The sequence below is a fragment of the Ziziphus jujuba genome, chromosome 1, assembly GCF_031755915.1.
Source record: "Ziziphus jujuba cultivar Dongzao chromosome 1, ASM3175591v1".
Taxonomy (NCBI): Eukaryota; Viridiplantae; Streptophyta; class Magnoliopsida; order Rosales; family Rhamnaceae; genus Ziziphus; species Ziziphus jujuba.
In genome coordinates this window covers 14,515,913-14,633,842 of record NC_083379.1, presented here as the reverse complement: position 1 = coordinate 14,633,842, position 117,930 = coordinate 14,515,913, and the positions used below count along the sequence as shown (strand labels likewise).

Sequence of the window (117,930 nt, the reverse complement as noted above, 5' to 3'; positions counted from 1 at the left end):
TGATCTTGCTAAATTTTATTTATTTATCTTACTAAAATTACAACTTGGTTCAACTTTTCAAACGGGCCTTAATAATTTATGGCCCATTTGTGTATAATTCCTTAAGAATATTGTATAAGAAGTTATTCCCCAAGGCATGTTTGCCACATAAAATAATTTTTTTAATAAAAGAAAAACAACTATTTATATGAATGAAAAATGAAAAAAGGAATAACTATTCCTACTTATATGTTTTATAATAATATTGAATTAGATTTCCAAAAAAAATTTAAATTTGGTTAAAATTAATTAAAAGTTTAATTTTATATTATTTACGTATTTTTACCGTAAGATCCATTTAAATTTATTAAAATATGATAGACCTTTTTTTTTTTTTTTTTGGAAGTTTATTTAGATTAGAATAAAGCAATGCAAGTCTAATATTTTTAAAAGAAATAGTTTTTTTTTTTTTTTCAAATTGAAGCTAATCTATGGAATAGTTGTTGCTAAATTAAAAAAATATTGGATATAGAAAAAAACTAAATCTATGAAAAAGCAATGTTATTCTTGCATCTATTCCATAAGAAAAATGCTATTTATCTATGAAATAGCTATCTTATTCTTACATCTATTCCATAAAAAAAAAAAATATTTGTCACAATTTGTAAATTATCATTAATGAAATCTATATATCAAATAACAATTTAAATAGTTATCATTAATAAATTTATTTTTAAAATTTTAATATAAAAAGTAATAAAATTAAATACTTCAACTAAAATTTATTATATTAGTTGATAATTATATACTATAGGTTAAAGATCTAGTTGCACATGCTGCTACATTGTATGTAAGCTTTGAAGCCAGCTTCGAAAACCGGTTCCAAACCTTCGTACAATATAAATAAGGTAAGCTTGTTGACTCAAAAGTGCATTCTTCTTCAACCTTCGAAAACTAAGAGTTTGGTTGGGTTGATGCTGCATATCGTATGATTGTTATATTTCTTTATTAAGTATAACTAACCAAAAATGCCTATGAATTACTTTCAAGAAAGCAGCTGTTCATGTCAGGCGAGATTTTTCTTTAATGATGATAAATAACAAAATTCATTCCACAAATCAAAAATGCCCTTAAGAATCACCTAAATCGTTGTGTTTTTACCGGATCACCACATTGGTGACTTTTCTAAAACACAAAATCATTGAAATCACTTTTAATATATTTTTCTCCAAACATTATAAGAAGTGCTTTGAATACCTTGGAAACGTTTTTTTTGAGCTTTAGGAATTACTCCCAAACGCACCGTTTGATTTGATTCATGGTGGAGGAGGAATTGAAGATGATAGATACATAGACAGGGGAATAGAGTAAAATGTTGTATGAAAATAAACAGAAGGATACGGTATGCAAATTAAGAAAGCTGACACTGAGTTCGTCAATGAGTCCCTGCTTGGTTACTTGCTTGACTTAACCATTGCAGAAGGACGTAATAAGAACATTCCCCAAACCCTCCCCCACAAAACAAACAAACACAAAAGGAAAACAGAAACAAGGAGAAACAGAAAACAAAATATATACTACCATGCATTGCTTGCATTGTCATTTTGCAGCAGCAACAAAAACTTTTTCTTTTTGCTCTTGAAGCAGCAACATTAGTATTTGTGGTACCTAGTTAATAAAAATCAATTACATAAAGCTTGGCACAAAGGAAAAGTTACAGTCACCAAAGAGTCATACAGTAGTTCCTAAAACAAGAAACAGGGATTCCGAGTCCCAAGAGCAAGTTGGATAAATCAATGTGTTTTTTTAAGTAGTGACCAGAATCATCTAACAAACACCCACCAGAATGCCAGATGAATCATGAAATTACTTTTCCTGTGCAAGGCGACGATACTTAAGCACAAAATTTTACATATATGCTCATAGAGCAGGGACTACAGAAATGATCAGAATGATTTGACATGTATGTTTCCTTTGATAGATGAACTAAACTGCCATCTGTTACATTCATTTTGTGACAAAATTTAAATGTGATAAGATGGTATCAATTTGGTACATGGTTATGATGTTCGGTCTGTAAAGTCTTTAAGAATATGTCGTGCAAGATAAATCTACATATTTGTGACTGTGCATAAGAGAATTCTAATTGGCTCTCACATGTGAGTATTATATTCATTACAGATATGTTTTTGTTTGATAAGATAACTTCACTTGACTCCCCACAGAAAATATGTTGCAATATATGGAGGTCGATTGCCAGGGGTCCAGGTCCTGTCCAAAGAGCCTCACCTGGTCAATTGACTTTTGATGTGAAAAGAGCAATTGAGGATTACCTAGGGACCAAAGTCATCAGAGGGAGCTATTAAAGCTTGCTCTTAGAAATTCCGATCAATTCAACTCTAGATCTCCGCTCCACTACTCGTGATAATTCTTTCACTGCCTCCTTAGGAGTATGGCGGGGCTTTCCCAGCCAATCTCCCCCATCAATTACTAATGTTGCTCCGTTGATGTATTTTCCTAAATGCATCAAAAAAATAATAATAATAAAAAAGGCACAAGTTAATGTCATCATACAAACATAGAAATGAAAGGAAATCATAACGTAATTGATAACAATCTTGAGTAGCAAGTGTAGAACTTTATCTAATAGAAGTTAAGGAATTGCTTTAATATTTTAACAAGTAATTTCGTGAAGTTTAAAATAGAATACAAACCAGCATCAGATGCAAGATATAATGCAGCCATAGCAATATCCCATTTCTTTCCCATTTTATTATCAGCAAGAACATGCTCTTTGGCACTGCCCAATATCTCTTCAGGTGCAAGTTTACTAAACCCAGCAGTATCTTCAATAGGCCCCGGTGCAATTCCATTTACTCTGATATCATAATCTGTGCCCCATTCCAACGCCAAGCTTCTTGTAATGCTATCAACAGCTGCCTGGTAAATAGGAAACGATGTCAAGAACTGGATAGAATTTAAACATACCAATGTGACCCACCTAGCAAAAGAAAATTATTCTCTTTAAGAGTGTTAGGACCTTTGTTCGACCTATGACATGGAAAGCGCCAATTTCTAGCCACATTGCAGAGCCGGCCATCACATGTAATATACATATATACATATATATATATATATATATATATATATAAAGAGATGAAATATAAAGAAGAAAAAAGTAAACACAGGCAACTGTACTATCTTCTTCTTCTTCTTCTTCTTCTTCTTTTTTTTTTTTTTTTTTTTTTCTCTTTCCTTTTTTTTTTTTTTGGTCCTCAAACGAACCAAGTGATGCATGTATGTACCATAACACAACTCAGCCACTTTTTGGTTAATGGTAAAGTTTTGAGAGAATCTGTTTTTTCCAGAAGTAGTTTTATGGGAATCAATTATCTTTTCTACTCCTTGGTTAGTAACAGGAAAGTGCAAAATTTGAATGTAATTGAAAAATTATGTGTATTAGAGATAAGAGTAAGATTGTAACTAAAAAAAACCTGTAATCCTCAATAAGCTGTAATTTTCTGATAATTAGCCGTTAAGAATCAATTTTTACTTCAGATTTTTTAATTAAGTCAATTATTAAGATGCATAGTCTTTTATGGCTATGAAAAGCCCTAATTTACTTTTTCCATTCAGTGAAGACTATCTTGTGCAATGGAGTATAGCAATCATGAAAAAATGAGGGATCAATACTCTATAGACTTCCTAGTGAGATAAGATGAATTTCTTCTGCCATGTCCATCTCAATACTTTTGACCAAAAAAAACAAAATGTCCGTCTAAATCGTTAGTTTCACCTCCTAGCCCCTTTTTGTTGTTGAATCATGAGCTAGGCTTGGCTTCATTAAGTAGACACAAACCCAATTCCACCAGCAACCGATTTTTCATGAAGTTTGTAAGAACTTTTTTCATTTTTTTCTCAACTTGGGAAGTCCAAAAGTATGATAGAAAGCTATTTCAAGAGTGCCAAAATTTCAATTTTGCAAAGTGGCAGGCTTTCATTCTCCCTTCTATTGTTAAGTTCTACAAGTTTGCCAAAAGAATAGGGCTTTTAACAAGATAAATGTTAATAACTGATTTAATTAAAAGCTCTGAATTAAAAATTGATCATTAACAATCTCAAAGTTCAAGATCACAACTATCTACATAAATTACTTTGAATTTTTAGCGTCACTATAGGCATCATTAGCAAAGAAGTTATGTTATTTACCATACCATTCGTTAAACTTCTATCGGGATAATGTTTTTTAGTTATAGAACAGGGTTCTATGTGTCTATTTTATTTTTGAGATCTGCCCTCCCCTTGAACATATCGAAAATATGTTTCAATAGATATACCATTTCTTGACAAGGAAAATGCAAAATAAAAAATGCATACAAAACAAACCTTGGCAGCAGATACATGAATTTGATACCAGGTTGCTGTATAATGCAAAGTTGCACTTATGTTGATAATCGTTCCACCACATGATGGGTCCTTCCCTATTCCTCCTTTCTTTAGATATTTGAGTGCTTCATGACACATCGTAAAAGTGCCAACAGAATCTATATCTATAACTGTAGAAACCAATTTAAAGGGTTTAAAATCAAGTACAAGCATAATAAGATCTCTTAAGATAGACCATACAGAAAACAAAATAAATACACAAACAATAAATAAATTCACAGAAGGCATGCCGGGTACCGTACTTACTATAATAGTATGATATATTGCACAGTCTGCAAACAAAGCAACGTAAGAGTTTTTATTCAAGGCATGCTCTGCGCATCTTATTCACAAAATGAGTACAATAAATGGGAAACACATGTCATATAAGCAGCTTTCATCAAGTAAGCAACTACTCCATACAATTCATTTAAATTTCTCTGAATATCAATTGCTTTCAATCAAAATACTTAAACCTCAGATGAATTTTGACTGTTAACTAACTAAAAACCACATAGCTAAAGGGGAGACAGAGAGATCAAAACATGAAGTTCAGAAAAATTAAGATCGATTTTGACATTTGTCAACATAGAGTACATGGAGCCACTAAATCATAATCAATTTTTTTAAAGTACAAAAAGTACAAGACATAGAATATATATAGTCATTGTAGTCAGATCCAAAATTGTAATGATAAAACCTGTTCGAAATCCATTAAGGGATAAATCCTCTGCTGGCACAAGGAAATTGCCAGCTGCAGCATTTACAAGGATGTCAAGCCTGCCATAATGCTTGACAGTTGAATCTAGAACTCTAATTGCATCCTCTCTTTTGCGAACATCTCCCTCCAGCCCAATAGCCTGTTGTACAAATAATAAACTTGTTTCCATTATCTTTCTTTATTTTCTCTTTTCTAGATAATAAAGCTATACCATTTTCTACATCATGATGACTGACACTGATTTAGCAACCTAAATGAGTGGAAAAATAGTAAATTTGTAATTATACTTTTAAGCATGAAGTGAAAACTCAAAGAACATTAACGGCTACAAAAGAAAGTAAACACAAAAATATATTATGATTGGGCACAATTTAAAAGCTACCACAGGGAAGCAATGCAAAATCAATATAATTTGTATGTGCATATTAGGGTTTGCCAAATCACAATATTTTTTTAACTTTAAAATAGTGGTATTCACTACAGTACCTATTGCTACCTAATACATTTCAGAAATTGCTTTCCCATATAAGGAGTAATGAGTGTACAGTATAGGCTGTAGTAGTGGTGGTAATAAATTTTATTCACATAAAACTTTACATCATTGGCTTGCTCTCTGATATCTCACCAGATATTTTTATTCTGCACAACTTAAGGGTTGTGTAATTTATTGATTTTAGAACATTCAAACCTTTTCAAGGAATTCAAATGCTCATTTCAATAAGTAATTGACAAGCTTTTTGCTAGTCTGCAGGGTCATTAATAAAAAACTAAATATATCACCAAAACTTGATGCTAGATTTTCATTAATTGTATCAATATCATATTAATTTTTCTATTTTATGATTGGAAGAAGGGTATTAAACGAATGTGCTAGAAAAGATTATGGTTGCGGGGTAGTCTATTTCCAATTTTGATACGCACGGTAATTTTCCAATCCTATCTAATGGGTTAGACCGAAACTGCTCTACAAAGTATATTATTAGAATTACATGCGTATAAAAAACCCATCTAAAATTAGTGTGTAGGGGAGTGAATAATCATGTGTTAAACTCAATAATTAAAAAATAAAAATAAAAATCAAGAATCTTGAAATTCAATTCGAAATTAAATTATTAAAGGCTATGAAATAAAGAATAATTGGAAGCTAAAACTGATTGTTATTAAAATTAATCAAATTTAGCACATGGTTTCTTCTTGTTTGATCATACTCCAAGTTTGTTGTTGTTAAATTTCACATAACAGGTAGAACACTTTGTCTAGACCGACTAAAAGTTCCGAAATAAATAAATAAAGAGAGTGGGGGAGTTACAGAAATGCCATGGGATAGAAGGGTAGCAACAGCAGAATCAAGGACGTGTTTTCGACGACCCATGATGGCAATGGAGGCTCCATGGAGGCCCATTTGGTACGAAATCTCATATCCAATACCTGAAGCTCCTCCGGTCAACAGGGCCACCTTCCCCTTTACTATCTCTGCCTTGAATGGTGACTCATCCTCCATTGCCTTCTCTCTCTCTCTCTCTCTCCCTTCTTTCTCTCTCTAACCATGCAAAATAAAATAAAATGAAGTAGACATTGGTTCCACCGAGACCCTGATGAGTGTCGTACGTGTGGTTGCAAATATGAAATATCTGTCTGTTTCTGCGCCAGTTTGATTAAATTTACATAAATATCCCTACAATTTTTATCATTTTGCACATATATGCCATCCGTTTATCAAAAACCAAAACAGTCCCTACAACTTGTATTTTTCACCAAACAGTCCCTTCAACTTTTAATATTACGATTCCTATCCTTTTTCCATGAGAGAGAGAGAGGGAGTGAGTCAGCTAAAATTTTTGGTAAAATTACAAACATCTCCTTTGAATCTTCAAATGTGTCCGATTGAACGTGAAATGTCCAATTGCACCTTTATCATGTGACGCACATACGGGCATGAACACGTGCAAAGCGTTTCTTGTTTCTTGGTAAACATTGGAGGCTAAAGTCCGTGAATGAGAAAATATATATATATATATATTATAAATGTGGCCAATTCACGCAAGTCTCTATTGATGTGGAATGATATCACTTTTATTTATTTATTTATTTTTTTATTTTTTTTTTTGGTGAATGATGTAGGATGATATCACTGTTTATATAAGATAAAATCCACTTTACAAAGACAATTACAAATTAAGTTCAACGGACAATTTATAATAAAGCCGCTATCCTTTTCAAATATAAAATTATTGTAAGCGGATCAAAAATAATTTATTCAGGTTCAAAATATATTCGTGATCAGGTTCTATTCTAAAATTCACAGGTTTACTTTATAATTTTTTTTTTTTTTTTGGAAATCTCTTGTTTGAAAAAACAAAATCTTCTCGATCCCGTTTTGAAGCTTTATTGGAAACAATTAAAACACCTAAACAATGATTAAAAATGTAATTAGCAAAGAAATCAACTAAACCCTATTACATTCGAATAACTCCTATACAATGGATGATCCAATCCACCACAATTTTCAAATCCAATTCCACATTGATTTTCCTCATTCCAAGCTTCTAAATCAACTTCAATCCAAGAAATAATCCCCACCACTCAACCAAAACACAATTAAATTTGCCCCGGAGAATAGTATAACCAATGAACCATCAAAGAAAGATATTATTTTTTCTACACCCCTTTTAAACTTAAAGTATATTTAACTCCACAAATTTTAATTTCCTTTAATTCACAATAATATGTAAAAATAAATAAATCATACCGGTGGTATATTAACTTTTGGGAAACATTTGAATGGCCACAGAATACGGTCTTTACTCTATACTATGAACAAATAATAAAAAGAAATTAATTAGAATTTCTTTCGGGATGTGTGCACATAAAATTGCTCCCAAAAAAAAAAATTTTGACATTTAAAAAACACATGAACCTGAATGATTGTAAAAACGAAACCTGCATCAAATTAAAATTGATATAATAGGTTGGCTATTGCGCACGTACGGTGAAATAGAGGGAAAAGTTATTGATTTTTATTATTAGTCAATGCCCATCTAAATCTAAATCTAAATCTATAAGAAAAAAGATGTCTCCTAATAATTTAGGTAAGATCTAAGATCCAGTTATGGAGAAGATCCATTTATAATTGTTTTCTTTAAATATTGGTTTCATTGAACATAGAGAGTAGTAATTAATTTGCTTTTTTTAATGATTCTAAATTAATTATTTAAGTCAAAGAACAAAATATTGATTTTATATGAAAAATAATCGTGCCATTCCACCTTTGATCAACATGTGTGCGCTTAGGTTGAAAATCTGATATGCTTATGGCATATTCGAATATATTTATATGTCAACCTCAAAATTCACCAAAATATATAAATATATATCTATCTATATATATATATATACATGTCAACCTCAGAACATGTAGAAAAAATGTGTCAGTTCATGCACCACAAAAAATAAATTAACAAAGCAGGTGAGGCCGTGGTAGTATTATTTTATTTTTAGAATTGTTTAAATAAATCAATTATTTACATCATTTGGCAACTATATATTAAGTGCATAATAACGTATGATTCATCAAAAAAAGTAAATAATAACATATGATATTTAGTTAAAAAAATTACATTTTCATCTAATTTAGGATACTTGCACTTTTAATCATTTAAGTAAAAATTGTAATTTAGATTTTTGAATTTTAATTTGTTACATTTTTATCCATTTAAATTTTTTATATTGTTGATGTTGTTCTATTTTATCTATATTAAAATCCAATTTGTTGTGATTTATATGCTTTGATTTCAAATATTTGCTAATTATATTTTGGTGTCTTCTAGTTTAAAAAAGTTGCAATTTCAATCTCTAAATTTAAAATGTCTCAATTTTAATCTTTAAATTTTAATTTATTATATTTTGATCTAATTAAATTTTTTTAACAAATAATGATTAACAATATTGAACCAAGATTTTTTTTTTTTTTTTTTTTTTTTGGAAAGAAAGAAACATACTGTTAAATTAAATTAGAAGAACAACAATCATTATGGACAAGACAAAAAAGCTCATTCCAAGTCTCAAAACAGGAAAGAGAAACCACATACTTAGCTAACCATGGAGGTATGATTCATCATATCCAATGAGTCCATACTTCGAGACATAGTTGTGCCTTGGAAAGGTGGCTAACATTATGAACATGGAAAAATTGAGTCTTGGCCATTTCTGATTTTTTGTATAACATACAGTTTCCTATTTTAGTAGTTAAGGTATTGCTCACCCATTTGATGTAAAGGTCGGAATGGCTAAGATATATTTTTGAGGCATGAAGACAGATTTTTTCTCAAGTGGACTCTTGCATATAAGCCAAGTACGACATCGTTTGACTAAATTCATTAGGAAAACCTTATTTTTCTACCATATAGCTTTGTGGTCCAATCCATTAAGATTTAGTGAGCTAGTTTCTTTGTTTCACATGAAAATTTTATATCAAATTATATAAAAGCTTCATTATGTTCATTGTATACGCTATTTACATTAATCCTAACAACTTTTTGGCATCTAAAATATTCTTGAATGTCGGAGTGTTTTTGGTCAACACCACACACACCTGTACCTCATGGATTTTTTATATTTTTTTTTATTATTTGTCTACGGTGATACAAAAAAGTGCTTCTATACTAACCTATGAGCAATATTATTTGCGTCTCTACCAGCTTAAGAAACCAGCGAAATTACTATGACTAGGAAGTAAATGTTTAAGGTCACCGACATGAAGCAATTGACGTCCAGATTAGTTCTAGAATTTGCAAGCAAACAAGCTACCATTTGAGAGTTGGTAACAATCTCACCACATGCAAACAAATTACACTGTCCAACAAATAACTATCAGGTCTAAATCACTTGTCATACCAAGATTAACATACCACTTGTTGCAATTTATGCCCTATTGTTTTAATTTGTTGCAGTTTAGTCATTTTGTTTTTTTAAATTGCATTTTAATAACCCTAACCAGTAATTGTTGTTTCTTAAAAATCCAATTGAATTAAAAATGTAATAAATTAAAATTTAAGAGCCTAAGCTAGAAAGTTTAAATTTGAAAGTAAAAATGCAACTTTACAAAAATTAACTCTTACTATTTTAAGATTGCGACAGATTGTAGTTGAAGAGTAAATTTTTATGTTTTAAACTTAATGATCTAAAATACACTTGTTCCAAAATCCAAACTAAAAGATATTAAATTGCAAATAAATTTCCTCTGTTTATTCCCTTCTTTTTCAATAAGGCCAAGGATTGACAAAATTTGATACCTATTGCATCGTGTTTTGCAATTTATTCCTCAAAGAATAGCCATGCCATCATGTGGAAGGAAAAAATAATAATAATAAAAGGAAGGTAGAATGAAGCTTTCTTTTTGCAGTTTTTAATTATAATTACATTATCGGAATAAATTAAAGAGAGCGGAAAACTCAAAATAATTTCATTGGACGAAGACATTTTAATAATTCTGAATTAATCTTATGAGAGGAGCATGACGCCATTTTGATTTGAAATAAAAAATAAAAAATTGCATGAACGATAAAGCATGACGCCATTTTGATTTGAAATAAAAAATAAAAAATTGCATGAACGAGAAAGCATGACGCCATTTTGATTTGAAAAAATAAAAATAAAAAATTGCTACTTCACATGAGCTAGACTTTAAAATTTACTAGTTTTTTTCATGGAATTTAATGTCTACGATTAAAAAAATGATGATGAATTCACTTAAATAAACTGATGGAGTGTTCCAGAAAAAATGATTAACATTTTATATATTAAATAACAAAAAAGATCTTATTAGCAAAGTATATTTAATATGTATATTTATTTATTTATTAAACAACTTCACAATTGTATAAATTTTGGGAAAAAAAAAGGATATAATATATATATATATATATATTAAAAAGGATATAATATATACATATATATATATATATATATATATATTCATTTATTGTTTAAAAATATAAAAATCAGTGTATGTTTTGTTTTTTCTCATTTAAAAATGCAATTATTGATATTAAAAATGATGAGGTTCAAATTGTATCTTTATCCAAAATAAAAAAAATATACATATGTAGTAATTTTACCATTAGATTATTAGGGAAGCGATGAGTTAGGTTTTTTGAAAAACCATAAAACTTTATTTATATGGATTGTTTGAAAAGCTAGCATATATTTAAAACATACTCAACCTTTTGGCATAAATAACAAAATCGTTTTTCAAAATTGTTGTTTTCAAATGCAATCTTTCCCTTCAATGTATGTGTATTTTCAGTTGACCTTGAAAAAGAACCCTCGAGAATGAAGATCCTCGTAAATAATTTGGATTGTATTGATAAATGATTGATTCTACTGACAGAAAAAGCAACATCATAATCTATAAGCTACATATGGTAGTTTTTTTGATAAAGCAAACAATCTTTTGGTGCCGCTTTGAAAAAGCACTCAATTGGCAACAAAAAAGGGTATTAAATTAAGCAACTAACCACAACTTAAACTAAGGAGCTTCAAACACATAAACGAACCAAAAAGTGCTTCTTTTTGCTACTTGCTAGGAATCAAGATTTAGAAAAGTACTGCTATATAAAATTAATTCTTCATGTATCACAATCAACCATAACTCAATTTGATGTTTACTATATTGCAGTCTCACTACTTTTTTATTTATTTATTTGCATTTTTATATTAGAATGGAGGGATAAGGAACTAATTCTTTATGTTAAGAGCAAACAAATTTCTTTTTTCCTTCCTATTTGGTCAAGGATCAATATGTTCTCCATTAAAGTATCAATATATAAAGTACATTTTCTATTTATTTATTTTATGTGAAATGATAGGCCTAAGCAAAAATTAATAGAGATCAAATGGATCTAAGAAAGTTACAAAACCAAGAGCATCAAGAAAGAGAATATGACCAATAGATTGAGGGAATGAATCTAGATAGCGGCTTTCCTAAATATATTATAAGATCCATATTGGCAAGTCTATTGAAGGGAAAACAATTTTAAACATGTGAATGTGACTAATTCTTTATGTTAAAGAGCAAAGAAATTTCTTTTTCCCTTCCTATTTGGTCAAGAAGCAATATATTCTCCAATTAAACTGTCTAATACATAAAATATATTCTCTATTTATTTATTTATTTATTTATTTTGTGGTAAATGATAGGCCTAAGTAAAAATTAACGGAGACCAAATGAGATCCAACAAAATTACAAAACCAAGAGTATCATGTAAGAGAATATGACCAATAGACCGAGGGAATGAATCTAGATAGTAGCATTCCTAAATTTATTATGAGACCCATATTGGCAAGTCCATCAAAGGGAAAACACTTTTAAACATGTGAATGATATGATTTTTTTATTTTTTTATTTTTTTTTTTACCTCTTCTTCTTCTTCTTCTTCTTTTGAGTGGAAAATAAAGAGTAGGTTGAAATATACTTTAACAAGATGCTCTGAAATAGTATTATATTCCATAGTAAAAGTAAATTTTTTTCCTTTTTTAATTGTTGTATAAAATTTTCCTTCTTTTTTTTTTTTTTTTCCCCCTATGTGCTTATATAGTCGCAAAAATTTAATTTCTTAGTTCAAGTATGAAATCTGTAAGACCATTTTACCACTCAGGCTATTAGATGAAAATGAAAGAATATTAGGAACAAAGTTCAGGTGAAAAATGATTATTTTATTTATTTATTGAAGCTTTAACTTTATAGAGTTTGGGAGTTACATATTTATTAACAAAATAATATTTTATATTAACATTAATACGATATTACTCAACCCAAAAAGTTGCCAATAAAATAACATATTCCATAACCTCATTATTTTTTATCTTGGGTGAATTTCAACAGCCTCATTATACAACAGTTGTAAATTATAGTCAGTGGGAATCCGATAGAATTCACTGGAATTCCAACTTGAAGCAAAAGTCAAAATGGATAATTTTTTTTTCTTAAAAAATAAGCACCGGCCAATTATGATTTAAAAATATCTAGAAATTATCTAAAAAACAAACAATCACGAAATGCCAAACATATAAAACAAAATGTTCTTTTATTAAAAAATAGAAGAGTTGGCGCACAATGAATGGTTGTGGGGTGATGTTACATCAGATTAGACACACTCAATCAGTTTGATGGGTCCTATTCTCATCAATTATTAAAACGCAACCTAAAATAAAAATAAAAATATTCAAAATATGCCCACAATGCCATAACCACCATCCTCAGATATTAAAAAACCATCATAATTCCATTAGACTTTTATTTCTACTTCAATTATTTTACTTTCCAATTTAAATTATATAAAAAAATTACCCACAATTAAATAAATAAAGTCCCAGTTTTTCAAGATTTTTTTTTTTTTTTTTTTTTTAACTCTCTAGAGATCCAGTCCAGATTTTCCAATCTAAGAAACGTGTTTCACAGAAATAACATAAAAGAACAAAAACAAAGAGGGAATTTTTTTTATTTTTTATTTTGGCTGCTTTCAGCTTCCACAATTATCATTATTTATTCTTTATCAAAAAAAAAAAAAAAACTATCATTATTTATTTAATGTTTTTTTTTTCTCTATTATGACGTTTCTCTTCGTCCTCTACAGAAATAAAAACCCATAATTTCAAAAAAAGATTCTAACTTTCTGTCTCTGCTTTCTCTGTTGTTCTGCAAAAAAATTCAATTTTTTCAAAGTGTTAAACTGTTCCGTCTCTGTTTTGTTCGATTGGGTATGTGTGTGAGAGATTTTTAATGGGTTTGTTGGTCCCGTAGCTGATACTGAAACCTCTTTTCACCAGCTGACCCCACCTGAGAATTTTAGTGAGAGATGGTAATAAATACGACTTGTTTGTCTTTTTTCCCATAATTTTCTATCTGAGGTGTGATTGAGCTGTTCCGTCCTTAATTTGGTCTTCTGGGTTTTTGTTTTTATGAATTTTTTTCTTTTTTTTGCTTGATTCTGGTACATGGGTTTGTTGGAACTTAGCAGTGGTAGTTTCAAGCTTTGCTTTTTTCTCATCCTTTTTCAGCTGATATTGGTCGTTTCACGTTTTTCGGAGCTTGTTTGGTTGTGTTCTCTGAGCTTCTGTGGTTGTCAATAGCTCAGCATAATTTTTTGGGTATAGTACTGTTGTCGTCAATTTACTTGCTGTGACTTTTGAATTATCATTTTGTTTTTGAAACCAATAAAGGTTTTAGACTGTTCGTATAGGTGTAGTGTTTTTTTTTTTTTTTCCGCTCCAGATTTTATGGGTGGGTTCGATACTTAGGCAAAATGGTAATGGACTTCAAGTGAAGATCTAATTTGACGATCGGGGTTTTGGTTGTGATTGGATGTTGGTTTCGTTTTGAGGATTTCTTGAATTTAAAATATTTGAGAAGAGAGGGAAAGAGGATAATAGTGGGAAGAAAGCTAAGGAATCATTTTTCAATTGAGTTTCCATGGAAGGACGAGTGGAGCTTGATGAAGACAATGATAACAAAGGCAGTATGTGGGTTTTGGATCAGAAGCTTGATCAACCCATGGATGAGGAGGCTGGGAGGCTTAGAAATATGTACAGGGAAAAGGTACTATGCAACAACTTTTCTCTCTGTCCTTCTGTGTTCTAATAAAGACTACCCAAATGGAACTAATTGAATTTCAAACAATATTTTTGTTTGCCAATTGCATGAAGTCTTAAGGGGATGAGCTGTTGTGAAGGGCAATATCTAGACTTAAATTATATTTGGAATTATAAGGCTTGGCACTTTTAAATATTCCTGAATATGGTTTTTTTCATTTATATATTTAGGAAGTTAAAATGAATCTGTATATTTAATTGTAGTTGACTTTATGCTGGAATTGTTGATTATTGTAATTATGGACACTATATTGGCAAAGTAATTGTAAGATGTTAGAGTTAGGATATTTCTATTGTTTGTATTCTGGGATTGTTCTTTTACTGATATTAGCTTTGATTCATCCAGAAGTTCTCAGCGATATTGCTTCTGCGGCTTGCATTCCAAAGTCTTGGAGTGGTTTTTGGAGATTTAGGAACTTCTCCCTTGTATGTTTTTTACAATACATTTCCGCATCAGATAAAAGATCCAGAGGATGTGATTGGTGCTCTATCACTGATTATATACTCTCTTACACTTATTCCACTTCTCAAGTATGTCTTTGTTGTCTGCAAGGCGAATGACAATGGTCAAGGTAAGTTGAAGCTTGTATATAAATTTGATTCATTGAATGCCTCTTTTTTTTTTTTTTTTTTTTAATTTGGAGTTTGATAAAGTAGGTTCTATCTGTTGACCGTTATCTATATGCTGAGATATTTTTTTATATTTTTGTTACGTGTGCACTTTTCTCTTTTTTCAGTGCAATGCCCAGTAATAAAAAAAAAAAGTTAGTTACAAGATTATAACCTTTGTTATTTTCCTTTATTTTGATCCTTTTTCTGCATTTGGAGAATAGATTTCTATCAGGTATTGCTACTTGACAACATTGAGAAAATTGGTTCCATTGTTATTTAATAATTAAATGCTTCATGTGATTCCACGGTGTATCTCTGGGAGCTACATGCTATTGAAGATCTTAACAATTTGGAATTGAAATGTGCAAGAACGGGGGCTCTCTTCTCATTAATGTTATATTGAAATCTTTTGTCCCATGCCATTGTTGCCCCAAACTGATGCAATCTGTAATGAAATTAATCATATTTGTCACTTTGTATAAACATACAATATTTTGGGGGACAAATCTCTACGTATATGGTTTAACTTGGAATGGAATGTCATAGATGTTTAACATTTTTGACTGGATGAATGTTTTTTGTGGAAAATTAATTTTGCATGATATAGTGTATCCTTTGTGTTCAGTACCAGTGATTACATGCTTCAAAGTGTTGTATGCTTTTTTTCTGTTTATGTTGAGGCACTGTAGAGTTTTACAATACCTATATTGTCCAGGTGGAACATTTGCTCTTTATTCTTTGCTATGTCGACATGCAAACGTGAAAATTATTCCTAACCAACACCGAACTGATGAAGAGTTGACAACGTATAGCCGAACTACTTTTCGTGAACAGTCATATGCTGCAAAAACAAAGAGATGGCTAGAGAAGCATGTAGCTAGGAAGAATGCATTGCTTCTTCTTGTCCTTGTTGGCACTTGTATGGTTATTGGAGATGGGATTCTCACTCCAGCTATATCAGGTAAATGTTTCTTCATCTTGAAGTCATAGATCCTAAACTATCTTTATCATCTATCTTGCCCATTTATCCTTTTATGTCTTCCACTATTTAACTATAAGCTGTTCATGTGCATATTCTTTTACATGTATATTTAACTTTTTAATAAGATCATGGAAGCAGTGTAAGTATAACTGGAAATAGATCATGGATTAGAGTCTTGCTAAAGTAAGTTTGAGTTTCTGTTTATATTAGCTTGCTAAGATTGAATTAACTTCCTAATTGTTTAAGATTTTAAGATTGCTGGTACCTTAAGGGGGTATAAAAGGGGAGGTTGTATGTTTGGTATTTGCGTTCAAATCTTGGTCCCTGTTTTATTCTTTGACATGAGCAAGATCTGCTTTGTTCTGATTTTTTAATGTATATGTACACAATAGTAATGCCAGTGTGTGCTTGTTTTAACTTGCATACATAATTGGACCCATTTTGTTATAGCTTAAATATTTTTTTGATTGATGTAACTTACCATTCACGTTAATATATTTTTGTATCAATTAATATGAAGACACCAATAAAATCTTCATATACAAATATGCATATAATATCATATCGTAGCTTGACATCTTACTAATTTACTTTCTTTATTGTTTATAATCTGAATTCTATTGCTTAAGAAATATGACTTGTTGTGAATAGCATTACCGTGAGGTTGTTTCTCTTTCTCTCTTTGAAGTCTCAATATATCGTATTTTTTTCTAAATAATTCTAAATCTATTTTCTTTTAAATAGGTAGCAAGTAAATAATTTTTTTGTATTTTTTGCAAGATGTAAGTGGTAAAACTGTTATTATTCTATTTCTAATCATGTTATTGTATTTCTAATCTTAAGGGATAGCTTGTAAGAATCCCATTTGAGCTAGAAAATATTACTTTTTAGATTAAGATAAAATTTCTTTTATGAAATTTTAATGGTATTTTTTTTGGTCAACTGTTAATTGTTGAGTTTGAAAAAAAGATGCAAAACATTTTATAGCTTACAACAAAATTTGTTAAGACTCTTGATATTTTTAATTTTTATTCTTTTATTTTCTTCTCAAAGCTACACAGCCTCAAAATGAATGTGAAAGTAACTAATAGAAACTATTGAAATATATCATGAGGCATGTCAAAATTTCCTTTTAGGGTCATTACGAAATGAAACCATTCATTTCATTCATCTGTTATGATGGATTAATAGTCAAGTTGGGCGGCTCTTATACTATCATATACATCTGAAGCACAGCCTTAATGAGTTTCTTTGATTAGTTTATGTTAATCTTTAACTGGGTTTTATGTGTTTTTTAATGCCTTTTCCATATGTTTCACTTGTGTGCTTGTTTATATTCTAAGAGCATACATTTTAAAATATGGTATTTATAATTGTAAATACCGCTCAACTCAATTGTTATCCCTAAAATATAGGGTAAATGTCTTCTATGTTCCAACCTACTTGAGATTCAAATATGATTTCTTTCTGCCACTCAGCCTCATTAAAAGCATATTGATTAGGATTCTTGCTTTAGTATTGCCCTGATATTCTTAATTCTGGTAACATATAGTTAACAATTGTTTTTCCTGATCAGTTTTATCAGCTGTTGGTGGGATCAAGGTAAACAGCCCCAATATGAACAATGGTAATTCTTACTTCTGAACAAAGTATATATTTATTTACCTACCTGCTTCTGCTCTCTCTCTTATATTCTGTATTAAGATTTTTATTTGACAGTTGCTTTTTTTTTTTTTTTTTTTTTTTTTTCCTTCCCCCCCTCCTCGTCTCTCTCTGTGGCTGTGGGACAGATGTTGTCATACTTGTTGCAGTTGTGGTATTAGTAGGTTTGTTTAGCATGCAACACTATGGCACAGATAGAGTTGGTTGGCTTTTTGCTCCAATTGTGCTATTGTGGTTTCTCTTGATTGGAGGTATTGGCATATTCAACATCTGGAAATACAACAGCGGCGTTCTGAGAGCTTTCTCACCTGTGTATATATTTCGTTATTTTAGAAGGAATGGAAAAAATGGATGGACGTCACTTGGAGGCATAATGCTTAGTATAACAGGTAAAGTTTCTATTTTTGATTTCATATTTTCAATTTGCTTTCTGATTTTGGATTCTGATGACATATGAATTATTACAGGAACTGAGGCACTCTTTGCCGACCTATCCCATTTTCCAGTTTCAGCTGTTCAGATTGCTTTTACTCTAGTCGTGTTTCCTTGCCTTCTTTTAGCTTATTCTGGACAAGCTGCCTACCTTATGCATAACACAGGTCATGCGTCTGATGCATTCTATCGTTCTATTCCAGGTTGGTTTTCATAACCATTTAGCAATAAGAGCATGCCTATGTTGTAAATAATATTAGTTGTTTATGTGAATTTTCTATTATATATATGTATATTATATATAAGTCGGTCTTTGTCCTATGATGACTAACTTATCTGCTTAAACTATATAATTTGGTAGCTTGATGTACATAATTGAACCGACTTTGTTGTAGTCTTCAACAATAGTAGCATGGTATTAAGTGCTTTGTCTTCTGTTCGAATCTTACTAATCCCTGGTTCTATTTATTATGTTGCTGCATGTGTAATGTTCAATATCTGTCCCATTAACAATTGAGGACAGTGTTAAAACTATTTAATGTGTTAGTTTGATAATTTAGTTGGTCGATATAGTTGGTCTCCTTCCTAATACTAGTATACACTAAGTTTTTGGGATCAATAGTAACTTAATTCTATGGCAGTTGGGCTTCTGGTGAAACTAACATGGTACAACATTATACAATATTTCATTAGCATTCAATATGATAGGCATTGATTTCAAGGGTACTAGATTAACAGAGACATGTTTTTATATATTATTGATAATTTCTTTTCATATCTTATTTTAAAATTTTATTATTATTATTATTATTATTTTATTATTTTTGTATAATTGGGGGCAAGAACCTAAAACCAAAATTTATTCCATTTCAGTTGAAGATGTGTTATGAAATTTATTGCCAACTCTTTAATGGTTGGGTTCGTAATGGTAAATTCCAAAACAAACTCATATATGTTTTCTTGACTCAGTTTGGGTGTCAGGTGCGGTTGCATATCTTGAGGTTTGATTTTTCCATCATTACAGTTTTAGGATAGCATAGTTAGGGTTAGTTTGCATGGCTCATATAGAGAATTATTGGAAGTAGAAGCTGCAGTAACCTTTTTAATTTTCTAGAGAGTAGATAAACATATGTAGACACACAAACAAGAAAAATAAAAGGAAGCTACAAAGCAAATATACAATTAATGAATAGTAACTAGAACAAATCCTACAGAAATATTTAAATAGGATCTGTTAATTACAAGAAATATGCTTTCCTAAACAAACCCATTTAGTTTCTCATTCTAAACACAGAAACAAAGAGATTTATATTCTTGAGCAATGAAGGAAACAAGTCTTTTTAAGTAGGGGAAACCAGGATGGCCTAATCTATGGTGCATTGAATTGTTTCATCACCAGGAAAAGCAATTGCTCTTTTGTCTGCTTGAGGTTGTTTTCCTATGCTGCTTGCTCCTCCAAGTTGTATACTCCAACCACCCCTCTATTATTGCTAATCCTCCTACCCAAACGCAAGTTATGAAATTCATAGTAAGAAGGAAAAGGAATAGCAATGCAATTGAGATCCTTAGTAAGATTGCTAATGAACAGAAGATTGCAGAATTGTTAAAGGACATAAAGAATGAAATGCTACCTTCATGTTCTTTGAGATAGGAGTAGAACCCTTTTTGCTACAGAAGATAGATAGTCGTCAACAACTTTAATATTTTGGTTACCAAACAAAGAATATATGAAGAAATTAGATTTGAGAGGCGGGTCATGTGGGGTCAGCAGAGTACCAATGAGTAAAGGGGCTTTTTTAATTTTTTTTATTTTTCTGATGAGACATTCAAGGCATCGGTAATTTTACCTTTTTGGGCTTGGGAAATAATGGAAGGTGATCGAGAAGGATTCAGAAACTTCTGCATTTGATCTAACTCTACCTTAGTAAAGATTTGAGATTTCTGTCCACCAGAGTATTAGGTATTATTATTTCTAGTTTCTTGTAATTCAGAAGTGGTGACATGATATTGTGTTCTCAGCATCCCAGTTGCAAATAGGATGTTCTTTATTTGGTACCTTTATTGAACAATTTAGGCAGACAAATCTTCCTTTTCCCTGGAATTTTAATAAGCTTCACTGATCCATACTATTAAAAGAAAATTTGGCCATTAAGTTTGTAGGTTGTAATATGAAAGAGTGGGACTATCATGGGGGCCATGAATGGCTACATTTGATGTGATAATTTTTCCATTGCTGACCATGTGGTTCCTTCCTCACTCAACCCTTACATAGTTGACACAGCGACTTGGGAAAGACCTTTCTTAATATAAAGAAAATTGCTTAAGTAGCCGCCAGGAACCATGAACTGTAAAGGCTCCGGTAGACAGTCAGACACAATTAAAATAGTAGATCACTACTGCTGGAAGAAGCTGTAGATGCAGGACAAAGGTCCTCTTCCTGAGAAATACAGCCACGAGAAAGGCTATATGAGTCTCTTGGGAAAGGTGCAACAAACAAAGCTGCTGATTCCTATTACAATAAATTAGCAGTACAGAGAACAACTCCAATCACCCATTTGGGGGGCAGCCAACCAGAACTATGGTTGTAATGCAGCTAGGAAACAGCACAAGGTCATGAAAGACGGGCCAAAACAGGCAAGTAGGACTGCAGAAAAGCATTATACAGCAAGAGAAGAGCTGCAACCAGCTGCAGCCTGCAAGAGAAGAGCTGCAAGTAGCTCTGATATCTTGTAGAGAATAGTTGGAAGAAGCAATTGAAAAGAGTAGCTCTGATATCTTGGTAGAGAATCGTTGGAAGAAGCAACTGAAATTGTGTTCTTTTTTTTTTTTTTTTTTTTTTTTTTTTTTTTTTTTTTTTTCTCTAGACAGTATATAAATATTTATCTATACGCATGCAAGAGACACAAAAGGAAGCTATGCAACAAATATACAACTAAGGAATAGGAACTAATTAGGAAACAAATCCTAGCCAACCTAAGAAATATTTTTGCAGTATCTGTGAACCACTAGAAATATGTTTTATAGAACAACCCTGTAAAACCTACTTCCATTATTACCTTTTAGCTTGACATACATGGTTAATTTCTAAGAGCTTAAGCTTTTGGGATTACTGATAACTTAACATGGCATCAGAGATCTCTTTTCTGTCTGGTTGTCTTGTGTTTGAATCTTGCTACCAAAATTTGCTATTAATTGTTTTGTGTAAGACCCAAATTTGTATTCTTTGTTAATGGGCAAACGGCAAGCCTATGCATGAGAGGAGACAATACTACTATTACTGTTTTGAAGCTTGATATATATTGTTTGACTTGCTTGTTAACAGCTTAAACTTTTGGGATTAGTGGTAAATTAACAAACCCTTATTAGTTCTAAATTCTTCTACAGCAGTGATACCTTGTTAAAGCAAAGAAGAGAGAGAAACAGTAGAACCAACATAAAAAAAATATGCATTGATATATTTCATATCGCATACACAGACATACATAAAGACTTAAGGTTAAATTAACTAAACACTAAATATCTAACCTTCAAATTCAACACAGAAACAGTGTGTACTTGCTGAAAGCTTATTGTTCTTTGACTATTGCATATTTTTCCTTGTTGAGTTACCATTTATTCCAATCCAGAGTTTAATTGTTAGAAGTATATTCATATATATCAAGCCAACAAAAACATATATTATATTTATCGTTCCCCTCCATGTAAGCCCATCTAATAACAGGACAAAAATTGAGAGTTGCATGTGTAATATAATAAATTGGGGTTAGTAAGTATTTTTTATTGATTTATCATTACTTCCGAAAGTTCAAGTTATTAGGAGGTGGACCTAATTATGAAGATCAAGCCAACACAGCACATAACATATTAAATATTTCTTAAACTGCAAGTTGCAGAAATATATTTGTTGAGTTACCATTTATTCCAATCAAGAGTTTAATTGTTAGAAGTATATTTATATATATCAAGCCAACAAAAACATATATTATATTTAACGTTCCCCTCCATGTAGGCCAATCTAATAACAGGACAAAAATTGAGAGTTGCATGTGTAATATAATAAATTGGGGTTGGCAAGTATTTTTTGTTGACTTATCATTACTTCCGAAAGTTTAAGTTATTAGGAGGTGGACCTAACTATGAAGATCAAGCCAACACAGCACTTAACATATTAAATATTTCTTAAACTGCAAGTTGCAGAAATATATTTGTCTAACAGTTGCCTATTTAATATATTTGTTTCTTATGTTGCAGAAGGCATATACTGGCCAATGTTCATTGTTGCCACTGCAGCCGCTGTAGTTGCAAGTCAGGCTACTATATCCGCAACATTTTCAGTAATCAAGCAGGCTCTTGCACATGGCTGCTTTCCTAGAGTCAAAGTTGTACATACATCAAAGAAGTTTCTCGGCCAAATATATATTCCAGATATCAACTGGATCCTTATGATCCTTTGCATTGCTGTGACAGCTGGATTCAGAAAGCAAAGCCAAATTGGAAATGCTTATGGTAAGTATGTCCTATACTATATGTTATAAGATTTATGAAATTCATGTTCACGAATGGGTTTTATCTTGCACCTTGTGCACAGACAATGGATTTATGAAATTTGTCTTATTATGCAACTACCGTTGAGCACCAATAGATAAAAGCATGGAATATTAGTAAGAAAATTTGAGCTGTAAAAGTAACAAGGGCTCTTAGATGTATAGTCATGCCTGCTGAGCACTTTTATCCTTTTCTGTGAATGCTATTGGTAAATTCAATTTGAAGGCAATGGAGGATGAAGAGATATAAATAAGGTCATAGAGGGGAAGATTTTAATGTATCACGATATGATTGAATCTATGGGTTTTTAAAGGTTTTACTATATTTGAGATTTTGGATGACTGTTCTAAATTATTTATTGATATTTTATACAAGACGTCTCAGTTTTGGCTTTTGTACCTAAATGAATTTCCCCCCAAAACAAGCTTACACTCATACCCTTATTATTTTGTGTTACAACAGGGACAGCAGTTGTGATAGTCATGTTGGTAACCACACTACTTATGACTCTAATCATGATATTAGTGTGGCGCTGCCATTGGATTCTTGTCTTACTCTTCACTGGTTTATCTCTGGTCGTGGAGTGCACTTACTTCTCTGCTGTACTTTTCAAGGTTGATCAAGGTGGTTGGGTACCACTTGTGATTGCTGCAGCCTTTCTTCTCATCATGTATGTTTGGCATTATGGTACAGTGAAACGTTACGAGTTTGAGATGCACAGTAAAGTTTCAATGGCATGGATTCTTGGGCTTGGTCCTAGTTTAGGGCTGGTCCGGGTCCCTGGCATAGGACTTGTGTACACTGAGCTCGCAAGGGGGGTGCCCCACATCTTTTCCCACTTCATCACTAACCTGCCAGCCATCCATTCTGTTGTTGTCTTTGTCTGTGTGAAGTATCTTCCGGTGTACACAGTCCCAGAAGAGGAGAGATTTCTTGTAAAGCGGATTGGACCGAAGAATTTCCACATGTTCCGCTGCGTTGCAAGATATGGCTATAGAGACCTCCACAAGAAAGATGATGATTTTGAGAAAAAGCTTTTCGATAACCTTTTTACATTTGTCCGGCTTGAGGCTATGATGGAGGGTTGTTCCGACTCTGACGAGTATAGTCTATACGGCCAGCAAACGGAGCAGTCAAGAGATTGCCTCATGAATAATAACAATGGCAATACAACTTCCTCCAACATGGACCTTACTATTTCGTCGGTGGATTCGATTGTGCCTGTAAGATCTCCAGTACATGTAAACAATACTGTTGGGTCATCTAGTCAGCTGAGTACCCAGACTGAGACAGATGAGCTAGAGTTTTTGAAAAATTGTAGAGATGCAGGAGTGGTGCACATACTGGGAAATACAGTAATAAGAGCAAGTAGGGATTCAAGGATCTATAAGAAGATAGCTGTTGATTATGTATATGCATTTCTTAGGAAGATATGCAGGGAGCATAGTGTGATATTCAATATTCCTCATGAGAGTTTATTGAACGTTGGGCAGATTTTCTATGTGTAATTCTTTGTGGTTATGACCAATAAAGCTTAAATTCTGCTCATCTTAAATCAAATTGTAAATTTTAATTTCTTTTGCATGTACTAGCTTAGGAAATAATATTTTATTAGGTTTACTTCATGCAAATTACATTAAAAGAGACCTAATAGCAAATGGCTTGAAAAACGATTAAATTAAAAGAGACCTAAGAGCAAATGGCTTGAAAAACGATTAAATTAAAAGAGACTTAATATGTTATTTATTAGCATACTTTGGTCGAGAGACATTTATTTATTTATTATTATTATTTTTTTTTGTAAATATTAAGATACCAACTTTCCTTTGTTTTTACTACTTGTTTACAGATATATTTTTGTATTTTCAGAAATTCTAATATGTTCTAAATTAAAATGGACGGGGGATTTTAAATTAGAGCTGATCAAATCCGGAGCATAGAACCTGGAGATATATTGTCAATAGTTTTACCATTTAGCTAAAAGCTTACCAATACACATGTTCAATGCAAACGTGTATATATCAATTATAGACTAATTAATTATATTTAAATAAGATATGAAAATTTACAAATAAAATATAAATATATATATTTACAAAATTGTATGAAAAGGAAATATTGCAGCAAAAGTAAAACGTAGGATGATGTTGATGTATATTTGAAAATACAAATTTCTTCCTTTTATTTATTTATTTAAAAAAAAAAAACACTTTTCTTTAAAATTGGTATAATTCAAGATGGATGCTAAGTGTTTTAGCTTTTTAAAAGAACCGTCAAATTGACAACCAAATAGAGTTTGAAGATGAGTTGAATTAAGGTGGTTAAAATTAGAGTTCTACTTAGCTTAAGTTTCTGAATGCTTAACTTTTAAAGTTATAGCCTGTAAATACAAGCTTCAACAAACACATAACTATTTACATCTATATACTACACAACAACTTTTCTCATGGGGCGTTTTTATCCAACCAAAAAAAAAAAAAAAAAAAAAAAGAACCTTTTCTCATGGGGTGTGATTATACCAGTATTAATGCATTAGATCCTATCAAAATTCTAAAGTTAAGCGTGAACTTATAAGAAGTCCTCATATTGCATTCTTTAAAAATTTCACCCACCAAAAAAAAAAAAAAAAAACAAACTTTCTCATGGAAACTCTTTAGATTTTACAATTTCATTGTTCTTAATTCTTCAATTATTATTCAGTTTTATAGTTCTCTTTCATTTAGTTTCTTAACTGTTACTATTTATTTTTGGTTATTAAAGTCATTTCTTCTGGACATTGAAAAGAACCTTTTAGTATTATTATTATTTTCTATTCTTAAATAGTTGGTACAAAGTTAAATCATTGCATATTATTGTTTTATTGATGCTATTCTTCATCAAATTTTAAAGGTGTTACTCTCCTATTACCAAAAAAAAAAAAATTACTTATATTTAGATTAAAGGGAGAAAAGGATAAAAAATGAAATATTTATTAAGGAAAAGAAAGAAAAAGAAAGAAAAGAAAAATATTTTATAAAGAAGAATATTTACTAATAATTATTGTTATTTGGACGATTAATGAATGGAAAGAAAAGGATATGATATGAAAAACAATAAACCTTTTAGAAATACTAAGGATAATGTTGGGATATTAACAAAATTCATTAAAATCTTTTTTTTTTTCCACCCAATTCTGTCAATTTTGAAAAGAAAATAAAGCTGATCAAAATAAAAGAATCATTTCCTTCCCATTCCTTCCATTTTGACCTCATTTTAACCATATAAATGAAGGATTTAAATCTTTATTTTCTCTTTCCTTTTATTCCATAAATTCAGATATAGTGTTAAGAGCATTTTGAATGACTCCATTTATTACTAAATTTTTTTTGTCACATTGGAAAAAATGACAGCCATTAAAATTTTTTTACAATGAGTCTGTATAAACACCCCGACAAGTTGATATGATAAAGAAAAAAAAAAAAGATACAATTAAGGTAATCCTTTAATTTTAGAGATTCTATTGGACATTGTAAAGTTTTTTTTAAAGTAAAATTTTTTTTAAAAGTCAATTTTATTAAAAATAATATATATATATATATATATATATAATTAATTAATAATTATAAATAGTTTTTAACACATTACCATTGAAGAAGAACTTTAAAATGAAGTGTACATTTATGATACATAAATTTAAATGATGTCACTTCTTATATTACATAAGCAGCAGTTTATATTCACCATTGAAAATGTGTTAGTCAATAGAAAATGAAAAGTGAAATATGCACAAGTTATGAAAACTTTGGTGCTAGGACTCCTTTACATTTTTCTTCCAACTGTGCCTCCTCCAGTGATGAAAATATTGGTATCGATCGAAATATCGAGAATACGATTTTATGGAAATATTGATGGAAATGTCGATATCGATGGAAATATCAATAAAATTACAGAATTTAAATTATTTAATTTATAATATAGAATTTTACATATGAGATAAGTAATATAGTAAAATAATATAAAAATATAATAATTAATCCATAAATATTAAAAATTATTATAAATAACAAAAAGTATGATGTTTGTTAGCACCAAACTATAGAAAATTATTTCATAAATTCAAATACAGACAATAAATGTCAACTATACAAATATTTTATCTTAATTATGCTAATTGAATTATCCAACAAATGTATCTTTTTTCATTAAAACAAAACGTGTATTTCTTTCAATTATATTAGAGAAATATTTGTTAGCAAAAAAAAATATATATATTAGAGAAATATTCCTGCTATCCTGCATCGATTGACACCTTCTATCTCTTATGGGGAAACAAAATGACATAGTGTTTGGATAAGACATTCTTATATAATATTTTATTGAGAAAAACAAATTAACATAATTTTAAAATAATTAAGGTGATTTAATATTTTACTTTTTTTATTATAATTCTATCACATGCAAGAATATTTGTGAAAAAAATATTCAACAAAATAAAAAAATAAAAAGAACGATGAAGACAAGACGACGTGGTAAAGGATAATTCATAAAAGAGTTTATCGTGAAGCAAACACTTTTGGCTGGGCTTGGAGTTGATTGAGATTGAGACATAGGTATTGGGCCAACAAAACAAACGGGAACTTTTCAATCTTCGATGGAACATGCATATTCACTATTGACCTCTACACATAAACAGCTGCACCCATAAGCAATAAGACATGAACCCTTAAACTAATTCCCATTTCTCTGTTTTTATAATTAGCCATTTTCCGATCCAAAGATTGTAACAATTTCCCATCAACTTCCCCCGTAATCTTTCTTCGCTCACGATTTTCTCTCCCACTCAAAAGTTTTCACTATTGGTGTCGATATTAGGCGTCATAAACAGTTTTCACTCTTGAAATTTCTTCCCCCCTCTATTGGTATTGCGGCTCGTCGATATCCGATATTATCGACGACATTTCCCTTAAGTCGTCGACTTTTTCTTCACTAGTCTCCATTTATAAGTCTCAATGAGGCTTGATTCGTGCTCTCTAAGCTGCCTTAAAAATATCTTAAACCCTATTTTACTTTCCATCATTGATTCTACTTGCAAATAAAGTAACTTATTTCTTTGTATATTTTTAATACCTAATAAAATATTTTCTACCATTGTAAACTTTTAAGCTATGTTTGGTAGTGCTTTTTTATGGGCATTTATTTTTTATAGTACTTGTTTTTCATAACATTTTTGTTAAGAAGTGCTTTATAAATTAAACGGTGAATGTTTGATTACATATAATAAAAAAACATTTTAACTTTATTTATGGTACTTTTATATTTTAATTGATATATTTTGTATTAATTTTTATTTTAAAACATTTATTTACAAAAACATCAACTTTCTTATTCCTCTGGAAAGCATCTAGAGTCCTTATATATATATATATATATATATATATATATATATATATATAATATTAAAAATACACTTTCTATTTTTTTGCTAAATATAAGGACAGATGTTTTGTTTTCACTTTTAAAAACACTTGTTGAAGCTCTAAAAGTATTACTAAATATGCTTCAAAATTAAAGAAAATTCATAACTACTTAACTCAAACAGTAAGGGAAGTTACTAACAACTCTCAAACTATCATAATTAATTTATCCTTGGATTTTTTTTCCCTCTTTTTTAACTCTGACTAAAAGTCTACAAGCACCTTATTTTAAGGCTTTGTTCAGAATTGTTTTTAGTGTTTTGAAATTGATTATGAAACGATCAAAAACTAGCTTAGGTGTTTAGTAAAATTAAGAAAAAAAGAAGAAGAAATTTAATTCTTCAAAAATATAGATACTCTAGAAGTTAGCTTTTAAAAAACTAGGTACCTTCTTAGATTTTGAATTAAGCTTCTTTTATTGTCTACTACTAATTTTGAGTTTTGATATATTAAATAGGGAGGGGCTATAATGCGGATGTTCGGATGGGTTAAAAATGGACAAAAAACATGCTTTTTTTTCTGACTGTTGGATTGTAATAGATACCTCTAAATAATCAGATCTCTCTCTCTCTCTCCCGCCCCAATTTTCTCAATTCCCATCTTACACACCAAAGGCAAACCACAATATAGACTTTCTATCTCAATTCCCTCATTGTCAGTGGTTTTCTAGGGTTTGTAAATTCAAACACCCCAGAGCCAGAGCAAAGGCAAAGACGAAGAAGAAGAAGCAAATGTCAGCTTCGACCGTATCTATCATGGCTAACCCAATGACTTAACAATGGCCTCCAAGAAGAAATCAAACATTGAGTTGCTGGCCAAGACCTTCAATTCATCTCAAACTTGTGGGCCATAACTGCTAGAAATCTCAGCAGTTATGCTAACTTGCAATCTACATATCTTGGGCTTTTCAAAACCTTTTTGAGTCTTTTTTTTCTTCTTTTATATGTCTATTACAACATATCAAAAAATCATAACCTTATTCTAAAAGCTCAGAAAACGCCAGATCGCCAAACTACCCCAACCTAAGTCCACCGATGATAAAACTGCCATCGCTAATGGCAAAGATTTGAGCAATCTCTCCATAAGAGGCGAAGCATTCCTTGAATGCTCTTCTAGAGAAGTAGTACAACTCAAGAAATCTGCACCCAATTCAGCCGTCCATGGTCCATAAACCATCCCTACCCAGCCTCGTTGGCTCACCGTCCTCAGCATCTTTACCAAAAATTTTGTTCTTCTCCATGTGCTTGTGGGAGGGAATTTTTTTTTTTTAATTTGGACTGTGTATTACAATCCAACGGTTGAAAAAAAAAGCATGTTTTTGGTCCGTTTTTAATCCAATTCGCATTATAGCCCCTCCCATATTGAATATTGACGGTTCTTAATAAAGTCAATACTTTATTTTAATTTCTAATTTTATAATAGATGAGTTTTGATACATTATGTATTTTTTACTTTTAATATAATTGTGGTGAATAGAAAAAATATTGTTACATAAACTGATAAACATTTGATAATGTTACATATACTAAAAACTATAAAAAAAATATCATAATAATAAATTAAGAAGACAATCATAATTAATATTCTTTCTAGTCATTGCATAATATTATAACAGCTAAATACTATTATTTACCAAATATTTAAATGTTAATTTCAAAACTTATAGCAATTTTGAAATATCTATCTATTAAACACATAACTAAATTTTTTTAGAGCTAATTATTTCTTCATTATAACTAAAATTGATTGTTTTAAAGTTACAACAATACCAAATTAGGCTTAATTTTAATATGCATCCATATTGGATCCTAATGAAGACTTAATTAATGTATAAAAATAGGACTCTAAGCTTAATTGATTCGTCAACCATGAAAAATCAATGTTTTCTAATTTAGCACCTAAACGGTGAAATCGTAAGAATTGTTTCCTATGGTAACCTAACATGCTGCTTCATGTGGTTGCTGTCACAACTTCATTCAATGCATGCTTTGCACGGATGGTGTTTAACTTTCCAAAAATATAAAATTTCTTAAACAGATACTTTTTTTTTTTTTTTCTATAGTAGAAACTTTTTCAATCTGGACCTAAATAATTTTGAAGTAGTGTTACATGCGTTGAGTTGTTTAACAAATGATATGATAAAGATAATGTGTTATTAATTTATTAATTAAATATTAAATATAAACTTTACAAGCTAAAAAAATATTAATAAAAAATACTAAAAATTCCAAAAAATTTATTAACATGTATATCAAGTGATGAGATGTCGTCATTTGATTGATCTATATTTAGCTATTTTTTTTATATTTATAATTAAATGATATTAATTTGAATAAAAAAATAGTAATACGTTATTTTGCCATATTTTCTCGGTAAACATATTAATCGATTTTTTAGTACCCTGACATTACCCAAAATAAAAAATAATGATAAATCATTTTTCTACATCGCTTAGCAAACAAGTTGGTATCCATTGAAATATATGTCTGGGTTAATTTGGACATTCAAGAGACAATAAAAATGACCAAAATTAGGATTGGCTTATGTTCAGGGGTATAAAAATTAAAAAAATACAACATTATTTAATGGCGCAAAGTATAATTAACTATATTTTATAATATGAATTAAAATGTTGTTGTTAGTATTATTATTATCATTTTATATTTTTCTATTTAATTTTTCAAAATTTACCCTTTCTCTTATACAATCAATATTTTAAGTTTTATGAATAGGATATGAAATTACTTTAAAATACTTGAAGTAGTTCAAATATATAATTTTTATCTCATTATATCTTCTAACTTTTCTTATATGTGGTGGTGAAAGATTGATATAAATACTTTTTTCAAAAGAAATAATGATTTTGACCACTGTACTTATAAAATATCATTATATATCTTTTATTTTTTATTTTTTATTTTTTTTAAGATATATAGGAGTTAGTTTCTACTTTCATGTTAGTCATGCAAAATGTGAGAATTACCATTAAAGAGTGAGAACTCATTTCCAAGCAACTACTCATACAATCACAACAAAAATTGTCTAATATGAGGGTTAATCTTTTGGATTATATGACAAACACCTATAAGTCCATCGTTTATATAAAAAGATACAACAAATTAGATGGATTTTAAATGCTAATTATATTTATTATCAACAAATACGACGAGCATTTACCAGTGCCCCATCTTGTATAGTAGATAGCATCTAGGATGAGGTTGTATTTGTTAAAAAAATGCCCCACGATCACAAATCTGGTCATTTCCTAATGTAAGTATCTTTTTTTTTTTTTTTCCTTAAAAATTTTGCATCTTTATGCTATATTTTTGATATATGTAAATGTCATTAATTGTAGTTTCAAATCTGATTTGGTAGAAATCATATGCTAATATGAAATATTAAATACAAACAATTATCTATGTAATTATTCTCTCTTTTCTAACCATGTTTTGGGTTGTTATAAGAGGGAAAAATGTGTAATATTTCATTATTCTTTATTTTTTTTTCAAAAAGCTACAAATAAATACTTCTTTATTGAGAAATAAATTTTATCCAAAATTTTCTTGTTACTCTATTTTTTCAATCCATCAACATCAGAAAATGTGGGAAAGGTGAAAATTGGCAATTGCATGTGGACACGGTGCAACATGAAAGACATGATAGAGCTGTCCTTGTAAATTTGAGAGAGAGAGAGAGAGAGAGAGAGAGAGAGAGAGGGAATTAGCTGGAATTAGTAAATTATAAAATAAGAAAGTGCTACCTATGATAAGTATGTTTGGTACAGTGCAACTTTCACTACTTATTTACAAATTTGATACAAATAATTGATTAATTTGTCAGGGGTCATGCCATATGAATTACAGTAAATACAGTTTCAAATTTGGCCACCTATACAAAGGTTTTAATACATGTTCCTTAGTGACTTCGAATCCTTATACATAATTAAAAAAAAAAAAAACAAATTCTAGTATTTATTAGCATTACTCTTCTTCATATGTGAAAGAATTATTAGATCTGATTGTGAATTTAATTTGTATGAAAAATGTTTTGGTGAAACTATTGACTTGCCCAGGATGTGAAATCTTCTAAATATAGACACATACATATATTTAAAAGTATGCCAATTACAATGGGATGCATTCTAATTTTGTGGTAAAAGGATAAAAACCAGATTGCTGACCAATTTATTTAACAAAACTTTTTTATCCTATTTCTATTTCTGTTCCCGCTTTGGAAGCCTATTGGGCTTAAAGTGAAAAAAAAAAAAAAAAAACACAAAATACAAAATTTTACAAATTTTTAAAATAGTTTTACACAAATACCCTTTGGATTGCTAAAAACAAATTAACATTCTACTATCCACCTTCTCAAAATAAATTGAACCGCATGTTTTTACATTTGCTTGGTGGGTTTTTTTATAAGCTTATTAATTGTATTAGTTTTGCACAACCACTGCCAGTTTTATTAGTAGTTATTGGAGATGAAAATTGGGGGAAAAAAAAAAAAATGAAGAAAAAAAATGAAAAGCTCAACAAGAGCAAAAGATAAAGAAGGCTGCAAATGCGAGACCAAAAAAAAAAAAAAAAAAGAAAAAAAAAGAAAAACAAAAAGAGCACTCCATAAAGGACCAAAAGGAGCAATTGATAACCAGAGATTATGAGAACGAAACCCACTCTAAATCTCTCTCTCTCTCTTCCTCATAAGAGGATTTGAGGGAAAAGCAAAGAGAGAATGAGAAGGAAAAAGAAAAGGGTAAAATTTTTGGGCACAGAGAGAGAGAGTCCTTGGAGATGCCACGTGTCGGAATATGAGTGGTTGGGTGCTTTTGGGCTTCAACAACAACGACACCAACAACACGAACACCACCCCACTCCTCTCCTTCTCTCCTGCCATGTCAGAGTGTTAACCCCGTCCTATGACCCCGGCGAATCCGTATTTGTATGTTTCTCTCTCTACAAAAGTCTCTCTTTCTCTATCTAAATGAGAGAGAGAAAAAAAAACTATCTCTTTCTCTCTCTATTTATTTCATTCGTCTCCCTTTCTCTCTCTTTCTCGTATCTCTAATATCTTCCTCTCTCTCTCTCTTTCCCCAAGCTTCCATGCCCTAAAGCCCCCTCTTTGTCCATAGCGAGCTCTCCTCCCCAATCCGTCAATCTCTTACTTTTGCTTTATCTGTTTGGTTTTTGATCCACTGCTAAGATTGGTAAGCTCCTTAATTTATCTGGGTATTTCTGTTTTTTCCATTTTGTTGGCTGTTGTTTGTGTGGGTATCTGAATTTCTGCAATTTCCAACTTACCCATGTGTGCTTTCATGTTTCATTTTGTTGTGGTTGTTTTTTGATTGTCTAAAAATTGTGTCTTTTTAGCTTTGATTGATGTGGGGAAGGTTATTTTTCTTTTGACAGTTTAGTATTTGGGTTTTAAAGTAGTTTAGGTGGTAAATGGGTTTTGGATATTGTTTCAGCCGGAATGTGTAAGCATGCTTAAATCCTTGTGGATTCATCGTTAAATTTTTCTTTTGTTTCTTTGTCAAAAGTGCATTTTGATATTGATTGCATTGAGATGGCGTAGATGGTTTAACTAGCTTCAAGTTTGAGTTTTTATAATATGCAGTGTGTGCCAATAATGTCAATATTGAAATTTTTTCGTTGAGCATATTGGATAATGTAGCTTCAAATGGGAATTTCAGGTGCATTCCATGGTAAATATTAGTCGCCTACTGTGTTGAGTAAATTGCATCAGTGTGTTTATCAATTAGATTGTTTATATACATGTTGGATAATGTAGCTTCAAAAGGGATTTTCAGGTGCATTCCATAGTAAATATTAGTCGCCCACTGTGTTGAGTGAATTGCATCAGTGTGTGTATCAATTAGATTGTTTATATACATGTTGGATAATGTAGCTTCAAATGGGATGTTCATGTAAATTCTATAGTAAATAATAGTCGCCTTCTGTATTGAGTGAATTACATCAGTGTGTGTATCAATTAGATTGTTTATTATATACAGTGATCCCTTACATTTACCTGAACTGGAGTAGAACAATTGACCCTAACAAGAGGAAGGGTCTTTTGGTTTGGTTTATTATGCTGGTAACTGGGAATCAATTGCCTGGTGTCAAAGTCTGAAGTGCTCATGCTGTAATGTTTATACTTTTATAGGGAGTCTATTGTATGCTTTCAGTCCTAGTGCTTTTCCCTAGCATCTTGATATCTATTACTTGGGTTTTGTTTATAATTATCAAATTAACTGGATGGTGCTTCTGGCGTAGCGAAGAAATGTTAGAGCATGGTAACATTTATACTTATCTCGAAGTGAATTACTTGTATTCTAATGTTATCGTTATATCATGATCAAATTTAAATGGAAATTTATCTTTTTTAGTTTATTTTATTTTTTCCTTTAAATATTTGTATAATCTGCCTTGCTATATCCGAAAGAAGGGTGACTATCTGGAGGTGTTAACTTCCATACATCAAGTAGAGAGTTTTGAAGTAAACATATGACATGAACTACAAAAGTTGTTGCATATAGATTATTCTTAATTGAAATTTGTGGAAGTATGAAACTTAAGCTGAGTTAAGGTGTCTAGTTTCTAGTGCTTATCTGATGCATCTGATGCGCATATTGCAAATATGTAGTTCACACCTATAAGTATTTAGTAATATGATGTTGCAACAGTGTGCAACATACAGTTGGCCTCATTTAATGAATCTTTGGACGGATATAGTCTTATTATCATAAACATTGATTGTTAAGTGGTGAGAGACATTGATTAAGTGGTGAGAGACAGCTTAAATCTTTACAAATATGTACCGAAGCGAAATAAGAAGTTTAGAACCTTGTTGGAGGTTTTTAATTTAAACGTGTATTTTAGTGAGTTTTTTGTTATGTTTTGGAGGACTTCTTGTTCCTCTTCACTCCATTGTACTGAGATTTTGTTGTGATAAAAGTTCTATTTAAAATGATGGAGAAAATATTGAAACCTTTTTAGGAAATGTATATCACTGAAGGATCTGCTTGTTTATAGGTTATGAACTCTTGTTGGTCTCTTACGGTGATGGCTTTGGCTTTGCTTCCCACTACATATATATATATATATATTTTTTTTTTTTAACACCTGTGGGCATCTTCATTATATTCATAGTACATCTTAGTTGTTCTGTTGTTCATTGAGTTTGATTGTGGCAGTTAATTGAAATTCTAGTTTTATGATTTCTGGTCCATATTCATTTCTTTTGGAACTTTTCGGAAGTTATAGCTTTGGATAAACATCCACATTTCTTTTTACTTGTTTGAGATTTCCCTAAAATTTCTGGAGGTTAATAAGTGCTTTTTACAACTAAGGACTAGCTCCAAATTTTTTAATTCTTGATGGGTCTTGTTTTGATTTCTATGTAAAAAAGAATATATTCATGAATTTGTTTGTGAATTTGTTTTGTTGGGTTTCTCCAATTCTTTCTGTTGTTTGCTTCTAATATCCTGCTTGACATTTATATTCAGGATCAAGTTAGTGTTAAAGTGGCTGAAAATGCTTCACTCAGATGCATTGGCTTATTCAATAACCAGTGACATGTTCACTGTCACTGTTGTTCATGCATATAAGACCCAGGACTAAGAGATGAGGGAAAACAGTTCGTCAACTAGTAAAATGATAAACCGAAACTGGGTTTTGAAACGCAAACGTAGAAAGCTTCCTTATGGACCTGATCTGTCTAATGGTAAAGAACACAATGCAGCAGCCTCAGAATCTCCTAGGAATACTTCTTCAACCAAACGCAAATTGAAGAGTGAAATAATTAATGATCGATTTTCATCTAAGAAGAAAGGAAACGATGGGGTGAGTTATCTTTTGTTTTTTCTTCCTTTCTTGAGAGTTACATCTGTTCCTGTCATGATAAAGTTCATTGTATTACTGTTTGTTTTACTGTTCTGTAACTTGCAGTTGTGTTAACGTATCCTTCATCTATGTTGATGCACTCATAAAACCATGTTGTGTATTTTGGGAATTTTGTATTTTTTCTTTTCCATTTTTTCGGTTGACTTAGTTGCTGGTTGCAGTTTCTTATCCTCTTTAGAGCTTCCGTTTCCTTTCGTATTGTAACTTCTTGTTCTAGCTACATATATATGATCCACTGGTAATATAATGGAGCCTTTTATTTTAGCAATTTGTTTTCTTATCCTGTTTTCACTCCTGAATTGATTGAAGAAGATGTGAAAAGTTGGCTTGAACTTCTTTACAAATATACAATCCAATTTTTGAAATCCACTGTTGCATAATGTTCATAGTTGTTTACCAAAGCCATACATAATTGTTTGACCATATCACTATCACTTTAAAACTTTTATTGGAAGTCTTGTTTTAATTATTAAGGAACAACTGTGTTTGTTTTCATTCTATATTTCTGTTAGTTTTTTTGTTGTTTGCTGTTTGCATGGGCTTCAGTGCTGTCGTTGTTGGTGTCTCGACTCCAGAATCTTCAATATTTTTTTTGTCAGTTCTATCTGCCTAAGAATCGGCAATTTTGCTAAGATCTCCTCTGCATGCATGTTGCATGGTAATAGGCTTTGGTTGGGTTCATGCATTTTTCTTGCACAGAATTCTTAAAAGGAATGAAGCAGAAATGAATTATGTAAACTTGAATGAATAATCGAAATAATTTAGCCTGTTCAGCCGTGATAAGTTCCTGGTCTTTCAAGTCCTCAGATGATTACCATGGGGGGTTTGATCAATCAAAAGAGTCAAACTTAGTTTATTGCAAGGGTTTTAACATTTACTTTATATTTCAGATTGGGGCAATTTTGTCAAGCTTGGCTAACTTTTTGTTAAATGTTCGCAAACATTGGTCATATGATGTGGTAGTGGAGTACCATGTACTACTTTATGATAACTGTTTCTGGACTTTATATCGTGGTTATGCATCCTTGTGCATGTGGGTGTTTGTGGAGTTGTTATGGAAAGTAAAATTATGTGTATGTGCGCACTTACAGCTTACTTTATAATTATCTCTTTTTATTTTTGTTGATTTTGTTTTACCTCACGGTGTCCCTTTTTTGGTCTTAAATTCTAGCATCCTCAAGTTTGAAAAGTTCTGTTTTTTTAGAACTTAACTGGAAATTTTCCACGTTGTTAAATTTGACAATGTTTTCATCACTACATTGGGTCTTACCCATGTTATCTGAGTCAGCAAGTTGTAATTATTATCTTAGAGCGAGTGCACTCTTATCGTCCCCTTTTATATTTACATTAGTGGTAATGTTTAGAGCAGTTTGTCAAATAGGGATAAGTAATATTCTATGTTAGAGATTTTGTACTAGGAAAGGACAATTAGAGGTGTCTTATTTACATTTTGCTGATGGTATCTTGTTTCTATTATCAGGAGAGGAAGGTATCTCTGCAAACTTGGTTAAAATAATGAACCATATTTTTGGTTCTGGATTAAAGATCAACATATCAAAAGTATAATTTTGAGGATAATTAATATGGTAGTAATTTACAAAAATTGGCTTCAAGAGTGGGTTGTATGGTAGTATGGCACATGCAATTCTTAGGCTTTCCATTAGAAGGAAACCCCCTTAGCTATGATTTTCTTGATCTGGTGGTAACAAAGGTCCGTAAAATGTCTTGATATGTGGAGAGCATTCCTTTCTAGATGGGGCCTTGTGCTTTAGATTATTCAGTGCTGTCATGTACTTTTACCTACCAGCTTTCATTATTGTGTCCCTATGAGGATTTTGAGAAAACTATTGACGGATTTCTTGTGGGAGGGACGTAGAGGTTTCAAAGATCATGTGGTTTTGTGATCACTGGTATCGAGACTCTAAGCGAAAGGGGGTCTTGGAGTGGGAAATATTAAGAAGAGTAATCTTGCTTTGTTGTGCAATGGTTATGGAATTTCCCTATAGAAAAATTTCTCATAATGCATAGTGATTCAAATTATTTATGGGCTTCAACAAAATGGTTTGGTTTATATGACGTTGACAAGAAAACTTTTTAGAAGTCTGTGGAAGCTTAATTTCTAGGGTTCATTAGGGTCATTAATTTTTGCAAATTTGTAAGAATGGAGTAGGGAAAGGAGATTCTATTTGGATAAGGTATGGATAGGGGAGTCCAGTTGAACCCAAAGACTGACTGACAGAAAACCAAGAAAACTGACCATGACCAGCTGGTCAACTGAACCAAAAAAAGTGAAGGTGGTTGGTATCGTGTTAGTTTTGGAAAACTGACAGCTAACAGAAACACCAAATAATTTTATTAATAATTATATATCTATGTTTAATAAATCTTTATATATTTAGTATTATTTTATAAATAATATTGGGAAAACCGACGAAGAAAACAACCAGAAATTGGATAAACCAACCAAAAATCGAAAAAACTAAAGAAACCAACCCAAACAAAAAAAAAAAAAAAAAAAAAAAAAGGTTCCAAATAAATTGATCTGTTTTTTGTTGGCTTTGTTGGTCCAAAACCAAGACCAATTGACCAAAACTCAGTCGGTTTCAGTTGGCTTCAAAATCCCAAAAATACTTTTGGTCATGTTGTTGACCAGCGACCAGTTTTGCTCACCAACCCAAACTGACTGATGAACACTCTAGGAATAGATCTTGAGCAAACTTAGGCTTTATTGTTTCCTAAACCTTACAGTTTATCACTTGCAAAGCATTCTTTTATCAGTTGTGTTGCCTTCTATTGTAGCAGATTTGTCACCTTCTTGGAATTTCAATTTTTATTTTATTTTTTGCATAATTTTAAAAGAAGCTGTGGAATTGGTTTTTTGTTACAATTTAATGGATCTTGAGCAAACTTTAGCTTTATCATTTCCTGAACCTTACAGTTTATCAGTTGCAAAGCATTCTTTTTATCAGATGTGTTGCCTTTTCTATTATAACAGATTTGTCAACCTCTTGGAATATCAATGTTTTATTTTGTTTTATTTTTTGAGTGATTTTAATGGCAGAGAAGCAGTGGAATTGGTTTTTTGTTACAATTTCTTGACGAAATACTCTTAATCCAAATTTGTTAGATATATTTGAGCCCTAGATTGTATTCCAATCTCATGATAGATCTCTTGGTATTTTAAGTGTAAGATGGAAAACATTTTTACCAATTAAGATTTAACAGGGTGTTTGGATAGTAGCAAAGTTAGTAGGAATCTGAAATTCTTTGGGAAAGTAAAATTTTCTCTTGTTTGGATAATTTGTAAAGGGAGGAATTTGTGGGTTCAGCAGAAAATAAATCTTACAATGTGGGAAACTAACATGGAAAGTTGATTCTCTCAAATAGGTGTCATTCTGAAATTCTCTAGGGAAATTAGTTTTACTTATTTTTTAAAATACAATTTTACCATTAATTTTAATGCACAAACTTATTTAATTACTTGTAAATCCTATATTATTCTATTATTAACCAAACATTATAAAAAGGATCCCAAGAAATCTTATTCCTGGGAAACTAAATCCTAGAAAACTGATTCTCGGGAATTAGTTTCCTCCAATACTTTCTCTTCTACCAAACAGGGCGTAAGTGTTGCTTTGCTTCTAGTGCATTGAAAGCTAAGTATTATATTCTGCTTGTCTCGAAGTTGACATGTGATGTGTAGACAAAATGGGGAACCCATTCTCTTTCTATATTGTAAGGGTTTTGGGGATAGTAAAAGAGAATCGACGTTGGAATTTGCAATTATGGCTTTTTAACCATATGCATGGAATCAAAATAGGAGGCTTTTTGAAGCTAAGATTCAGGATGTGTGGTATCTATGGAATAGAAAAGTTTCTGCCTGCTTTGTGGATGTCTGCTTCTAATAAGGAGTTCAAGGATTGTTTCATATGAGTTGGAAGGGTGTGAGTAGTACCATTTTAATTTTTCTCAACTGTATGAGAGAGTTTGTCATACGCTTATATGTAGCATTTTTACATTAATTAAGCTCTTTCTCTCTCTCTCTCTCTCTCTCTCTCTCTCTCTCTCTCTATGCATATATATATATATATATGTATATGTACGTGTCGTTTGTGTGCGTGTAAATATACAAGTAAAAGATAGCAGGCCATAAGCATCCCTTTTTTATGCATGTTCTGTTTTATGCATCTGCTTCTATATTGAATGGTGTCAAATTCACTAATTTTTATTTTTTGATCTTCATAAATGTTCTTTGTTCCAGTACTTCTATGAATGTGTAGTCTGTGACCTTGGTGGTAACCTATTATGTTGTGATAGCTGCCCTCGAACTTATCATCTCCAGTGCCTGAATCCACCTCTTAAGGTATGTCCTGTTGTTCTATATTATACTTGCTGTGTATCTGCTGTCCCTTTATTGTTTCATTAGACATGCTGATGCTCAGACTTGCTTGCCTCTTGTTATAAACTTCTTGTTTTGAAAATTCATCACCTGAAGCGTATTCCAATGGGAAAGTGGCAATGTCCAAATTGCTGTCAGAAAGGTGATCTTCTAGAGCCTGCAAGTCATCTGGATAGCATCTCAAAACGAGCAAGAACAAAGATTGTTAATACAAAATCAAAATCCGGAATTAAGTTAACCGAAAGAGAGAAAATGTCTTCAATATTTGGAAATTCTATTATTGGGAAGAAAAGGTCCTCCAGCAAAGGAAAATCTGTTTTAACTCAGGGAATGAAATCCTTTGAAAATAAACTGGTCTCCTCCCCAACAGATGTATCTTGCAGCGCCAAGTCAAGTCCTTCACCTGTTGGTTGTTCTATTGAGGATGCCAATGTTGAGGATGAAAAGGAGTCTGAGAAGTCCCCAACGCAAAGCACAGACAAGAAGTCACAATCTCTTGCCAATGAAGTTTCATCTCCTTCAAATGTTGCAGCAGTAGAGGCAAAAGAGGAGGCTACTGGGGCATGTGCTTCTCCTGAGGTGAAACCTCTCTTGTCTTCTAACAATGCTTCTAAAGGAAATACTATTGTTCTTGCAATCAGTGCTACCACTGAGGAGGCTAGGAAAAGAAAAAACAAAGTGAGTAATAAAGTTCAAAAGAAGCGTAGGACTGACAAGGGAAAAGGTGCTGTTAGTGTTTCTAAACAACGTGGAACAAAAACAAATACTGAAAGCCCTGGAAGTAGTAAATCACAACGAAAGCATAAATCTATAAATTGTGGGGTCTCTACATCTTTGTCAAAGGAAGATAGTGGAACCAAGAATTTTGATGTACAAAGCAAAGATGAGGTATTTATTTGTTACATTATTGTTGTGTGTTTTTGTCTAAAATGATATGTTTATTGATAAATTAAACAGTCGAAGATAGTTGATGTTTTAACGTATACATAACTGCAAGGAAGTTTGAGCATACCTCACCCTAACATATCTTTATCATGGAAATGGATAACCATGTTCTTTGTTATTATTTGTCTTTTTGTTACCTCCTTATTCTCAGTAGAGAATGATTAAATTGTTCCATCAATTAGTCCCTTGTCTGAGATTAGCTTGTTATCATCTGGGGGCTTTATTGCATTGTTTGCTTGCCTTGTAATTACACTTGCATGACTGACAATATTTTGTTGGGGAAACCCCCTTCTGTGTCTATGTTTCTGTGTATGCTTGAGTGTGAAATTTTTATTTTCATTTCTTTAAGTTAAGGTCTATGATGCCTTGGTGATAGTTTTGCTTCATTGTCATTATTGGCATCATCTTTATGGTGCTGTTGTCATTTTCACTATCGGATATGATACAATATGCTGCAATGTTAATATTAAGTAATGTTTTTTTTTCCCATTAAATAATATTTAGTGAGTATAATTATTTTGTTGCAGAAGCATCCTGAAAAAGCAAAAAACCCGTCATGTTATACAGATAAAGCAGGAAATCATGTGGTTGAAACACTAGTTTGTGAATATAGTGTTACTGATGAATCTTTGCAGGTAAAAGAATCAATTGTAAAATTGATCAGATTGCTTTTATCAATGTGTTATGTGATATTTTCTCTGCTTCTTAAATTGTTGTCCCTGTGAGAGATTACTATCTTACCTACATGCTTGCATCACAGGTTGATCGGATTCTGGGATGCCGAGTTCAAGGTGATAACATCTACTCTTCACGTGCCTTGTCTGTGGCAGTTGCTGAAGATCCTTCTGATGATATATTAATTTCTGAAAATCAAAATAGACTAACAGAGGATAATTTTGCTTGTGATCATGACTTGGATGTAGGAGCTGAAACTCTTACTGAGTGTTCTCAAAATGGTGTGAAGAGTGTAGATGGAGAGGAAAGCATGAAGAATGATACTAGAGTTGATAAAATGCATGTTTATAGAAGATCTGTGAGCAAAGAAGGTAAAAAAGGGAATGGCATGGATTTACTGAAGAAAGGTCTCAAGGATTTGGGATCTACTACCATAACTGGTAAAGATCAAGATGAATCTGCTGTAACTACAGAGGACTTGGGCAAAACAGATGACGATTTGGTTAAAGAGGAGAATGTTGATGCAAGTCTAAAAGTTCAGGACATCGATATGAGTCTAAAAGATCAGGACATTGATGTGAGTCTAAAAGATCAAGACAATGATAACAAACCAAAAATTTCTCAAACAAATGTCTCTCCTGGGGAAAAAAAAGTTGTGGATATAGAAATTGGATCTAATAGTGCTGCTGAGAACAAGATACAGGAGCCCACCTTGGCTGAACCTTCAAATGCTGATGGAGAGATGGTTTTGTATGAATTTCTAGTTAAGTGGGTAGGGAAGTCCCATATCCATAATAGTTGGGTCTCTGAATCCCAGCTGAAAGTTCTTGCTAAGAGAAAACTGGAAAATTACAAAGCCAAATATGGTACATCTGTTATAAATATCTGTGAGGAAAGGTGGAAGCAACCTCAGCGGATAATTGCTCTCCGTTCATCCAAAGAAGGTAGTGATGAAGCTTTTGTAAAATGGAGTGGTCTCCCTTATGATGACTGCACATGGGAACGACTGGATGAACCCGTCCTAATGAAATTTCCTTATTTGGTTGATCTTTTTAATCAATTTGAAAAGCAAACCTTAGAAAAAGATGCTTCTAAGGATGAGTTACGAAGGGCAAAGGTTGACTGTCAGCAAAATGAGATTGTTACTCTGACAGAGCAGCCAAAGGAACTTAAAGGCGGTTCATTGTTTCCCCATCAGCTTGAAGCGCTCAATTGGTTGCGTAAATGCTGGTATAAATCCAAAAATGTGATTCTAGCTGATGAGATGGGGCTTGGAAAAACAGTATCTGCTTGTGCTTTCCTTTCATCATTATATTTTGAGTTCAAAGTCGCTCTACCTTGCTTAGTCTTGGTTCCGCTATCTACAATGCCTAACTGGCTTGCTGAATTTGCGTCATGGGCTCCCAATTTGAATGTTGTAGAATATCATGGGTGTGCTAAGGCAAGAGCCATAATTCGCCAATACGAATGGCATGCTGGTGATCCAAATGAATTGAATAAAAAAACTGCTGCTTATAAATTTAATGTTCTTTTAACTACATATGAAATGGTTCTTGCTGATTCCTCGCATCTTCGTGGAGTTCCTTGGGAAGTTCTTATAGTTGATGAGGGACATCGTCTGAAAAATTCTGGAAGTAAGCTCTTCAGCTTGCTAAACACATTCTCTTTCCAACACCGTGTCCTTTTGACTGGTACTCCTCTTCAGAATAACATTGGTGAGATGTATAACTTGCTTAACTTCTTGCAGCCGGCTTCATTCCCTTCCCTGTCGTCATTTGAGGAGAAGTTCAATGATCTTACAACTGCAGAAAAAGTGGAGGAGTTGAAAAAACTTGTTTCTCCACATATGCTTCGAAGACTTAAAAAGGATGCCATGCAGAATATCCCCCCCAAGACTGAGCGAATGGTTCCTGTTGAGCTGTCATCCATCCAAGCTGAATATTATCGTGCAATGCTAACCAAAAATTATCAGATATTACGGAACATTGGGAAAGGAGTTGCTCAGCAGTCAATGCTAAACATTGTGATGCAGTTAAGAAAAGTTTGCAATCATCCATATCTGATACCAGGCACTGAGCCTGATTCTGGAACAGCAGAGTTCCTTCATGAAATGCGAATAAAAGCTTCAGCCAAGTTGACTCTGTTGCATGCTATGCTTAAGATTTTGCATAAAGAAGGTCACAGAGTTCTTCTATTTTCACAGATGACCAAGCTTCTTGATATCCTTGAGGATTATTTGACTATCGAATTTGGACCTAAAACATTTGAGAGAGTAGATGGTTCTGTTTCAGTGGCTGATCGTCAAGCAGCAATCACTCGATTCAATCAAGATAAAAGTCGATTTGTCTTTTTGTTATCAACACGCTCATGCGGCCTTGGTATCAATTTAGCAACTGCTGACACTGTCATTATATATGATTCTGATTTCAACCCTCATGCTGATATCCAAGCTATGAATCGGGCACATCGAATTGGACAATCAAATAGACTTTTGGTCTATCGGCTTGTTGTCCGTGCCAGTGTTGAAGAGCGAATCTTGCAGCTTGCAAGGAAGAAACTTATGCTTGATCAGCTTTTTGTGAACAAGTCTGGATCTCAAAAGGAAGTGGAAGATATTTTAAAATGGGGAACAGAAGAGCTGTTCAATGATTCTCCTGGCTCTGATGGAAAGGATGCTGGTGAAAACAATAGTAATAAAGAGGAGACAGTGGTAGATACAGAACATAAGCATAGGAAGAGGACTGGTGGCCTGGGAGATGTCTACAAGGATAAATGTACTGATAGTAGCAACAGGATCATGTGGGATGAAAATGCTATATTAAAATTGCTTGATCGTTCAAATTTGCAGTCTGGATCAACTGATATTGCTGAAGGAGATTTGGAGAATGATATGCTTGGCTCAGTAAAGGTAAATTGTCAAACCTATGTATTAAAGATGCTGTGAAATCGGCTTGCAATTATTTTTATTGTGCAGTTGAATATGGTAATGATAGCTTTGCAACTAATAATATTTACAGTACATGAAAGGGGATAAAATGTAGGATCCATGTACATGGACTATAAAATAGCATTCTTGAAAATCAAGGAGGAAAATCATTGCATAGAGATGAAGAATTAAATTTTAAAATGATCTATAAATTATAGAGTTTGAGAGGGAAAATTAGGGTTCTATGGAAAGGACATGCCTTTGTCTGGTATAAATTCTGGAACAACTTGAACTTCAGTTGTCCTCTTAAGTCCTTTTTTTAATACCTTTGAGACCTCTATGATTCCTTTTCCAACCAAATGTTCTGTAGAAGTGGGAGGATAAGATCTGAAACCTGCTAAACTCTTTCAACCACCACAAACCCTTTTCACTATTGCATTTCATGGACCCACAAGCTAATGGTTTGATTACCTGTTAACTCAGTGAGGGTGACATCCCGCATGCATTAAGTGTGGCTCTCATTGATAGAAATTAGTAAGAACATTAATGATTTTCATTACCTCAGCCTTTTTGCACATAGCATGGATTGTGTTATGGTCTTTTCCCTGGATTAAGAAATTATACTCGATTAGAGCATTTGTTATTGTACTTTGTGTTTCACACTGCATCCTCCCTTGACTGCTTTACTTCTATAATATCTTTATGCACAGCTCATCTATGGTAGGCGAACCCAATGAGTATCTTGTTAAGGATACGCGGGTATTATCATTTATCTGCGTATCCTTTGCTTTGAGCACCCACTGAGTGGTGGGTGCCTTCCCCCACCATAGCAAAATTGTCTTTATGCATGTTCACAATATATGATTTCCCAACGTAAAATTAGTTTCTGTTGATCATGATCTTTTCTCCATTTGTGTTTTCGTTTGCTCGTTCGTGAGAGTTTATGTGTCATTGGTTGCTAAAGGCTACTTATCCTGAAAATGGAAAAGGTAGCTAAAGATTTAACTGGTATTTATATAAGCTTTGAACTGTTATTTGGCTAATTTCAGTCTCCTCTTTATTTATTTATTTATTTATTTTTTTGATTTTGTGCTTTCTCTGTTTTCATAATCTTCTACTTGTCAATAAACTCATGATGCTGAACATATTAGAAGCCTCCCTAAATATCCTTATACCATTGTGGTTCTCAGGTTTGCAAGAGCATATGGTAAGGATTGGGGTTCTAAAAGTTTTAAGCTTGTACGTTAATTATGGAATAAAGATATTAGAATTTGAGAAGTAATAAAAATCCAATAGTATGCTTTAATGGGGCTATTTGAGGGTTAAATACTTAGGTTTTAGGATTTTAACTGGTTAAGAAGAGGCTTTGCAAAGAAATGTAAATAGAAGGTAGACTTTGGGGACAGTTCTATGGTGTCAACCTGAGTTACCTATGAATAGACTGATAAGAAGGGGTGGGGATTCAAGCGGATAATGCTCTAGGCTACTCGCTGAGCTAAAATCTTGCTGATATTCCGCAATGAGACATGTAGAATTCTCAATATAGGAAATTCTGAGTTACATAATGAAAATATTTCCTTATGCTTGTTTATCGCTTTGGGCATGGTAATCTAAATAATTGTGATATTTTACAGAAAAAAGATTACTTTATATGTTGGCGAGCATTTATTTCTAAATTGTGAGGTGGCTGTTAAATTATGGTATTGGTTGGTCAAGGAGGCTGGGTTTCTATGGGTAGTTCCTCAATCTTGTTCAGCATTAATGATAAGTAAATTTGAAGGTTTCTGGGGTGGCAAAAGAGGGAGAGGATTGTGGGTTTAAGCTATGTTGGCTTTGTTTTGAGCATTGTGGTTGGAAAGAAATGGTAGGATTTTTGAAGTGAGGAGTGGAGATTTGAGAATCTTATATGCGATCATTTCAAGTTTTGGGCTTCTTTGTAGGCATCCAATTGAAAAGCGTTTTAAGAATGTGCAAAATTCTTTGTTGTTGAATTGGTGGGATATGGTGTAGAATGTTAGTTTAGTTTCTTACCATATTTGAGGATTTCTTATCCTCGTAAATGGTTGTAAACTTTTTTTTTCTTGTCTATCAATAATGTTTCCTATCAACAACGATGATGATGACTATCATGTTAATATTTAAGTAACCATTCATAGGGCATTTTGAATTCTTAAAAACATATACTATTTCCGTAATAAATTATAAAACTTGTGTGCATGAATTTATGCAATTCAATATTTTCCCTTACAAATCGTGCTACTGATATATAACGTGAAATAAGACTTTATCTTCAGTCAATGTCACATGCAGATATACATGTATAGAACCTGTGAAATGTGAAAATCGAAGAGAAGGTAGGAGTTAGGCTACCTTAAATAGGGCATTTTGAATTCTTAAAAACATATACTATTTCCGTAATAAATTATAAAACTTGTGTGCATGAATTTATGCAATTCAATATTTTCCCTTACAAATCGTGCTACTGATATATAACTTGAAATAAGACTTCAGTCAATGTCACATGCAGATATACATGTATAGAAGCTGTGAAATGTGAAAATCGAATAGAAGGTAGGAGCTAGGCTACTTCTTTTCTTCAATGTATTATCAACACAAACGTTACACACTGCAGTTTATTGGAAAAGAGGACTTTTTTTAAGTGGTCGCAGTATGTTGTTCTGTTATCTTTTCAGTTTCACGCAAATTGACCTTGTTATTTTACTTCATATTACTTCTACGTTCTGTAGATGAATGATATTCATGGTTGTCTGTCTCCTGCTTTAATCTTCTCGAAATTTACTTAATTTTTCGTTTTGTTTTACATTTTATTTAATTAGGTGAATTATGTTCCCCCAAACACTCTCACATGTTTTTCACTTTCCCTCAAACTACAAAAAACCTTCACATTGCTGCTAATCTATGTTCGTTCAGCTTATTCTAATTTTACACTTTTGTTAGATGAATTAGATGAAATTACCCTTATAGGACTTTTCTATTCTTCATTTATTTATTTATTTTTCCTATTATGCGACCTGCATGGCTTATTTCATCAGATTTATGTAAAGAAATTGCATGATTCAACTACTTGCATCAGGGCCTTTTTTGTTTAGGGTAGAAAGTGTAGAACAATAATAGTTTGGTAGGTGAAGCGTATTTATCTGATTATGTTTTATTTGCCTTTTACTTATGGGACACTGATTCTTTTGTATATTTTCACTTTTATTCTTAAGTATTGATTATTCTGGTTATTTTACTTTGTATTTGGTTATGTTTCCTGGAAATTAATTGAATGTATGTTGTTGATAAAATAAGTTCTAATTATCTTTGAATCAGTCCCTCGAGTGGAATGATGAACCAACTGAAGAACAAGGAGGAGCTGAAGCATCTCCAGGTGTGAATGATGATATCTGCACACAAAGTTCTGAAAGGAAAGATGATAACATAGTGACAGTCACTGAAGAAAATGAGTGGGACAGGCTGTTGCGTGTGAGGTAAGTACTTCACTACTTCTGGTCCTCTATTACTAGAGTAAGGGATGAGAAAAACGATAGATATGCACTGGTACATCATTAGCTTGGATTATGGTAACATACTGAGTGAAATATCAAATGTTAATATATTGATTTAAATATGTGTTGATTAAAATTGATTATAAGTGGTGAATACTTGTGAAAAAGTTGGTGGAATTTTGAGGGATATTAATTTAGAAAAGCTGGTCATTGTAGTTTCATATGAGGTTTCCAAAACATTATTCCAATATTTATATCAGTATAGATATATTCATCACTTATTCCTTAAATGCAAACTAATATATCTTGTTATTGATTAATAATTCGAAGGTGTGGACATCCACAAGTTATTAAATGTGGATTTGAGCCCACCACATGTGGATACTTAGGAAAATAAATAACTTGCAGATATCTGCATCATCTAAGAACTGTGTTACTGATATTATCGTCCTTTATTTATTTATTTTCCTAAGCATGTTGTCAAACTTAAAATTGTAAAGTAACATGTTAAAGTTAAATTGTAGGCGTATCCATATTTGAGCTTTTATGTTTTTCCACAATAGACATAGCAATAGCCCACTCGATACGAACCAAAATCTGGGGAAAAATACATATTTCATAGCAAATTTAATGTATTGTAGAATGAAACAAGTAAAAGGAGCTAGAAGGTTACAGTTAACATTAAAATTTTTAAAGTTACCACTTTTCCCAAAACTTTAAGCTTACAGGAAGTTTGTTAAACCAAGTATATCAAATTAGCAGTAGTACTGTAGTGGTAGATAGAAGATTTAACACTCCTCAGATAATGGGCTATCTATTAACAGAGGCAAAAAAACAAAAAATGGGCCTTATACAAGCAGAATAATTAATTAACAAAAAGAGGAGTTAGCAGGATATGAACAGAAGTGTTAGAGATAAATAAACTATGATATATGTTAATGTTACCACTGTTCTTAAAAACTTGATCTAAGGAAATTGCCCAAATATGCACTTCAAGATAGTGGTAATAGATCATACTTCTAATAAAAATAATGAAACAAACAGAAATCAATTCAGTGACTGGAGTTATGATGGGCATATGGCATGTTAGTAGTGTTTATATGGATTTATCTTGGAGAATATTTAGTTGGGATTAGGTATTCTCAGGAAGGGGGAAATGACAATAGGTCAGTAATGGTATACAATTATCAGGGGTATTACTTTATATTTATTAGTAAATTAGATTGAAAATTAACTTTCTTGTACTTTAAATCTAATAGGGTCATTGTAATACATGCTGACTTTTAGTTATCTTAAACTATTCAATCCCTGGCTTTAATTTGATTTGTGAAATCAAAATTTGCTTAATTATGTGTTTGCAACTATTGGTGAATCCGATTTGTTTTTCTTTGTATATTCTTTTGTGGATGAAATTTTCTACTTTACCCATCAAAACAAAATTTGCTTAATTAGTTTTTGGAGGGAGGCTTTTTCTTTGTTTCCATCTAGCAAATCTGAGACATGTGCTTTGTGGATGCTTAAAGTTGTGCTTTTGTATTGCTATCCAACAACTTTATACTTTCTTCCTCATTGAAGAGATTTGAGGTTTCTGAGCTAATATGTCATGATGACTAAACCCAAAAAATAATTGCAGTGGTAAAGTAGATACTGATATTACTCAAGTAAAAAATAATAAAAACTTTATCATTTTAGGGGGGGGGGGGGGGGGGGGGGAATTTAGAAGAATAAATTAGAAGTATCGCAGAGCAGAGGGAAGTTTCTGAGGCTTACTGTTGTCTGAGACTGCCAAAATAGCATCCTGAATGAGCCCAAAAATTTCTATAATTCACTGTAATCTTTATGTATGGACATTATGCTAGCAAATAATGACCTGATTTTTCATATACATATTTATTGGGCTTTTAGATGGGAGAAGTACCAAAGTGAGGAGGAGGCAGCTCTTGGTCGTGGGAAGCGTCTTCGGAAAGCTGTTTCCTACAGGGAAGCATATGCACCACACCCAAGTGAGACGTTGAGTGAGGTACTTATATATATTTGAATTCTGCTTGGCAGCTGTGGTTAGTTTAACTATGAAACATTGACATATATATATTTGACTTTATCTTGGCATCATATGGTTTTTTTAGCTCTATATTTGTGTAGGATCCTTTATGAAGAAGTGACTTGTAAGGTTGATTTTATATTACTTAAGTCGTATCAGTCTTATCTATATTTTTTGTCTAAATGCTGTATTCATGCTATACTTGGAATTTAAAATGTTGTTGATTGAATTGAACGATTCTGTTAATAGACAAGAAAAAAATACAAATACGTCATAATTGGATTAGTGACTGGTAGTTTCTTAGTTTTGACTATTTTAATCATCCAACCGATATGGGGCTAGTTTGTTGGATTTTCACCTACTTAATTTATGACAATCTTTTGTCTCTGATTCCTGACCTTTTGCCTGTGTTTCCATGTATTGTTTTAGTTCGTTAGGTATAAACTCTTTGTTTCCATTTTTGTTTTTGTCTATCCATTAATATTGTGATGTTACATTTTCTAGTATTTGGTGGATTTGTTCCTTCTGTGTTCTTCCTTTCCCTATTTGCTTATGTCCCTTCAGAGGAGCAGAGGAAAATAGTTGGGGGAAAAATGATGAAGAAGAAAAGATGTTAACAAGATAGGAGAGAAATTGATAAGTGATAAAATAGGTGGTTGACTATTTGTTAGGGCTTGGTCGTTGTGCAAAATGGTAAAGACATAGAAAACAAAACTTGTCTGTTCAGAACTAACATTAAGGAAAGAGAGAAGAGAGAAGGGAGAGCTAATAGAGTGGAGAGAGAGAGAGAGAGAGAGAGAGAGGAGGAGGAGAGGGATTGAGTAAAAGGATAACAGAAGCGACTAGGGTTCGATTATTTGTAATATTCATAATCAGGTCTACTCTATTAAAGTCACAGTTGGACATATTTGTATAATAGGCAGTTCAAACCCATTCAGGAATAAAACCTACAAAAAAGGATCAAAGCTAAATGATTAAAATTATAATTAAAATAATATGAAATTTCAAGTGAATAATAGAATGTATTTCTGTTACTTTGTTGTCCCCATCTTGTTTACTCTACTGCACCCACTAACTGGACTCTCATTGTTAAAAAGGAGCCCTTGGTTGCTTACACAGAAGCAGAAGCTAAATGGAACAGTCAAACTCCCCTCCTCCGTAATGTCTAAATCTGGTTTACACTTGTGTGGTCGCAAATAAGATTGAATATGGCACAGACATGTATTGGTTATTTTGTAGTCACTTGCAAAGCAACTATATACGGTACTTGAGGAATTTATATATATATATATATATATATAAGTAGCCTAACTGTTTCCAGCTGGATAAGTCTGCATTTGGTTTTGGTGAAGTCTGCAGACTTATCAAGCTGACTAAATAAACTCAAATAAGTAGGCAAAAGAATAGTACCTCAAACACCTAAGCCATCTGAAGAAGAGTTCAATGTTCTGTTAGTGAAGCATATCTTCTCATGTTTTTATTTATTTATTTTTATTAATTTCTCTACCTGCTTATTGGCAGTTGTTATAGTTTTTTGATTTCCATGACAGAGTGGTGGTGAGGAGGAGCGTCAGCCAGAACCTGAGCCAGAGCGAGAATACACACCTGCAGGACGAGCTCTAAAAGCCAAATTGTATGTTCACAGTCATTGAATATTTATTGAGTTTTACTCAAAAAATATTATTTTTCACCACCTGTGACCCATCACTAGTGGGCCTGACAGCTGATGTGATGATTTAGATGCTACGGCCTATGGGTTCTCTTTGCCATATAGGTTTTTAGTTTCAAAGCCAATTAATTATCACCGCTTCAGCTGCAGCCCCATTGGTGATGATCACCTGTGGTTACAAATAGCAAAACTTTTTAGAAAGGATCATACCCTCTTTGATAATTAGATTTGAGCTTGTATGAGCTCTTAAAACTTGTTTTGCATGAGGTGACATATTCACTTTCATTTTTCCCCTGAACAGTGCTAAGCTTCGTGCTAGACAAAAAGAGCGGCTTGCTCAGAGGAATGCAATTGAAGAATCACGTCCTAGTGACAGAATGCATGGACTTGAATCGTTCCCCCAGTGTCCACCCACCAATGCAAGAGATGGTGAACAAGCAACTGGATTAGTTCAATCTGTAAAAGAGAAGTCTCTGATAATTGACTTGGAGGATAACAATCCTAAGAGTGACTCCCCCTTAGGGCAGGGGAGGCTGTCAAAGAATAAAAGCAGCCATCTTGAACTTTCTGTTTATCCTCCTGAGCACCCCTCTCCTGACATTTTCCTTTCAAGTCACCAACTTCATGGAAAAAGCTATACTAACTCATCACTCACCAATCATTTAGTACCAGTTCTGGGACTATGTGCTCCCCATGCTAACCAAATGGAGTCATCACATCGGAAATTTTCTAGATCAAATGGGAGAAACAGTCGCACAGGGGCTGGACCAGAGTTTCCATTTAGCTTAGCCCCTCAATCTGCCTCCTTGTCTGAGACAGAGGTAAAAGATCTGGAGATGATGCAAAACAGGGTGAAATTGTCAGATGTTTCAACAGACATTTCACAACAGCAACTTAAGAATAGCATCCCAGATGGTTGTCTCCCATTTAACCCGGTAGTTCTTCAGATCTCTGTCTCTCTCTGTCTCTCTCTAACTATTTTATATACAATTTACTTAGTGTTTATGCAAGGACATGATTCTGAAGGGCTTATATTTTATGCAGTATCCTTCTGCTGTCCAAGGAAAGGGCTTTGATCATTTTGAAAGTTCTGGGGCTACTTCATCTGATTTTCAGGAAAAAATGGCATTGCCAAACTTGCCGTTTGACGATAAATTGCTTCCAAGATTCCCACTTACAGCTAAGAGCATGCCAACTTCTCATCTTGACTTCTTACCAAGCTTGTCTTTGGGTAGCAGATTCGAACCTGCAAATGGCTCCTTGCAAGAACTCTCCACAATGCCATTGCTGCCCAATTTAAGATTGCCCCCAGATGCATCAAGATACAACCAGAAAGACAGAGAGGTGGCCCCCACCCTCGGTTTGGGACATATGCCAGCTATGTTTTCTTCATTCCCTGAAAACCATAGGAAGGTTCTTGAAAACATAATGATGAGGACTGGTTCTGGATCAAGCAATCTGCATAAGAAGAAATCAAAAGCAGACAGTTGGTCAGAAGATGAACTTGATTTCCTTTGGATTGGTGTTCGTAGGCATGGGAGGGGTAATTGGGATGCGATGCTTAGAGACCCCAGGTTAAAGTTTTCAAAGTACAAAACTCCAGAAGATTTGTCTGCCAGGTGGGAGGAAGAGCAACTCAAGATCATAGAGGGAACAGCTTTTTCTGTACCAAAACCAAGCAGGTCGTCAAGGTCTACCAAATCCTCCTTGTTTCCAGGCATATCTGATGGAATGATGGCCAGGGCTCTCCATGGAAGTAGACTTGTTACTCCGCCTAAGTTTCAAAGTCACATGACCGACATGAAATTGGGTTTTGGTGATCTTTCATCCTCACTGTCACCTTTTGAAACATCAGATAAATTGGGTTTACAAAATGAGCAATTTACTCCTGTTCCAACTTGGTTTCATGAAAAATATCGGGCAAATATTTCTGGAGATTCTGGTGCAGGACCTTCTGATAGACCAGGTAGTTCTTTGAATGTACCTATCGAAAAGCCATTTTTGCTCAATTCTTTTGGAACCAGTTGCCTTGGTCCGTTAGGTCCAAGTTGCTCAAGCAGCCATGATATACAGCAAAAAGAAGATGACCAGGGTGCCAGTAAGTATGGGAAGTTGCCTAGTCTTCTGGATAGATCATTGAATGTTTTGCGTGATTCCAGCAATAATTTGGGTAGTGGTGAATCCAGCAGTTCAGCACTGCTACCAGAACCCAAGCGAGGGCTATTACATACAAAGGGGGAAGCTGTACCTGGAAGTAGTTGTCCGAAGGACAAACTACCTCATTGGCTACGGGAAGCTGTTAATGCTCCATCAAAACCCCCAGAAGCCGACTTGCCGCCCACTGTATCAGCAATTGCGCAATCAGTTAGGTTGTTATATGGAGATGAGAAACCAACCATTCCTCCATTTGTGATCCCTGGTCCCCCCCCTCCTGCACCGAAGGATCCAAGACGAAGTTTAAAGAAGAAAAGGAAACGGAAGTCACATTTGTTCACACGGGTGCCACCAGATATTGCTGGAAGCAGCCAGGACATTCAAAGCCCTTTCATGGGTGATGATGCTTCAAGTTCAATTCCATTGGCCCCACCACTCCCTCTGCTTCCTCAAGTAACTTCAAGGGTTGACACTGAGCTCAACTTACCTTCCCTGCATTTAAATATGGACCCATCATGTTCGTCAACACATCTGAACCAGCAGAAGAAAACAAGTATGGGACTGTCCCCCTCTCCTGAAGTGCTTCAGTTGGTAGCATCCTGTGTTGGCCCACATCTGCCAGCAGTTTCTGGCATGACAAGCTCAAGCTTGCTTGACAAGAAGCTATCCTTGCCAAAATCTGTTGACCGAGTAGGACTTTCAGACTCAAAAATTGTTTTCGGTAAAAAGGAAGATAAGCAGGGTGCATCTCAAAAGGCATGGGATTCACTTAAGGAAGAAAAAACAGATGATCCTGAAAGTGGGGATTCAAGCAAAACTCAATCAGACCCCTCCAGGCATGAACGGCCTGATGTAGAGGAAATTTCTTCTGAGGGCACCGTCTCAGATCATCCTTTGAGTGATCAGGAATCATAGCTGTAATTTGTGAGTGAAATTCAAACATAGATATTCTTTAGTGGTACTGAAAAGATCTTCACCAATGTGCTCGAATTTTTGTAGGTGTTATTGCAGCGAGTGATTAGTTAACTAGTCAATATAGGATTGTTTAGAACAACTCGTGTAAAGTTTCTGTAAGAGAATGAAAAATATAGTGTTGCCTTTCTTGTTACACTGGCCCCGTCCTTTAAGTCATTCCGCCCCAAGTATCACAATCACTGATATGACTACTGTATGTTGATATCCATGCGTTCAACCATATGCTTATCAAAAGAATTTCTGGTACGGGACGACGGATAAAGTATGTCGGTAGACTGTTGTGAGCCGCAACTTTCCAAGCGTTTGAAAGAGAACTCCTTAAGAGGTAAGTTGCTTGTTTCAGAATGAAGAGTTTGAAATGGTCTCCGTTTAGTACCTGATAGTAAGAATGAAAGAACTTTGAGGTTGAAACAAACTGCTATAAGTTGCTACAAGGAGCAACTGTGTAGGTTTTTATCCTAGTACTCTCTTCCCTCTGTTGATGTGGGTGTGTTGAAGATATTTGGGCTACAGGTTTCCCTTTTGTATATGAATAAAGCTCTTCTTGTCTTAGTTTTTTTCAAAACTGGTTGCTAGGATAATTACAGCTGCAGCAGTGCCATTGGCAAAGAAGCAAGAACTCGCCAGAAATGGTTGAGGTCCTTCTTGCCTTTTGGTGAGTAACTAAAATCAGGTTACAGATTGCAGAAGATTTAATCATTGACAAATAAATGGTCATCCATGGAGGTTGGAGGTTGCAGGGTTGAGCAACCTCCTTGATTTTTTGGTTACAAACTTACCATGGTATTAGAGGTCAAATAGGAGAAGTTGGTAGAGATGGACAGTGGATAGAACATTCTTCATGGAAAAATTAGTTTCCAGTTTTTTAGGTACCATAACAAGGCAGGGTCAAGGTCAGGGTCGCCTGGTAAATATATACCAAAAATGTTTTTTTTTTTTTTTCTCTAATAATTAATTTGATATGCCATCTGAAATCAGTTTTCCATATGATTTATAGATTTTAGGGAGCAGTTTTACTATAAGAAACTAAATTGCTGCTTTAGCTGTTGTTCTTGTCATGAAATTAAATGATCCCTTTTGAGAATAGATGAGAGACTGGAATTTTGGGAACTATTTTATATCTATGTCCTGTATATATGTAATCATATATGTTGTTTGTCAAGATTGAAGGGACAAATTTATTAATGAAAAGCTATAAAACTAGAGAGTGGAAAAGCTGTCTGAAGTATAAAATGATTTTTTGTTTTTCCAGCATTATTCACGGAGTTGTCTCCCAAAACAATAATTCAAGTTTCAAAATTCAGCCTTCTCAGCAAACTGCTTTGAGATTGTACCTGCCGCTGAGAGCTCTGCACATGGATGACCACAGAACCTCTCTCTCTCTCTCTCTCTCTCTCTCTCTCTCATGCCATTCTTTTTTTAAAGTTTATTTAATGCTCTCTTTCACAGCACACAGATTCAGCTTATAAAGAGGAAGAACCTGACCATGAAACCCGGAACAGCTTAATTTATTTTTGGGTCAAACCAGAAAGTGTTTTTTCTGGTTTTACAATTTTTTGCCAAATACAATTATATACTTGCAAAAATAGCCTATTTTTGGTTCTTAGATAAAATTGATTCTCCATCTTGGTTTCCTCCAATTTACTGGTTGCGTTTCATTTGGTAACTGAAATTGACATTAGAAACCAAACAAAATAAAAATAAATAATTAAATTTAAAAAATAATAAATCAGAAAAAATAAGATAAAAAGGTTAAACAGTTTGGATAGCAAAGCAATATACTAGTCAAAATATGGAAAATATATTTATATCCATACGATGGAGTTCAGTAAACATGACGGAGGATATATAATATAATATATAAAACCATCTCTAGATCTTTCTCTCTTAAAGTAGAAGTATGTTAGTAATAGTAAACAAAACTAAGAAGAAAAGCTACAATAATGATGATGGATCACCAGCTGATTAATTAAACATTAAACTATTTTATAGATATAAATGGTAGATATTTGATATATTTTGTAGCTAGTGAGTAGTATTAGTAGCGGTTGTGGGAATGGTGGTGGTGGGGAGTAGTAGTCTGGGGCATGATGTTGGGTTGGCAACAAACCTTGAAGAGAAAGCATAGAAGTGATAGTAATCTTCATCTAAATTACCACATCCACTTCCACTGCTGTCGAAGTTTAGAGAATAGCTTAACGGATCGTACCGGCACTGCAAGTATTTTGAACCTGCTTGGTGTGGAGTAGTACTAGTGATTGTCAATCCAGAACCCAATGTTCGGAAATTCCTTTTCAACTTCCTCACCAGCTTTGACACACAGCTGCAATGTGATGATGATGATGATGAAGCAGAAGCAGAAGCAAAAGTAGAAGCTCTAGTAGTGGTGGTGGCGTTGCCGTAGGCAATAATATTATTGCCTGCGACTTCTTGAACATCATCACCACCATGAATTTTGATGGTGGTGGTGGTTGGATTCTTTGGCCACCAGAGAAGCCATATCTGCGTCATGTTAAGATGTTTGCACTGCTAAACACCACACTGACACTCTCTGCGGTTTCTCTTTTTCTCTTTGGAAATGTGGATTTCAGCGTTTTGAGACGTGTATATATATATATATATATATATATCTCCCTCTCGGAGAGAGCCGAGGGCAGTTCTATTGGTGGGGTCCATTTTCTTTTATTTTTTTGTTTCTAATTATTTTATATGAAGGCTAATATTTTCACGTTAATTTTCATGCATATCTAAGTGGGGTTTGATTGCACTTTAATTGCAAAGCCAAAGACAATAATGCAGGGTGGGTTTTCTTGCTCTACTTAAGTACTTTTAACCTTTTCAGCCAAAAAAAAAAATAATAATAATAATAAAAATAAATAAATAAAAATAAAAAAAGGTACTTTCAACCGAAAATAAAATAAGTACTTGTACTAACATGAATTCACCTGGAATAATCAAAATTACAAAAGAAAACAAAAAAAGTACTTGTACATCAATCTTTAGTTCGGATTGGACTGGATCTTTTCTGTATATAATGGAAATATCCGAGGATTATTCTAGATATTGATTGGGAAATGTCAATTTTTTTTTAAAAAAATTGATGAAATTCATCTTATTGCGAACTATTTTTTTGAGAATAAGTTTTTTCTCTTATATAATATTTGATTAGCTATAAGAATTCTAAAACTTGAACGTAATTAAGTTTAATTTGTGTTGTAAAAGACAAATTTGTTTTTCTTAATAAAATTTAAATAACTACTTTCCCTAGATATTTTTACAATGATAATTGTAAAAGTGGGAGTAACTTTTCCATCCATTTCTCCAAATTTCATTAAGCCCATTTTTTTTCATTTCCTAAAATTTATACAAAGATAAAAAAAAAAAAAAAAGTTTTTCTAATGTCACAGATTACCAAACAGACCTTACAGTTTTTATCTTACTCGCCGAAGGGATTTCCATTTTTTTTTTTTAATAGCTGTTTATCAATGGAAACAATCATTATTATTGGACCAAACAAAAAATTCATAATTTATGCCATAATATATATTCCAAACTTTCACATCGAAGGGATTTGAAGTCCCTACATGTTATTAACTCTCACTTAGTCCTAATTTTTTAAAAAAAATTATCAAACAATTATATATATATATATTTATATATAGAATAAAATTATGATATGAATCAGTATTAAAATTGAAATTTATTTTAAAAATAAATATTAATTTTTTTATTATGTATATATAATAAAATTGATATATTTTTTTTAAACATTGATTTTAATATGGATCTCTATTCTGACAAACAACATATAAATATTAATGAAATGAATAAATATTACAAAAATAATACCTATTTATACATATAATATTTTCTAAAGAAAATAAAAATGAAAACATATTCATTAGATTACGAATTAGTTTTTTTTTCTGGATAAAAATAACACGAATTATAATTATTAAATGACAAACGAGCCCAGGTTGATTTCAATAGTTATACTTTCACCATGCCATTGCTATGTACAAATCACATTCCTGAATTACACCCAAATAAATAAATAAATAAATAAATAAATCACATTCCTGAAGGAAAAATAGATTTCATCATTGTGAAATAGTTGAAGAAGGAAGGGTATAATGGTCATAGTGATTAAAGGCGGTGACAATGGCATAGTAGTAAGAGTTTGATCCCAGCACTTACTTTTCTGAGTGTCATGTCAGAGCAAACAGAAAAATAATTTGACTGAGATGACCCCCCAAGTGGACCCCCTCGATTCGTTCAATCTCATTCACATGCTCCCTTACCCCTTTTTTATTATTTATTATTTTTTAATTATTGTTATTTTTTTAATGAAACATGCATATATCAATACTTTTTATCACTAATTTTGATAATTAAATTATTTCAACTATTAAAATAATTTAACCACTCTTGTGTTGGGGAAAAAACAAAAGTTTAATCTAATAGTATATGGAAGATTAAAATTTTTAATTCATTAGTAATAATAAGTTAAAAACACATATTGTTAGATTAGATCATTTTCCATATCCGAAATAATTGACCGCAAATATGCTCAGCATCAAAACACAAATATTTATGTAATACTTTATTTTTTTAATAGATAATTATATTTTATGTTTTGATCTTTCACACTTTTTCTTCCATTTTATTTATTTATTATTATTTTTTTTGAAACTTTTTTTTCATGTTACCCTCTATATTATTATATAATTTTAAAATTTGCAGATTGTTTTAGTATTTTTCTTTTTTTTTTTTTTACTAATCTTAAAATTGCTATACTTAATTGAGTGTTTTGTCAGTATAATTCAGAGCAATCATGGTGAATATCAAATGGGTCTGTAATCAAAAGATTTTTTTAGAGAAAAAAAAAAAAAAAAGATAGAAAGAAGTTGAAAGCAGCGACCGTAACACCTGTTTTTTTAAAATTCTTTTTTTTTTTGGTTGGTAAATAGGGACCATGACGCCTCGTTTGTTTAAGTTTTCTATCCTCCACATGTCACGTGGTTACTTAATTTCTTTATGAAAGTTTTTTTAATTGAAAGAATAATTAATGTATATAATATAACATGCTCTTCGTTTGCATAGAAAGGTCACATGCGCTCTTATCTTAAAATTTTTTTCTATTGCATTTTTCTAATGTGAACTACTGTGCTTACTTAATAATAATAACAATAATAATGATGATGATGAGGAAGATAATATTAAATCACATATTTTTGTTAGGAAAAATAAAAAACAAAAACTACTGTTCTAATTTTTGTATACTCTTTAAAAGGTTATGTTAGGAAACAATTGGTATGACTGAAAGAGTAAAATGTACAACTAAATTACCCTTCCTTTTTTTTTTTTTAATTATTAATATAATATGTAATTTAAAGAGGCGTAGGAAGGTGTTTCAAACCTACAATTTCATTCATGTGAATGTGAAGGGTATGTTAATTGAATTAATCACACTTAATAAATTGCCATTTTTTTAATTTGATATATAATTTAATATTATTTATATCCATTTCTCAAGTCTATTTTTCTTACCTATATATATATATATGTATATATAAAGTAGTACTAGATGATTGGTTTGTAATTGCTTTAATTATATATAATGAAATAAAAATCAATAAGTGAATCATTACAACTAGTTGATTTATTAACTTAATAAATTTATAAACGAGAATATTGTCATTAATTCATTTTTTAATAAAAAAAATGAAAATAAAGAAAAATGATTGATTTTTCAGATATAAATAATAAGTTATTAAAAGACCATAAAAGTAATTATCCTTTCAAATATACAAGTAATTTTTTTTTTGTTTTTCTCTTTTGGTGAATATAAAAGTTAGAAAGAAATGTAATAAACTTTTTTTGGTAGCATGGATGCGGTTTCTCTATATAAAGAAAGATAGATAAATGCAATGTTTTTAAAATTCTTTCAACAAAAAGTAATTATCACAAGTAGAAGGTAAGGTAGATGTGCAGGAAAAGAATAAAGTGGCTTTATCTTGACATGGTATTTTTGATATGGTAATGATTGATGATTTTAAATTTGATTTTGGTTCACTTTTGATATAAAATTCATCATTGCGTGAACAACTACATTTGTAATTCCTTTCAAAAAAAAAAAGAAAAAAAAAAAAGAAGAAGCTACATTTATAATTTATCACTCTTAATTATAAATTATTATGAGTTACAAAAAATATACTATACTAATAGCAACCAGCAATTTTAAAGTAAAATATTAGAGGAACTCACACAATGCAATTTGAGTTCTTAAGGAATCTAGATATACCACATTTGCATATTGCTCAAGTTAATTATTCTTTTTTCAAAGTAAGCAATTTGATAAAATAAATTTCCTTTTTTGATAAATAAGAAAAGAAATTACTCCTTTGACAGGTAGATACATACTATGAATCGCAACTAATTATTGTTGAACATACAAATTCTTTGACCAAAATTTTCTAGATCCACTCAAATTATGAGACTTTAAAATGCCTCACATTACCACAATCAAGTGGCGGATCCAAAATATATTTAAATAATTATTTTTAAAAATTTCCCCCCCCAAAAAAAAAGAAAAAAAGCTCAAGGCTCGATTTAACAATTCTTCTATTAAATTAGTATAAGATAAAAAAAAAAAAATTGTATTTTCTAACTCTAAAAGAAGTTGATTGCTGTTTGCAGAACTAATTTAAAAACTGAATAATATAAAAAGTTGAAAGTTGAGATTATTGGAGGAGGATCCCATATGCCTGAAAACACAGACCCTTGCAGTGTCTGATCACCTTGAAGGCAATGTATTATTTATATAACTTTATAATTCTATGTAGGTCAATGGGGTGTGTGTGGGAAAATAGTTTTAAAAGGTTGGTCTATTACTATTATTCTTTACTGGGCGATCACGTGGTAGGCAGAAACTAGCTACTGAAAAAAGAAGCACATGGTTTGGAATTTGGATGTGTTTGGGCATATATATGTGTTTGGGTCTGTTTAATTCATATTCATTCACTATCATTCATATGCTAATAGATGAGTTGATAAGATAGTTGAATTCTAATTAAACGTGTATAAGTTTAAGTACCACATTATCGTCCGGGTTGGAGATTCAACTATATTTGTAAAATTAGCTGATTCACTTCTTTAACTCTCTCTACTATAGTGCTATTAGACATAATAAATATGAGTTTCGTCTTTAAATCCTAGCAATTACAGTAAAAAATTGTTTGCTGAAAATGCTATGTATATAATACATATTTATTATATAGAATAAGTTTTATATAAGTTTTTTGTTAGGGAATTCCTGATTCAGTTAAATCATAATTAGAAATACATGTTTTTGTGGGAATGTTATCATAGTTAAGATAATAATTGATATTAGAATTTAAATTTTAAAATTTTAAATAGGATATCACAATTTGTTGCACTTGGCATATAATCCTTTAATATTTATGAAAGTTAGGAAAGACAGAATTAGAAAATTTTTGTATATATAATGCATGCAACTCTCTCTCTCTCTTTTTTTTTTTTTTGGCTTAAACAACTCTACAACTCTCATTTGTTATGTAAACATACTATGGGCTGAATCTAGTCATCTCACGTGAAGTGTAAAGTTTTACGTTTTGTCACATGAAATCATTTTCTTCAAACGCCGATATATATATGTATGATCACCTTTCATTTTTAATTTATTTGTCTTATTATTTGATTAATTTATTTATACGCTCTACTAATCCAGTACTAATTAATTAATATTATATAATTGTAAAAATTAAAATTTTGTATGTTAGGTTGGCTTAAGTAAGGTGAATATCCTTTAAATTTTGGACTTAAATAATTTTGAATAGTTGAATTTTAAAATTACATGTAATCTAATATATAATTTAATAATATTTCACATTATATATATAATTCAACAATTTTAAATAGTCAATTTTTTTTTAATTCAACAATTCTAAATAATCAAGTTTTTTTTATCCTCCACATAAATTAAGTTTATCAGAACAAAGACATGAAAAATATTGTGGTTTTTCCACATGATTGAGAAGAAAAACAGCAACAGAACAAAAGATTTGAGGGGAATTATAATGATATTAAAAGAAAGAAGGGGACAAAGTGTAGAGGACAAAAATGTTTATGTATATAAAAATAATATATAGTCTGAAGAGACTGATAAGGGCAGTAAAATAACAACTTTATTCTTTTCACTTATTTAACAAAAGCACATGTACCAAGGGAGCATAAAAGTGGTTTTCATATCCTCCTTAAAGCTGAAAAAGAGGACGTTGCTTTGCTTACATATATGGCAGATTCCTGCGCTACTTTAGGTGGTCAAATTGACAGTGAAATGAAATGACGGTTTTCAAAGGAAAAATGGGAAAATGGAAAAATTAAATATTAATAATAATCATAATTAATAAAAGGGCATCCTCTTCACAGCAGACCTACTCAAGATTCGTTGAATAGCTGAGGTTTCACAGCTGCTATCCAAATTGGTTTCTGGGAACCTTTTTTTTTATCATCAAAACAACTCTCTCCCAACTTTCTAATGTCAAATAAATTATAGTTTTCGTATAATTAACATAGTTTTCGCTGTTCTTACCGTTCTGTTGTCTTCTTCTTTTATTTTATTTTATGAATGCATAAACTTCACTACATTATAACAAGTAATTATGCAATGTATTAAAGATATATGATGCTTATATATATATTTTTACCCATATTGAAATAAAAATTAAAATTGAGGTTCTCCATTGATAAAATTAGCATTGATATTGTAAGGTATAAATTGAAACCATAATAAAATTTGAAGCACTCGATTAAAAAACAAATATAAGATGAAATGTTTAGATTGAATTTCAAAATGTCAAATAAGGTTAATTCTGTTGATATACCTTTGACATTTATATCCATGAGGTTGTGTATTTAACATACTGTCCCCCTCCCCATTTTAGATAAAGAATTGTAGTAGTGATTAAAAAAAAAATAATAATAATAATAATAATTGAATTTGGAGACAAACTTTTGATGAGGTTACAAGAATTTTTACTCTAAAAAGAGAATGAGAAGTGTCTCAAATCACCTCACTATGTGGATATGAGGATTTCACCAAACTTTAACTTACATATGATTAGTTGTATTACATATGCTTATTCATATGAATACTCAAACATTTTAACGGTGTATGAAATATATAAATCGCCACATTCTCTGCAAAAGAAAAAAAAAAAAAAAAAAAAAACGAAAAGGGAACCAAAAAAAAAAAAAAAAAACCAAAAAAGGAGCTTGTTTTGCATTGTAGATCCAGCTACCAGTATTTAATTAATCTCTTCTGCTGGTCAATATATCCTGAAACTAGGATTTAATTAAAAAGTTGGAATGGAAAATAATATTTCTTTGAGCCTTTGAATATTCTGTCACGCACGAGAATTCATATACTTTATTAACTTGTATATATAATATTTTTTTTCTGTATCTATGTAAATTTTACATTGTTTTTTCAGGCATAATTAAATTAATCTTTGTTATTCGTTATAAGTCTCTCTCTAACATGTGCAAAGAAATTGTTGAACTTGGGAAAACAAAGACCACAGTTTACGGTAATAGGTTTATTTGTACATTTGGACTTGGGAGTCGGATAGTCCACACGTTTTTCACGGTCCATGGGCTACGTACATATGCCCAGATCTTTTAATTACTTTTTAAACACAAGTTTTGTACCTAAACAAAGATGTGTTCATAAAACGAGATTAACTTTTTGATGTTCGTATCCCAAGCCGACCGACCCCTACCATATTCATAAAAGTATAGACCCTAAAAGCTTAACCAAGCCGATTCAAAGTTTTGCTTAGTTGCATGTTACTGGTACCCACATCTAAGAAGCATGTCATTCACACTCATACATAAAATAGATAAAAGGTTGGGTTTAAAATATTGAAAAAAAATAAAAAATTATTGTAAATGACAAAAAAATAAAAAAAAAATATATGTGTATACATATATATATATATTTATAGAAATGGATTGTGAAAGATAATATTTACATTATGATTTTTATAATTTGATAACTATAAATAAATATTGTTTTGTAGTTTCTTTTTACAAATCTATTACCATATTATATTGAAATCGTAATGTGTCATATTATTTGTCATTGACCGTAAACCAACTAATACGGAGTTTCACAATTTTCTTATCTTTTGTCTTTTTTTTTTTCTTTCTATTTTTTCCTTAAATTTTATTTCATTAGATCAAGTAAGAAGCTTACAATTAATCAAAATTTGAAGTATGTCATTCCTCACTGTCTAATACCTAACTTTAGTTTTAGCAAAAAAAAAAAAAAAAAAAAAAAAAAAAAAAAAAAAAAAAAACCTATCCTTGATTATTCTAGTTTACTAGAGTCGATGTGTAGAATATTGCTCTACACATGACCTCATGGATCTTTGGTCTAACCAAATCGAATTAGAACTCCTTCTAAAAGCTCAAACTATTACAAAATCAATCATTCATTGTATTTATATATTTTTTCATTTTTAACATATAACAAAAATAAAAAAGTTGTAATAAACATTAAGCCTAGGTAGTATACACTATCTTCTCGTTACCCCAATCCTCATAGTGCAACATAAGCAATCAACCAGTAACCGACAAGCATCAAGGCCCATAGCCATGGCTTGTCCATCTAGCCCAGTACCCTTAATGCCATCATATCAGTTACCAAGCGAATTTTATCAACACCATTGGATTCATCAGAACATGGATATGTATCGTATGTATCATGAGGATGTTAGAAATTTTATGGATCTAAATATACATAATAAATTCTATTAATCATGAATTACTAACCTCCAAATGCAGCCATTGATAAATTAAATCTTTAATCCTGCTAAATAGAAAACAATATAAAGTAGTTACTATGGACACACTACTCTCAAACCACTCTCAGATCTCTGAAAATCCTAATATCAAAATACGGTATGACATATGTTTATTTGCTTGTCCTAGACCTTTTATAGTCTCTGCAAGTCACACTTACCCATTAATTTTAACACACACAAAATACTAATAATTTAATAATATAATAATACTAGGAAAAATATGGGTAAGTCATTGGGCTTTTAAAGAGAGTTGGTCCTCCAGTCTAATGGGCCAACTAGAGTCTTATAGAGAGTGTGTGACCAAGGGCCCTACTACAAAATAATAAAATAAGCCAGTCCCATTAATTACATAAATAGGTCCTGTAAGTGAATAATTGATCTATTGTTAGAAATTTTATGGATCTAAATATACATAATAAATTCTATTAATCATGAATTACTAGCCATTGATAAATTAAATCTTTAATCCTACAAAATAGAAAACAATATAAAGTAATGCCTATGGACACACTACTCTCAAACCACTCTCAGATCTCTGAAAATCCTAATATCAAAATACCGTATGACATTGTTTATTTGCTTGCCCTAGACCTTTTATAGTCTCTGCAAGTCACACTTACCCATTAATTTTAACACACACAAAATACTAATAATTTAATAATATAATAATACTAGGAAAAATATGGGTAAGTCATTAGGCTTTTAAAAAGAGTTGGTCCTTCAGTCTAATGAACCAACTGGAGTCTTATAGAGAGTGTATGACCAAGGGCCCTACTACAAAATAATAAAGTAAGCCAGTTCCATTAATGGCATAAATAGGTCCTGTAAGTGAGTAATTGATTATGATAAGTCCAGAAATATTAATTTATTCAACAGAGGATAGACGAGAGGGTTGACACTAATCTTTCATCCATTACCAAAGTACCAATAGCAAGTCCAAAGCCTTGAGAAGCTTTAAAATAGAAAGCAGCAGAACAAACAAGGACATGAAAATATATCCAGCTGTGGGTTTAAGTCCTGCCTGTTGTAAAATATGTATGAATATATATGTATATACATGTGGATAAAATAAATATAACCAAAATACAAAAAAATAATAATATTAAAATTAGAACTTGTATGTCCTTCTGTTAATGGTGATCTGCTCCTTAACAACTTTATTGAAGCCTGTATGGTACTACACTCTCTTTAAGATGTTTTTCGTCTATTGGTGCTGAAGTTTTGTGATGAATATCTCCTAAGATACAACGGCTGCAAAGATCTTGGATACGGTACCTCTAAAACCTTTTTTTCAAAATTTTTGTATACCTTCACTTTACCATAGTCAATGTTTTCTCTTTGGTTTTTCACGTTCTTTCTTAAAACAATTTTTATTTGTAAAACCCTTTTTCAATTGACCAAAACGTTGAAAGAAAATGTGAAGGCAAAAAACACTCAACCCCCACGTTTCAAATTTTTTTATTTTTATTTTAAAAATTGATCAAAACCCATTATTTTCTCAATCATCAACCATAAGGGAAACAAACATTAAAGGCCTAAAGCCCACTAACAAATCATTCACACATTTGGGCCTAAAACTATAACAATATCTCACCTGAATGATTTGACTACTAAAACAAAGCATGACTCTGGTGGTAAAGCTCTGCAGTTGGAGCCTGCATAGGATAGGTAGATGTTACTCTTCGAACCTTCTCTTGTGAGACTACATTTACTTTACTAACTAATGATAGATGCGATATTTTTGAACCATTTCGTTGTTTGTATAAATGTCAACATAGTTCATACATGATTTCTTTCTGGTACACTTCAGTTCTCACTGTTGTGTTCATTTTGGTCCTGATCACCTCCCTGGTTCTACGAGAGTTTTCAAAGAATTGCGTTCTTAACAATTCTCTTTTGAAGCAGCCATTCTTCTTTCTCACATAAGTGATTCTTATTTCCAAAGTAATTAGCATAACTATGCATAGATTACCACACACACGTTTATTGGAATCATTAAAAGCATACTTTATGCTTAACCTCTTTTTATCACTATTTTATCATAGGAATTGGCAGAGGATTAACCCTACAGTGATCCATACTAGTTTTTACAATTGTGTTATCCTATTGAACATAGATTTTGGGATCTCTAGTCAACTAGGTTGGGTTTCTATTATATCGACTCTACTCATGGATTTTAATTCCATTCTCCTCGATGACTTCTCAACTAATTCTCTATTTAACCTTTTGGTTAGCAGATCCGCAATGTTATCTTTCGACTCTATATAATCTATTGAGATAATTCCAGTTGAGATTAATTGTCTAATGGAATTGTGTCTCTGACGTATGCATCTAGACTTTCCATTATACATAATATTTTGTGCCATACCAATCGCTGATTGATTATCACAATGTAAACTTATTGCTGGCACAGGTTTAGGCCATCTCATAATGTCCTCTAAAATTTGGTGTAGTCATTCTACCTCTTCACCACATTTATCCAATATGATAAACTCATATTCCATAGTGGATCGAGCTATCACAGTTTATTTTGAAGACTTCCATGTTACGACTGCACCTGCTAATGTGAACTCATAGCTACTTGTGGACTTTGAGTCCTTAATATCTGATATCCAATTTGCATCACTGTACCATTCTAATACAACAGGATATCTTGTATAGTGCAGTATTGTATTCACGAGTATATCGTAAGTACCTTATTACTCTAACGATCCATTTTCCAATGATCATCATTTGGATTACTCATGTATCTACTCAGTCTACTTAAACTGTAGGCTAAGTCTGGTCTAGTGTAACTCATCAAGTGCATCAAACTTCCAATCACCTTTGCTTATTCCACTTGAGATACATTTTTCCCTTTATTTTTGGATAAGTTTAAACTCATATCTATGGGTGTTCTGGCTATACTAGTATCATTATTACTAAACTTAGCCAGTATTTTATTCACATAATGTGTTTGACTAAGAATGATACCATTCGAAGTCCTGGTGATTTTCATTCCTAAAATCATATCAACAAGCCTTATATCTTTAATATCAAATTTGGAATTGAACATGACTTTTGTAGTTCGGACTATATTGTCGTCACTACCTACTATGGGCATGTCATCTACATACAAGCATAAAGTGATATATCCATTCTCTGTATTTTTTACATAGATACATTTGTCACATTCATTTATTTTAAACCCATTATTTAGCATGGTATTATCAAATTTTTGATGTCATTGCTTTGGAGCTTGTTTAAGTCCATATAAAAACTTTGCCAATCTACAGACTTTCTTTTCTTGTCTTGGAGCGGAAAAAATCCTCAAGTTGCTCTATGTAGATTTCTTCATCTAGATCTCCATTAAGAAATGCTATTTTAATATCTATTTAATATACTTCAAGATCCCGTAATGCAGTAATTGCCAACATCATCCTTATGGAATTTATTCTTGTTACTGGAGAATAAATATCAAAATAATCAAAGTCTTCTTTTTGCTTGTATCCTTTAATTACACTTGCCTTATATTTATCTATTGAGCTATCTGCTTTCATCTTCCTTTTAAAAGTCTATTTGTAACTTATGGGTTTACAACCTGGAAAAAGATCTAATAACTCCCAAGTGTGATTTTGTAGGATGGAATCAATCTTATTTTTTTCTGCTTCTTTCCATAAATTTCCTTTAGGAGAATTTACAGTATCTTGGAAGTTTTGAGGATCGCTTTCTAGCATATAAGTAAGAAAATTCGGATCGTAGGATTTTTTTTTTCTTACTCTTTTACTGTGTCTATTCTCAACCTCAATCTCATTTTCATTCTTTTGTTCTCGATCACTATCATTATTATCATCACTGATAGCATTGTAAGTTCGTTTAGACGAACTCAATCTTTCGTTTACTTTATACGAAAAAATATATTCGAAAAATGATGCATTTCTCGATTCCATTAATGTCGTTCTTGTGTATATCAGAAATTTCTGACCTATACATGAGAAATCGATATGCACTACTGTTCTGTGCATATCCTATGAAGATGCAATCAATTGTTTTGGGACCTATCTTCACCTTCTTAGATGTAGGTACCATTACTTTGGCTAGACACCCTCACAGACGTAAATATTTATAGGAAGATTGTCTTCCCTTCCACAAATCATATGGTGTCTTTACCTAATCTTTCTGGGGCATCTTATTGAAAAGGTCGTTCGCCGACAAAATGACTTCCCCCCACAAGTTCTGAGGTAATCCAGAACTTATCAGCATTGCATTTATCATTTCTTTTAAAATTCTATTTTTTCGTTCAACCATACCATTTGATTGTGGAAAATGTGGTGGAGTAACTTCATGTATAATGCCATGTTGAGTACAGTACTCTCCAAATGGAGTTATATACTCTCCACCACGATCACTTTTGATCACTTTTCTGTTGAGTTGATTCTCAACTTCTATTGGTGTGAATTTTATCACATACAGCACTATGTATTAAATCCAAATGTTCATTATTTCTACCAATTGTTTGATATGATAACCTCGTTGATTTTGCTTCCACATAAATTTCACACTGATGGTTGGAATCAATTTCAAACGTAGGAATATGATTTAAGTTAATTAACCTCCATAGAGAATTAAAATTAACATGTTAGTCTACCATGCCACAAAATGTAAGACTCAAGCAAGTAAACAGAAGAAGTACTAGCTTTATTCATTTCTTTTGGCTTTACATTCATCACATTAAATTTAAATAAATCATTGACTAAATAGCCTTTTTCCACAATCATCCCAATTTTAGATAAAATAATCTTATCTGACTCAAACACTAAGCGAAAACCATGTATGCTCAGTAGTGATCCAAGTTCCAAATTCCTATGAATGTGTGGAATATACATTACATTATTTAGAGTCAACTCCTCCCTAGAGGTCATCTTCAGGATTACTTTACCCTCACCTTGGATTTCTGAAGTGGCGGAGTTACCCATGAATAGCTTCTTCCCATTCTTCTTTGGTTCGAAGTTAGTGAACATGTTCCTAGCTAAACACACATGGTGGGTCGCACCAGTATCTACCCACCACTCTCTAGGATTAGAGACCACAGCGCTAAGGTCAACATCATCAACCTCTCGAATGATGTGCTCCAGCATTTATGTCTCTCTGTTCTTCTTTTTTTTCGGTAGCCTACATTTTGTAGCTTTGTGACCCATCGTGTCATAGTTAAAGCACTTGCCTTGAAACTTAACCTTGTTGGAGATTCCTCCTTTAGGCCCCAATCTAGAATCTTTTCTAGTTTTCTTCTTGTTCTCGGAGCTCTGACCATGTTCCACAACATTAGCCTTCGAGGATCTTTTATCAGATTTCCTATTATCATCTTCAATGCGAAGCTTGTTAACAAAAACCTCCATATCCATCTCCTTTCTTTTGTACTTGAGATAATTACTAAAGTTACTCAAACTTGGATTTAGCTTCTCAATCATAGAAGCCACTTATAAGGCTTCATTCATAACCATCCATTCAGTAAGAAGTTCTTGAATCAGCACTTGCAAATCATATACTTATTAATGGCTTCGAATCCACCATCATGTAGTCCAAGAATCGGTTTGTAATAAACTTTTCTGAACCCGCATTCTCAGTCTTGTACTTTCAATCCAGTATTTCGCATAGCTCCTTTGTTGACTCCGTGCTACAATATACTCCTTACAGGGCATTAGACAGGCCATTTAGGATGTAATTCCAACATAAGTAATTAAAATTCTTCCATGCATCCATCGTCATGAGTATCTCCTTATCACTCTCTTCATTACTAGGTGGCATATCTTTAGTTATGTACTTGGAAAATCCCAGCGTGATCAAGTAAAACAGCATCTTCTGCTGCTACCTTTTAAAGTTTGCTCCATTGAACTTTTTAGGTCTCTTTGCATGACTAGGAGAAGGAGGCATCTGAATCCTAGAAGTCTGAGTGGGCATAGTTTTATTGTCTCTACTTGCCATTTCTGTATAAATCACAAAATAGAAATCAATTAGTTGTTATTTTTATCTCAACAAATTAATTATAATCAATTTCCAGTAGGAAAAGCACAAAAAATATGATTTTATAGGGTTTCTATATCCACCACAAAATTACTATATACACCCCAAGGGCTGACATCATCAATTACACAAGAATGACATCATTACTAATGTCACAGCCACATGTCAGTAATGCTGATGTGGCACTGCCACATGGCGTTGTAGTGTAGTGCACATCATCATACAAGTTTGATGTGGCAATCCTACGTGTTGCTGTGCTGCCCCACATGGCATGTTTAAGGTCCAACACGTGGTGCCTTATCTGACAGACACATGTCTCGCATTAGAGGCAACACGTGTCACCTAAAACAGGCACCAAAGGCAACACGTGTCACCTGAAATAGGTCAATACGTTGCCTCCCCTTAGCTTAACACGTGCCATCTTCTCAGCCCGACACATGTCATCTGTCACATGTCTACACGTGTTGTCCTTTATCACATAACATGTGGCACCACGTCTGGTCGACACGTGGCCGTGCCACTGTGAACCATTTGTCGTTGCCTCGTCTCACCACATGGCGCTATCTCATCGGAACATGTGGCGAGCCCATAATCAATTGGGCCGAATCATCTTGGGCCTAGGTCTAGTCTGGGCTTGGGTTTTGGGCTAAACAGTAATCTGTTCTAATCATAGGTTGGGTTTAAGATGTTTTTTGCCCACCGGTGCAGTAATTTTGTGACGAATGTCTCCTAGGATACAATGGCTGCAAGGATCTTAGACACAGCACCTCCAAAACATTTTCTTCAAATTTTTTGTATACCTTTACTTTACCACAGTTAATGTTTTCAATTTGGTTTTTCACATTCTTTCTCAAAACAATTTTTCTCTATAAAACCTTTTTCCAACTGACCAAAACGTTGAAAGAAAATGTGAAAGAAAAAAGCACTCAACCCAGAGTTGTGCTTCCTAAAAACTCTCAACCCCACGTTTCAAAATTATTATTTTTTATTTATTTTAAAAATTGATCAAAACCCATTATTTACTCAATCATCAACAGTAAGGGAACCAAACATTAAAGGCCTAAAGCCCACTAACAAATCATTCACACACTTAGGCCCAAAACTATAACACTGCCATCCAATAGGTTATGGTGAGGAAAATTGTAGGAAGATTTAGTTCCCTTGGGAGGTCGGCTGTGATCTTGACATGAAGTAGGTTGATAGTTTGCACATTATCGAAGCTTGTTCCTTCATAAGAAGCTCCTGCTCTGAAGGGAAAGTGAAGATGGATTCAGCAAAAGGGAAGAAGCCCAAGAATCCAATAATGACAAAGCGGAGGCCAATCTAGCATAAATAAACCAAAGAGATTAAATTTTATCTTGATTCTGTTTTGCATTAGATTGGATTAGATTGAACTAAACTATTTCAAATTTAATCCAATCAAACTAAACTATATATAAAATAATCCAGTCCAATTTAATCTAATTTCTTTAAATTAAGGAATTATAAAGATTTTGAAAAAAACCTAAATATAAAATCGATAATAAAAAAAAAAAATTGTAACCCCTCATCTTTGGTGACTTTTATGTTTTTAATTTTTTTAAATGATAAATGACTAGTATAATAACTATATTTTATAACAATGAAAAGAAAAACATTTGTCAAAATGAGCCTAATTTTATGAACAATTTGAAATGGTTTTCAATTTAATGTTTCTTGTTTTTATTTTTATTTTTTAGAAGTTATACCTAGCTGAAGAGTTTATTAAATGATACAAGATTTAAAATAAAACCGTATTTAAGAAAAAAGAAAATTGAAAACACAAACCAAAAACCAAAAACATAAACATTACCAAACGAACATGAATAAAGAGATGAGGATGTGTATATGTTGCTTTGTCTTGTATGTGCGAAGCATCTGACCTCCACCATAGTAGACCAGAGACAATAGACAATGTTAGGACTCCACCGACACTTAGGCCGGAAAAGGCTCGGTATCTTCCTTCTTTAAGTGCTCTTCTAAGCTATACAGAGCATTGCTACCACCGCGTTGTAGGCCACTCTCCAAAGATTTTGTCTTCTGTTGCCGATCCTGAATATGATCTGAGAATTATATTGTTCATGGTCGATCCTTTTGAAGCTCAACCTTTACGTTATCTAATAGGTTTTCCTGGAAAGCTGAAATCAAAATGAAAATAAAGTTCAATTTATATATACATAACTAAAATAAAAATATTAATGAACAACATATATGTGATTGACTATAAAAGAGTGTTAAAGCATTTATGATTTACGCATTTACATGTTTGACTTAAAAAAAAAAAAAGATGTGTCGCATTTATTGCAAAATATTAAGGATATATGAGAAAGAGTTTACTTTAGATATGCATATTTTGAAACATAGCTGAATGACAAAGTATAAAGTATTCATATTCTATATATTTGTTTGCCCCGAAGAATTGTAATTGATAAATTATATATTATCTCAAGCATTTGGCAAATTAAATTAGTGCCAGAAGAATATTTTATTACTTAAGGAGTGGTTATTAACCTTTTGAACATTCAATCATAAGAAAAAAAAAAAAAAAAAAAAAAAAAAGGAAGAAGAAGAAGAAGGATTTCGAAGAAATCAAAATTATAATGAAAACATACGTACATTTGCAAGAAGCAGCAGATCAAATCAGAAGGATTCATGGCAACAGACGGTGCGTATCCAATCCTTGCAAAATAATCCATCAATTCTGCGCCTCCATTTCCAAAATACATTGTATTACCTTCACACAAATGCAAAACCTTATCAAACATATAAAACACTTTACTTGAAGGATGTTGTGTTGTAATCTCAATTGTTTACCCTCCTCTAGCCAACTCTCAAAGTGTACAAACAATTCTTTGAGACGCACGTCATGGAATCCAATCCCGATATCAGCTCATCCAACAAAAGCAAGCTAGGATTCACAATCATTTCCTAACGTAAATTCTATTCTTTTTCTTTCTCCCCCAGAAATCCCTCTCAACCGTGTACCTCCAATTAGAGGCTGTTTTCGCAATTTGTTAACTTAGCTGAGCTATGACAGCTTCGGCCTGTAATATCTTCTGCTCTTTATTTAACAATGTATTAGGCAGTCTAAGAAGAGCAGTGAAAACTAGGGTTTGACTGTGAGGTGTGAACAAAGAACATCATCATATGTAAGAAATCCCAAGTTGCGCTTCATTGCGTTGGAAATTGGTTTGCCATTTTAAGTAATGTTTCCGCCGAGTCGACACTTTAGGATCATTTTCTCTTCAGTGTTTGTGTTTTTATAAAGCAATATTCCTTCTTTGGGTTTAATAGTGATACCACATCTTCATACTACGCGCAATACATATATATATATATATATATATATATAACAGCTACCAAATATGTATATACATAAACAATTGTCATTTATTGAGCTTTATTAGACAGCTTATATTTGTAGGGCAGGTAACCGCATGCAAAAGCTAATAGCCGCTTAGTAAAATGATTGCTATATATGTAAGTCAGTAAATGTATGTACCTTGAGTAGAACTTGTGGGTTTTCTTTAATGAAGATAGACTTCGAAACTTCTTCGCAATCTGAATTTATAGTGGGTTGAGCCTTCCATCTCCATATCCATGGTTAGGCAAAAAGACTGCCTGGGTGGTAATAATTAAAAATGTGACGTAGTGGGTGATACATACAGCTATATATATATATATATATTAAGGTATATATTCAAAGTAAGAGGGAGTAGATTTAGATATAAAAATAAAGAGAGACTAGGAATTAAAAGAGAGGCCGGTTAATGGTAGAGACGATAGATATATATGCATGGCTGTTTGCTTGGAGGCTCTACAAACTCTCTCTCTTTTTATTTATGTATTTGTTTATTTATGAATGATAATTGCTATTAAGCACAAAAAGCCCTCCAGAGGGGAGAATTCCGAAGCAGCTCCCAGGGAATCAGTCAAATGGACTGATAAAAGTTCCTGGGGCAAAGACTTCAGATTAATACGGAACCAAAACAAAATCATAAATTAGACCTTGTTCTATCTGAGCAAACCCTACTAATACCTCAGCCATTTTCAGTTTTTCATGCAAATGTAGCATCTCTGACCTACTTATCGTTTTATCACAGTTTTTGATAAATTTTATATGGAGTTGATTATTTTTCTCGTTTCTCCTAATTTGTTTAAAACGTCAAACTTCAGTGCACTAGTGTTTGTTTTTTTTTTTTTTTTCCCCAATAAAATGCATATATATGCATGGAATATCATACTTTATTAATATGTATATATATATAATATATTCTTTTATCATATTTTATTAACATGTGTATATATATATATATATATATATTTATTCTTTTACAAACTTATTTTTTAACATTACCTAAATGTAAAGTTTCTAAAATAATAGTTTGGAAAAACAAAAAGGAAAAATACAAGAAGAGAATATAAAATAGCAAAAAAAAAAAAAAGTTATAGAGAAGCATAGATTTTCATATCTATTTATTAGATTAACATGTAGCTGTAAAACAGGCGAACCGTTTTGATTTAATTTATAAAGATGATGTCATAAATTATTAAAGGGCAAATTCCTTTTGATTTTTAGTGTACCACATTAGTACATCCACACCGTTGAAAAATAAGAACTCTTTTATGATTTTATAAAATTGAATTACGTAACATCTATTAATTTATTAATTATTCATTTATCGTACTCTGCTCTGCTCCTGACAAATTTACAACAAATCCAAGCCAATTCCGAACCTCAACCAACCTAAGGAATTACCGTCATTTTCAACCTTCAAACCGTTATTACATTTTCCATCTCTTACACTTGGAAAAAAAAAAAAAAAAAAATCTAAGAACACAGCTCCAACTCCAACACCGATGACATCAACAATCAAAAGCAATGTAAGTTTGCACATTGCAGACCTTAAAGTAATCAAGTGATTGTTCAAATTGGGAAAAATTAAAACGCAAAATAATCTACAAAAGCATTTTTATAAAAGTATCACAGCACATCCCTTTTAAAAGAATGCAAAGAACATAACAATGATACAAGTTACAGACTTAATTCATATATAATACTGCTATGCACAAACACAATGGCATATCTTACAATGGATTAATGGAGTGGGGGCACAGGCTCTGTCACATAAAGTTTTTTTTTATATACAAGATTTCAATTTCATTAACAGATACAAGATGGGATTATGAAGCATTGATTTTCATTTTTCTTTCCTTTCCCTTTCTTTTTCCCAATACAACAGTTTAACCAGCAACAATGTCAAGCATCGACCGACACACTTACAGCATTCAGTTCGACATGCTGTTTACCTTCACTTGGAGGGTGTACGACAACAGTTGCACAGGCTTCCTCTCGTGAAGCATTGTCTCCCTTATGGGAAACAGATACAGAGCTCACAGAAGGCTTTATATTATCTTGGTGGCATTGGTCTTCTGAGATGATTTCCCACTCCTCTTTAAGTGAGGTTACTTGTAAGCCTTTCTCTTTGTGCCTCTCAATTTCAAAAGCAGTTGGTAAAATCACATAATCATTTACGGGGTTGTAGTATGGATCGTGATCCGCCTTCAACCAGTGTTTGACAATCCGAAATACATGATGGTCACAAAGGATTCCCCTATGCTCACCGGGAACTCCAACCCTTGCTTCTGCATTAAGCCCATCTGCCTGAAAAACCAAAAGCCAGGATGGAAACATTGACAGTCAAGTTACCATTTCATGGATCATATCTAAACAGAAGTGAAAAAATAAATATCAGCAAAAGAATAATAGAAATTTATGTTGCAAGACAGAATGGTTACCAACATTCCAATTATTAGCGAAACAAGGACCACCATTCCTACTCTTGGGCATTTTTCTCATAAAAAAACTAATGTAACCATTTTATTAATTATTATGTTGACATTAGAGATCCAATATCTATCATCTTTACTACACTACAAGGGTTCATTTGGTATTTACATAGATTTAGGGGGTCATTTCTAACTCTTTAATAGTTTATGGCGAATGGTTTTACCTCTTTTGCCCTAATAAAAAGAAAAAATTGAAAATTTGATAGAAACTAAGTATTTTCAAATAGTTTTTAGACCACATATAAGCCCAAAGAAATTGTTCATAGTTGTATATTTGTCACCCAAATTTTATTAATACCATCTGCAGCTAACTAGCATCTCAACCCTTTAGATTCGGTCATCAAAGGCCAAAAAGAACCAGGATGATCAAGTTATTTTCAGTTAGCACATATTATATTCTAAATTCCTACCAACAGATTCTGCATATCTTAACAGCCATCCCTACTGGCACCAGTAGCATAAAGAAAATATAAGCACCAGCCCCATAAATTTTAAAAGAAAGGTATAACATTTTGAAAGACAGAAAAATCAACTGCCAAACCATGTAAGAGTTAATGTATAGCACCTCTAATTTGTAAATTATTAAGTTGAAACACATTATGCTCAGGAAAGTAAGCAAACCTTAGCTGATTCTACAGGAACTGTCCCATCGCCATCAACGTATATGTAATTAGGCTGGTTACATGGAAAAAAACAAGTAAGCTATTGTAATCTGTCAAAATGAAAATCTAAAACCAAAAAGTTTCATGTATATCAACACATTACACCCTTGGTCGAAAACAATTTGAAAATATTGGACAAAAGTTTAGGGTAAACAAAACAGAGGCAAAAAATACGTCATTTCATAAACTAATATGTACCTGGCGGCATAAAATTTTGCCACCAGGAGCTAAATAGATCAATATTTAGTAGAAGATAAATAACCTGGCAAAAACGTAGTTGCTGAAGATCTGTGACAGGTGTTTCCTTGCTTCCATAGCTGCACAGTGAAATAGGTTTAACACGACATAAAACCATCTTACCAGCATAGCACCCAAGAACAATAGTGTTCTAATGCTAAGCTCCTATTTGAAGTTTTAACTCCGGAAATAGATTTGTAAAAACATAGAACATATCTTACAAGTAATAGCATCAAGCAAAAATTATCATGTCGTGAAGCGTAAACACAAAAAAGGAGTCTGTAGTCTAAGAAATATGGAGTGGCAGAAAATATGATGCAAACACTTCTTGAGCATTAACAGAAATTACCAAACACTATGAGGAGTCTCAAGATTGGTCCCGTATATATTGTAGAATTTCACTTGAGAAGGAACTTTGGCACGAGACAAGACCTCATGAGTTTCATTAGCCCATTTCAAGATATCCATGTTAAATGGAAGGGGGATATCCGAACCATCATAATTTACCTGAAATTATTAATAGATGTTCTGTAAGTTCAAATAAGCCATAGTGATGCTATATGCAAAACTATCTATCAAACTGCATTCTCACACTGTTAATTGGTAAAAGGAAAACAAATTCATCAACGTTGGAAATATTTAAAAATAATAATAATAAATAATTAAAAGGAAGGATGGAGTGACAAGCAATGTTCCCCCCAAAAAAAGAAAAAAAAAAAAGGGGTTCCATTCAGCTTTTTAACTTTTCAAGCTTAAAAGATTCAGAAGATGTATCTTGTAAATCACTCGTTCAATTAATGCAAATTTGAAGATTTTATAGTCCTCTTAAAACCTGAACTCCAACAGAGTTTAAGCAGGAGAAAATCAGAAATTTGGAACAAAAGCTCTTAGCTTACCGTGTTACTCAACAGAGCTTCCTTGAAAATTTCGACACTCTCAACTGGGGGGTAAGACTCTAGAATTATACTAGAGTTCCCATCATTGAGCTTCCCTCTCCAGATTTCTAGAAGAGGAATGTGTTCCCATTGAAAATTCAGAGACGCCATCAACTCATATATTGATGGGCATTCAATCAACTGAAACATTGGAACAATGCAGCAAATAAGCTAAAAAGCATCATTCAAAAATAAAAAAGGAAAACAAAAAGGTAGAGAAATTACAGCTAAATAAAGAGGATATTTATATCAATGGGTGGGTTGGGCATGTATTTTGCATCATAGCCGAGTATATATCCATAAAAATTAAGCCTCTCAAAGGACAGGGCAGCAACTGCATTGAACTTGAGAATTTAAAGTTACCAGAATTAAAATCACTCTTGAGTCTGCACAAAGGAGATGTATTAAATTCTTATTCTTCAGATAAAAGTGTTTAGATTCTTGGTCATTCCAAAGGTTTATCTTCTAAATATTTCAACCATTTTCTAGGTGAAACTTGTTCAATTACAAAATTTGACACCTCACATTTAATTTAAATTGACTTTGCTTGGGTGGTGGCCTTGAGAAGATGCATGTATACCCAAGTTTTTTTCCCCAAAAAAGGAGACCTCAACTGTGTATTTCTTAATGGAGAGAAAAAAGAAGCAGAAAAGAGAGTGCATTTCTAGAAATTGGTTTGTGATGCGCAGAAATCATGAAAAAGTAGTTAATTGTTTCTTTATCCATTATGATGTTGCTTGTCAACAATGAATGTTTCTTAAGCTCCAACGTATAAAGATATCTGTAAGCTTTCATACCATATTTCTTGACGCTTTCTACTTCTGCAAAGGCATTCTAAACCCAATTGGTCTGACCATATTTCTCCCTATGTCAAATCTAATGTCTTTTTCTGACCACCTAAACCCGCTTGAGACATTCTTTTCAAGATATTTAACTTCTATTATCAAGTCTTTATTAGTAGATATAGAGTATTCAAAACGATGACTCATTCCAAATTTTATCAATTCATAGGGAATAGAAACAGAGAACTATCTTTCTTCATAATCCAAACTATCCCAAGCAGTAAGTGCTTCATATGTAGAACTGAGAATTGAAATGAAAAGCTTGCTAAAAACAGAAGGGTTTTCCATGATATCAAGATGTAAATCCCCACCATTCTTTTCTGTTTATTGACATTATGGTAGCACCCTTTCTACAAGACTGAAACTCTTAAATATTTAAAACATACTTTATTATCTTAATCCCAAAAGACACAGACAGGTATCAGGAGTACACATAAGTCCAAATAAATTACTTGCTTATAATAATAATAATAATAATAATAATAATAATAATAATAATAATAATAATAATAATAAATCGACATCAAAGATGGAAAGCATATACTGAAGTTATCTGAGAATTAAATTTTCTACTTTTAAGTCCTTCTAAATTATAATCCATACTAATCAAATTCTGACAACCTAACAGATAATAGATAAAATAAAAGAAGAATAAGAAGACATTTCTAGTGCAATTAGGCAATTGTTTAATCCCTCAAAAGAAATATATTTACATCACCGCAAATACATTCCTTTCTACTTAAGTAATGCTAGCTAACAATATTGACATTTTACACCAAACCAGAGCTTGAGAAAAATTTTCAAGAACAAAGAAGAAATTAACAGTCAAGTATTTCTGTCGTAAGTCCTAAGAATGCCATACAGAGGTCATACAATAGATAGTCACCTTGGCACAGTTTTGGTTGTAACAATGTCATTTAAAGGTAATAAATGTAACCTCCCAAAAGAGTTGATCTGAGAGAGAGAGAGAGAGTGTGTGCAGGTAACTATACAACAGTGAAAGAAGCATCCTATTCTTAAGATTGAGGTGAAGTGAGATGCAATTCAAACTTCAAGACAACACTATAAGCCAAAGCCAGATACCACTGATCCAGAATAGACATATATTTCCAACTTTTACAGTGCAACAGAATCATACCAGCTGATGCATGCTCCATTTTGATATAAAAAAATTCTGTTCCCACCCATCAACAAATGACATTCCATTTAGAAAGGTAGATGTGATATACCCAGGTGCACCTGTTGGATAAGTAGCCACAGATTAATGGAAACCCAAGTACGCAACTTTCTGTTGGAGAATCAAAAAAATTTACAATTTTTTAGATTGCATAATTTCCCTCACAAGTGCTAAATACATGAAGAAACAAAATATTCAATTCAAATTAGTCAACCTTTCATTTCCAATGTCTAACTTATTCATCAGATATTTAAAATTTATAAATGATGCTCTATTTAGATTGCAGCTGGGTATATTTCAATGTAAGCAAAAAGATTAAAGTTAGAAACTCAACAAGTGTTTCATCAAAATGCTTACTGGTGATACGCCTATAAGTGATAACTCAAATTGTTTTGAAACAAATATGAATCAGAGACCATAAGACAGTGGCAAGTGCTTAAGTCATTTACTTAAAGCAAAATAACTTAGGAAAGGGACAATTGTACATCCCTTCATGTTGAGGCAAATGATTTTTCTGAGTGGATTATTAATTTCCTAATATTACTCTCCATTAGCAGAATTTCATTATGTTGTTAGCGATTGTATCCACCATCAAAATCAGTTCAAAAGCTTTTGTACTCTCCCATTACATATATATATATATATATATATATATATAGAGAGAGAGAGAGAGAGGGAGAGAGAGAGAGAGAGCATTCCTAATTTAATGGCAGTGCACAAAAGAAAAAATGTTTCCTACAAAACTACCAATAAAAATCACTATGAGAAGAGAGAGAGCATTCCTAATTTAATGACAGTGCACAAAAGAAAAAATGTTTCCACTACAAAACTACCAATAAAAATAACTTTTCATTGAATACTGCCTAAATATGGAATAAATTGCAGATTAAAGAATAAATAATTGATATACAGTGACATACAGCAACAAGAAAATATGTTCATTTATAGTAATAATATTACACATAAATGCAATAAACTTTTATAGATTTTTTTATTCTTTTTTCTTTGATAGAAAACTTTAGTAATAAAATAACACATTGTAGAGAATTAAAAAGGATGAAAATCCTTAATGAAACTGAAATAATTAATTACACAACCTTCCAATTCAGCAAAACTAAACAAATTATAGGATTATCCCTAAACTCCAATGAAGAAGATGTCCATAAACAAGCCTAAAACTTGATAAAAATCCCACAAAATCCTTACATCTCGACTCTTGTCTTCAATAATCTTATTCTTTCTGTAATATATTTACTATTTATACACATTTATTAACATAAAAACTAAGAATCTCAATTTTCAAACAGCTCACGTTTTAATGCCTTAAAGACTTATTGCTCTGCTCACTATAGCTAAAACACCTTCTTACATTTTTTCCTAGAAGAACACTAACCATACAATCCTTACCCACGGTTCAATTTAATTTATTTTTGCTTAAGGCAAAAATATAAAAATAAATAGCAAAGCCAAAAAGGTAATAGAAGTTTTGATTGTATCGCTCTGTATCATCTGATAATCATAAATCCCCACCCATGGTTCAAGTATAATTTCAAATTTGGAATTTCATAGATAAAGGAAACAAGATAAATCTATGTTCTCAAACCAATTTAGCTTAATGATGCATCTATGCTTTGATCAAGATCATAAATAAAAGTTATTATAACATAACAAGTTCGCCAAAAAGTTAAGTTGTGACAGAGAATCTAGTTTAGTAACTGCAAAACATTAAAAGTTTTGAATGCAAAGACATAAAAGTATGTTTTTTCTTGCAAGTTATCTTAATAAAGTTTCTTGGGAAAATTATAAAGAATTTGTATTTGCAGTCACCGTGGAAAATCAGACAATGAAAATATCTTCTTTGTAGAGCCATACAATGTAAAGTATTGTATAGCTGTGCTTAATTCATTCAATTATTTCAATGAAACAAAATTTCTAAAGCGCGTATCATATCTTCTGCATACCTTGGAAAGGTGCAGCAATTGCAATCCAATTTTTTACATACTTCTCAAAAACCTGTAGAAAGAAGTATAATATAAATTTAATTTCAGCCCCAAGCGGCGCCATATTACAAAGATATAAGTCAACAAACTTGAAATGTAAAAGTTGCAGGAAAAGAAGAAAATAGATGAAGATATTTGAGATCAAAATGCATGGAGACTTTACATCACTATGCAAGGCCATAAAACATTTCACAAGAAGACCCCCCATAGAATGACTTATGATATTTATCTTTTTCCCTCCTGAAGCTTTATATATAGACTCAAGTTTTGAAGCAAAGCGATCCAATGTCTCCTGCAACCTGAAAAATCATTAAAATGGACATCAATATTGTAAATATCAATATGAACAGCCAAAAAGATAAAAAGTCAACAGCAGAAACAGCAAAAAGAAAGTTATGCTCAATGAAATTGTAGAAACCCATTTCAAGTGAAGATAATGTTTAAATTTTCTCCTTTTATATATAGGAAACATTAGTTATTTCTAGAGAGAAAAAATAAAAAAATAAAAAAATAAAAAAACATTACAAATATTTAAGAGAATGAGAAATATTGACAAAGCTAAACTAAAATTCAACATCCTTCCAATTCAACAAAACCAAAGAATTGTAATATCCTTAAACTCTTTTGAAACTGAGGGCTTACAGAGCCCCTATATATTATCCCTAGTATGAAGTTTAAATATTATTTAATTAAAAATTTTAGCAACATAATTTTTAAGGTCCAAAAGCAAGGAAGGAAACCATGAACAACTTAAGAATTTAGAAAATACTTAGAACACTGCCCCTATTAACAAATTTTATTTGAACATTGATAACAAGATAAATGCAGTTTTCTAATCCACTCAAAAAGTCTTCTTAAAACTTATACTTTCAAAACCACCAAAGAAATGTTAACTTTTACACCACACCATGTGAGTTATTTTATTTCATTGTTGCTATCTTCGATCTTTACACAGTGAATGCCCCCTCTATTTCTCACCACATTCATTATAAGTAAGATATTTCTAATGCCAGAGATTATTAAGAATACAGTCTGCTCTGCTTTATATGGAGGTCCTGATGCTACTACAGAGTTTTATTCAGATTCCACGGTATAAACAAAACTACTAAACAACTTCCAACTCTATAGCATGCGGATCTTTTATAATCCTTTGTTTTCTTCTCGAGTTGAAGAAGAGGTTTCATAAACTTTCCACTAAGAAACTAAACTCTTACAGTGGCATTCGTAAGCACATTTTGACAGATACCTGTTGCTTTGGCGGAAATCATATCCAAAACCAAAAAGTGTTTTCCCCTCTTGGAAACCCCATCCGATCATTTCAACAATCATGTCATGGAAATAATAGACACAATCACGCCCAATAACCTGCATGAATTAATTTAGTAAAAATTTATAAACAGGCCATTCTTATTAGTATCCACAAGTAAATACGAAAAATGGCAGATACACCATACACACTACATCCATGTCCTTTAGTTTCAGAATGAACAAAATATTATAAAGAGAATCATCTTATAGATGACAAAATTTCAGGGTAAAACGTCCCACTGAAAGTTATTCAAATATTTCACAGATTTCCGGCCCAGGAAAAAAAAAAAAAAAATTAGTAAAAAATAGTGAAGATGAAGAAGAACACTGCATCCATACCCTTTGGTTTCAGAAGAAGAAGTGTTTCAGTTCAATTAGCAGGGGTTTTCAAACAAAGCCAAACAAATAAGGATTTCAAATTTGAAATTTTGAACTTTAATTGTATTTATATGGGTAATGCATTCAGAATGATTTCTAATTGATTTCAGTATCCTCCCACACCTTAGTAACCCTTCTAGGTTATAAATGTCTTGAAATTAACATACCTATATAAACAAAAAAGAGCTATAACTGCAAAGTAAAACATGATTATTACATATGATTATCATCTTCAAAACATATTGAGGATCATATAGCAGGCAACATGCATATCTTTGCTCAAATACTTAGCAACCCTTAATGGTGTTTGCAAGAGAATCTAATCTGCAAATTCACGCATTATGCATTGTTTAACGTTATACTTACATTATAAAAGCATTAAACATTGTTTAACATTATATTATAATATTAGTGCTTTGTTATTTTCTTTTTGCTAACATAATCACCATCTTTACGTTCAATTAGTACTGGTTTATTTTCGAATTTCAAGCATCTAATCCAGTAATTTGCAGTACATCCCAAAAAACGAGTAATGGATCCTTAACATTACATGCGGTACTTAAAAGGGCTGTTTCCTTTACTGCTAAGTATAGAATAGTCCTTAATCCTTGGTAACAAAACTAGTTGACTGTGGCTTGTCCCCAAACAGGGGTTATTCCACATTGTTACTTAGAAAATTTTAATCATAACACAAAATTATAACTAGCTTATTCACATATAGTCAAGGTATTAATTGTGATAGTTCATGCTTGATTATCTTGATTTTCATATAAAATTGTATTATTTCCATTGCATAAGGCCTTTTACACAACATCTAAAATTTATCTGAAACATTAACCACGCTATAAGCTAGTCATCATTCTAATCAAATGTGGTCCATGTATCTCCTAAAAAAATATTCATACAAGTACCAAAACAGAAGCAAAAATTAGCTTCATAACATAAGAAATTTAATAAATTTCAAGAAAAGAATTTAGGGCTTACCATGTCAGGATCCAAGGTATCAATCGCATGCAGTCCATATCTGTCTTCAGGTACAAGAACAGTTGTTTTTGGATCTAAAGATTCAGTTTTACCTATTTCATGTATGAAGTATTAAATTGAAAATCATAAATGTCATTAAAAAAAAATGCTTTAAATTTTTAAAATATAAAATATCCAAGTGTTCTGACAATTCAGAGCATTATTAGAGATCAAAATAACACAATAAAAAAGGGACAGTGTTATGAAAAATAAAGTCAATTTTCATATCCTAGCAAGTATTTAAGCAATTTCTTAATGCCATATGAGGTGAGGGTATTCTGCACACATTAATTGAAAATATTTCCCAAGACTAATGTCCTTCAAATTCAACTTTCTGCCACATGCAATATACAAATATATAGCCAGCTGTCCAACCATTTGGGTTCTCCTCATAAGAAAGTGAGTTTCGAAAGGTACATTTGCAACTCGCCAAGTGCACGGGACTATTAACCATATAGCATGAATCAAGAAGCTATTTGCATGTCATTTTAAAATTTATGCGATAGCATGTATACAATTTCAAAGAAAACAGATGCTCTCCATGGAAATAATCGAAAGCTCGCATAGAGGCTGCATATCACAATAAACTTTTTTTCTAAAACTTATCCAACAGATTCAAGTCCAGATATGCTATGCCAATACATGGATATATTTCAGATTGTACGCGTATTATATATACTTTCAACCTTCACTCTCACGCAAGCACAAAGTAGCAAATGTTTGTTACGTTCAATTTATGCACTTAGGGAACCTCTAAAAAATACCTCGAAATTTATTTCTTTCTCTTCCATTTCAATAAATAAAAAGTTTAAAAAAGATTAATAATAATAAAAATAAATAAAAAATATTCACAGATTGAAAGGAGACGAGAAAATTAACCAAAATTACCAGTAGTAGGATCAAATCGAGACCAAAGCTTAGTCCGGAACTTGTATTCAGCAGCAAGAATTCTAACCCAAACCCTCTCCTCTCTACCATTCTCACCATCAACTGCTTTCAAGATTGAACCAGCGATACCAGGCACCAACAGCACCGGGTCCAGACTCGGGTCAACGTACGGCTGGGGCTTCTTGATCAGCTTCAACCATAGCTCAATGGATTGCACAATCTCCTCCAAAAGCACAGCCATAACACAAAAACACTAAAAAAAAAAAACAAAAAACAAAAAAACAGAACCTAAATCACAGCAAAGGACAGTGAAATTATTTTTTTGATTCCTCGAAGTTTTCGAAACGAAATTCCCAAATTGGAATTCGAATTTGAAGTTCCGAAGTGGGAAGTTCTGAAAGCGTGATCTGGAAAACCCTAATTTAGGGGGGTCCAATTTATTTATTTATTTATTATTTTTTAAGGGGTTGGATCCGTGGAAATACAGAAAAGCAATTTCCCAACTAGAAGAAGAAGACCAGATTAGGATTAGATTAGAATCCGATGGTTGTATTAATTACGAAACGACAAGTTTAACCAATAAAACGACGATTGTGGCCACAGAATCGAGACTAGTCTCTTTCAATCAACAGCGCCCCGTTTGATTAAATAAAAAATAATAATAATAATAAACACAGGAAAGCTCCTCGCACTTTCCTTCTCACACTACCTTCATATCTGCTGACTCGACTTTTTTTTGTTTTTTTGTTTTTTATTTTTATTTTTTTTTTATTTCAACAATTAAACATTTTATCAAAATGTTTTCAATACTAATAATTCACAAATCACAATAACAAAATTTTCAAATATATATATATATATATATATATATATTTATCAATGAGCTTAATTGGCACACTTTTATATCTTTTAAAGTTAAAATTTTGTTATCCTTATTAAAAAAAAAAAAATTAATGAGGCACTTCTAATATTACTTATTTTTAATTGATTTTTATTAAGTTCCTTTTTCTATATTATATGAATTTTTGAATTACTTATGGACACTTTATATTTTTGGTAAACAATTTAGTATTATTAGCATTGTTGTTTTATAAACGAGTAATATTAAAGATACAAAAAAAATCTCCTAAGTAGTCTATTGGTAAATTTTTTATTTATTTTGTAGTTAGTTAGTTTCTTTAATGTTTGTAATGAAAAATGTAACTATTATTTTGTGCACATGTTAACTATATATAAATAAAGTAAAATCTTTTAAGAAAATTGAAAACAAAAAATATAAACTTAAATACTCAACGAGCACTAAATTAGTTGTTATTCTATTACGTTATTATCATTTTTCACTTATAGAATAATATTAAATTTGGCGTGTAGAATTTATTATCTTTCAATTGCCCAATTATTAATGGTTTTGCATTTTAAAAATGTTTTTAGTTTCAAAGTTGACCCCAAAAAAAAAAGAGTTTTAAATAAAGAATTCACAACATGCAAAGGAAAAAGAACGTGTCAAATTCTTTCCGTACACGACAAAAACTTTTATTTAAGAAACTAAAACGGATACCAACAATTAGCATTTAGCAGCGGATCTAAAAAATTAAATAAATTCAGAGCCTATGATTATATAGTAAATATTCGATTATCCTCTATGTAGTTTTCTTGTTCTTCTTCTCCTTTTTTTTTTTTTTTTTTTTTGGGGGGGAAATTTTTTGTTCTTATTCTCTATATAGTTTGAAGATATACAAACATATAAAAAGTAAAGACACACAACATATTATAGTCCAACTAATTAGAATATTTAAATCCTTTTTTCTGATAAACATATATATATATATATATGATCTCACAATGCATTGGTTTATATGATTTCAAATTCATAACTTATTTTATAACAAACTTATAGTAAAAAATAAACATACCAAAGAAAAAAATGGTTTTTTTATTTTTTATTTTTATGAAAGGTAAAGTGAAAATTATAAACAAAAAAATAACCCAAAAAAAAAATTCTATACTTAACACTAAGAATTGGCGGCTCACATGTCTATTAAATAATTATAATTGTGGATAAGTATTACATTAAAAATTTATTAAATAAATGTTATAAATGTAGAAAAAAAAAAGTATTATAATTATATTAAATAATTATGATTTTCAAAGGCGGGATGAAACATGTTTGAACAAAAGGAGCAGAACTATGTTTAAGAAAATGAAAAAAAAAAAAAATAGCAGAACTACATAAAAGAAAATTTAACAGAGAAATTTTAACAAATATTTTTAAAAATATACTAAAATTTACTGGTTTACAACTTATTATTATTTATTATTATTATTATTATTATTATTTGAAAAAGCATCTTGAAAAAACATATTTTGAAATATATATATATGGAAATCAAACTTTTTTTTTTATAAAGATATAATGAACTTATTTGGATTGGATTTCGTCACCAAATTAAAAAAGCTTATTCTGTGAAAACTAGAATATTTGAGAATGGCGTTGAAACTTAATACTTTTTTGTTTATTTCTATTTTTTAACTTGTGTTTAGCTAATAATAAAGATGATTCAATTAATTTAGAAACGGAAAAAGCTATAACAGATGACAATTTTATATGTGCAACATTAGATTGTTGGTTCGATGTAGAATATATGGTTATTGTTCATGGATAAAGTCTAGTGTTGCCAATATGGTATAATGTTCTTAATTTTTTTTTTCTTTAGTCATTTTCAACTCTTTGCATGGTTAATGTACTTTAGGTTAACCTTTTTTTTTGTTGGGATTTGCTACACTTTGCAGGATTTGACAAATGAGCTTATGATAAATGCTATGAAGGGTAAATTTCTTAATAAGCTATCTGGTTTGTTTGTGTACTTTTGTTTTCAAAATTATACTTACTAAAGAAATCTGAAAGTAGAAAATTCAAAAATTCCTTTAACCAAGTTCATGTTTATGCTTCTAGTTTGTTATTTTGTTGAATTTTAATTCAGTATATGCAAACAACTAGTAAAATTTCAGCATTTGGCAATATGAGAATCAGAATTGGAGATTCATTGCAACTTTGCAAGGTGAAGTTGTATACGATGTGGGACATTCACAAATGCAAATGCCCTGCCATATTTACACCAAGCAGTGGCCTATGTAGATTCAGTGAAGGTTGTCTTTTCCCAGCAAAGATAGGATGAACTCAATGCATTGTTCCAGAAATCAGGGCATTGTTCCAGAAATCAGGGTATCTATAATCAAATTAAGAAAATGAATGGAATTTAATATAAAACCTTTTGTTGCAGAGCTAAATTGACATTGGGGTTGAATGCTCTTGCTGGAAAGCAGCAATCTCCATCAGAAAATATGCTTTGGATAAGTGATTGGAACTCAAAAAATGCTCGTGATCTTATGGAGTACTCTATGTCAAAAGAATATACCATATTGCTTCTTATGAACTTGGTAAGCATATGGCTTGCATATGGAATTATATATTAGCTTTCTTGTTTGATCATGATCCTCAAAAATCACAATATAATTATATGCTACTCAGGAAATGAAGTTTCTGGTTCCGCGGGGTTAATGCAAGAGTGGAAAGTGATCGATATGCGAAAGACATGATCATTCAGCTCAAGAAGTTAGCCGGATGTTTCCACATGGCCAAAGATGTTAGGCCCTGGTGGCTTTTAAAATAATTTTGGTCTTTCAGGGTAGTCTATTATGTTCAAAATCCAATCTTTTTGGACAATGTTGTTCATACATTTGAAAATGCATACGATTCTGTAAGAAAGTTTGCTCCATGGATTGATGAAGCAGGTGGTTCATCTCAGAGTGGTGGTGGACATGTTTCTGACATGTTTCTCATATTTTTGTTGATGGTTTCTGGTTAGTACTATCCCTCCCCCTCCATTTTTTTTTATGCTCAAAAACTTTTAGCAAAGACTAACTTGGAGAGAAATTTATAGGTATTTGGACCAATTGGGCATGTCATTGAACCTTTGATAATAAGGTTTACGGTTGACAACCTTTGATCTGAGGCAAATATGCCCTGCTCAATGAACAGTCGAATGTTTCCCAATCCAGACTATAAATCATGGGTTAGTATCTCAAACTTAAATTAAGATCCAATCAGTTGCAAGATACATTTTCATTGATTGTTGTTATTGATCGGCCAGTGCTATTCTGTGGAATCAACTTATTGGAAAGAAAGTTCTTGCAACCAAACACAGTGGCTCTCCTTTTCTAAGAGCTTACGCTCATTGGCTCAAACAATCAGGTAAACTGGAGCCAGTCATTATACCTTTTTGAATTTCTTTGTTTTATACCATCTCTGTATGCAGTCAACCTGAACACATTCAAAACTGGTGTGTGTTTTGCAGCCTGGGGTTAGTGTTCCTTTGATCAACATGTCCTACATTCATCAACGACTTCAATCTGTATTCTGATCAACTTGCAACGCCCAAAAATGGTCCGAGCTCACATACATAAGCTTACCGTTTGACACCAGAAGATAGTTACGTTCAGAGTGATAGGTTGCTACTGAATGGATTAATGGATTCCAAATCCCAACTATGATGCCTAACGCTAGTGGATAATGTCGATCCAATTAGTGTTGCACCTGATTCAATTGTGTTTGTAGTTTTTCAGGATTTTAAGGCTTCTGCGCCACATTGCTCAAGAGATTTTTCCATAGTTAATTGCTCATTCCTAATGATTCCTAGAAAAAGTGGCATTATTGTTTACTAGTTTCTTGTTACTCTGTTTTTATAATGAATTATACTGTCATAAAATTATCTTCTCAATTTGCTGATATATATATATATATATATATACACATAATTTTATTAGAAAAGACACCTCATGTCAAATAAGATATTGCCTCAATTGAGATATGCAAAATATAATGGGGTGAGGCGCGCACTATTTCAAACTTATATATATATATATATATAATCAGATGCAAATTAGATTTTTAAATTATATTAAAGATTTAAATTTAAAATTATATTTATTAATTATTATATCTAAAATTTATATTTTTAAAAAAAAATTTAATGTATTATTAAATTAATATTTTATTATTTTTGAATGTTTTGAATTCTAACCGTAATATAAAAGTTAATAAAATTATATTTATTAATTATTATATAGTTTATTTTTTTAAATAAGGTTTTGATATATTGTTTAATTTATATTTTATTATTTTTGAATATTTTAAATCTTAATTATTAATAAAAAATATTTTATATGAAAAATACTAGATTGTCGTGAACCTAACTCTAAAGATGGAAACCATATTTTAACAATCCACAAAAAGTACCTCTTTCGTTATCAAAAGAAATAACTCTTTGGCTTATGTCCCCCAAAAAAAAAAAAAAAAAAAAAGCCTAGTTTTTGGCCAGTGGCCATACATCAATATATATATATATATATATATATATAATAAAAAAATTTTTGATCCTTTTATTATTATTATTATTATTATTATTATTATTTTGGTGAATATATATATATTTTTTGTTTTTATTATTTTTTGATGATTTGTTTTTAGGAGTTAAAATGCGCATGGTAAAAAATAATACTAAATTTTTAGGATGCAAAACATCCTTGACCATTTTACCCCTTCACTTTATCCCCTATAAAGCCGTACACTACTCTGGGTTTGGCTGAGCTTTACCATCTCCATCCATCCACTTGCAAACAAACTAGCTACAAGATGCAGCAACTTTCTTATGCGATGTCAAATACTGGTAGTAGTGCTTATTACCTGTCAACTGTACGTATCTCTGTCTCTCTTTCAATCTCAATTAGTTTTTATTGTTATTTTTTTTTTCCAATAATTAAGTGAAAAGTTTCCAAATATTTTGAGTCTATCAGAAGGGTAATGTGAAGACGCAGCAGAGACAGAGCATAATCGGTAAAAATGATGATGGAAAAGTGAAGTTACTCAAGAGCTTGTTAGCTCCACCTCTAATGGCAGCATTTCTGACCTTATCTCCTATCTGCAGTACCCCAGGTGAGGTAAATTACCACCACACATTTTCCAGGACTTTTTCCTTTCTAATTCATAGTCCCCCTAATTTTCACTCAGAATTTCAACAATGCCAATGGTCTCCAACATTATTATCATTATTTTTTTTCACAAGATTTACTTAATTGTGCTAAATAATATATGTTTTGTTAAGTGCAGAGTCAGTTGCAGAAACCGTAGAGGTACAAAGAGGATCAACATTGTTTCGTAGAGCTTGCATCGGATGTCATGATGCCGGTGGAAACATAATACAACCAGTAAGCATGCATATATAGCTTTCTTATTTTTTATTTTTATATGTTGAGCGGATCAGGATCATTGCCCAATACCATGTATAATTTTATCTGTTAATAGATATTTGATATATATCTTGTTCATGTTTCACTTCTTTCAAGGGTGCGACACTCTTCACAAAAGATCTCCAAAGGTAATATCCAAGCAAATTGGTCTCATCAATCATATTTAACTCTTACCACTTATATAGTGTCATCAATAAAGTCTTTTGCTCTCATAGATTTTATACTCAACCGTTAGATAGCCTAAATGTTCTAAGTCTTGCTTATAGAAATGGAGTCGACACTGAAGAAGAGATATACCGTATTACATACTTTGGAAAGGGACGAATGCCGGTAAGTTTTATTTAATCTATACATCTTGTAGAAACGTGGGAAGTTATCATTATTTTTTTATTTTTGTGTATATATATATATATATATATATAGAAAATGATAAATGATAAAATGATAATTATAGGGATCGCTATTTTGTCATAGATTAGAATCTGTATAGAGAAAAATAAAAAAATATGATCTTTGCCAGTTCGGCTGTGATCTCGGTTTCAGTGACACTTTAACTAATAATCCTCAAACTAATTAAAAATATAATTGGGGATGTGAATATGCTTAGTACTTGCTAGGAGAAAAGGGTAATGTTAGCATGTGTCTCATAATAAGTTGATAAAAATAGTTGGTAATGTTAGCATGTATCGCATAATAAGTTGATAAAAATAGTTTCCAGGAAATCACTTTTCTATTTTTTTTTTTTTTTTGGTTCATTATGGTTACTCAAACTCCCTTTTTTTTTTTTTTCTTTTTTTTTTTTTTTAATTCAATAGGATTATTCAAACTCCAAATCTCCTTTGTATAAAATGTTTATTTTATTTACTTGAAGGGTTTTGGAGAAAATTGCACACCCAAGGGCCAATGTACATTCGGAGCCCGTTTGCAGGATACAGAGATTAAGCTTTTGGCCGAGTTTGTCAAGTCTCAGGCTGATCAAGGGTGGCCAAACATAGAGAGTAATGAAGATTGAAATAAGAAATTAATCATAATTAAGGCCTGAATCATTGTTGCTTATTAATTGGCTACTCATCAATTAGAATCAAAATATTAATGGAGACACAATCTTCGTAGCATTTAATTCCGGTGAAACTTACTTAATTTCCTTGTTTGCTTTTCACCTCTGGATGTGTCTCTGTCGCTTCTTTGTTCTTGATTATCCATTATGCTAAAAATTGTTAATGTAGTTATGTGTTCTTGATCTATTTCCCAACCAATTCGTCGGACGGGGTTTCCAAATAAAAGTTGTATAGATTCAAATATGGTGTATTTTATTTTTTAAAGTAAAATTCATATTTAATAATTATATGTTGGATTCCTAATTAAAAAATAAGGCTCAGTCAATTGGTGGAACCTAAAGGCTATGAAGAATGCACGTTTTTTTAGTATTGTGCGTGCACCCTACCTAAGCCTAACGCATAATTCCATTTTGTTTAGAAATTAATTCTCAGAATTTATAATAATAATAATATCATTTCCCAATCTTTGAAATTATGTTTGCATCTAGATCTGTTTGATTAGAAATTTGATCCATTGGGCTTTGGAATGGTAAACATTAATCTTAAACTTTTACAAATTATTGAGAGGCTTAAGCCATGACGACTTTGCAAGTTTGACACACTTTCGGCTTTGCAAGTGGACATATAGTTTATAAACCAAAAAGCCATAAATCGATGGTTGATTTGATATTATGGTACCTTCATGGCAACAAATAAATTAGTTGCAACTTATTTTCCAACTTTGATAGTTAAATGTTAACAAAAAAGTAAATAAAAAATAAAAAATAAAAGTAGTAAAAAATTATGGGTCAAAGAGGCGTGCGTGTATTTATTGTCATGGGCATTGCTGAATTGTGCCTTCAAATCACACATGTGATGTTGAGTTGGTTTCTGATCCATATATATATATATATATATATCGATGCATCTAGTGCATGTTTAATTAATTAATTTAGAAACATAAAATAAGATAATTAGAACATAGGATAAATATTATTTTGGTCCTTTCTATTATTATTATTATTATTATTATTCTTATATAAATACATCTTTATTTTGAAAATTTTTGTCCCTTCATGTTTTATTTTTGTTTCATTTTTACCATTTTTATTAGTCAAAACTATAGTCAATTAACGTATTTAAATATAAAAAAAACAATTATCACCCCCTTTTATTCAAATATACCAAAAAAAAAAAATCCATTTACAAAGACCAGTCACAATTCCTTTTAGTTTATTAATTAACTATTATTTCTTATAATATTTATGTCTAAAAAATTATAAATGAAATATAATAATTATTTGAAAACAAATACAAAACTAGAATAATAAATGTATTTCAATAAGTAAAACTGTTAAAAGTATCGATTAAATCAAATATACAAGTTGACTACCAATAACTATTAAAGAGGGCAAAAGTGAAATAAAAATGAAATATTGGAGGGTTAAAATAAAACATAAAGGAACTATAACGGAATTTTTTAAAACAAAAATGCATTGCTCCAAAAAATACTATTGGAGTAAAATGATATCTATCTTAAAAAGCATGAGTTATTTTGATGAAATACAAAAATAAACTTTAAAGTTCAATTATCATCAAAAGCGCCATTTCTTACATATAATCATTTGATTTCCAAATCATTATTACGTACAGTGGTGCATTTTTCCTGATATAGATCGAAGTATGTGCGATTACATTTTATAGTATTTTGTACTAGAATGATCTCAATTTGTTTGGGTAAAAAAAATAAAAGAATTAATTGCTCAAAATTATCTACACAGTTTTGACAGTTTTTTGTTTTAGCTTGCGTTATAACTTCAATTCTTTATTTTTATTATTATTATTTATTTTTTTTGCTTCATTCATCATCTTCAAGATAGCATTTAATTTATTCGAAAATACTGATTTATTATCCGCACTGTAAATAAATAAACCAGAGTAAATAGGTTTCTAAATGATGTTATATTATTTGGCAAAATTCATTTGTTAGAACGAATTATTAGACTAATATGAGGAAGAAATAACGTATAATTCAGAATACAATATGAGCAAAATTACTGGTAATTACAAATTACAAAGTATATGATAATTTGTATAGGAAGCAAAATTACTCGAAGAATAATGATCAATTTGCGGATATGCTTTAGTACTCGATTATTATCATGTGTCCAAGCTGCGAAATAAATCACAATGAAAAGATATCAAATCGAAGAGAAATTCTTACTTGTACTATTTTTTGGACCAATTACAAGCGAGTACTGTTTGCTAGAACCAAATTGGCACTAGCATAGCAAAATGTGATTTTTTTTTTTCCTTAAACGTGTGAGAAAAATTAATATACCCAAGGACCAAACTTATCGATAATTTGTAAAAAACATACATACAAAAACCATGGTTGATTTTTCAGATCCTCGTGAAGACTACAAAGAATTAAAACCTTTGACCATACAAAAGCTATTGTTAATTTGGAATAAATTCAAAATGCACTGAATTCGACTGATATTGTTGAAGAAAATTTGGTTTCTTAGGGATGTTTTTCTATGATCCTTGGAATAATGATGTTAAGAACACTAGCATGACCCCTACCATATTTTCTCGACACGTCTCCACTATGATTAGTAGTGACAAACTAATTGAAATGATTATCAAATGTCATTTCGATTAATACAATTTAATCATGATCCGAACATTATGGAAAACATGTTTGCCATGGTTATATATATATATATATGTGGTTGGTTCTACAGTATCTGTATTTTTTTATTTTTTTTATCATACGATATTAAAAAATGATAATTTTTAAAAAAATTATTTTTAATATTATTATATAAAAATAATGATTTCAGTAAAAATTAATTTTTTAAAAATATCTATACGATAAAAAAATAAAGACATCTATCTGTATATAAAATTTTCTTTTCTATATATATAATTTTTTTTTTGAAAGATTTTGGAAAATTTTTTATCTAGAACAACATCAAATAATCTCTTGTATGGTTTGCAATGTTCCACACCATTAAGTCTCATGTTTTCTTGAACAAAAATTATTTTAGTATTCTTTGACAATATAATTAATATATATATATATATGTATATTAATCATTTGCCTATGATAATTTTACGATAGATGTCAGTTCTTCATCATAATATGAACATCTTTACATCTAACAATATATTGTGAAATATAAACACCCTATAACATATTATGGGAGGGTAATTAGCAAAATTTTATATATATATATATATATATTTAAACATATAGTTTATCTTAATTAATATTACATTATTATCATGGGAAACATGAAAGCATTATCACATAAAATGGAGCCCACAGAAGTTGTTGGAGTTAAGAAATCTAGATCCAATCACACCTGTCAATCTCTATTACTTTCCTCAACTGATTTTCAGACTAATCTAAATTGTCTAAACAAGCCAGCTTGGTCTTCGAGCAGATTACCAAACAATTGGCTCGATATAAATTATGCTAGTTAATAAATTTTCACTGTTTATGCATATATATTTTAGGCAAAAGCTAAGACTTTCGGGCTCTAAATTAAAGCTTAATAAAAATTGATATTGTTTAAGTTTAAATGGTATAAATATACCGTTAATTTTTAAATTATTTTTTAAAAATTATATATATATATATATATTATTTATTGCTATCAATTAATTAACTATTTTATTATATTTTTAAAAATTATTTTTTAAAAAAAATTTTGTTTTTAAAAAAATTTAAAAATGTTTAACAGACTATTTAAAAGTAGATAGTTATATTAATAGTGTTAATTTTTCTTTTTATCATCGATTATTTAGACTGATTCATTCAAACTTTTTTTTTTTGAATGATTATTTATTTTTTTAATGTGGTAAAAATAAAAATCTAATAATAAATAGAAACATTACAAATGTTATGAAATGTCCTTCTAGTTGTGAATTAAAATATCCTTCCACTATTGGTGATCCATCTTATCCAAAGACACAAAATGCTCCATGGTTCTTGATTTCTAAGGGGACCCACCTGGAACAAGAAGGGAGCAGGAATGGAAAATATGCTTACCTGCCTATAACCACCATGCGTGTACAATAAAATAGACTTATCAAAATGTTTATTAAATTTATTGATAAAATGATGTAATAATATTTATTAATTTATTTTTCAATTTAAAGATTAACTTATTTATATTTATGTTAACGCGTAATATTTGATAAATATTCTAATATTTGGAGTATTATGATAAATATATTTATATACAAAAATAATAAAGTAAATGACTTATTATGAAAGACTGTAATGGACAGCATCTATAGTCGATTGTCCCTCACAGTCTATCTCTCTTTTAAGTTTTTATCATATCAAAACTATATATATATATACAGTTCGTCTATGTTGTGGATAGTCCTCATGCGGACCACATTATTAGTGACAGTTTTTCATAGTATTGGTGACGATTTTCTAAAAAACCATCGTTAATATTATGAAAAACCGTCACTAATACTGTGGTCCTCATGCGGACCGTCCTCACCATAGAATTTCCATATATATATATATACATTTTTTTTCCATTTTAATGTTTTTATTTATTTTATACTAATAATGGGCTTTTGAGACGCACATCGCCAGGAATAATTATTGAAGATTGTCAATATATATATATATATATTCTACTAGTGTGAAAATAAACGTATCGTCATATGTCATGAGACGCCATTCAGCATATCCTGGCTCTTTGTTCGTGAGAATGGGACTTTATATATGTATAGTATTAAAGTATAATTATCACTATATAAGTTATAATTACCAAGTAATAATGTTTACTTATCTAGATATTTAGATTATATTAGTTTTTCAACTAAAAAATAACAATACATCACCTTACTAAATCATTAATTTTTTTTTTTTTTGGGGGGAAAATACCTGAATACATTATCTTGGTAAATATTTTGATAGTCTTTTTGATATCCTTAATATGCTTTTCCTTATCTCACACACACACACACACATATATATATATATATATATATATACACACACACACACACACACACATTAGGATGATTTGATAATTTTAATATTAAATATTCCTTTATTACATATCATATTAGTAGGTAGGATTCAAAATTGTTAAATATGGGTTTATAAATAATATAGTAAACCCTATTTAGTGAAAATAAATATTAAGATCTAATGATTAATAAATATATTTTTAAATTTTAATTTTTAATGCAATTCAAAAATCGAAAAAGAAAATTCTAATATTAGTCCTAATATTAAGGATCCAATTTGAATATGCTTGTATATGTATGTGTGTTTATATATATATATATATATTATATTTTATCCTATTCTGTACACCGATTTTTTTAACTGGAGATGGGGCCGGAAGGAGGATGGGATGGGAATTCTAAGTTTTCTGCCAAAAAAATTAATAAAAAATATTTTTAAAAAATATAAATATATTATATACTCATAAAATATATTCATATTTATTAATATAATTATGTTTACGTATAGAAAAGTACATAACATATAGACATAAATATATGTTTTATGAATAATATATATATATGAGGAAAAAATATATATATATGAGGCGAGTATGTGGCAGGAGTATCCATGTCCCTGCTCCAATTCTTCATTTAACCAGGAATTCCCCATTCCATTAACGGTGGGTTTCCGCGAAGGTTGGGAATGACGGGGTAAATTTCCATTCCGACTCTTTTGCACACTTAACCACTTTTCTGGTATTTTTTCCCACACCTTAAGTGCTTTTGATTATTATTATTATTATTATTATTATTATTATTATTATTATTATTATTATTATTATTATGTGTTTTAGTAATTTGCTGCATTTATATATATTATTATCATTATTTTTCATTTTCTCACTTATCCATTTTTATCTTCATTATATCATTTATTTAAAATTCTGTTGAACTTTAAGATATTATACTAGTAGCGATTTCTAAGGTTATATTTGATATACAAAATAATTATTTCTTCAAAAAGAAAAATAGCTATTCATGGGAATAGAAAAATGGAAAAATGAATGATAATTTCTATTTATATATTTGATAAAAATTTTAATTTAAAATCAAAGTTTAGCTTTTATAAATATTTTTTTGTTAAAAAATGTTCAAATTTGGTAAAAATTAATTAAAAGTTAAATTTTATGTTTACTTATATATTTTTAGTATGTGATAATCAATGTAAATCTAAATATAATAAGAATATTTTAAAGTTTATTCAGATTATAACATAAGAATAAAAATTTTGAGATTTTAAGAAGGAACTGTTATTTCTTCAAATAGAGGCACTATGGAATAATTATTATCAAATTCAAAAACTTATCAAACATAGAAAAAATGAAATTTGACATAGGTATTCTATTCCTATGTTTATTTCATAAACCAAACATATCCTTAATTATATTATACTTATTTAATTTATAGTTAATAAAACAATAGTTTATAATTAAAATTAGAAATATCATTTTTTTTGAACAATACAATATTTATTTAATCACTTTTTGTTCTGGACAGAAAGTCATGCAAATTTTTTATTTTTGATGAAAAGTTTATTTATTATTTTTCCATTTTTTATTATTTTTGCAGTAGTTTTGCATATTTAAAATATGTGTTAGATGTGGAGTAGTTATGACGAGATATTTATAAATAAACAATTCATTTCATAATTATTAAGAGATCATGCTCGAACAAATATATATATATATATATTTATCAAAATGTTCAAAAAAAAAAAAATTTGCAAAAGGGATTTGTTAGCTTCTATATCATATCTTTCTTTTCTTTAAGAAAAAACAAATTATTTTAGAATATCCTAATTAATTGGGCTTTAGAATAACTAAATTGGCCTTATTTTTTTTATGTTATTATATATATATATAAATATATATATATATATATATTTTTTTAAACCATACATTAGAATATAATAAATGCTTAATTAACGATGTGATAGCGCCTCCTTTGAAAAATTTTTCTGGATCACCATTGTTTATTAACCCTATTTATATTTTATATAATTGCCATTTGTGTGGTACGACGATAATTGCTTGTTAATACTTGTTGTTTTGAGTTTCAAATACAATATTATTTAAAGTTAGCGGGCAGCCCCATAAAATGATGGTAATTTTGACGTAAATTTTTTGGCATTTGTTGCACTGTCAATCACTAAGTAAAATTTCAATTAAATTTAAGTCGAAGATAGAATTTTGAGATTTTTATTACTATACAAAACCTAGTTAAGTGTAATATATATGTATGAGACACACATAAGGGTCATATATATGTTTTTTTAGTAGCTGAGCCATCTCATTTCGAGTGGAGCCAAGCTGTAAAAAAATTCTAGGGTAGTTAAAATTTCTCCCTCAATATTTAACCATAAAGTGGGGACATTGAAACGTGGAATCTGATTATTCAAAGAACAACTGCTCCAAAGTTTTAGGTCATTGTAATGCAGTTAAAAAAAAATTATACATACACTAATCCTTTCTTTTTAGTTGTTCCTACTTTTTAATACATCAAGAGGGAAAAAGATTCCATGACCAAGGGTCCTATGCACATGAGGCAGATAAGACAGCCTACATACTCATTTTTCCGATGAATAAAATGAATAGAAAGGTCAAAAGGAAGACAATCAAAAGGTTATTGTGGTACAAGTTGTCACTCTTGTTCCCATGTGGCGCCATTTGACCTTGATTTCATTGAAATTCCAAAGTCCACATATCAACTTGGAAAATGAAACTTGAAGAGAAAAAAACTAATTTAGAATATTAAATTTGTGATAATTTTAATATCAAATTTTCTTTTATTAGTCATTGAATCATATTAAAGATTAAAATTTAAAATTTTAAAAAAATAATAAAATATAGATTTAGTGATATACTAAAAATTCTATTTAAGAAAAATAAATTATATTAAAATTTGGTAATTAATAAATATAATTTTAAATATCAACTTTTAATGCAATCTAAAAGTGAAAAGAGAAGTCTTAATATTACTTCTAATATTAGAGACCTGATTTAAGTATGATTATATGTATATGTAATATTAAAAAATTTATTTAGAACTTTTTTAGTTTTATCCTAATTATATTTAAACTTTATATTTTTTAAAAATTATCATTATTCTTCTTTTAGTTTTTTTTTTATATATCTATTAAAATAGATTTATATATTGATTTCTACCACTTAAATTTAATAATTAAAGGATAAATTGTATTTTTAGGATATTATTAAATCATAAATTCTGATTTGCAACTTTTTTTAGCTTTTGATTTTTAAAATTAACTGGTAAATATAAAATTAAAGGTAAATTAATTATAGCAAACTAAAAAGGTAAAAATGAAAATTGTCCTATATATATATATATACATAATATTCATATGTTTTTAACATGACCAGATAAGGGCTGTCAATCTACTTTATAGGTTTTTATTCATTTATATATTTTTTTAAGAAGTTATAAGATATTTTAAACTAAAATGGAAATGAAGTTTATTGTGACGGATTTAAAATTTGAAAGCGTATTTTCAGTAATTCGATTACTAGGCCAATTTGTAAATACAAAGTACATAGTATTTGGATATTAATGGTTTGTCAATCTTTTAAGTCCCCTTGCACTGCAACGATATCTAGTTCACACATTTATTTTGGTCTAATCATGGCTATAATACCATTTTAAACAGTCCATCGAGCCTCCTTAAAATGAGAAATGGTAGCCAAGTAACTTTATTGGAGTTCTACATGCAATATTAAAAAGTAATTTGTAATCCAGGGAATCAACAATAGAGACTGTTATAAACTTAACAAAGCGGATAATTTCGATGATATATATCCCTATTTATGTCTATGAGTATTCCTATATGTGTCCATGAATGCGCATATTCTGAGTCACTTGAGTACCTAAGGCCTAGGGGATAGATTTGTCAACCTATACCACCTAAAATAACGAAACTATCATTTATTTATTTTTATTTATTTTAAAATAAAAGTTATATGGAAAACGACATTCCATAAAGTTTGTATTGGGATGTACTGATAATTTTAATTGGACAGATTCACCAAAATAATAATAATTAATTGAACATATTTGAAATTGATTGAATATTGAATTTATTTTTTTATTATATATTTCTTTTATTTATGACTGTGGCAAGTGTTCATTCTATAAGGTCGTTATAAAGCTCTTGCTATATTAAAATTATACATATACATGATATAAATAGAACACAAGTGGCCATAAAGAAATTTATAAGGACTAGTGTACAGTTATTCGGCTTCGAATCTTACCAAAACAAGAAGCAGTTGACCATTTCATGAGGGCATCTTGTGTTAATATCAGCATATTCGGAGGGCAAAGTAGTAGTTTTGTGTATCAGTGTAGAGGTACACTTCTAATAGTATAAATATAGTCTCAAAGCTTGAGGACGGATGAAGTTTGCTTTTATTTTTATTTTTTTGAATAATTTATCTAATTTATAAGCTATCCAAAATTGTTCTTTTTCATGATTCAAACTCGTATTTTTATAAATACAAATAAAAATATTCTATCACTGAAACTATCTGCTTCGTTGAGTTCGTTTTTATTTGATAATTACATTTTTTTTTCAAATATATTATAATGCTCTGGCACATATTAAATGGGCACAAAAGAAAAATGCATAGTATTTTCCTTTCAAGATAAATTCAGCATGATCTATAATGGTAATTTAATTGATTGCTATGAAACAATTTATTTATTTTTTTCAGATTTTAACATTATAAAATAAAAATAAAAATAATTGTAAATTAATATTTTATCATTTATAATTTATCAATTCTATTCATATGTTACTAACTAAAGTAAGTTAGGTAGCATACTAAATTCTAACTGATATGTTATATAGTTTCTTTATGATGTCATTCACCATTTTATGGTAGACTTGTTATGATGCCATTCACCATTTTATGGTAGACTTTTGGCATTTAATCACATACAATTAGTCCACCATTGTAGGACATAAATATATATTTTTGTGATCTGCAATCGTGAATAGTAGTCCCTTACAATCTATTTTTATAAATCTCTTATCATATCATTTATATATATATATATATATATATATGTAAATAATTGATTTTCTATGAACTATCTCCCAATTTATCCAAGGAAATATGATCATTTAATAAAAAAATTAGAACTCATGTCGATTGAGGTGTTAGCATGGTCCATTTTTTGTTTTTTGTTTTATTTTTTGGGAAAAAAAAGAAGCAACATGTTTGGTAATCATTTTTGTTTTGGATTTTTTTTTTATTTTTTTGGGTAAGGAGACACTTATTTAATTAAAAAAGAAAAAAAAATAGAAACTTGTTTTGTAAACCCTTTTATTTCAGTAATATATCTATATATATATATATATATATTTTTTTTTTTGGTGCCATCGTTTATTAATTGTTATTAATTGTTAGCGATGGACTGAGATTTGAACCCATCAAACATGAACCAGAGTCTACCCAATACTTATGGATCGGTCAGCCAAGACTTTAAGTGTATCAGAATTCAAGCGCTCAACTTCAAAAGGTTTAAAAAAAAAAAAAAAAAAAAGAAACAATTTTCGTTTTCCCTTTTTATTTTAAACATGTTTATGTATTTAAAAAAAAAATGGAAAAAGGACCCTATTAATCTATTTATTTTACATGTTAATCCTTTAAAATAATAATAGTAAAATAAAATAAAAAAAAGAGAAAGTAATCTTTTAGTATAAAAATTTAAATTTTTGATCGAATTATATGGGTTTTATTTTTAGTTCCATATCAGCATGTCTTCTAAAATAAGATGGAAGATACATTTTTAATATACATATATAATGTTGCTTACCTTTTGGAAATGCACATTAAAATTGATTTTAATGCATAAATTGATTTTAACGAGTAAAATTGATTTTACTCCATATATATATATATATATATGTATCTAATTTGTATTCATATATATTTTTGTGTGAGGGTATGTAGCATGTATAACAACAGTTTCTCCATAAGTCAAACAAACATATATATACTGATAAGAATTCACAAAATTTTCCATAGATTATTCTTTTTTGTTGCCCTTCTTATTGGTTTATTTCTCTAATTATAAAACATATATATATATATATATATATATATGAGCTGGTTCTTTTTCCCAGAAAGATCAAATGGTGCAAGGCACATGGTGCTTATATATGTATGATATCTTTGTCAATTAAGTTTGAATAAAAAATTTTCAAAATTTATTTTAATTATTTAATTCAAATTTTTGTTTATGCCTAATGGATCATGATCCCAAAAAAAAAAAAAAAAAGAAAAAAGAAAAAGAAAAAAAAAGCTGATTAGAGATAATGAAATCCTCTAAAATGAATCTGCACCATGCATATATACCCTTTAAATACAGAAAATGATAACAGTGAGACAAAACAAAAGACATTGGCAAAAACCCTATCTCGAAAGGAGAACACATACATGACTAATCAAACTCAAGTGGGGCCAACATAAAAGAGAAAAATAGAAAAGAAATCCCAACAAATTTGCAAAGAGAAAACCCTAATTTGGATTTGCTTTATTCACAACCACCACTACCCACATTAATGATAGAAAGATTCAACTCTTTGAGCTAAATTACAAAGCAAAACCATGTGATCCTATCCTTTAATTAAACTAGTTGAAAAAAATAATAATAATAAAAAATAAAAAAGGTTGTGGTCCTTCCCTTTTCATTAGGGCTTGTCTATATGTCATTATTTGTCAACCAAAGACACCAAAGACAGAAGAACCACCCAAAGGTAAAGACAAAAGGAGGCACACCTTCAACTGATTCCACCAACCTGGCCAATTCAATTTGCCCTTTGTATAAATAATATGAAACTGTATTTATTGAATTTGTATAGCTGTAAGGAACAGGATGCCGCTTAAGCACATGCATTGAGATTTGCCTCCTTTTGCTACCAATTCAAAATGTGAAAGAGTTTCATATATATATATATATATATATAAAGTGAAAGAGTAATTAACATTATCTGCTTTTTCATTATCACCTACTTGAAAATGATTTGGTACAAATTAAAAATACCAAAAATTATTTTTATTTATGTTTTCCATACACGGTAAGAAGTGTTTTTATTCTTTTTTGCATGCTTTAAGCTTTAAATATTACTTCCAAATGCAATAAAAGGGACGACCCAAAATTTCTCTTTAACATTATTTTCTCCCTAATTAGTGCCTTTTCTTTAGTTTGAAGCAACATGCACTCCATAATTAATGCTGATTAATATATGTATACTTCCTTTTGACTTCGGTAAAATTTTTATTTTTAGACCTACCACTTGTAGAAAGCATTTCTATGCTGTTATTATGCTGTTATGATTTATGAGTATCTCAGTTATATATGTCATGAACATAATTTGATTAATTTAAGTTTTGGGGTTTCTTAATTTAATTCGTTAAGTTTATAGGAAATTAAAAGGGATTTATTAATAATATTCAAGTCAAGTATTAGCAAAGTTACTCTTTTCATTGACAATTAATGATTCTAATAATTCAAATCCGTCATCCCCAAATTATTATATCTCAAAAAAAGAAAAATGATAATAGAAATCTTGCTACATTTTCAATAACCATAGGTAGAGTAATATTATTAAGAATGGTACCAATAAGTCTACTAAAATACGTTCACCAAAAAAGAAATATTTACTAATATATGATATGGTAAATTAATATGTTTTTAATTTTTTGATTGAGTAATTAATATAATATAAATATTAATAAAAGGTAATGTAATTAAATATAAACTAATAAAATAGCGACACTAAATATATGTTTTTGGTTTTGACTATATAAATATATATTTTTTCTCCTCTGAAATTCAAACATCAAGCTTCAAAAATAAAAAGAATGAATAAAAAAAAAAAAAAAAAGAGCATTGATTATAAGACTTCGTTTATACAACATGGTGGTCCCCCAATAAATTTGTGTTTGTAAAATGATAAGTAATGTAAAACTAAATAGTGTGGCCTTAAAAAGAGAGATACATAACACAGAAGGCAAAAGGGTCAGTGTCAATAGCTGTAAATAAGGACCAAAAACGCACAATTAAATACTGTTTTCTTTCTATGGCACAGTCGAGGAAAAGAGAGAGAGAGAGAGAGAGAGAGAGAGAGAGAGAGAGAGAGAGAGAGAGAGAGGAGAGACACAATAAAGCATTTATATATGGATGGTTCATGGTGGGGAAGAGGGAGAGAGGATTCAGTCACGAGGCTTTTCCCTTTCTTCCCTAAAAACATGCATGTTTTGCCTCGTGCCCATCTCTTTCAATTTCTCTCTGTCCCTCTCTTTCTCTCTCCATCTATATGTCCCATATATATATATATATATATATATGAAGCTTCAGGGTTCTTCATCATCGAAAGGATTTTCCCAACAGATTCAATTTGCCTACTATGCTGGTTTGAGAGATTGAAGCTGCCAGCATGATCTGGTGATTGATGAACCTGCCTAGCTCTCTATTGATTCTTCAGAAAAACCATATATATGTATATAGTGTGCATACAATGATGGGGGACCCAAAATTGGTACATGTTTATTTATTTATTTTTTTGTTTATTTGTTTTTAGATCTTGGTTTTATGATTGTGAAAATTAGATGGGTTTTTGGAGATGTGGGTTTTTGTGAGTAGTAAAGCTAATGGCCGGGAAAAAAAAAAAGAAAAAGAAAAAAAAAAGATAAGAAAAAAAAAAGGAAAAAAAAAGAAAGGAAAATAGGGGAAAAGTATTAGAATCCTCATTTAGGATTAGGAGCCTATAGTTTCTATAGTATTCTCCCTTGGCTATCAGGTCATCTTGCAGCTTCAATCACTCAATCACCAACAATTAAATACAATTCTTCAATATTCTGGTCTCTGAGAGGTAAATCTTCTTTACTATTGATTAATTACATTCATCAATCTAGTTTTTTTATGGAAAGAGAACTGTTAAAGTTAAATGAATAACAGTAGTGAAATTCACCGCTTAAATTTGTAGTGCATTTTCTTTATTTTCCAAATTTTTTTTATTTTTTATTTTTTGTTCTTAATTTACATGAAGATACAGGTACACACGCATCTGCCCCTCACAAATGAAAGGATATTGATGGACAACTCTCTCAGGTACTATTTACAGCTAAAGATTTCTCTCTCTCTCTCTCTCTGTGCTTGTCAATGCATATATGTTTGTCTTCACTTAGAGAGGGTAGTATATATATAATATAATATAATATATATATATATATATATATATATATCTAAAGTCAACAAGCAAAACAAATTCCTAGTACATACACAAGAAAGGTAATTAATTCAGCTAGTTATAACTACAAATATAAATATCATACACTTTGGCACTGATAATTCTGAAGTATGTTCTGCTAGAATTGTTTCACCCATATATAGAAAATATATTATATTATACATGTATATATATACACGTAGGCCTTTAATTGTCTTCCTTCATGTGTTTTGAGAGATGAACCAAAGAAAGGGTAACATGGTCGTTTCATTAACATTTTTAGTGCTCTTTAAAATGGTACTATTTAGAAATCCAGTTTAATTAAGTTTGGTGTTAATATGTATCCTAGCTACCATTTTTAAACAGTATCTAAGAAAACCTAACGCAGTTCGACTTTATAACATCATCTGATCAATCACATTAAATGCATTCAGAATAGTCATTAATATTAGTAGGTGGGCTTAAAATTACAGTGTTATTAGGTTCTGAACTTTAGTAAACCATCCTAGATCAACTAGCAGCAACAACTACACCAGAACTGTAATAAGTCTAGCACTAATGATCATACATATAAATCTAAATTAATTACTAGATATTGGAATTAGAGGTCAATTTTAAAAGTGTATATATTGTTTGACCATTTTACTTGAAAAATAATATGGCAATTTGATGATGATGCAGATCTGTAATATCCATTAAATTTCAGAAATTATTGTTTTTGTTCTTTTTTCATGATGCAATCAAGGAAATGACTCTAGATACTGTCATGTACATATATTCTGCTGATTTTAAAATACCTTGTGATCAAACACACTTCCATGAAACTCCTAAGCAAAAACCCCCTTTGATTACCTTGCAAGGCTTTAGATTTATTTCTTATTGTAATTGTAATTTGTTTGTTACAGTGATGAAGTTTTTTTTTTTAAATTTATTTATTTATTTTTGTGTGAAGGAGAATTTTTATTAAAAAGAAATATTGTGTGGCAAAATACGTTCTTAGTTATTAGGAGTTCAGTTTAGTGGAAGGTGTCCCCCAAATCTTTTTTAGCAGTCCAATCAGCAGTCTTATTCAGAGATTTAGGCACCGGATAGAAAGTATAAGAATGAAATAAATCACGCAAGTGACACATCTCAGTAATTATAGACCCAATCCACCAATCACAAGATGATGGATTATTTAAAGCTCCACTAACAAGCTCAGCACAATCAGATTAGTTGAATCACCACCGATCCCAAAAGCTTAAACTGATAAAAGATAATTTTCATTTCATTTATATTTTTCTTTAACAAGTTTCAACTTAAATATCAACAAACCCCATTCTTAATGCAGGTAGAGCAAGGAAAACTACTTGCCCTTCAACAGAAAGTGCATTATCCCCTAACAAAATTAAATAACGGCGACGATGATTGCACAGCCAACCTCGGAAAATAAAGCCTCCAGCACCCCTTCTGGTGTTCATGTTGAAAGTGGTGAAGATTGTTTCTGTCTATTTTTGTTGTATTAATATTGGAAAGAATGGGAATAATTATGTATGATGCTAATTAGTAATTAATCTTCCCACATATTTATATCTTACCATGCATTTTGTCTTAGTTTCCATTAAGCCAGCAAAGCAAATTAAGTTTTCATCAAAGAAGCAAAGCAAATTGAGTTCATCTTCAAATCTCTTTTACCTCTCCACCCATTGTCCAAATATATAAGTTATTCATTTACGAAAAAAATAAAATAAAATAAATTAAATTAAGTAATAAATAAATAAAATTAAAAATTAAAAAACTTGTAAATTTATAGTACTTCACACAGCAGAAGTCACTTGTAAATATCTAGTTGTTAATCCCTTATTAGATAGATCATCTAGTTGTTAATCCCTCACTAGATAGATCATATTTTCCATTCATGTATATGATGAAATTTTTATTGTACAGAAAGTAGCATATACATAAGACCTGAATCTTATAGACTAATTTTGTTAGCTTGGGGAGTACTTAATCTGGACTTTATATGGTCATGAAAAGGATGAACATTTTGATTTTGTCTAAATTCTTAGTTTCAGATACTCATGGTCATACTCTTCTAGTGACTTTCTTTGATTTTATTATATGATCAATCATGTTTAAATATATTAAAAAAAAAAAAAACTAATAAGAGTACTAAATTTTTTCTTTTTTCTTTTTTTTTTTTACTCGAAAATTAGGCAAAGAAATTTGATAAATATAGAAGGAAAAGCCTTGTCTTTAGTTCCTATGTCTCCATTTTTTAGGAAATCACAGGCACAACTGTGGAAAGACCTTCAGGTGTATCCCTAAGTGATTGTATATAGTATTATATATTGTTCTCTTAATGTAAAATCACTTATTTGTTTGACTATACAATACAAAAAGAGCTTCTAGAATGTTAAATGAATATATGGGTTCTAGATTAGACATAGGAAATAAAATTTGCATATATCATAATTATAAAAAGTGAATAATATATATTCCTGATTATTACATTTTTCTAGCTAGAGTGTTTTGAACCTAACTCGACAATAACAATTACCTAAAAGTTCCCATGATTCTTTCCAAAAGGAAGAAAATGAAAACTCCGCAGAAAAGTAGTCTGAAGGAAAAAGTCCAGTGGGTTAATTGTTCTAACATGATAGAGATCATTTTACTTTTTTTATTTTTGGTTTCTTTTTTATTTAGCCAAAGCGGGTGGAAGATCTTGACTTTAAAATTCTATCATTTAGAAATCTTGTTAAAGTGTTTGCCTTCAAATTCTACCATAAATAGTAAGCTTTTGTTACAAAGTTACAAACACAGTGCAAAATGCCTCCTATACATGCGCCCAAGTTCCTGGTACATAAGTAAATTACAAAATATATTTCTTGTTCACCACAGGATTAGGATATTTGTCACCCCTTTTTCTATTTCCATTCATATCCAACCAATAATACAAAACAATCTTATCAAAAAAAAAAAAAAAAGAAGGAAAAAGACCAAATAAACTAAAAAATACATATAATTGTTTGTCGAATTAGATGACATTATATTATTGGTTAGCATCCAAAATGTAAGTGGTAAACTTAGACTTGGATTCTGCACGCTGGGTCCTTTTGATGTCATGTCATATTTTGACTGCATTTACCATACTCCATGACAGGAGTTGCCCCAAGAACTCTCATAATATCTCCTGAATGGTCTCGCCTAATAAAGTTTTAGTGGACAATCTCTAAAAATTACGTAATGAAACTTTACTCAAAACGTGGATAAACAACATCATGCCATAACAAATAATACTTTAATATAAAGGTAGAGCCACAACAAAATGGAAATTTATAATTATGGTCCAAAAACACAGCTTGTCATATTACAAGCCATAATTACGCATACATAATATAGTCATTACCGATCCAATATTTAGGTCAATACAAATAAATCTAGAAAAATAAAGATTAATAAAAAAAGATAAGTACTTTATTGTGTGTGTATTGTAGGATAATAAATAATGTGTAAGATAGACTGTCAGCTAGCTGTCTGAATCTAGAAGAATAAATTTAAAAACAAATAAAATGTGTGGTAAAGATATATCAGTGAATGACATAATGCAATAAAAAATAATATTTTATTTCTGTAAAACTTTCTCTTAAAATTTTTCATTCTACTTTTTTGAAAGGCTCTCCATTTAAAAATAATTTAACAAAATCCAAACTTATACTCCAATTAATATCATAAAATTGATGCTCAAATAAAATAAAGTCCATGATTATTAAAAATATTATAAACTAAATTAATCATGATATAAATATTGGGCATAAAATAATATAAACAGAATGTCACAAAATAACTATAAAAGTGCAATAAAACCTTAAATATCAGAAAACTATTAATATACTCAGAAACATTAATAATGTACCATATAATATATCAAGCACTGCCAAGCGGTGTACGGTATTATGGAACCCCACTGAATAGTAAAAAAAAAATGAAACATGTGGGATAAATCCATCTTACGACTCTTAATATATGAAAGGTATTGTGACAATAATAAACCTGTGGGATGAATCAAATCCAACCTCATGACTCTTAGCCTGCTACAAGTACCGTGGTAAATTTGCATGCAATAATATAATACTAGTCCAAAACACTAGTACTATATTTGTAAGATCATACATTTTCAAAAAATACTGTATCATAAAATATAATTTAATATTAAATCCAACCATTTGTTTAAATATCCCAAAAATTTCAAATCATCATTTCATATCAAAACTAGAAATACTACAGTGAAATATATATCTCCATAAACTATTTTTAAGTACATAAAATTATAAAACACTTAAACATGATTAAAAAAATATAATTTTCAATCCACTTTCTCAAAATTAATTATTTTCCAAAATGATTAAAACCTTAATTTCAATACTAAGATATTTAAACACCATGATGAATTGGTCCATTATGAACTTAATAGAGTTGGAAACTATTTAAAATCTTATCAAAAGTCACATAAAATTATAATACATATATGTAAAAGCAGATATTCGTATTTGCATAAAATAAACATTTAAATCAAACGATGTATGTGTAAAATATTCAAACCATATATATATTATACTGGCATGCCCAACACATTTTAAAAAGATATGACCACTCACAGATACCGATGATGCTTACTTCTGCTCCTCCGTAGAGTCGCCTCCAGGCTCAATATAGGTGCTTGTAATATAATAAAATATTTTTCAAGTTTCAACAACTAAACCAAAAATGTTGATGTGTATCAAATATCTTAAAATTATTTATATAATTATAAAATTATATAAATTGGACCTTTTATTCAGTACTTGATTAATTGACCCAAGAATTAAAAAATTATCAAAGCATATCCAAAATTTACAAACTTTTATTAATGGAAAGCCCGAAAGATAATAAATACAATGATATTTCGGAGTAAATGGGCTTCTAGATGCGGTATTTCATTAATGATTCTTTCAGGACCGTGACTTGTTACATGAGTCTGAATTTCATATTTCCGTATGTGAAAAGAAGTATAAATATCCTCATATACCAGACGCTCATTAATGAGTACCACATCCTCAGAATTGTAACCTTCCCATGGCATATAAGGGGCATGATGACTTGACGTCATCCTCACCTTCCTCCGGCTTATCACCGGCAGTCTCCTCAGGGTTAATCAATCTGATTTATTTCGTACCTTTCGCTAATTGAGAAAATGAGTCAGATTCTACAGGATCAAACCTATGGCACTTAAGCAATGATGGAAAGGAATAAAATAAAAAAAGAAAAGAGAGGGAAAAATAATAAAAAAATACTCATCTTGGTTAAAAGTGTCTCTGGTGGTCGGAAAATTTATTGGAAAACTCGACCAAACTCTTTGTTGATGTATCTCTCAAACGATAAGGAATCTTGGCCAACGAAGCATGAAAATGGATTCAAAAATAGGGAAAAATGTGTATGGGTCAGTTTGAAATGTTTGAAAAACAACCAAATTGTTGGAAAGTGCTAAACAACCATCGTTAGTTTCAAGCGGCCAATCCTAGCTTGTCAGCTGGTGGTTTAGACAGAAATTTGGCCAATGTGGTTGCCTAGAGGTGGGTTATGTTCATGTTGGTGTGTGTAGATAGATGATGGCTGAAATTTAAAAAAACAACAATGACCCGGTTGAACATGAAATGGGTTCAGGCCTATCCGGTTGGGATCTGTGGGTCTGGAGAGATTTTTTGGGTTTGAGGGACAAAATGGATATTATGGGATTTGTTCCCTATTGGACATGCTTTCTAATATTTATATAGAATCTTGGATCACTAACAGATAAAAATTCGAGACTAGTTTAGATACTGATATAAAACTGATATTTAAAATTTTTTAGAATCATAATTTTTTATTCGTAACTCGAAATTTAATAGGATACCAATTTATGAAATCGTATCGATGTGCTCTATACAACAGCATACTGGTCAAATTAAAGTATTGACCACATAAAATATCAAATTTGAAACCTGCCAAAGGTCTAGTTGGTCAAACTTGATCAAAATTTCAAATTTTGAAAATTTTTTGGGATAGGATGTTGCACTCGGCCTTTATGTTATGCAACCGAAATCTTTTTTTATGCTCCACCACTATTATGCCAGAAATAAAAGGTTCCAACCAAGCTCCCATTCTGTGGAGTGGCGACATGACCAATAGGGAATTGACTTTGCATGTAGATGGGGTAAAATCCATAGGGGTCATGCAGATACATAGCCCCTTCCCTTCCCTTTTGGATGAATGGGTGGTTTTGGACACAAGATCTTATACCCTTTTCTTATCATCAAAATCATGCCCGGTGTACGTCCTATATATTGATTTGTTGAAGCGTGTCTTCTCTTGGCTTCAAGTTCCTTATCCATTCAAGCTTAGCAAACTTAATAATGAATACCATTACCATATATCTAGTAATCAAATATGGATGTAGATTCCCTAACAATTTTCCAAATCAACCGGAACATGTACATATATATATATATATATAAATTTTTAAATAGTATTACAAGATATATATATATATATATATATTATATTTTTATTATATTAAATTATATTTTTGAATTATTTGATTTAAATTATCAACAATATTGAATTCAAATAGTAAAAAGATATTAATATTTTTTAAAGAATAAAAATATGTTTTGAAGCCAAAAAATGGACGCCAATGTCAAAGTCTAAACAGATTGATAAATAATTGATTCAATTTGTTTGTTTATTTCTTTTTTTAATAGTTCAATTTGAAAACCAACTGCCTTGGATATATGAGGCCCTCCACTTTAAAGAGAAAATTATGAGAGATATTGGATAGCTACTTGCAATCGTGTATAGACATACACCATTAAAAAAAAAAAAAACTACCATACTCGTGGAGCATCAATTTCCTCCTCTAAAACATTGATGGGACCTGTATTGGATGAGTACTAGCAATTGTATATAGACATATGGAAAAAAACTACAATATTCTCGGATATCAATTCTCTTCTCTAATACATTGGTGAGATCCATGTGGGTTCTACTAATGTATTAGAGGATATGAGTCCCACCAGTATATTAAGTAAGGGAGTTGGAGTTGGTATCTAGGAGTTCCAGAATTTTTTCCTAGATACTACAAGTAGAAGGTCATCATACGTTAATACACAATTTAACCATTTAAAATACTAAAATTTAAAGGTCAAAATTACAATGTTCTAGATTTAAAATGCAATTAGTGTCTGTTTGGTATAACTTTTTTTAAACTCAAAAGCTCTATTTGATGGTCAAAAACTCTTTTGTCTAAAAATGAAGGTATTTCAAAAAAGTCAACAAGTATATGTTAATTAAACAAACAACTTTTTTAAGCTGTTTTAAAGAAGTTCAAATTTTGAGCTTCTTTAGAAAATTTATTTTTTTGACTTATTTGGAAAATTCAATGAGTACTTAATGCAATTTACAACAAATACTTATTAGTTTTTTTAATAATTTTTTTTTCAAAAATATTTATTATATAAAGTTTTACAGACAAAAATTTTACTTTCATCAGCTATACCAAATGAACACTTATTGTAAATGAGAAAATATTAATCAAGTGCTATTAACTTTTTTTTTTCAATTTTTAAAGAAGGCTCTTTTTTAATATACAAAGAAAATGTATTGGATTTTTAAATCCTATAAGATTTTTTTAACATGCATTAGAACTTTCTAAAAATAACACAAAACTGCTTATATATTGTTGATGGTCAATTTTAAGATATCAAATCTCTTGGATCAAATAAGTCCTATTGTGCTTTTATTATAATAAAAACACAATTTTTTTAAGTGACAAGTAAACAAATGTGGACATAGGTTGGGTTAGTTTGGTTTTGAACCAAAACCTAAACCAACCCATATTTGTCGGTTGACTTATAGGCTTTTTTATTTTTTTATTTTAATATACATTTGTCCAGTTTGGATTAGAAGAGTTTAAAATTTGATGCTGGTCTATATTAAATTTGAAATAGAGGGTGTGACCTGTGCCTCATCTTATATATATATATATATATATATATATAAACAATCAATCTCAAGTAAGTTTACTTTATTTAAATAATTAAACTAAAGATTCATCTTTAATATCTATTAGATTACATTAATACTTAGAGTTTAAAATTTAAAAGGTGATCAAATATGAATATAGTAATATATTAAAATCTTCATTTAGAAAAAATAAATTATGTTAAAACTATATCATTAATAAATATAATTTTAAATTTTAACATTTAATATAATTTAAGAGCTAAAAAAGAAAAAATTAATGTAAATGCTAGTATTAAAAAAATTATTTGATTTTGTTTATATATATATATATATATATAAAATTAAAACCTGCTGTTATATGGACCCTATAAATGTAATTTCCACCCAAAAGGTTTTAAAAAGGTAA

General features: G+C 30.8%; 6 protein-coding genes and 1 long non-coding RNA gene across 16 annotated transcripts; 4 read left to right on the top strand and 3 right to left on the bottom strand.

Moving 5' to 3' along the window:
• Window positions 1–1,160: 1,160 nt before the first annotated feature.
• Window positions 1,161–6,718, bottom strand: LOC107420848 (peroxisomal 2,4-dienoyl-CoA reductase [(3E)-enoyl-CoA-producing]). Of its 2 annotated transcripts, XM_025079119.3 has the most exons (6): window positions 6,435–6,718; window positions 5,105–5,264; window positions 4,366–4,535; window positions 2,694–2,919; window positions 2,313–2,496; window positions 1,161–1,647 (listed from the first exon to the last, which is right to left on the bottom strand). In XM_025079119.3, the coding sequence occupies exons 1-5, from the start codon at window positions 6,624–6,626 to the stop codon at window positions 2,342–2,344; spliced, it is 903 nt and encodes a 300-aa protein (XP_024934887.1). In that variant the 5' UTR covers window positions 6,627–6,718; the 3' UTR covers window positions 1,161–1,647; window positions 2,313–2,341. The 2 variants fall into 2 exon arrangements, with proteins under 2 accessions (XP_024934887.1, XP_015885400.1); XM_016029914.4 differs by lacking the exon at window positions 1,161–1,647 and having other exon boundaries at window positions 1,948–2,496; window positions 6,435–6,717.
• A 7,006-nt stretch (window positions 6,719–13,724) lies between these two features.
• LOC107420496 (potassium transporter 11) lies at window positions 13,725–24,583 on the top strand. Of its 5 annotated transcripts, XM_025073023.3 has the most exons (10): window positions 13,726–13,983; window positions 14,183–14,272; window positions 14,397–14,720; window positions 15,120–15,345; window positions 16,101–16,346; window positions 17,944–17,994; window positions 18,158–18,418; window positions 18,497–18,664; window positions 22,713–22,967; window positions 23,469–24,583. In XM_025073023.3, the coding sequence occupies exons 3-10, from the start codon at window positions 14,595–14,597 to the stop codon at window positions 24,512–24,514; spliced, it is 2,379 nt and encodes a 792-aa protein (XP_024928791.3). In that variant the 5' UTR covers window positions 13,726–13,983; window positions 14,183–14,272; window positions 14,397–14,594; the 3' UTR covers window positions 24,515–24,583. The 5 variants fall into 5 exon arrangements, with proteins under 5 accessions (XP_060673380.1, XP_024928791.3, XP_015884984.3 ...); XM_016029498.4 differs by lacking the exon at window positions 14,183–14,272; XM_060817395.1 differs by having other exon boundaries at window positions 14,183–14,720.
• Window positions 24,584–33,015: 8,432 nt separating this feature from the next.
• Window positions 33,016–55,786, top strand: LOC107420244 (protein CHROMATIN REMODELING 4). 5 transcript variants are annotated; one of them, XM_016029153.4, is made up of 12 exons: window positions 33,016–33,397; window positions 33,554–33,662; window positions 35,964–36,300; window positions 40,622–40,723; window positions 40,856–41,647; window positions 42,232–42,339; window positions 42,465–45,287; window positions 48,639–48,796; window positions 50,720–50,834; window positions 52,406–52,488; window positions 52,826–53,459; window positions 53,569–55,786. In XM_016029153.4, the coding sequence occupies exons 3-12, from the start codon at window positions 36,082–36,084 to the stop codon at window positions 55,591–55,593; spliced, it is 7,059 nt and encodes a 2,352-aa protein (XP_015884639.3). In that variant the 5' UTR covers window positions 33,016–33,397; window positions 33,554–33,662; window positions 35,964–36,081; the 3' UTR covers window positions 55,594–55,786. The 5 variants fall into 5 exon arrangements, with proteins under 5 accessions (XP_015884639.3, XP_015884632.3, XP_015884648.3 ...); XM_016029171.4 differs by having other exon boundaries at window positions 33,017–33,662; window positions 42,465–42,495; window positions 42,628–45,287; XM_016029146.4 differs by having other exon boundaries at window positions 33,016–33,662.
• A 1,123-nt stretch (window positions 55,787–56,909) lies between these two features.
• On the bottom strand, window positions 56,910–58,223 carry LOC112492622 (uncharacterized). The gene has a single exon (XM_025076814.3). It carries the CDS (start codon window positions 58,162–58,164, stop codon window positions 57,679–57,681), a length of 486 nt encoding a protein of 161 aa, XP_024932582.3. The 5' UTR covers window positions 58,165–58,223; the 3' UTR covers window positions 56,910–57,678.
• A 19,292-nt stretch (window positions 58,224–77,515) lies between these two features.
• LOC107420783 (lecithin-cholesterol acyltransferase-like 4) lies at window positions 77,516–88,387 on the bottom strand. Its single transcript, XM_016029833.4, has 11 exons — window positions 87,861–88,387; window positions 86,934–87,025; window positions 85,510–85,628; window positions 84,427–84,562; window positions 84,225–84,276; window positions 82,225–82,325; window positions 80,206–80,385; window positions 79,659–79,816; window positions 79,335–79,389; window positions 79,032–79,085; window positions 77,516–78,225 (listed from the first exon to the last, which is right to left on the bottom strand). Exons 1-11 carry the CDS (start codon window positions 88,099–88,101, stop codon window positions 77,821–77,823), a joined length of 1,593 nt encoding a protein of 530 aa, XP_015885319.3. The 5' UTR covers window positions 88,102–88,387; the 3' UTR covers window positions 77,516–77,820.
• A 5,066-nt stretch (window positions 88,388–93,453) lies between these two features.
• Window positions 93,454–95,467, top strand: LOC107420103 (cytochrome c6, chloroplastic). The gene is made up of 6 exons (XM_016028976.4): window positions 93,454–93,612; window positions 93,714–93,852; window positions 94,027–94,124; window positions 94,263–94,294; window positions 94,433–94,496; window positions 95,038–95,467. The coding sequence occupies exons 1-6, from the start codon at window positions 93,553–93,555 to the stop codon at window positions 95,176–95,178; spliced, it is 534 nt and encodes a 177-aa protein (XP_015884462.1). The 5' UTR covers window positions 93,454–93,552; the 3' UTR covers window positions 95,179–95,467.
• Window positions 95,468–108,360: 12,893 nt separating this feature from the next.
• Window positions 108,361–111,081, top strand: LOC107419703 (uncharacterized). Its single transcript, XR_001581627.4, has 3 exons — window positions 108,361–109,148; window positions 109,326–109,387; window positions 110,836–111,081. It is a non-coding gene; the product is annotated as an uncharacterized LOC107419703 (long non-coding RNA).
• The last annotated feature ends 6,849 nt before the right edge of the window (window positions 111,082–117,930 follow it).

What these genes read in the sequence shown, in the direction of transcription:
- LOC107420783 (XM_016029833.4), bottom strand. Translation starts at nt 88,101, where the DNA reads ATGGCTGTGCTTTTGGAGGAGATTGTGCAATCCATTGAGCTATGGTTG. An exon ending in AAGCTCTGTTGAGTAACACG is followed by an intron (nt 79,817 to 80,205) that starts GTAAGCTAAGAG and finishes TAATAATTTCAG; the next exon opens with GTAAATTATGATGGTTCGGA. An exon ending in GAGACTCCTCATAGTGTTTG is followed by an intron (nt 79,390 to 79,658) that starts GTAATTTCTGTT and finishes TTCACTGTGCAG; the next exon opens with CTATGGAAGCAAGGAAACAC.
- LOC107420848 (XM_025079119.3), bottom strand. Translation starts at nt 6,626, where the DNA reads ATGGAGGATGAGTCACCATTCAAGGCAGAGATAGTAAAGGGGAAGGTG. An exon ending in TTCTATCCCATGGCATTTCT is followed by an intron (nt 5,265 to 6,434) that starts GTAACTCCCCCA and finishes TTTGTACAACAG; the next exon opens with GCTATTGGGCTGGAGGGAGA. An exon ending in ATATCTTGCATCTGATGCTG is followed by an intron (nt 2,497 to 2,693) that starts GTTTGTATTCTA and finishes TGATGCATTTAG; the next exon opens with GAAAATACATCAACGGAGCA.
- LOC107420244 (XM_016029153.4), top strand. Translation starts at nt 36,082, where the DNA reads ATGAGGGAAAACAGTTCGTCAACTAGTAAAATGATAAACCGAAACTGG. An exon ending in AGAAGAAAGGAAACGATGGG is followed by an intron (nt 36,301 to 40,621) that starts GTGAGTTATCTT and finishes TCTTTGTTCCAG; the next exon opens with TACTTCTATGAATGTGTAGT. An exon ending in TTACTGATGAATCTTTGCAG is followed by an intron (nt 42,340 to 42,464) that starts GTAAAAGAATCA and finishes CTTGCATCACAG; the next exon opens with GTTGATCGGATTCTGGGATG.
- LOC107420103 (XM_016028976.4), top strand. Translation starts at nt 93,553, where the DNA reads ATGCAGCAACTTTCTTATGCGATGTCAAATACTGGTAGTAGTGCTTAT. An exon ending in TTCACAAAAGATCTCCAAAG is followed by an intron (nt 94,295 to 94,432) that starts GTAATATCCAAG and finishes TCTTGCTTATAG; the next exon opens with AAATGGAGTCGACACTGAAG. An exon ending in TTGGAAAGGGACGAATGCCG is followed by an intron (nt 94,497 to 95,037) that starts GTAAGTTTTATT and finishes ATTTACTTGAAG; the next exon opens with GGTTTTGGAGAAAATTGCAC.
- LOC112492622 (XM_025076814.3), bottom strand. Translation starts at nt 58,164, where the DNA reads ATGACGCAGATATGGCTTCTCTGGTGGCCAAAGAATCCAACCACCACC.
- LOC107420496 (XM_016029498.4), top strand. Translation starts at nt 14,595, where the DNA reads ATGGAAGGACGAGTGGAGCTTGATGAAGACAATGATAACAAAGGCAGT. An exon ending in CAGCCCCAATATGAACAATG is followed by an intron (nt 17,995 to 18,157) that starts GTAATTCTTACT and finishes GCTGTGGGACAG; the next exon opens with ATGTTGTCATACTTGTTGCA. An exon ending in CATAATGCTTAGTATAACAG is followed by an intron (nt 18,419 to 18,496) that starts GTAAAGTTTCTA and finishes GAATTATTACAG; the next exon opens with GAACTGAGGCACTCTTTGCC.